At 44.1% G+C, this 143,832-nt stretch overlaps 2 protein-coding genes and 1 long non-coding RNA gene across 6 annotated transcripts; 1 reads left to right on the top strand and 2 right to left on the bottom strand.

Annotated features, from left to right (window-relative positions):
• Positions 1–3,846: 3,846 nt before the first annotated feature.
• On the bottom strand, positions 3,847–22,443 carry LOC125078630 (uncharacterized). Of its 2 annotated transcripts, none has more exons than XR_007120946.1 (4): positions 22,312–22,443; positions 20,674–20,766; positions 9,768–9,920; positions 3,847–5,817 (listed from the first exon to the last, which is right to left on the bottom strand). It is a non-coding gene; the product is annotated as an uncharacterized LOC125078630 (long non-coding RNA). The 2 variants fall into 2 exon arrangements; XR_007120945.1 differs by having other exon boundaries at positions 3,848–5,817; positions 9,763–9,920.
• A 31-nt stretch (positions 22,444–22,474) lies between these two features.
• On the top strand, positions 22,475–61,856 carry CAT (catalase). Its single transcript, XM_047691596.1, has 13 exons — positions 22,475–22,676; positions 38,453–38,624; positions 39,677–39,787; positions 41,002–41,132; positions 41,525–41,629; positions 42,447–42,572; positions 45,348–45,539; positions 46,443–46,595; positions 50,140–50,278; positions 53,127–53,257; positions 59,165–59,272; positions 60,737–60,820; positions 61,145–61,856. Exons 1-13 carry the CDS (start codon positions 22,611–22,613, stop codon positions 61,208–61,210), a joined length of 1,584 nt encoding a protein of 527 aa, XP_047547552.1. The 5' UTR covers positions 22,475–22,610; the 3' UTR covers positions 61,211–61,856.
• A 6,081-nt stretch (positions 61,857–67,937) lies between these two features.
• On the bottom strand, positions 67,938–110,094 carry ELF5 (E74 like ETS transcription factor 5). 3 transcript variants are annotated; one of them, XM_047693842.1, is made up of 7 exons: positions 109,958–110,094; positions 92,298–92,422; positions 82,063–82,296; positions 78,773–78,823; positions 71,383–71,451; positions 69,826–70,021; positions 67,938–69,378 (listed from the first exon to the last, which is right to left on the bottom strand). In XM_047693842.1, exons 1-7 carry the CDS (start codon positions 110,011–110,013, stop codon positions 69,282–69,284), a joined length of 828 nt encoding a protein of 275 aa, XP_047549798.1. In that variant the 5' UTR covers positions 110,014–110,094; the 3' UTR covers positions 67,938–69,281. The 3 variants fall into 3 exon arrangements, with proteins under 3 accessions (XP_047549798.1, XP_047549799.1, XP_047549800.1); XM_047693843.1 differs by lacking the exon at positions 109,958–110,094 and adding an exon at positions 99,128–99,229; XM_047693844.1 differs by lacking the exon at positions 109,958–110,094 and adding an exon at positions 97,113–97,272.
• Between the last annotated feature and the right edge of the window lie 33,738 nt (positions 110,095–143,832).

The raw sequence follows: 143,832 nt of genomic DNA on the forward strand, positions 1-143,832 counted from the left end.
GAAGACTGAAAGTGAAGGGTAGCAATACTTATATTAGATAAAATAGACTTTAAAACAAAGACTATAACAAGAAACAAAGAAGGATACTACATAATCCAAAGGGAACAATCCAATAAGAAGATATAACAACTGTAAAAAATTCTGTACCCAACATGGGAGCATCCAGATACATAAAAAACACCTACTAACAAACATAAATGAAGTAAATGATAGTATGACAATAGTAGGGGACATTAACACCCTACTTACATCAAAGGATGGATCCTCTGAACAGAATATCAATAAAGAAAGAGTGGCTTTGAATGACACATTGGAATGGATGGATCTAACAGATCAGAACATTCCATTCAGAACATTCCATCCTAAAACAGCAGAGAATGCATTCTTTTCAAGTGCATATGGAACATTCTCCAGAATACATCACATTTTAGGCCACAAAACAATTCTCAACAAATTCAAAAAGACCAAAATCATACCATGCCTCTTTTCTGACCAGAACACTATGAAAACTGAATCAGGAAAAAACAGAATAATTGAGCAGACCAATTACTGACAATGAAATTGAATCAGTAATCAAAAAAATCTCTACAAACAAAAGTCCAAGACCAGATGGCTTCACAGATGAATTCCACTGCACATTTATTTATATATATATTTAGTTATTAAAGATTAACTTTATTTATTTGAGAGAGAGAGCATGTGAAAGTGGGGGGAGGGGCATAGGGAGAGGGAGAAGCAGACTCCCCGCTGAGCAGGGAGCCTGATGTAGGGCTCAATCCCAGAACCCTGAGATCATGACCTGAGCTAAAGGCAGATGCTTAACCGACTCAGCCATCCAGGTGCCCTGAATTCTACCAAACACTTAAAGAAGAGTTAATACCTATTCTTCTCAAAAATAGAAGAGGTAGGACATCTTACAAATTCATTCTATGAAGCCACAATTACCCTAATACCAAACCAGATAAAAACAGTACAAAAAAGGGAGTACTACAGGTCAATATTTCTGATGAACATAGATGCAAAAATTCTCAACAATTAGCAAACCAAATCCAAAAGTACATTAAAAAAATCATTTACCATGATCAAGTAGTACTTACTCCTGGGATGTAAGTGTGGCTCAGTATTTGAAAATCAATCAATCTGAGAAATCACACCAACAGGAGAAATGATAAAAACCATGTGATCATTTTAATAGATGCAAACAAAGCATTTGACAAAGTACAACATCCATTCATGATAAAAATCCTCAACAAAGTAGATTTAGAAGGAACATACCTTAACAAAGTAAAACCATATAAGAAAAACCCACGGCTAACATCATCCTCAATGATGAAAAACTGGAAGCTTTCCCCCTAAGATCTGAACAAGATAAGGATGTTCTCTCTCACCACTTTCATTCAGCATAGTACTGGAAGTCCTAGCCATAGCAACCAGACAAAAAAAAAGAAAGGCTTCCACATTGGTAAGGAAGACATAAAACTTTCACTATTTGCAGATGACATGATACTATGTATAGAAAACCTAACAACTCCACCAAAACTGACTAGAACTGAAAAAACTGAATTCAGTAAAGGCATAGGACACAAAATCAATACACAGATGTATGTTGCATTTCCATACACTAATAATGAAGTAGCAGAAAAAGAAATTAAGAAAACAATCCCAGTTACAATTGCACCAAAAAATAAACTTAACCAAGAAGATGAAAGATTTGTACTCTGAAAACAATAAAATACTGATGAAAGAAATTAAAGATGACACAAGCAAATGAAAAGATATTCCTTGCTCGTGGCTTGGGAGGACAGATACTATTAAAATGTCCATACTACCCAAAGCCATCTACAGATTTAATGCAATTCCTACCAAAATACAAACAGCATTTTTCACAGAACTAGAACAAATAATCCTGAAGTTTATATGGAATTACAGAAGACCCCAAATAGCCAAAGAAATCTTGAAAAAGAACAAAACTGGAGGTATCACAGATTTCAAGATATACTACAAAGCTATAGTAATCAAAACAATATGGTACTGGCACAAAAACAGACAAGCAGAATAGAACAGAATAGAGCCCAGAAATATACCTATGATTCGATTGTCAATTAATCTTTGACAAAGGAGGCAAGAATATGCAATGGGAAAAAGACAGTCTCTTCAACAAATGGTATTGGGATAACTGGAGAGCTTGCATGCAAAAGAATAAAACTGAGCCACTTTCTTACACCATACAAAAAATAAAGTCAAAATGGATTAAAGACCTACATGTGAGACATGAAACCATAAAAATCCTTGAAAAGACCATAGGCAGTAATGTCTCTAACATCAACTGTAGCAATATTTTTCTAGATATGTCTCCCAAGGCAAGGGAAATAAAAGCAAAAATAAATTATTAGGACTACATGAAAATAAAAGCTTCTGCATAGCAAAGGAAATCATCAACAAAACAAAAAGATAATCTACTGAATGGGAGAATATATTTGCAAATGATATATCTGCGAAGTGGTTATTATCCAAAATATATAAAGAACTCATACAACTCAACACCAAAAAGCCAAAGAAACCAATTAAAAAATAGGCAGAAACCATGAACAGACATTACTTTGAAGAAGACATCCAGATGGCCAACAGACACATGAAAAGATGCTCAACATCACTAATCATCAGAGAAATGCAAATCAAAAGCATAATATCACCTCACACCTGTCAGAACAACCAAAATAAAAAACACAAGAAACAGTAAGTGTTGGTGAAGGTGTGGAGAAAAAATAACTCTTGTGCACTGCTAGTGGGAATGCAAACTGGTGCAACCACTGTAGAAAACACTCTGGAGTTTCCTTAAAAAAGTAAAAATAGAATTACCCCATAATCCAGTAATTCCACTACTGGCTATTTACTCAAAGAATATAAAACACTAATTTGAAAAAGTAAATGCACTCTATGTTTACTGCAGCATTATTTACATTAGCCAAAATATAGAAGGAATCCAAATGTCCACTGATAGATGAATGGGTACAGAAAATGTGGAGTGTATATATATATATATATATATATATATATATATATATATATATATGTAGTGTATGTACATATATATGAATAATATATGAATATTATTTAGCCATAAAAAAGAACAAAATCTTGCCATTTCCAATAACATGGATGGATCTAGAGGGTAAATGCTACAGGAAATAAGTCAAGTCAGAAAAAGATGAATACCATACAATTTCACTCATATGTGGAAACAAAACAAACAAAGCAAAAACAGATAAAAAAACCAGACTCTCAAGCAGAGAACAAACTGGTGGTTGCCAGAGGGGAGGCACCCGGGTAGGGGGTTGGGTGAAATAGATCAAGGGGATTAAGGTTCACTTATCATGATGAACAACTGAGTAATGTACAGAATTGGTGAATCAGTATATTGTACACCTGAAACTAATATAACAGTGTACATTAATTATATTGGAATTAAAAATAATAATAAATTTAACAAATAATAAAAATAAAAAAGCTTTGGAAAGCTCTTGGTGGGGGGAGCTGCATGAATTACAAGATCATTTTATACCTTACGGATTTAAGAGTTTGTGGATTGCCTTAATGGCTAAGTAATTACAGGCTTTTATTGCTTGCAAGACATGAATTTCTCTGGAAATAAACATCTTTAAAAAAAATAAATTTCTTCTTCTTTCCATTTGCTTTATTCCAAGGTCAAGTAACCAAAGATTAGTCAGTCTTCAACTCTATGATCTGTGAGAATTTCTTTTTCCTAAGAATAGGTGGTGCTTTGCCCATCCCTCAGTCCTCAGTTGAACTTGGGTTCTGCCTTCATGTTCTATCACATGCGTAAGGAGTAAAGGACTTTTGCAGACAAAGCTGTATCTTACTTAGTCTCTACTTTCCCAATGGGCCAATTTCAAATAAAGGTTTTCTGTTGCTTATTGAAATTTTATCTAAGGATGGAAGACAAAAATAATTCAAGAAATAAATGCAAACAACAGACCATGAGTCCAACCCAGCAGAAACTGATTTTCTCTTTCTGATCCTAGGGAGGAGGTGAACTTGTACAAGGAGATCATTTAACCACTTATCTAGAAGAAATGGTCTGGAGTAAGACTACAACAAATTTTTCAAATAGTGAAAGAAACCTGGGCTTTGGTGTCAGGGTGACCTGTCTAAGAACCCTGGGCCTCACTCACTGGCCAGGCAAGTCACTTCCTCATTGCTGGGCCCCTGTCATTGCCCCTACCCTTCCCGGGATGGTTGCAGGGACTAAATGACATGTGGCTTACAAAGGAACCTTGCAACACGCATCACCAACTGTCGGCACCAGCCAGTCTGCTTCTCCTGGCACAAGCTGCCTAATGAAGGAGCTATTGGTTAGGGAAGAGAATCTACTAAAATACTCAGAAATGCTTCCTACCCAGCACTGAGATGGGGAGTCAAAAATAAGAACTACTGGGGACTCCGAGAACACATTCAGTCTAGTTTATGACCTCAGAGTACCCACTTCCTTATCCACCATTTCTCAGTAGGCTCTTTCTCAGACCATCATTTTGAAAGTGTGTTTTATATTAATGACATGAATTCTTGCTTCTTTTTGCCTGGGCAGATCCCCTGAGCACAAAAGAAAGTGGCCTGCCTCCAGTGAAACCAGCGAGGGGCAGCATGTAGATGAAAGGTGGAAGTGGATGTGAATAGGGGAGAAGGACCATGGAGGTCTGACTTTGAAGGCTGGTGTGACGGATACTTGGCCGGCGTGGGAGTTCTGTGCGTAGGAGGGAGGAGTTTTGCCATTCAACTTCTAAGAATTTCTCCTACAAAGACTTATGAAAGTATACAAAAGTGTACCGTTATGAGATAGACTTATGACAGTATTGTTTATAAAAATGAACATTGGAGACTACCTAATGCCTGTTACTCGGGGAATGGTTAAATATATGATGGTGTGTGTATCCTATAGAACGTTACGTGGGGACCTAGAAGAACAAGGTGTAGTTGTCCATATTGACACAAAAGCACAATCCCAAGGTATTTTTGAGTAACATAAGCAATTTTCAGATTAGTGTGCACCATATGATGAGAGCGGGGAGTGGGAGAGAGAGAGACGATGAGCTTTGGCAAAAGAGTGGGTCACGAAGGGGAAGGACTCTCACTTTTTGTACATTTTTATTTTGTTGCATCTTGTTTTATAAGAAGCACAGGTTATTCTTCTAAAGTAAATGAACAAAAACCCCTCTTGGCTGATGTATAAATATATTAAAGTTCAAACAAGTTTAAAGGAGTAAGTTAAAAGAGTTGTCCCCACCCTGTACCTTGCCACATGTTCTTTATACTCACACATGACAATCCGGGGACACAGGTTAGAGGGGCGCTGGATCAGCAAGTAGGCACCCGTCATTCGGTTAAGATTTGGTGGTTGTTTTCCAACAGGAGAAGAGTTGCTGGAATGGGGTCGTTCCTGGAGAGGTCGCTTTCTCCTTCATCTCTTTTGGAATCACTTAGAATGAACCATTCAATCAATGTATAAATCTGTTTTCTGTGAACGGGGCACACCACCATCTCAATACAGAGCTCATGGCTCTCTTGTCAGGAAGATGCTAGGCATGACCTCCACTCGCAGCCCACTCACAGGGCCATAGGTGCCCAGCCAGCACAGAAAGCAGTCCCCTTCCCTGCAGCGCTGTGGGACAGCACTTCTGACTGCGGATGTTAGTGTCTGGTAGGCATGTGATCAGGGACCCCCCAGAAATCTCACTCAAATCCCCAACGTGCACAGTCTGGATGGAGACACGACACTTGAAGTCTGGCTTCTCAGATTTTCTAGAATAAAGCACAGCATAATTTTCAGATTTCTCTTCACACAACCAGGCTAGCATTCTGAAGCTCTGGAAAACTGACATGTTCCTGTCTCTCCTTCTAGGACATTTTTTTCCTTTACGTAAATAAAAAGGGAAAGATATGGGATGTATGTGAAGAATGCATTTATCTGTTAGGGGTTTTGTACTAGAGTTACAACAACACTGACATTCCACAGTAACGTATTTTCTAGGTGTCATTGTGGTTTCACTTTCAAAGGCATTAAAGTTCAGCAAGTTTCATATATATTTGAGTTGCATCATTTATCGTGTTTTGCAAACATCATTAAATGATGTGTTAGATGTAATGCCCGGTCCTCATTGATTCTGCTTAATGTTAGCTCTAGAATCTGTCCCACTGCCACTACTCTTCCTTCATTTTATCTGGACTCTTCTAGTGATCTTACGACCGCTCTTCTGATCTCCACTCTCCCCATTTTATGACCTCTTTTTATATGCTGACAAATTAATCTTCCTAAAACACAGTGGCTGGGCATGTTTGTAAAAACATGGGTCTCACAGAACTTGAAAGAAGCCTTGTTTCCCAGACACCCTCCAATAACTTCCAGAGATCGTAAATTCCAGGTAAACTGAATTATCCCTGCATTCCCCATGCAGTACTTACTTCTACCCTGGATTATGTGCTAATGTAGTTATAACTGGACATTTCCTCAGACTTCACCAGCCTGAAGATGAATATGGAAGCACATTAGCATCAATGCCCTGGTCTCAGTAGCTTCTCAGATACAGGAAGTCCCATATATTGAAAGGAGAGTTGAGCTGACAGCCAGGCATGCTGCTGCTTCACTTTGCTGGGTGCCAAGGAAGCTCTCTGTGTTTCTGTTGGTGCCACCGGCTTCCCCATGTCCTTCTGCTGGGGATCTTGAGCCCTCCTGAAGCCACGGTGGACCTTGGCAGAGTGAGAAGGAATGGCAGAAAGAATGGCTCTCTCTCTCTCTTTTGTCACAGTCTGTTGGCGGTATGTTAAAGCTGTTGTCTGGGCTCTACTGTATTACAGAATATAGAGAAAGAATAATCTTTTATTTTGCAGTACTGTTGGAATTCAACTTGCACCCAAAGTCTGCCTCACAGCCTCCAGGCGTTATTTAGAATTCCGACTTCTCTTTGATAATTCAGGTTTTTTTGTTCCTGGATCCTGCAGTTCATGCCTGGATTTTCTTCTTGTAGGAGGAGTGGTTCTGTAAGAGGTCTCTCAGGACCTCTGCAAAGAGATTTGGGCTGGACCTTGCTACCAGTTTACTGGACATGCCCAGAAACTCTGGCTCATGACTGTGCACTTAACTGCGGTTCTGGATAGGAGACATTTGAGGCTTCAAGCAGGAGACTTCCCTTTTGTCTGCGCCATTACTCTGGCAGACATACCTACATCCCAAGTCCTACAGATGGACTCAGTTGGGCAGTTTTCATGTTTATAAAAAAACCCACATACACTGTGATAGCATTTACATAAAGTTAAAAAATATGCAGGACCTGTTCCACAAATATTTATAGGACATAGGTGTTTGGCTGAACTATAAAGACAAGCAAAGGGGAGGGAGGAAAGTGTCAGGGAGGGATATACAAAAGACATTACCCATATTAGTAATGTTTGATTCTTTAGGCTGATGGGTGGGTCCATGGTGTTTGATTTTGTTATTATTTATAATAATGTATATCCATTACATATATAGGAATTATATCACATCCAAAATTTTAAATATGAATTGTGTCATAATTAAAAGTTTGTTCCGATTTAAGAAAACATCTAAGTATTGATTTGTACTTTGCACTGCTTTCTTATCCCTTTGCTTTGCTTTTTAGTACTCCTCCTCTTTGTTGTCTACTGTAATCTTCATGTTCTGGAATGTTCTTTCATATTTGCCTTTTTTTTCTTATCTTAAGGGCTGACTTTCTGTTTTCTGCTATGATTTTTACCTCTGCTCCCATCATGACTGCTGGCTTCTTCATTTAGATTTTATCAGTTTGCTTTTCAACTCTTGGGGCTATACTGCCAGTGGTGAGCAGGTGAGTTACTTACTCCTCTTAGTTTTTGTTTTCTGGAACAGTTTTCTGTCTACATTACACGATTCATTGTCTGTTAGAACAGACTTCTGGGTTTTCTATCCCCCCCCCCTTTTTTTTGGCTGATGTTTGATAAAGATACACTTTTAGATATTTTATGGACTTTTATGGACTACTCTGTAAACTTTTTTTGGAATTGGAGTTACGGCAGATTTTTAAGAGGTGCCAACAGTACAATGAAATGGAGATAGCCCCTAAGAAAAATCCTTTCTTAGCCCCTAAGAAAAATCCTTTCTTAACAGTTTCTCCTTGGGAAATTTGTTTAGTCCCTACTCCAGCTAAAGAACACCTAGAGTGAGCATCTCTGTAGCCATTAAAAATGATCATGTAGATTATTATTTATTGACAAGGAAAGATGTTCATGACATATTAATGAAAAGAAATATAGCATGCACAATATACATAACCTATATATGATTTCATTTTTATTTAAAGCCTTCTATATCTAAGTGCATATATAGGCATAGATAGAAGGACATATACAATATTAATGTATCTAATTGATAAAAATATTAATAGTGCTTATCTTTAGAGTGGTGGGATTTGGGATTATTTTTTGGTTAAGTTAATATGATTTTCTCTGTTTTCTAAAGCACTTGAAATGAGCCTATGTGGCTTTTATAAAAACTGGCCAATTAATTCCCATTTTTATTAAAGAAAAAAAGGTTTTGGTGAGATTAAGAAATTTCTCTTCAAAAGATTTCAGGGTTTGTTTGTTTTTTTTTAAATCTGCAAATATACCTATCTGGAAGTATCCCTACTCTGTACCATTTAGCCTAACATATTAGCATCTTAAAGTAAAACAAAAAAAAGAGTGAGAAATCCACATGGTATCTCACTGTACACATACTAAAAATGACAGTAAGTTATAGGTACAGGCCACATCACTCTGGTTGTGAGGGTAGGTCCTTCCCAAAGATAAGGGCACTGTGGGGAGAGCAGGACAGAGAGAGAGGACTGCGGAGAGGAGGGCAGCTTCCTAGGGCTGCAGAGTTCCATCTAGGGAAACGGAGGTTTGTGAGCTTCTCCAGCAGACCCAGCAGAGTGCCCTCAGGGCGGAGGAAAAAGCCCCCCCAGTAGTTTTTCGTAGGGCAGAAGTATGCTCCTGATTCCACTGTTCCCACCTTGAATTCTAAGACACAAGTCAGCGGCAGTGGCAGTCGTGACCACTAGTGGTGTGGGATGCCAATCGAGTCTGCTTTGCCTGGGACTTTCCTGTTTTAGCAGTGAGAGTCCTACATCCCTGGAAATCCCTTGGTCCCAGACAAAACGGGGATGTTGGTCTCCGTGTACGGTGGGAACATCAGCAGGGGTCAGGAGATGTACTTGGCAGAGCCACAAAAGGTTTTTAGAGGTTATGACAATCAGAAAAGAGAAGGTGGCCGTTGCCATAGTGACTGTGAAGGGGTCTGTTAGAAGTGATGCCAAGAGGGGCGCCTGGGTGGCTCAGTGGGTTAAGCCTCTGCCTTCGGCTCAGGTCATGATCCCAGGGTCCTGGGATCAAGCCCCACATTGGGCTCTCTGCTCAGCGGGGAGCCTGCTTCCTCTTCTCTCTCTGCCTACCTCTCTGCCTACTTGTCATCTCTGTCAAATAAATAAATAAAATCTTAAAAAAAAAAAAAAGTGATGCCAAGATATGGTGGTGCCATTGGCAGCAGCAGTGATCTGAGCTGCAAGAGAAGAGCTGTGCAGACAGCTCCAGAAGGAAATTGTTGTTACAACAACAATTTGTTGTTGTAATGAGAAAATCAAAGATGTTGGGATGGAGGTGGAGGACCAGGTGTGGTGGCGAGGACCCAAGAACTACACTGACAAAGATCACACTTACCTTACCATTCTTATCTCTCCGAAGCTCTTCAGTTGCCCTGCCCCAACACTTGGGACTAGGAAACACGAGCGGGTTCTTTCCAGATTTCATCTAGTTTTGGGGCCTAGAGTCACCTTTTGCTCATTTACACATCATCACTTATCTTTCTTGTTCACATTCTGTTAAAAAAAAAAAAGTCAAGTATTTCTTGATTCACCATGCATTGGAACATATATTACAGAAAAAATTCACAGTGGTTTTGCCAAGGGAAAAAGTCAGGAGTTGTTACCTGCTCCAAATCAAGGATTGAAAACTAGCACATGGATAGGAAAGAGTAAGTCCACGGACCTATATGCTGGTTGAACAGGACCTGTGGTTCATGGGTCAAGAAATACTTTGCAGTCTGATGCCCTGAGGTCAAGTTTACAGTCCTAACCAGTTGTAGCTGCTGAGAACCAGTTATGACGAAACACACAATGTTCCTCTGCTCTCCTAGGCAAGTGCTGCTTTAAACAGGACGTTTTCTAAGTGAAAACGTCTCTTGGAGCCAGACTTTGCTTCCTCCACCTCTCCATTTTAATCCCTGCTTCAGCCACCATTCCCAGGACCTTGCTGGAACAAATTTTATCTTTTTATTCTGGACAAATAGTACTTTCCAAGTTGAGTCTTGATTGCTGTTTATGTTCCCAAATTTTCTTTCTTCCCTCCTCCCTCCCTTCCCTCCTTCCTTCCTTTCTGTCTTTCCCCCCTACCCTCCTTCCTTCTGTCCTTCCTTTTTTTCTCTGATGAGGACAGACTATTTAATCTCCATCAACTCACCCTTATCTCTTTAGGTTCCTCCTAAGCTTCCTTTGCAGCCAGCTTCCCACAGCTACACTTGTCGTCCACCTGTGTGGCTTGGGCTCTCAGGGAGGTACTAGATTTGACCCCCAGGTCATAATTTCTTTTAGATCCACAAGAGTGTTAAATAATGACACATCTGCATTGAATTATGATTCAGCCTTCCTGGCCCCACAACCACAAATCTGTAATGCCCTGGAGGGAAGGAGAGTCTGCTACAAATATTGGCTGTAGTGACAATGTTTCGATCTGCTTTTCATTTCCTAGATGTAGTCATAAACCCATGTAGAGGGTGTCTAAAATGGTTGGAAGTGGAGTTTTTGGAGGATCTGACATGGTTCATTTTTTTAATTTTAATTTTTTTAAAGATGTTATTTATTTACTTGACAGAGAGAGAGAGAGAGACAGCAAGAGAGGGAACATGAGCAGGAGGAGTGGGAGGGGGAGAAGCAGGCTTCCCGCTGAACAAGGAGCCTGATGTGGGGATCAGGGCTCTGGGATCATGACCTGAGCCAAAGGCAGACACTTAACAACTGAGCCACCCTGGCGCCGCTGACATGGTTTAGACGGGGCTCTTCAGGACTGCACACACAGTACCCTTTTTTAAAAATTTGATCTTATTTTTTCAGTGTTCCAAGATTCATTGTTTATGCTCCACACCCAGTGATCCCTGCAATACGTGCCCTCCTTAATACCCACCACCAGGCCCACCCAACCTCCACACCTCACTCTCCTCCAAAACCCTGTTTGTTTCTCAGAGTCCACAGTCTCTCATGGTTCATCTTCCCCTCTGACTTCCCCCAACTCACTCCTCTTCTCCATCTCCCAATGTCCTCCGTGTTATTCCTTAAGCTCCACAAGTAAGTGAAACCATATGATAATTGACTCTCTCTGCTTGACTTTTTTCACTCAACATAATCTCTTCCAGTCCCGTCCATGTTGATACAAAAGTTGTGTATTCATCCTTTCTAATGGAGGCATAAAACTCCTTTGTATATATGGACCATATCTTTATCCATTCGCCTGTTGAAGGGCATCTTGGTCCTTTCCACAGTTTGGCTATTGTGGACATTGCTGCTATGAACATTGGAACATATGACCCTTCATTTCACCACATCTGTATCTCTGGGGTAAATACCCAGTAGTGCTATTGCAGGGTCATCGGGTAGCTCTATTTTTAATTTTTTGAGGAATTTCCACACTGTTTTCCAAAGTGGCTGCACCAACTTGTATTCCCACCAACAGTGTAAGAGGGTTCCCCTTTCTCCACATCCTCTCCAACATTTGTTGTTTCCTGTCTTGTTAACCTTGGCCAATCTAACTGGTGTGAGGTGGTATCTCAATGTGGTTTTGATTTGAATTTCCCTGATGGCTAATGATGATGAACATTTTTTCATGTGTCTGTTAGCCATTCGTATGTCTTCTTTAGAGAAGTGTCTGTTCATGTCTTCTGTCCATTTTTTGGCATAATTATCTGTTTCACACAATACTTTTTGTTATTCAGTTTCTTTCTTTGCAGATATGCTTCCCATCCCCACCCCCACCCCTGCCTTTCTTTTATACACTGGTACAGAACAACTAGAACTTTGACTTTGGTTTCACAATTTATGTGGCTAATTTCATAAACTATTGTGTTCCATGTCATAGAGCATTTCTGAGAGTTACAAATAATTTTTTTTTTTTTTAACTTTAGGGCATAGGGCTTTGTGTGGGTATGTTTGGAAGGGACAAAGAGTAATAACATGGCAGAATATGATATAAGGAGGGCATATACTTTTCCTGGTACAGGCCATATACCTCAGTCCCCAGCCCAAAGCCCTGCTTCTGTCCATAGTTTATGTTAAATTCCCCATCCATGCAGCCTGTGATTAGCTACTGTTAGATCCTTCTTTCAACTGTGAGGTTCCCTGTGGGGTTCACTGGTGCTGTGAGGAGGAGTCTTGGTGACTAATATTTTGGCACCTTTGCGTATTGTGGACTTCAGCTGCCTGAACCCCGTTCCAATATCATGATACTTTCCTCTGCTCAAGATTTACTTTATGATTGATTTTTACTATAGACACTTGGATATCAGAAATGAGACTGTTTAAGGAGTGCATGTTGCTAGAAGTAGGGCGAACCTCCCACACAATTAACTTCACACAGGACTTGTATTGCCAGGGTTTCTGTTAACAGAACAATATACAGAATAATCTTTAAACTTAACATTGTGATCATATAGCAATGTAGGTCATGTCCCAAACACCAACAAAGGTGGTCATAAAATCAGGGCCTGTTTTGGAGATAACAGCAGATATTCACTAAAATAATCAACTAATTACACAATAAGGAGAAGTCAAAAACAAATGTTCACTGGCAAGTAATTCCTTACCTCAGGATAATCACGTAAGGTTAGCTTACAGTACTTAAGGTTGGATGATCTCAGGGTTTTATAAGTACTAATATATTATATTTTATGATATATATAAGCATTAAGAAAATCGTATGGCCATTTCTCTGTGTAGCTTGATTGTCTGTGTTTATATTTTCTTACTTTTTAACTTATGTCTTTGTGTCTTAAATTGTTCCTACAAAAAAATCACTAGGTCCAAGGCAAAACTGTGACCTAGGTAAGGTTTGAATTCAATGGCTTCTGCTTCCTCCTCATTTTCCTTTTTCTTTCTTTCTTTTTTTTTTTTTTTTTTTGTTCTTGATATGTCTTCACCCCCACATAAGGCCTAAACTGGGCCCCATTTTGGGCCTTGGTCAGCTACTACATTACTTATAATTAAGGTATTACCTGAGGAAATATTTATATATGACCTCTCTGAGGAATATATTTACATTTCTTTGGTAAATGTTTACTTTGATATATTAAAATTGCAGAAAGTTATAAAAATACTACAAATAACCCCAATTTACCCTTTACCCAGAGTCAGTAATTGTATACATTTTCCTCTATTTGTTTTATCATTTGCTTGCTTCCTTTATTTGTATGTATGTATGTATGTATTTTTTCCTGAGCCATCTGATAGTGATTTGCAGACATCATGCCTCTTTACCACTAAGGGCTTCAATATGTTATTTTCCAAGAACAAAACATCCTCTTCCGTAACCACAGTGCAATGATCAAAACCGGGAAATTTAACACTGATACAATGTTTTCATACTAAATTTATATTATATATAAGTATATAATATAATTCATACTAAATTTATAGTTTATATTAGGTCTCATAAATTATCCCAATAATATTCTTTAAACCTTTCCACTCATTCCAGATCCAATCCAAGAACACATTTCCTACTTAATTGGCATAAAGAAGTCTCTTTAGTCTCCTTTAAATTGGGATAGCCTTAGAGTCTTTCTCTTTCATTTTCTTGATATTTTAAAAAAGTCTAGGCCAGTGATTTTGTAGAATGTCCTTCAATCTGAGTTTTTCGGATGTTTCCTCATGATTAGATTTGGGTTACGTGTGTTTGGTAGAAGTATCACACAAGTGATGTATTCCTTTTGGTACAGCATGTCGGAAGGCTTGGGATGGGTAGCAACACATTTCTTTTTTAAAAGAGCACTCTTGAACATGAGAAAGCTTTCATGTCCTGAAGGAAAATATATTTAAAAAGGAAATGAGAGGGTATAATGTATTTGAACTATTTCTCATTCTTCCTTTCAAAGACACTCTGGAATGGAATGTCATTTTCTTGTGGTCTTTCTCAATTATGTGGGCTTCACAAGTGGTTTGATATGTCCTTCCCAAAAAGCCAGGTCTGCAGGTAGGTGGGAGGTGGTATGTTGCTTCAGTTGTGTTCTAAGAATGTGGGACACTCACCCCAGATCTTCCTGTATTTCTACTTGCTTTGTGGCAGGCAGGACCATGTCAGAGTTGAGATGTGGCTTCCGGCCTGGTTTGAATCCTGGCCCTGACACTAACTAGCTATGTGACTTTGGGAGGTTACTTTACCTTTCTGTATCTCAGTGTCCTCATATGTAGGGTGAAGATAATAAGAGTTCATACTTTATGGGGTGGTTGTAAAGATTCATGGGTTAATATTGGGAGATGCTTTTAGAGTAGAACATGGGACATTGTAGGAATCATATGCCTGCCTATTAAATAAATACATAAAACAGGTTTGAGGTGACGGTTGTTGGAACAGGAAGGTTTGGTTTAGGGCAGTGGCTGGTCCTTGTCAATCACCATGTGGACCAGGAGCTACACTTGCAGTGGCCAGAGGCAGTCTCTTCACTCCACCACACTCTATAGGGGTGGGCTGTGATATAATATCTTAATGCCAAGTTTGCTGTATTTCCTCAACAGCTGTAGCCATCCATGAAAGAACCATGTGTGGCTCAAGAGCGATACTGGGAAATGCGGGGCACTAAGGCCCACTGTGCGCTCTACCTCTCTTGATCCTCACAACAATCCAACGACATCAGTGAGGCAGATCCTGTCGGTTGACCACCAATCTCCATCTTCCCTTTCTTCTTTTATCACAGAATGCCTGAGTTTTCCCAAGCACATGGTTGCACCGCTGGTGACTACATTCCCCAGCTTACTGAATGGCTTAGCATGGTCATGTGACCAAATTCTAGCCAAGGGACTGTGAGCGGAAATCAAGTGTGCCGTTTCTAGGTCGTGCCTTCAAAAGGAACAGGCATATGCTCCCTTTGTTCCTCTGTTCCCTTCTCATTGGTTGGCATACAGCTATGGCTGAGGGAGGGGGACTCAGAGATAAAAGCTACACATTGAGGATGGCTGAACTGCCTAACCAGCCATGCCATCTAGGTCTGAGATGTTTTGTGTGAGAGAAATACATTTTTACATTGTTTAAACCATGGTATTTTGGGGGGTTTCTTTTCATTTAGCAGCCTAGGTTAAACCTAATACAGAAGGTGTGACTACCTCCATCTCAAAAGTGAGAAATGAAAGCTTAGAAAGATTAAGTGACCCAGTTTGTAAGAAGCCGTAGTGGGATTCAAACCCAAGTGCTCTGATGTTAGAGCTGAGACTTTTAACTGTACCATGTTGTTTTGCCCCTTGGAGCCCTGCTGGTCTATGATCTGGGCTCATGGGAGAGATAGGGGGAGAGAGACACCAGTCCCAGTCCTGGTCTACATCCCATAGTTACACTCAACGTGTACAATTTATAACTATTATTTTCTTCACAGATACATAATTGTGTGGTCTCAACCATACTGATTGTGTTGATTTATCTATGAGGTCTTTGTCATTTTTTCAAATTGTCAAAGCTTAACCAAGTCTGGTTTCTGTATACAGATTTAAGATCAGAGTCACGCACAAATGCAACACTTCATAGTTTACACCAAGGAGACCATTAAAATACCTCAAGGACAGCAGCCCTGGAAAATAACTCAAGCCAGACATAATAATCCCAGTAGTTAACACAATGGACTTGCACAGCCCTTGCAAGGGAGGGAAAAGATGAGGAAGCAGAGTGGATGAACAGCAGGAGCCAAAGCCAGTCTGAGTCAGATACAGAGGCTGGCGTGCTTGGGTAAACTTGAGAAAGGCTGAACCGCAGCTGCAAATGTTTGCTTGCTCTTCTCATACTAGACAAGGTGTCACAACACCATCACTGATGAAGTCAAGCTTTCAAGAAAGAATGGAAGAAATCTCTTTAGATTTCTGTGGCCACAGCTGGGCTAACATAATGCTTATTCTTGGCACTATTCCTAATGCCCGTTCATCCTTCAAGATTCATTTGGCCATTATTTCTTTAAGGAAGCCTCCCATGATCTCTCAAGTTCAGGTTAGGTGACCTTCTTTGGTACCAATGCAGCAGCTCTATTTCCTTTCTCAGAACACTCTTCGCATAGTGTTATTTCCTGGCAGTTTTTTGAAAAAGATTATTTATTTATTTGACAGAGAGAGAGCGAGAGCGAGCACACAAGCAGGGGGAGCAGGAGAGGGAGAGAGAGAAGCAGGCTTTCCGTTGAGCAGGGAGCCCGATGCAGGGCTCAATCCCAGAACCCTGGAAAGGCAGATGCTTAGAGCCACCCAGGTGTCCCTCCTCATGGTTTTTTTGTTTGGTTTTAGGTTTTTTTTGTTTTTTTTTTTTTTTTTTTTTTTTTTTTTTTTTGCCCATGCCTATCTCCTTTAGTGCTATGTTCTCAAAGTCAAGCAGCAGAGCACAAAGGACACTGCAGACGTTCACTAGACTAAATCCCATGGGGGTGGTGGTAATGGCTGAACAGAATACAAGAGGTGTTGCTCTTTCTCAACAATCTACTAAGATATGCACTGTATAGGCATCTAGAATCTAACTACTTACCTATCTTTAAAATTTTATTTCCAGTCCTTACTCCCAGTGTTGATGAGTGTCAACCGGCTCAGTTTTGCAGAACACAATAGACCATATGTCAGGGGACTTCAAATGTTCATAGGATTTGAACCAAAGTTACTTCTAGAAACACGTCCTCAGGAAGTAAATACAAATACAGAAGAAGGATGTTCACTGTACTATTATTTATACTAGGAAAAAATTAAATGTTTGCAGTAAAGGAATGTGTAAATAAGGGATCAGTGTTTTGATTGCACATTGTGCAACTATGAAAAAACACATACACACACTTTCAAAGGATATTTAATGACTCAGGGAGAATTTAATCACATAAGGTTAAGCAAAAAAAAGCAGGACATAGGACATGGTTGCTCTGTCATGGTGCTGGAGAGGCTGGCAAGAACGTGGTGGACAGGGAGTTTGGGGATACATGGCAAGGGAGTTTCTCATCAGATTCAGGAATGAGAAATTTAAACCACAGTTGTGGTGACCTAACCATTCCGGGGGGAGTGTTCCCAAAGGACAGGCTTTGCATTTCAAGAAAAAGGAAGATTCAGCAAAATTACAAGAGGTTGCTATGGAAGAAGGTTCAAAGCTCATAAGAATTCCTGTTCACAGGAGAGATTCCTTGACAATCTGGAACATCTCTAATTAGCTGAAGAAGGCAGGCTCAGGAAGTGATTTAGAAAAGTTAAGCAGCCTCTATCAGCAGAACAAGGTGTTTGACCACTGCCGGGTGCACTGACCAGGTTTTGTGTGAAGAACAACGTAGGATTGACCAGCCTCAGCCATGAGAGTGTAGCAAAAGTGTAGACTTCATTACTATTCCAAACAAAAATAAATCCAATGAAAAAGCACAAGAAAAACATGAACAAGTATAAGCTAAGTGTGCTGCTAAGAAACAAAAGTATGAGAGGAGAAAATGAGAGAGACAAAGTTCAAAAGCTCTACAAAATGAAAACAATGCAAGTGTTCAAAAGACTGAGCAAAAAGACTAAAACGGGCCAAACCTGAATTTACAAATGGCATTATCTTTTTAAAAAAAACTATAAAAAAACTGTCAGATGCCTTGTCCTTAATCAAAGATTAAGCTTTCTGCTGTCTATTGAGTTCTTTTATGTATTTAATGTACTGCCCAACAATTAATTAAATTTATCAACATACACTGGGATGCTAAGCTATACTAAATATCATGTGCTTAGATATTTTTCTTCTTGTAAAGGAAACTCTTCCATATATGATCTATAGAACATGATTTGTTTCTTATTTATTTGCCTCTGAGGAAAGCTGGCTTGAAGAACAGAGCCCTCTATTTCGATGACAGGTTTAAGCCTGTAATACTTTTGTATCACGTGAAATTCAGGGGAAATGAAATGTTTTGTAAGTTTTAAAAAAGGGCAGCTTGGGGGCGCCTGGGTGGCTCAGTGGGTTAAGCCGCTGCCTTCAGCTCGGGTCATGATCTCAGGGTCCTGGGATCGAGTCCCGCGTCGGGCTCTCTGCTCAGCGGGGAGCCTGCTTCCCTCTCTCTCTCTGCCTGCTTCTCTGTCTACTTGTGATCTCTCTCTGTCAAATAAATAAATAAAATCTTTAAAAAAAAAAAAAAGGGCAGCTTGTGGGCAAAGGCAGTGCCACTTTTGTAGTCCTGCAAATTTCTACTATGGCCTAGGTGGGTGGGTAGGTGGGGGTCTTCACACCAAACATGTCTCCACTCTGCTTCTTGCCCATTTGCCACTTTATATCCCATCCCCCAATAACTCAGCTTCTTGTGTCTCAGTCAGTGAGGGGAGGGCCCTTCCCCAGTACTAATGAGCAACATGAGAAGTGCTCTGTGCTACAGCCTTTTTTTTTTTTTTTTAAAGATTTTTTATTTATTTGTCAGAGAGAGAGAGAATGAGCACAGGCAGACAGAATGGCAGGCAGAGGCTGAGGGAGAAGCAGACTCCCCGCTGAGCAAGGAGCCCGATGTGGGACTCGATCCCAGGGCGCCGGGATCATGACCTGAGCCGAAGGCAGTTGCTTAACCAACTGAGCCACCCAGGCGTCCCATGTGCTACAGTCTTTTTGGGCAGAGGGTGGCAGTAATACTTCAGCTCTCATCTCCCTCAGGGGTAAGGGGGTGGAGGAGGACCCAGGGTCTTTGGGTGTGGGGGAAGGGCTCCAAGTGCCCACAGGGCCTCCCCGTCTCTGATGGTGTGTCCAGCACTCAGATTGTTGTAAGCTGTTGTTGTTTGGTATGAATGAAATTGTCCTTACCAAACAGATTTAATCGTTGAAAAAAAAAAAAAGCAGCACACAAAATTATATATTCTGTATGATCCATTATTAGTCTCTCTCTCTCTCTCACTCTCTCTCTCACACACACACATTACATACACGAGAGAAAATATAAGTAAAAAAGATATCTATTTATTACCACCTGTAGATAAGTATTTATTTTACACATTATTTTATATTTCCAAGCCCCCATTAGTAGGCAGTCATTACTTTTAAAATCAGAAAAAAAAGAAGTTAGGTAATAATAAATTCCAAATTCTTTTTTTTTTTTAAATTTTTTTTAAAGATTTTATTTATTTATTTGTCAGAAGGAGAGAGCACGCACAGGCAGACAGAGTGGCAGAGGGAGAAGCAGGCTCCCTACGGAACAAGGAGCCCAATGTGGGACTCGATCCCAGGACTCTGGGATCATGACCCGAGCCAAAGGCAGACGCTTAACGAACTGAGCCACCCAGGCGTCCCAATAAATTCCAAATTCTTATTTCCGTGTTTCCTTTTGCTCAAACACCCAGATCAATACATGGAACACGTGGCCTGGGGGAGAAAGAGCACATGGATTTTTTTCCCTCAGGATAGTTCCAACTATGGCCACTACCAGACGCCAAAGGACATGGGGGCTACGTCCTCCAAAATAATTGTTCTTATTAAAGCAGGAGTAAGGTGTGGCAAAGCAAAGTAGGCAGAGTAGAGGGTACATGTCACTGCCACATATAAAACCACTGGCACTTTTTGCAGATTCGGCTTCCCCGTCCTGTCTGCTCAGGCCTAGCCCACAGTGGGCTAGAAACACACAGCTGTGGTAGAGTTCACCATCCTTCCCTCCCAGGGCACTCTGGATTGCAAAACATCTTTCTTTTACACTCTGTTCCTTCCGCCTCCTCCTCCATCCCCAAGTTACTCCCTAAGGCCATTGTGAAAAGAATGAATTAAAAATATGTGGAACATTCTCAGCTCCTAAGAGGGAAGCTGGAATCAGAACAGAAATAACAACTTGGTGTCTGTTACTGTTCATGCTGCCCTGTGTACCTGTCTGTCAGCCAAGAAAACAGAATTCGTCCTCTCCATTCTCTTCTTTCAAGTAAGTGATGAAAGAAAATTTATCAATAAAGGTGCCTAGCTGCATGGCCAGCCTTTTCACTTCAGTGTTTATTGTATGGCCTACTTTGTAAGCTTGGTTTTAGATTTGATGATCTGAGGATTCACAACATTCTGTTTTGTGCCAGGACATTTTTTTTCATTGGGTTCTGAATAATCAGAGAATCCATTTTCTAAATAACAATTGTATTTAATACCCACGAAAATACTCCTGTGTTTATGTTAATAAAATATACAAATCTGGGACCAAATTTGTTTACAGAGCCAATCATTTGGAATTACCTTTAGGAATCACATAGATGTCATGTATTTTTTAACTAGGGATGATTTTTAGAAGTGTTTTCACTTAAACTGTATTAAGATTATAGTTGTGAGGTCAATGAACATAATACTAGGTGTGTAACCAAAATAAATTCATTGTCATTACTTGAAAGCACATACCTTATTTTAATGTACAAGATATGACATGATCTGAAAGTGTCTTGTTCCTCCATTTCTTTTTTGTTGGAAATTCCTTAGGAATCCAAACCAACACTAAAGGAAACAGAGGGGAAAAAAAAAATAAACAGAGCAATGTTCACGTAAAGAACAAAGGTTAACATGTGAGGTCTCTTTTTATTTACTTTGTTGAAATTTGGTCACTGAAGAAAATGATTAATTTGATTTTTTCAACATTTAATTGCTTAACAAGCTTGAGCTCAGGAGATGGTCAGGGCTAGAATCCTGACTCTCTTCTTAATAATGGTGTAATATTGGACAAGTTACTTATTTTAACCTCTCTATGCCTCAGTTTCCTGAGTTGTGGGTAGCGAAAGACATCACACAAATCACACAGCAAAGAGCATCTTCACAGTTAAGTGTAATGAAGGAAAAATACAGGGAACTGAATATTGATTTGGGGGCTGCTTTTCAATGAACTGCAAAAGTTAAACTTTTAGGACAGATTCTTGATACCATGCTTTTGTAAAATCATGATTTTCTGAAATTTCCACAGTCACATGCCCACCCATTATTTGTAGCTTTATTGAAAAAAGTCAAACTTAAAAGTTGAGCACTCTTGATCTGAAGATTATGGCAGGTTTATATGTATTAAGGTGTTTAAAGAGAAATCCTAGCACCTGATGGGGAGAATAATTCAGTCCATTTGATTACAATGACAGACGAGTCAATAACTTACTAAGCATTTAATTTTCCAACAGGGCTCTTTAAAAACACAGAGCCAAAATTCCTGGAATTTTTCAAAATTCTTATTCTTAGAAAGGAGGATAGCCCAGTGGTTCAGGGCACAGGCTTTGAAATCAGAAGACTCAGGACCTAGGCTCTGACATTCTGCGAGTATTTAAGCTTGGGGCAAGTTCCTCCACCTCTCTTCAGCCTCGGAGACTTCATATTTAAAGTGGGGGATAACCAGATTTTCATCACGAGGTTGTCGTAAGGATTAAATGATACAGTCTGGCAAACATCTAGCTGCATCTAGCACATGGTAGACACTCCAAAAAGGGCAGCCTGCTCAGCCAGAAGGGAACCTAAAAGGCTGAATGAACTTCCTTCTTAATGCATTTGAGAATATTACGAGTATTAAGAACCTGCCAGTGTTTCATTTTTCCGGTTTGACTATTAAGAGTATTAAGAACCTCAGGGTTTCATTTTTCCGGTTTGACTATTATGTATAGTCTGTGTCCAGGAAAACTGACGTGACATTTGAGAGTAAGTTAAGTGGTTCAAACTTAACTGCGGAAGCAGCGTTTGCATTTATTCCAAATCCCATCAATCCCTCAGTGGCAAACGATACTACCACTAGGTTAAGTCAAAAACTCGTTTTGCACAGAGGAATTCAACCCAGGATTTGACTTATTAGGAGCTGAGATCGCGTTTAAAGTGCAAAGCCCCACCCTGCAGCGCCTCAACGTTCCCTCCTCAAAACCAGCCGGCCACCCGCCGTCGCGTCGCGGGGCAGCGTGAGGGATGCTGATAACCCGAGGCGAGAGTGAGAGCCCCAGAGGTGGGGCCCAGCTCTGGGTTCATAAACCCTAGCCTTGCGGGGTCGGAGGGGCCGGGCTCCCCTCCCTTTTCACCCACCTTTCTGGCCTCTCTCAGTCCCGAGGTTTCGTCTCCCCCCAAAGGGGACCCAGCTCCTTGTCCGTCTCCTCCCGCCCGTATTTGGCTTCCAATCCCATCCTGCCTGGCGCTGGAGCGGCCAATCAGGAGACAGTCTCCCTGCAGGGGCGGGACAAGGGGCGGAGCTGAGGGGCGGAGTGACCGGCGGAGGCAGAAGTAGTCTACTTTAATTCGCGCGGAGGTAGTTGGCGTCGTCCGCTGAGGGTGGAGACGTGAGAGCCGAGGCCACCTGCAACGTTCTGCAAGGCCAGTCACACACGATGGCGGACAGCCGGGATCCAGCCAGCGACCAGATGAAGTTCTGGAAGGAGCAGCGGGCCGCGCAGGTATAGCTCGCGTTCCCCGAGCGGGCCAGAAGGTTTGCGCAGGGAGCTGGGCGTCGGCGAGTAACGGCCCAGGCTTCGCCTACGCAGCGGCGGTGCGGGGGTGGGGGGGGGGCTGCACCACTGATCGCGGGCGGGGGTGGGCGCTGCTTTTCAGCCCCGGTGGACTGGTCCATTCTCGGGAGGAGGGGGAGAGGGCTCTGGGTCTGGGGGAAAGGCTGCTGCTGGTTTTGTCGTGGGCCGCAGAGCGTGGGTGATTGGCTCCAAGTTTTGCAGTTTTGCCAGCTGGGACAGAGGTCGCAGCTTGAGGGAGGAATGAAGACTCAGGGGGAAAGAGGCAGAGAGCTACAGCTGCAAGAAAGGAAGTGAGGGAGGAAATGGGAACGGGGCTCCAGCCTTGACCTTGCTCAAGCAGTTACTCCAAGGTTCCATATTTGCCGGGTGCCATGTGGGCAGGGATCCTGTTTTATCATCTCGGTAGCCCCAACAGCAGTCACAAGTACTTCGTACGCATGGCAGTCAACGACGAAATAAAGAATTTTTATGTCCGTAATTCCATTTGCATTTTAAAAACACCATGCCAAGCATTTTGGAGCTAGAAGCGACGTCAGGGCTTGGTTAATGCGTTTATTCACACGTATTCTTGGAGTGCCTGCCTGTGCTAGTCACCGTGCTGAGATGAGGTGTACAGATGCCGGTGAAGCAAGAACTAGAGCGTAGGGGAGCTCAAAGTCTAGTCAGGGAGACAGCACAGATAAACAGGTGATTACCATACAGCGTGGTGATGGCTCTATTATAGGTTATCTGTAAGTGTAAAGGGAGTGACTGGACTTGGCTGGAAAACTTCCCAAAGCACGTGACATCTGAACAAGAACTTTAAAGGTGAGAAAGGAGTTCAGCTCCGTGGTGGTGGGTGAGGCGTTCCTGGCCTGTATCCAGTGGTGCAGAGTCTCAAAGAGCATCTTTGAGCAGGTTGGGTTAGTTGGGAGTGCTTCTGATCTCAGTCTTCTCTTGCCCTATTGGACCAGAGAGTCTTGAGGGACTTGCCCAGTTCCCATGGCAGAGAGAGGGCCAGAGCCATGCTTTTTCTCATCTTAATGTTCTTTCTCAAAATTGAGTTAGTTATTCATGAACTGGAGTATTAATGCTAACTGTCCTGTGGATCGCTTTATAATTCTCTGCTCTTGAGAAGGTTTTCATGCCCCTCTTAGGGCCTAGCACTTCTCTCTCCTTGTTTTGTCCTTTATTATATGCCAGGAGGGTAGTTCCGTTTTTCATGAGTTCCTAAAGTGAACCAGAGAGACTTGGAGTCTTATCAAGGATGGGCAGCCAGTTAGGGGCAGAGTCAGGATTAGAACTTAACTGCTGGGGGCCAGGATTCTTTCTGTATCTAGTGGTCGCTAAATCCTGATTCACATTGAAGTTGTCATGATACTCTGTGAACTGAGAGCAATATGGACAACGTAGTGAGTGTTTCATAAAGCACAATTTATTCATTTTTAAAGGACCCCTTTAAATTTTGTTCTGAAACTAGCTTGCCTCTATATTTTGAGAATCATTAACTGTTGTTAAATCATTACAGCACTAGTGGCGATTTACCCTACATGGTTGCCCATGTGTGAAACATTGGCTTACAAGAACACATCTATAATGGGGGGCTGATAGTTGAAATACTGTTGTCTTCTCTGCCGATGGCATGTCTGTGCGCTGTGTGGATGGTCCTGATTGGCAGTCACTTTAATGTCTTGTTCTTCACTTTTAGCTGCTCTTGGTGAAAACTGCTTATTTCTTTGAGATGACCTCCTTCTCCAGATCCTCCAAAGAGAATTTTGCATATGTCCCATAGCCTTTCTAACTCTTCAATGCTTTTTTTTGGAAAATTTCATACATGCAGAAAAGTTGAAGGAATCCTGCAGTGTATACTTAAATATACTCACCACATTTTGCTATGTATCCTTTATTACATGTTTTTTAAATTACATGTTATTGTAACTGTCCATTCCTTTGTATATCCCAGAGTAGGTTATAGCCATCAGTAGACTTCACCCCTAAGCACTAAACTTGCAAAACAGAGTTCAATATTTGTTTATGTGTTTAAGTTAATATGTACAGTGAAATACACAAATATTCAGTGTACCATTCCATGATTTTTTAAAAAAGATTTTATTTATTTATTTGACAGAGAGAGGGAACACAGCAAAGGGAGTGTGAGAGGGAGAAGCAGGCTTCCCGGTGAGCAGGGAGCAGGGATTCCCAGGACCCTGGGCTCATTACCAGAGCCTAAGGCAGATGCTTAATGGCTGAGCCACCCAGGCGCCCCTCGGTGATATTTTGATACATATATACCGGAGAATCCTATTCCCTCCTCAAGGTACAGAGACAATTATTGTCACCCTGGAAAGTTCTCTCATGCTGTTTCCCAGTGATTTACTGCAACCTTTGCAGTCTTGCCCCAGGCAAATCCTTTTTGATTTCTTTTTAGCCTTTGGCTTAGGTGCTTTTTTGTGTTAACACTTCTTTAATTCAGCAAAAATGTTTTAAGATTAAAACAAGAAAAAAGTGTTTTAAGATTCATTCATGATGCTGTTTGTATCAGCAGTTTGTTATTTTTATTGTGGAGTAGTATTCCATTGCATGAATACAGCACCATTTGTATACACTGTTGCTGGGCGTGAGGGCTATTTCCACTGTTCGGCTGTTACGAATAAAGCTGCAATGAAAAGTCTTAAACAGAAATTTTTGTGCACATATGCTTTTATTTCTCTTAGGAAATGCCTGCAGTAGAATTGTTGGGTCATAGGGTAAGTGAGTATTTTATAAGAAATGCTAAGTCTTTTTCCAAAGCATTTATACCATTTAACACTTCTGTCAGCTGTGTATGAGAGTGCCAGTTGCTCCATATTCTGTCAACTTTGGTGTTGTCAGTCTTTTAATTTTAGCCATTCTTGTGGGTACGAAGTGGTGTCTCACTGCGGTTGTAATTTGCATTATTCTCATGACCAGTGCGAATGAGCGTCTTTTCATGTGCTTATTAACCATTGGGTTATGTTCTTCTGACATAGCTGTTCAACTATGTCCTTTAAAAAACTAGATTGTCTTTTTATTATTGATCCATAGCTCATCTTTGAAGTCATATGTGGACTAAGGGCTGTAATAATTCCGAAATGTATTACGGCATAAACATAATAGAAATTTGTTTCTTACATGATGGGCCAAAGTGGTTTGGGATGAGTACTGTATGGCCTATAGTTATTGAGGGAGGGTTCCAGGCTTAGCTTTAAAGGTTGCCCTGGGCATCACTGCCCATCTGTAGAAGGTTAAGAACATGGAGAAGGGTATGTGGGGGGTTTAGGGACTGGGCTATAAGTGGTGTAGGTCATTTCTACTCATCTTCCATTGGCTACATTGGCTCCAATGGCCTGTTACATGACCACACCTAATAGAGAGGGCAGCTGGGAAATGTCTACCCCAATCCGGGTAGCCGACTTACTATGTTATCCAAACCATACATTCCATATGAAAATCTATTTAGTCATTTCTTGTGATGTAGTGATAGGCAGGTATAATCTTTTTTTTTTTTTAATGTATGTCATTTTTCTGTGTAAGTGGGCAGCTTTTTATCAACATCCTCCCTCCCACTCTCTATTTTTTTCTTTTTCTATTCTTTCTCTCTTTTTTTTTTTTTTTTTTTTTTTTTTTTTTTTTTTTTTTTTGTAAGTAGGCTCCACACCCAGCATAGAGCCCAACAGAGGGCCTGAAATCACGACCCTGAGATCAGGAGTCAGATGCTCAATCAACTGAGCCACCAGGTGCCCTTTCAGTTTTTATTTTTATTTTTATTTTAAGGTTTTATTCTTGATAAGATTATTTGAAATATTTGCTAATGATTGAAAACCCATAGCAATGTGTTTTGTTTTTTTTTTGTTTTTTTTTTTTGTCATAGCAATGTTTTGACCATTTCTTGCTGGAAGCCTTGATAACTCACCAAGAAGAGAAAAAAAAAAAAACACATTAGCAACTGTTGTGACACTTTGACTATTACAGGTACTAATATAAAACAGCCTGGCTTGAAAAACAAACTTTTCCTCTTTGGGTGAAGGAGGGGGTGTGTTCAGTCTCTGTGTGCTCAGAGATACAGTGATATATGACCTTTAAGTCTGACATTTATCTTCCTTGTAAAATGTAGCTTTTATTTTATTTTTTTCTGGGTTAAAACACCCACTAGTTCTGTTTCTGGCCTCTTTCTTACTTTCTTGTGTCATTTGCTCCTTCACCCTTCCCCGACTCAGTGCAACAGCAGGGACAGGCAATTCTCTGCGCGCCTGATAGCACTTCTTGTTCTTGCTCAGGGCACTGTTGTTGGTCTAAGGCCATAAACGTTGCAGTTCTGGTAGCAGTTACCATGCTGAAAGGGCCTGTTTAGAAGCTTTCAATGTACCCTATTTAGTACCAATAGGATCTTTTCTTTTCTTTTTTTTTTTTTTTAAAGATTTTATTTATTTGACAGAGAGAGACACAGTAAGAAAGGGAACACAAGCAGGGGAAGTGGGAGAGGGAGAAGCAGGCTTCTTGCTGAGCAAGGAGCCCGATGCGGGACTCAATCCCGGGACCCTGGGATCATGACTTGAACTGAAGACAGACGCTTAATGACTGAGCCACCCAGGTGCCCCCATTTGTGTTCTTTATTAAGAACATAGTTTGAATATTATAGGAAAATAGTATGGTGACAGATGGTGACTACACTTATCATGATGAACACTGAATATAGAATTGTGAAATCAGTATGTTGTATGAGTATGTTAATTAAAATTTTTAAAAAAGACTTGATTTTTTTTTTACCCTTTTTGAAAAGATTTGACATTTTCCACGATACGTTATTTAATATATTTTTTTGAGTGACCATACCCTAGGTGGAGGGAACAGGATAACTTAGACAATGAGTAAAGTAGAATGAAAATCAGTCTTGCTTCTAGAGCTTAGAATGACCTGTTGGCATTGACCTATACAAGGCACCTGGTGGCTTAACCATGATGAAGTTTGCTTACAGGACAAAGTGCATCCCAGTGAGAAGTCTCTGCGTGTAGCCCAGGAAGCATCCTTTTTGGTCATGAAGGCAATCAGAAACTTTTCCCAGTGTTATCACTTCATGTATTTTGATCTTGTGAATCGCCCTGGTGTGATGGGCCCTTAATTAAGGTCGGGTGCCTTCTGATGCTTAGAATGTCTTAAGGTTAATAATAGCAATAACAATAATAATAATAAAGCCAATCCAACTACATCTGGAATTTAGTATTAAATGGCCTTGGTAGTTAGGGTTTTCACATTTTCTCATGATGGTACACGCTCTCTGGGCAGGAGCTGGCATTAACCATCTAGTCAGTTGCCTAGTGTGTATTTTATGTGCAGTGCTGAATTCTGCTCTTTGTCGTGACCGAATGGGTGGCTCTAGGGAAAGAATTCAGTATGGACTGTGGTCACAATGAGCACCCACTTGTTAGAGTTACTGATGCAGCCTGCCCTTTCTCTCCCTTCACCTTCTTCCCTGTTTCTTTTATTAGACATCTCTCCTTGATTCTTGATGTTAAAAAAAACTCGAAAAAACAAAAAAACACCCTGAAACTTTATATTGTGAAAAATTTGAAACCGGAACTGAAGTAGAGAGGATCATATAATGAACCTCATAAGTGCCTTTATCTCCCAAAGATAATAACTCTGTAAGAATACCACTGTCACATCTAGAACCTGAGCAGTAATCGCGTACCTTTCTCAGCCAGTCAGTGTGTTCACTTTCCCTGATTGTGCAGAAAAGCATTCACCTACAGACCAAAGTTGACTGTAGAAAGGCCTACTTGCAAGAGTGGCCCCTGGCTGGTGTCTGGAAGTTGGATTTCAGGAAGGCTCCCCTACCTGGGCTGGTAAGAGCAACTGATTCCCAGAGCTGTGCAAACAATGTAGTGTTTACTGAGTCCCTGCTTTCCTGCTGGGAGCCAGAGGGCACCTCCACCATCAGCTCCTTATATAAACTTCGTGTGCTGAGTCTCTAATGAGCTTCCCTGCTAGACAACATTTCACAGGTGTTGCCACATCTTGCTGGAGGGTTAAGTGTGTCTTGGGTGACCCCCCCTCTCCCACCCCTCGCCCCGGGAGAGGACTCTGGAAGCTTGTGCTTGTTTCTTCTGGACTTCACTCCACCTGCCTTTCTCCTTGCTGGGGTTTTGCTTTGTATTAAAATGCTATAATAAATTACAGCCTGAGTATGACTCACTGCTGGGTCCCATGACTCCTCCTAGGGAATCACCTGGAGGTAGATGGTCTTGGGGACTCTTGGCACGTCTGTCTGTCTCTCTGTCTGCTTTTTAATGCTTTGTTTAAATGCAGTCTGAATAAGGTTCACATGTTGCATCGGTTGATATGTCTTTTAAGCCCTTCTTCTGGTAGTTATAAACACAGTTCCTAGTGGTTTTATGAAGCAGTAAAGGGTCAGGCTTTACAGTCAGATACGATTCAAATTGTCACTTGACTCCTGGGCAGGTTGCTTCACCTCCCTCCCCCATGGTTTCTCCATATTAAATTTGGGCTAATAATTCTCCTTACCTTAAAGGATTGTTGAGGACTCATTTATGTAATACATGCGTGTAAATTAATACATGTCAATTACCCACCACATAGAATGCATACAGGACATGTTAGCTCTGTTGTTTTAAGAAATGCTGTAGTATTGTGGTTAAGAGTTTGCATTCTTTTTTTTTTAAGATTTTATTTTATTTTTTTATTTACTTATATGACAGACCGAGATCACAAGTAGGCAGAGAGGCAGGCAGAGAGAAAGGGAAGCAAGCTCCCTGCTGAGCAGAGAGCCTAATGGGGGCTCGATCCCAGGACCCTGGGATCATGACCTGAGCTGAAGGCAGAGACTTAACCCACTGAGCCACCCAGGCGCCCCCAGAGTTTCCATTCTTGAGCCAGTTTGCTTGGGTTCAGATTCTGATTCTGACCTTTTCTGTGTGGGTGACCTGGAGTAAATTGCATAACTTCTCTGAGCCTCAGTTTCCTCTTCTTTATAGCGAAGGTATACTCATACTTCACACAGCTGGATTAAATGTGCTAACCCAAGTAGAGTTTAGAATAATGCCTATATACTAAGTTGTTTTTGTTATTATGAGGTTTGAGAAAGTTCTGTAAGTGAGATCTCTCACCCACAAATTCCATACCCAAGCTGAAGCAAGAATCAGCAGGATGAGTCAGTTCCAAGTGTTATTTTCATTACTGGTAGAGGCTTGGTTGGAGAATGTGGCTTAGGCGTTTTGGCCGAGAGGACTTGCTAAAATAACGCCTGTGTTGAATTTACCCCTTGCATTTAGGCAGTGGAGATTACCAGGCCAGCCCCTGGGAGAGCAGGATGTGTGCTGCCTGTGGCCACTGGCTTCCAAAGGGGAGAAGGGTGGGGACCCTGTGAGGCCTGGGTTCTTTTCCCAAACTGCCTAGTCCCTTGGAATGGGTCGGGAGGCTTGGAGCACTCTGGTCTCTCCCCTTTCCTCCAAAGAAATTTGAGGGCCAAGACAGTCTTTGGTTTCTGTACATGGGTGTGTACATTGTGCATATTTGATGAATCTTTGTTGAATAAATGTAGAATGTTAAGCCATAATTTGCTAGAAAATATCGTATATTCTGTGTTGATCTCTGAGAAGGACAAGATGTCATTATGACTCCTTTGAGACTGAAAGTTAGGGATGGGCTGTATTACCAATCTTTGTCAATTAAAACATGGAAGAATGATGTTTAGTAAGTTCTTGGAACTTCTGTAAGCAGAGCGCACTAATAAATGGAAACTGTTGATAGAATATTTTATCAGAGAAAGCCAGCCTTACTCCTCCCAGGAAAATTTCTTCATTCATGTCTTAACTCCAGCCAAAAATAAGAAAAAGCAAAGCCAAAATGGAGTTTTACTTTGAGTCCTTACTTTTGATCATGGTGTCAGTTTTTAGACAAGCCAGAGTCCTTCTTTGCCAATTTCTGCAGCAGTTTTCATAACATTTGTCTAAAGGTGTTTGATCAGAATTTGAAGTTATAAATTCAAACATTTCCCATTTATTTTTGGGAGGGGAGATGCAGGGGGAGAGAGAGAGAGACTTTTTTTTTTTTTTTTAAAGATTTTATTTATTTATTTGACAGACAGATCACAAGTAGGTAGAGAGGCAGGCAGAGAGAGAGGAAGGGAAGCAGGCTCCCCGCTGAGCAGAGGGCCCGATGCGGGACTCGATCCCAGGACCCTGAGATCATGACCTGAGCCGAAGGCAGCGGCTTAACCCACTGAGCCACCCAGGCGCCCCGAGAGAGAGACTTTTGTTGCTTCTTTCTTTCCACTTAGAAATAATCTTTCTTGGCCATTTTGTATTAGTCCATAGCTTAATTTATTCACATGTTGAATCTACAAGCCTTTTTATCAGTGCCACGCTCTAACCAACTGAGCTAACTGGCCAACCACTCTACAAGCCTTTTTATTTTATTTTATTTTTTTTTAAAGATTTTATTTATTTATTTGACAGAGAGAGATCACAAGCAGGCAGAGAGGCAGGCAGAGAGACAGGAGGAAGCAGGCTCCCTGCTGAGCAGAGAGCCCGATGCGGGACTCGATCCCAGGACTCCGAGATCATGACCTGAGCCGAAGGCAGCGGCTTAACCCACTGAGCCACCCAGGCGCCCCTCCACAAGCCTTTTTAAAAAGATTTTTTTAAAAAGATTTTTATTTATTTGACAGACAGAGATCACAAGTATGCAGAGAGGCAGACGGAGAGAGAGAGGGGGAAGCAGGCTCCCCACCAAGCAGAGAGCCCGATGTAGGGCTCGATCCCACAGCCCTGGGATCATGACCTGAGCCTAAGGCAGAGGCTTTAACCCACTGAGCCACCCAGGCGCCCCTAAAAAGATTTTATTTATTTATTTGAGAGAGAGAGAGAGAGAGAGCAAGGAGAGGAGCAGAGGGAGAGGGATAAGCAGATTCTGCGCTGAGCATGGAGGCTGAAGCAGGACTCAATCCCATGACCCCAAGACCATGACCTGAGCTGAAATCAAAAGTCAGATGCTTAACTGATGAAGCCACCCAGGAGTCCCACACAAGCCTTTTTTTGTATACTTGTTGATAACGGCATCGTGTCAGGCATCAGGGTTATAGATGTAAAACGAGTATACTGTCTAGAGAGGGAAAACAGTGAAGCAATAGGGAATTATAAATATTTTGTTCTGTGGGGAACAAGCAGATGCCCTTGGCCTACCTCGAGGGATGGCATGGGGTGGGGGCAGGAAGAGCCTGTTCAGGAGAAGCATGTGTGAATGCCATGGATAGTTGTCAGCCAAAAAGACATAAATTCCTTAGCAAATACAAATGCTGCTTTCCCTGAGAGAGAGCGAGCTCCTAGAATTCCCCACCAATGAAAAGCTTTTCTGTCATTAAAAAATTCTAATCCTAAAGAGAATCCTAAAATTATAATCCTAAAAAACTTTAAAGAGTTTTTAAACTCAGTGATCTGAGTTTAAAACAACAATAACAACAGCAACATAATAGTCAGCAAGTTGGAAGAAATCTCTTTGCCCATCATACTTGTTATATAGAACAGGTAGACCTGTGCCCCAACATTGAAATCTATGTAAAATCACTGAAATTCTCCAATCATACAGTATTACTCATTAAACGGAAATAATAACCCGTCTCTCACTAGATTATTGGTGGCTTAAGGGAGATGATTTATGTAAGGGTAGCTAGGATAAAGCCTCACATATGGCAGGTGGCTCAGAAATGGCTGTTAGGAAGAGAAATTAGCAATTCTGTACAGTTCTGTCATTTGCGTTGATCCTCTGTCCTTCTTGGTTAGCGTTGGACCAGAAATAGCTATTCTCCGTCCTCTTACCAGAGAAAGCCCAGAGCTGGCATCCTGGGGTGTTGTTTCTTTGGTCTGTAGCTGGCAAGAATCAGGGGCACAGGCTGCGGGGCATGGCTGTGGTCTGCCCTCCTCCAAGACTGCAGCCTGTCCTGTTGTTTGTGCAGAACATAGAGATTCCTCTTGCCTCACAGCCTCTGTGGTCTGTGGGGATGGTGGGGGCAGGGCAGGGGCAAGGCCGGTGGAGTGAATGAGTGAGTGTTGAACTGGGTGTGCCTGAGAGGCCCTTATTCTCAATGCCGCACCCTCTGGATGGTACCATGAGTGCATGTTGGGATGGTTGAGCTTCTCATGTGACCCATGTGCCCTATGGCTGTTTTTTATGACCTTGACCTGCAGACAGGCTCATACTTGTTTTCTCCTCCAGACATTTCTCCCCTAGCACCTATATAAAGCCTGCCACCCTTTTGCTGCCCTTAACATCATCCTGAGGCTGCTGGTTCTGCCGTTTGTGGGCTTTTTGTTCCCCCTTCTCTCCTTTCATCCCCTCCTGACCAGACTCTGCCCTTCTCAGCTGGTGCAGAGAGTGGCTTGGCTTCACCTGACTGGGCTCCCTAACCAGGCAACCTCTTCTAAGTGTCCCATTCCTGGCTATTTTTGTGGTTGTTTTTAGCCCCGAAGGGCTGGTTTTCACTGCTCTCCGCTTACTCGTTCAGAAGTATTTGAAATGCTGGAGATTGCTGCAAGTTTGCCCTAAACCAGAACAAAAACAAATTGTGTTTAAACTGGGGTTGATCGCAGTGCTCCGTGCATGGTGCTGACCCTGGAATTGGACACGGGGCGCTCACTGCCTTCTGAGCCACCACCTCTCCCCTCTTCCTTTTGTCACTGCCGTTCTAGACACTGCATTCATCGCCTCTGCTTCCTTCCTTCCTCTGCATTCCTGGGTCGGCCCGCTGAAACTTACACCTCCAGGGTCACTGATTTAAAGTCAAAGACAATGGTCACAATCCTTTATTACAGGACCTCAGATGCACCCCGTCAGAGTCATTTTTCCTTGGCTCAAGTCACACCATCAGTAGTCGTCAGTGGCTGGCTCGCTCTCATTTTATTTTATTTACCCTTGAAACTGTCATGGGACTGGTCACCAGAGGCCCCAGGTTTCCAAGACCAGAATCCCCTTTTCAGTCCTCAGTTCCATTGGTCTTTGTGCAGCAAGTGCCACTGTTGGCTTCTGTCCCGAAATTCTCTGTCCCGGAGTTTGGACTCTGTGACAAGCTTCCATGCATTCTTTCTCCTTCGCTGCCTCTTCCCTTCCTTGCGAGGGGATGGTGCTGTCCCTCAGTGCTCTGTCCTGGTCTCTTGTGTCTCACCCTGCCCCTCTTCCATGTCTGGCACCCTCACGGTCACGGGCACACACATATTCTTTTGCCCCTGCCCCTCTTCTGTCAGCATTTAGTGGCCATAGTTTCAGTGTATCAATCTTGACAAAGGAATTTACACACTAAATATAGCTGCCTTTGAGTTGGATTTTAAGACTGCGCTTTCCCAGCCTCGAGCGAATGTCCTATTTCATTGAGTCTGAGATGCCAGGTACTGTGAAATGTACCAGCGCCCTATACACTACTCAGGAGAAAACCCTGCCTGGCCAAACCAGGATGCATTGCTAAGAGGTCACGGATGGTAGGACATACCCCAGCTTTAAAGATCTTAAACTATTAAAAAATTGTTTTTATTAAAAAATTATTTTTTTAATTTAAATTTAAAATTAAATTAATTAAAATTAAAATTTAAAATTATTTATTAAAAATTATTTTAAAAATGTTACCATCAATGAACTATGATAGGTAACATTTGTTTAAGAGCCTGTGCTCAGCAGCGGCCCATTCTCTGAAGAATTTTCTCTCTGCATTGTAATTATTTCTCTGAAGAAAGAAAGTAGAGAAGAAGAACCTTATTTAGGGTCTTTCCCTAAAATGTAAAAATAATTACATATCTATCGTATCTATCGTATGCTTCTTTGTTTTCTATGCAGTCATTTTAAGCTGAAGATGTAACTCCAAATGGAGATTTCATGTTTTTAAATTTACATGGGCAAGTGAAAATAAAGCATAATTTAGGGAGTTTTTTAGAAAGTAATTAGGTAATTGGAAGTGGACACTTGTGGTGTCTTCATTAAAAATGTCTTTAAGGATTCACAGACCTGTACCCCTGAAGCAAATACTACATTATATGTTAATAATAATAATTTAAAAACCCCCCCAAAATTTTTTTTTTCCCCCCAAAAAATGTTTTTAAGGGAGCGCCTGTGGGACTTGATTAGGCGTCTGTGTCCGGCTCAGGTCATGATCCCAAGGTCCTGGAATGGAGCCCTGAGTCAGAGTCCCTGCTCAGTGGGGAGTTTGTTTCTCCCTCTTCCTCTGTCCCTCTCAGTCATCTGCACTATCTCTCTCTCTGAAATAAATAAAATAGGACCTTAAAGCATGTTTTTAGGAACTGTAGGACATGAGGATATATACATTGCCTTCATTAAGTCAATACAAAATACAGATAATTTGAAAAACTTCTGATATTTGATTAGATGTAGGTAGACTTTCTGACTTAAAAATTATTTTAGGAAAGAAAATAGAAATCTAAAGAAAATTAAAATGACCTATAATGATATCACTTAAATGTTATGATAGTTTTATTGTTACTTAAATTTTTTTGTGGATGAGATTCTTTTTTTTTTTTAAGATTTTATTTATTTATTTGATAGAGATTACAAGTAGTCAGAGAGGCAGGCAGAGAGAGAGAGGAGGAAGCAGGCTCCCCGCTGAGCAGAGAGCCTGATGCGGGGCTGGATCCCAGGACCCTGAGACCATGATCTGAGCCGAAGGCAGAGGCTTAACCCACTAGCCACTCTGGCGCCCCTGTGGATGAGATTCTTAATGGTGGCATAGTATTTCATTAACTCTGCCTCTATTTTTGGATATTTAAGTTACATGTCAGCTTTCGCTGCTGTAAGTAATATGACACTGAACAACCCCTGTAGACTGAGTTCCATGAGAGCAGGAATGTTGATGTTTGCTGCTGTGGTCCCCAACGCTAACACACCATAGGCACCCCTACACATTTTTGTAATGCTGTTGGGTAAATTTACTCTAAATCTTAATGCACACTTTCTTCCTGACTCTGAATATACCTAGGGAGTAGAAAAGGGAAGCTAGGGAGATGATTTAATTGCTTATTTTGTAGTATTTTTGGAGATGTATCTGGAATATAGTGTCCCTCAAGGCAAGCAAATGCATTTAATAACTGCTTTTCATTCTTTTTTGTCTTGGGTTCTGTAAGGAGGAACCTTTAACCTCGGAGTGTCCATTATCACTTCCTCATAACATAGAGATGAGAAAAGAGGGCATTTTGAGGCAAGACTGCTGCTCACACCAAGCTATTGTTATCTTCCAGAAATCTCTCTAAAGCCTTGCACTTTTTTTTTTTCATAAATCATGTTTAAAAACTCGTTTTCCATGGTTCATTCCCCTGCCCCACTTCTCATTTTATTTAATACAGCTTCATTTCCTTAGGTCTTTTCTTCTCAGCAAATACATGGCATCCTTCTCACCTTCTAAGATACACTCTCTTCTCTTTAGTTCAGGTCGGTTTCTCTCATCGAGTGTTGCCCTAAACAGCCCCTGAAGTCAGGGATCTTTTTCTTCTAGTCTTTGCCCTCCCTTTGGACTTCCTTCTGTGTGGCTGACCCAGTTGAAGCTTTTTCTGGCACACTTTTTTTGAAGGCAGATTATATACACACGAGCGTGCATGAGGAAAGCTGTTAAATATTAGGACTGATGATCTATTAGAGCAAGGAAGAGAGTCTGGATGCTATACTTGTGGTGGAGAAACCCAGATTCACTTCTTAGTGGATTGGTATTGCAGAGGACATTCCTGCATCGGGTGAGAGGGAAGCCCCTTGGCGCAAAATTCCAGCATTCTCACTCCCGACTTGCATGAGTCTGGGCCATCAGGTGAGACCATCTCATTTTTTTAGTTCTTTATTCAGCCGTCCATTCATCCGCCTTGCTGTGCATATGCCTTCTCTGGGCCTGGTTTTTATTCTTGACCATATCGCTCCGACCTGGTGGTCCGGAGGGGGTGTGTGATGTGCTTTTACTGGTTTCATGAGTGATATAAATGACAACTCGGACCTGTTTACCTTTCGCTTTCCCGAGCCTCTTGGTATCCTCTGTCATACTTCTCTCCTTTATGCCATATCCCCTTGATTGATTGATTTTTTTTTAAAGGTCCTTTAGTGCTGTGTTTATGTGTTGAGAAGGAGAAGAGCATGGTACAGTGTGGGCAGATTTTTGCTCAGAGTCTGAATGGATGCCACACACGTGTCATGGTGGTTAGAAAAGAAAACCTAAAATGCTTTGCTTCTGCTATCAGATCACTCCACATGACCAGTAAAATGGTAGCGTGTGCGTGCCTAGTGTGGCGCCCTCAATTTGCAGGAATTTAGTGCTTTCAATCCCCATATTAACTCTGGGAGATTGTTGTTTCTTGTCCATTTTGCACATGCAAAGTTGGGACTCAGAAATGGTAAGTAACATGCCAGCACATAGACATCTGATCATTGGCAGAGCTGGAAGTCAGACCCAGACTCTGACACCAGCACTCACGGTTTTTCTAAGGTTCCATGTTGGCTTCTTCGCGTTTCGATGTGAGGAGAACTCTAGTGGGTGTTGGAGTCTTCTTTATTAATTCTGAAGACTCCAAGATCTCTCTTGTGTAGTGCATTTTCCCAAAGAGCTCATGGTATTTTTATAGGCTTTTAGAGTGACCCCCCCCCCAATATCCCCTTCTAGGGAAAAGACAGGTATTGACCTTCTTTTAATTTCAGAGCAGGGGTACCTGCAGAGGAAAAGTTATACACTCCATTCCAGGTTTGTGAAAATCCTAGGCACATGAAGTTGGTACTATGGACTTCCATCACTAGACCTTTTTGAGTTGTTCTCGATGGACATGGCTGGGCTTTGCTTCCCCCACACATCTCCTCTGGTTTCCCGGTGGCCAGGGGAGGACACTGGAGAGGCAATTGTCCCTGGTCAGGAGTACAGGGTAGGGGCCAAGATGATTCCAAGAGCTGCTTAGGATCATTTATTAAAAAATGCTGGGGCTCCCATCCTAGAGAAGGGACAGCCAGGAGCTTCCGATGTATTTACTGATATTGGAGAATTGGGTAGATTTAAAAAAAGAATTCTTTGTTATGGTAAAATAACCTGTCCTATTTCAGGGACATTTGACATCTTTAGACAATTAATACTACAACCCATCTTAGCAGCAACAGTTTATTTTCAGTGACCATAAAAAGCCGTGACTTTTTTTGGCTTTTTTGTTTTGGAATTGGAAAGCGATATTACAGAAAGCTGGCATCTGCTGCTCAAGAGAGGGGAGTGCTCTCTGGGATGACTCACGTGAACAGCTGTAGCACTCAGAAAGCAGCTGAAAGTTGACCGATGACCAGCATGGCTCCTCTGGAGACCGTCTTCTCACGATCAGCTCAGACATTCCGCGTGGGGAGCTTCCTCTCCGGGGCTTTCCTGTGTGGAGCTCGGGGGCTTTGTCAAGAGCAGGGGCTGTGAGGGCTGGCAGCTTACTTAGCCCTCTTTCTGCTCTTCAGAGCAGATCGCCAAACAGATTGGTGTTGAGATTTTTCAAGGATTTCCGAGACCCGACTCTGAACTGCAAGCAGTGGCATATCTTGCAGCATTTCAGCATTTCGGACCCAGGAAAATTAAAAAGACTTTGAGCAGAAGGTCTAAAAATTGGGAAATAGTGTGCCCTCTGACAGTGTGAATAATGGGTTGATTAATGGGTACCAACTCTCCTGCTCTCTTTGTCCTTTTCTGTTTACTCACTTAGAAACCTGATGTCCTGACCACCGGTGCCGGTAATCCAGTCGGAGACAAACTCAATGTTATGACATCAGGGCCCCGGGGTCCCCTTCTCATTCAGGATGTGGTGTTCACCGATGAAATGGCTCACTTTGACCGGGAGAGAATCCCTGAGAGAGTCGTGCACGCCAAAGGAGCAGGTGAGAGCCATGTTTATTTGTCGTGAAAGGATTGTTGCACAACACTTGGGTTAAAAATTCCTTCTCACAGGGTTGGAGCTCCTTTAATACAAGTAGCAAATCTCCATTCCTGGGAGAAAGGGGAAAAAAAATGTCCATTGGGAGAGGAACTCGTAATTAAATGATGATTATTTCTCCGGATTGAACATGAGATATTAAATATTTTAGTAAAAACGAAAGTGATCTTCCTTTTCTTCCCTCATGCACTTTTTTTTTCCTTGTGCATTTTTGTGAAGAAATAAAAATATGAAAATGCAGACACGGCATGCTGAAATCATAGCTAGATTTAGATGGTGCACTGATGGGATACATACTGGCGTGAACGGCGCAAAGTTGAGGATAGTTGTGTTAGGGGGTGGGTTTGTGGTGATTTTTCCTTTTTTGTCCAAAAGTTGTGTAAAACTTTTTATCTTGCTTTTATTGCAGAAACGCAACATAGGGTAATGTTTAAAAGAAAGCTGAAAACTCAGTTGGACAAGAAAGCTTGATAGAAAGAACACGTTTGTCTCCTAGCTCCTTGCTCTGACTCCCAGTTAGAACTTTCTAGTTTATTTTTACCTTCCATCTTCTCCAGCTTTTTCTGTGTGGCTTTTCTATCAAGGCTTTGGTATGCTGTTCAGTTTGTAGTTTGGCCTGTGGTGTCTTCCTGAGTGTTTTATTGATCTTTTCATTCCTGTGTTTACTCTTCTTCCCCCTGTTCTTCTCTTTCCCTCCTGGCTCCTCCCTGTGATTCCAGACCACCTCAGGCCCTGTGTCCTTGGGCCAGCCTTGACCCACTACTTCTAGCCCCACTCATCTCTCCTTCCTCTTGGTTCTAGCTACATAGCACTCAGTGTAGCACTGAGGGCTTTGCATTTTGCACCCATCATTTTGTGTTTGGACATGTATCTCTCCTTTCTCCAGTCATCTTGGAAGCTCCCAAAAGGCCAGTGCTGCACCCAGATGCCCAATGAGGGCCTATTGAGTGGTCTGCAATGGTCTCATGATGAGGATTTCTGTGTCTTTCTCATTAGGGGCTTTTGGCTACTTTGAGGTCACTCATGACATTACCAGATACTCCAAAGCGAAGGTGTTTGAGCATATTGGAAAGAGGACTCCCATTGCTGTTCGATTCTCCACTGTCGGTAAGTCTGTCTGTCTGCGTGACTGGCATTGCGATGACTCAACCGTGTACCTTCTTCAGGGCATTTATAACTACATTGCAAGGAAAGCATATTAGAAGATAGAAAAAAACACTTCTCCAAATGATAGCCAGGTTTTACAGTAGAAAAAAAATTCTGAGACATGCCGAAAGTTCCTTTAAATTCTATTTGTTTGAGGTCTTAGGAAATCACACCAGGCCAGCACTGCAATTCTGTGACATTTGGAAAGAACTTTCCTACAAGTGGTTGCCTCAGATGGAAACGTGGAGTGGGGTACTTACTCAGCAACTGCAATATCTGCCCTTTATCGGGAATTAACTCTGTGCCATCTGTGGTTGTGTGCTTTACAGACATTAGCTGTAATCTAATCTGTAGATCTACTTTGCAAGGTGGGGTTAATTCTATTTCAGAAGTACGGTGATTTTTTCAGTAGTGCTAGTATGAGTTAGATCTATCATGCCACCTCTCAACACCCCACAATGCACGATTAATGCTGTTTCTCTTCAGTCTGTGCATTTTAAAAATACTGTGGATTCAAAAGTAAATGACATTAAGAATAAGAATCTGTATTTTCACTCATTTTCTTAACCTTAACCTCACAATTTCCACTACTCTCTGATTCTCCCTGTTTGCTATCTTAATCTTTATAAGTATTTTCTTTATTTTCATTTAAGTTTTAATTACCTTTTAAACAAGGCTATCTAATGTTAAATGGATAATCCTTTTAGCTTTTACAGTTATATACTCTTTTATCACTCTCAATGAATTCTTTTGTTTAATTGGTAGACTCAGATTAGCTAGTAGGTGGTAGAAATAATAACCCAGGCACTTAACTACATGATTTCCCTTTTTATTTTTTTTATTTTTATTTATTTATTATTTTAAAAATATTTTATTTATTTATTTGACAGAGAGAGAGAGATCATAAGTAGGCAGAGAGGCAGGCAGAGAGAGACGGGGGGAAGCAGGCTCCCCGCCGAGCAGAGAGCCTGATGTGGGGCTCGATCCCAGGACCCTGAGATCATGACCTGAGCCGAGGGCAGAGGCTTAACCCACTGAGCCACCCAGGTGCCCCTGATTTCCCTTTTTAGAAGTAGATTGGAGAGGAGAGATCCCAGTGTTTCTTTATGACTTTAGGTTTCTTTGATGGCAAGTACCCTGGCTTATCCTTCATTTTTCCCATTTGAATTTTCTAGCTGGAGAGTCAGGCTCAGCGGACACAGTTCGGGACCCTCGTGGGTTTGCTGTGAAATTTTACACAGAGGATGGTAATTGGGATCTTGTTGGAAATAACACCCCCATTTTCTTCATCAGGGATGCCATATTGGTAGGTGATAAAGTATATTGCACTCCACAAATGTTTAATTTAAATTGATTTCAAACACTCTGTATTGACTGGCATTTAAAGAGAAGCCCCAGGAAAAGCAGGAAGAGAATTTGGGTTGGCTGGATTGGTCTTCAGTTTGGCATTTCAAGATTCACTGACTTCAGGGAATAGTCCAGTTTTCTTTGTAGAGCCTGGAAGATTAACAAAAAGAGGCACTTTGCCATGGAAACATGTAGAGGGTAAATTTCATTTTAGGGTTTGGCAGTGTAAAGTTCTAGGATTATCTTGTTCTGAGTTACAATCTGTAGACCTAGCCATAGGCAATGTATAATGTAAGACACCATAATTCCTATAAACTTAGTTTTGGGACTTTTTTCTCTTTTTCTGTTTAGTTTCCATCCTTTGTCCATAGTCAAAAGAGAAACCCTCAAACACACCTGAAGGATCCTGACATGGTCTGGGACTTCTGGAGCCTGCGCCCCGAGTCCCTGCATCAGGTGGGAACTCTTCTTTTTCACTCTGTTGTAATGTTTCATCTGAACTGTGCCTCATCATGTGGTTCTCCAGTGTTGGCTCTCTCATTGGACTTGATTTCTGACTTTCTCTTTGGGAGGCTTTCTCAGATTTCTTGGCCCCGAAGAGTTTTTTTATGATGACTGATTTTGTTAATCTTCCCCCATTCATAGACCTTAAGTGATGCTAGAAACATTATCAGTTGATATTTAGCAATATTAAGGATTAAAGTCTCTAGTACGAAGTAAAGCTCTTATAGTAGTGAAAGAAGGGAATAGTGTTACCAAACGTATTTACTGTGAAAACAGATTTTGAATAAGTTAGGCTACTTTTTCAGATTTTTCTTTGTCTTCACTGAATTCTGAGCCATGAGGTTAATGATTTACATGTCATTCTGCCTTAAAATTCTTGTTATTTTGTGTAAATGATTCTAATGATAACCTTTCCTATGGGAACTTGCTTAGTGAGTTCCATGGCATCAAGAGATTCTTGGAAAACTTAGGAATATCTTTAAAAAAATCTAGGATGTTTTGGGGCACCTGGGTGGCTCAGTGGGTTAAGCCGCTGCCTTCGGCTCAGGTCATGATCTCAGAGTCCTGGGATCGAGTCCCGCATCGGGCTCTCTGCTCGGCAGGGAGCCTGCTTCCCCCTCTCTCTTTCTCTCTCTCTCTGCCTGCCTCTCTGTCTACTTGTGATCTCTCTCTCTGTCAAATAAACAAATAAAATCTTTAAAAAAAAAAAAATCTAGGATGTTTTGATTGAAACTGAGAAATGTTAGGCTTTATTTTCCTGTTCCTTTAGGTTTCTTTCTTGTTCAGTGATCGAGGGATTCCAGATGGACACAGGCACATGAACGGATACGGATCGCATACTTTTAAGCTGATCAATGCGAAGGGAGAGGCAGTTTATTGCAAATTCCATTATAAGGTACATATTGCCTTTGGGGGAGACGGTACAAGGCTTCTACCGCCCTTGTTTCTTTATTCCTGAGGATTGGGCGAAGAACAAGGCCCCTTCTCGCCTTTCCCTTACCTCCACTCTGAAGACCGAGAGGTACTGGTCCAGGTGATGTGGACCAGGACTCCAGTGTTGGCTCTGCCCAAGTGAACAGATGCCCGCTGCCCAGTTAAGGGAACTGGGTGGGCTCTCTTTGGTCTCCTCTTTCTATGTGGCCGGAGGATAGGAGTACACAGCTACTACCAATGGTTAAGCTTTTTTCTCCTTCAGGACCCTGGGAGCAATGTGTAAATATTTGGGAAAATGCTCATTTAATGCTGGTTCTCTGGCTTAATGGTCTGATGCTGGCAGGTGAATATACACTCTCCCTGAAGAGGGAAGACCTAAGGTTTTGGCTCCTCAAATGAGAGGAGATAGTATAGGCCTCCAGATTATGTGAAAGATTTCTACCAGGTTTAGCCTAGCTTTCTAGACTTCTTTGTTGGGAGTTTAGAATCAAGCCTTAGCAGAGTAAAGCAAATCTTGCTGCTAGCTAGAGAGACTTGAGATTTCTGTGCTTTGTGTTTCCTAGCCCTGAGTCATTGTGCTGAACATAGATATCTTCTGTGGTCCGGGAGGGGACTATGGCAGAAATGGGGACTTCCTTTCTCTAGTATCAACCTCACCATCACTTTCAGTCTGATGCTATCTTTCCAGAAACATTTCTCCTAACTTTTTTTTTAACTTATCCATCCATTTATTTAGCATTTATTGAGGGTGTATTATGAACAGGGCAAAAAAAAAGTAAAATCAGTTACAAATAGTAAAATAATAAAAATCGTGTTTTTTTTTCATTTCCTTTCATATAATCATATCAAATAAGTTACCTTTGGGGGAAGCTTTGAGAACATATTAATTAATTGAAGTGTTTTAAAGAGCTCTTTCATAATGATCTTGGCATTTGTTACAATAAGTAGTAGTCTCAGAGAACTCTAGAAGGTATTTTAAAAAGTATCTGGTTGCCTAAGAACATGTTTCCAAATACTACTGCTAAAATAAGCACAGAACAGTCGTGGACTTGGGACAAATAGAGTCTCCTTAATGGTATCTATCCCAAGACCTGTTTCCTTCTGTCTTGTCTTAATCTTTTTCTGAACAACTTATGGGTATATCAAACAGGAAAACTGTCTCCCTTCTTTATACTTATAACTTGGATATATAAGCTTTGGCAGTGGACAGTTTTAAGCAACAGTTGTCCCATTGGCTTGTAGCTGCCAAAGGGAGCAGTGTTGTGTCACTGAGAGCTAGGGCTAAAGGACTGTGTCTGGGGCACCTGTGTGGTGGTAGCTTTGCAGGCAGACCAGTTGTGAATTCAGATCTTCCCTTTTCTAGGTAACTCTGACGTGGTCATATTATTAAAAGGTCTCTGTGCTCTAGCTTTGTCATTGTGAAATTGGGATAATAGTAGTACCTGTCCATGACCTTGGAAGGATTGGATTGCTTATGGGCCTGTTGAGCAGAGGGCCCTGGGGTAGCCCAAGACCTACTTGGATATTTCAATCTGGATTATTCTGACCTATGACTAGTCTTTTCCAAGCTCAAGGGATTCAGTTAAAATCAGAAAGGTATTGCAATATTATTGCTCAATTTTATGTATTAGCTCTCTGGATGATCTGCAGATGGTGACCTCCATTTTTAAAACTGGAAGGTGACTGTGCTTCTGGTCTTGTAGAAAGAAGGGTTCAAATCTTGCCGCCAGCTAGAGAGACTCGAGATTTCTGTGGTAGAGATTCAGAGTTGACTTTTCTGAGGAAATCTTTCCATGTTTGGCTTGTGGGGATCTTTCAGAATAAGATACAGGAGAGAATCTGTTGAAAAGGCAGTATGGTGTGATAGTAGGAGCGTTGGTGAAAGTGACTAAGTTAGTTGGCTCTTCATGTCTTGCTTGGGAAGTCAGAATACTAATTTTGCCTGCTCGTAGGTAGCGAACTGGTTCAGAGTGGCTCTACTGAAGTTCTTTTCAGCTCTGTGAACTATGATCCTGTGATTTCTGAAAAAAAATAAAAGGAAGAGAGTAGGGGTGGAGGGATGCTGGCTAGCACAATCTCAATAATTGATCTGAGCTATTACAAAACAGGAATTCAAAAATTACTTCATGCAAAATATTTGCTTATTTTAAAAATATTTATTTTATTTTATTTTATTTTATTTTATTTTTTTCTGATTTGAAAAGTAACATGAGTGTAAAAATTCAAATAACCACTCTGGAAAACAGTTTTGAAATTCCTCAAGAAATTAAATGTAGAATTACCATGTGATCCGGCCACCATATTTTGAGATATATACTAAAAAAAAAATCCACTGAACTGGACACTTTAAAATGGTTAAAGTGGTACATTTTATGTTATGTGTATTTTATGCCAAAAATTTCTTGGCTTTTCTGAAAAGTAGTACAACATTCTTTATATGGGTAAGAAATTGAAAATAAATGTTAATAGTTAAAAAAATTCAAATGATACAGGATACAGAAAGAGAAAGATAGGACTAATTTTAAATGTGAAATGTATATACAGATTCTTTGGGCATTTAAAAGAATCAGGATAACCAAATGGAATTTCTTATTGGTGAATTCCCATTTGTATCAGATTTGAACAAGGAAAATCCAGTCTGAGTTGTGTTCCTTGTCATCCTTCAGTGCATAACTGATGAAAGTTCCATAAGTTTGCCAGGACATTTCAGTTTGAGCTGCTTTCTCTCATTCTGTAGACTGACCAGGGCATCAAAAACCTTTCTGTCGAAGACGCTGCAAGACTTTCTCAGGAAGATCCTGACTACAGCCTGCGGGATCTTTTCAATGCCATTGCCATGGGCAACTACCCCTCCTGGACATTTTACATCCAGGTCATGACTTTTAATCAGGCAGAAACCTTTCCATTTAATCCATTTGATCTTACCAAGGTGAGTATGTTAACAACTAAATTGTTTTTTCTTCTTTCTTCCTTTTTTAAAAAAATATTTTATTTATTTATTTGACAGAGAGAGAGAGATCACAAGTAGGCAGAGAGGCAGGCAGAGAAAGAGGGGGAAGCAGGCTCCCTGCTGAGCAGAGAGCCTGATGTGGGGCTTGATCCCAGGACCCTGAGATCATGACCTGAGCCGAAGGCAGAGGCTTAACCCACTGAGCCACCCAGACGCCCCTCAATTGTTTTCTTTTTTAAGTCTCTTTGTACCTAATTTTACAAATTCCAGTCAAGTATTTGTAACGATAGAGAAGTTATGTACGAAATACAGTGCAGCCACTTTGTAGTTTCCTGGCCTGTGCATCTCACTTCTAATTCCTTTTTGCTGAGTTCGTTGAGTTCCTCGAAGTGGATTGATCTCTCATTATCAGCAGGGAACAGAGCTGGAAAAGCTGATGTCCTTTTGCCTGGGGAAGATGTCCGTGTTTACTGTTTACGGTTGTGAAAGATGTAACCAGTGCACTCACCTGAAGTTCTTTTCACTTTACTGGATTAAAAAAGTATTTTCACTTATTATCGTCGGCTTCATTATATTAGAAAGCTGTTTTTTTTGTTGTTGTTGTTAAGATTTTATTTATTTATTTGAGAGAGAGTGAGCAAGCAAGTGCGCATAAGGTGGGTGAGGGTAAGGACAGAGAGAGAGGGAGAAGTTGACTCCCTGCTGAGCAGGGAGCTTGATGTGGGGCTCAATCCCAGGATCCCGGGATCATGACCTGAGCCAAAGGCAGATGCTTAACCAACTTGAGCCACCCAGGCACCTCGAAAACTGGTATTTTTAATAAGTACGTTAATTTCTTTTAGTTGGTTGTTTGGTAATTGTGAATATGACGTTTATTTTTAGATTTGGCCTCACCAGGACTATCCTCTTATCCCAGTTGGTAAACTGGTCTTAAACCGGAATCCAGTTAATTACTTTGCTGAGGTTGAACAGTTGGCATTTGACCCAAGCAACATGCCACCTGGCATTGAGCCCAGCCCTGACAAAATGCTTCAGGTAAGCTTGGTGGAGTGAGATCTTCTGAGACAGGCGTGCAGGCGTGTGCATGGGTGAATGTGCGGATGCGTGTGCGCACGCACATACACATGCTCTAATTTGGCATGACCTATATATGAAGAATTAACTAGAACATCACTTAAATGTTAATTAATCTGGGTCCTTAGTTCCTGTGAGTCTGATGGAAGCATCCTGATGTTACAGTATTACAGTATAAAGCAAATTTCATAGTATGCTAAGACTTTGATATTTAGTCTTTTAATTTAAAAGAAGAGAAATGCCTCAGATATTTGTAGAGTGAAGCACTCTTCATTTGTTCTATTATTGATGGGAGGAAATATTGTTAACTGGTCGGTATAACTCGATTCATTTCCTCTCCCCTGGTGATGCTTGAATTTTTCCATCTGTAAAAAGAGACTGGAGATGGTTTTTATGAACTGAACGTATGTCACCAGTGATTGAAGGCAGTGGGTTAATTTAGCTGTCTCAGTCATGTTTCTGCGCATTCACCCTTTTTTCATTATTCTCCACTAGGCTCTTTCAAGAGTAGAAAGAGTGAAAAATACTTTTTTTGGACCAGAAATCAGTAGGAAAATAATTGGCTTAATAATTATTGAGTAAATCAATCTCTTGTGTTTTTGGACTCTGACCGTGAAGCAGAGGTGAAGGATTATTACCCAAGATCAGGCCACCGTGGTTGATGGCTACTTCTTATGTAAGCATCTGACTCTGGTTCAGGTGTCACTCTCCATGGAGACAAGCTAAGATTCCATTGTTTTTTTAAGATTTTGTTTTTATTTATTTGACAGAGAGAGCACACAAGCAGGGGGAGTAGCAGGCAGAGGGAGAAACAGGCTCCCTGCTAAGCAGGGAGCTGGACGTGGGGCTGGATCCCAGGACCCTGGGATCATGACCTGAGCCGAAGACTGTTGCCTAACCAACCTGAGCCACCCAGGTGCCCCTCCGTTATTATTATTATTATTATTTTTAAAATTTTTATTAACATATAATGTATTATTAGCCTCAGGGGTACAGGCCTGTGAATCGTCAGGCTTACAAACTTCACAGTATTATTTTTTTTTAATAGTAACTTTTCTGTTTTGACATTAGGAACATCTAACTAAGGTTTTTATAGAAAATAAGCTTCTCATTAGGTTTCAGTTCAGTTTAACTAACATATAGATCTGTATCTCACACACACACACACACACATATATACACACATACACATACACACACACACACACGTTTATTTATATTTATTTATTTATTTATTTGAGAGAGAGAGAGAGAGAGAGTGAGACAGATGGGACACTTGTGAGGGGAAGGGGCAGAGGGTGAGGGAGCGAGAATCTTCAGCAGGCTCCATTTCCCAGTGTGGAGCCTGATGCGGGGCTCGATCTCACAACCTTGAGATCATGACCTGAGCCAGAATCAAGAGTTGGATGCTTAACTGAGCCACGCAGGCGCCCCTTAACTGAAAGAAATTGAATACCTCTCTGCATATGATAAGACTGCTGTGGCTGCGATAACATATAAAAACATAAGATAACTATAATATAAAGCAGAATGTCATGTGAGTTAGGAGAAATCTTGTCAGGAGGATGACGACAAAGTTTCAAGAATGAGATAGCATTTGAGATGGCTTTTATTTATTTATTTAAAGATTTTATTTATTTATTTGAGAGAGTGAGAGAGAGAGAGCACAAGCAGGGCAAGTGGGAGAAGGAGAAGCAGACTCCCTGCTGAGCAGGAAGCCCGATGTGGGGCTTGATCCCAGGACTCTGGGACTATGACCTGAGCCGAAGGCAGATGCCCAACTGACTGAGCCACACAGGCACCCCTTGAGATGGCTTTTAAAGAATGGGTAGGATTTCAGTTTTCAGCAGAGATAAAATAGGGCAGGAGAGAGGCCTGAGTACAGGCGGACCATGTTGGGTGTATTTCAACTGTAAACAGTCACTTTTTCCTAGAGTGGAAGAAGTAAGATTGGGTACATTGAGCCTCAGTCACAGGGGACTTTAGTGCTTGAGTAGAAGTTTGTACGATTGTCCCTTTCGGTTTTGAGAAATGTGATGTGTGCATATCAAGTAGAATCAGTCCAGTTGGTGAACTGGAGCTCAGGGAATAGAGAGGGAGAGCCAAGCAGCTCACAGAGCACAGGAAGGAGTGCTTGTATGAAAGGAGTAAAGGAGGCCAAGCCCTGGGACCCCGGGCATCCAACTTTCCCTGCCTTGGGGTTGGAAGGGAGCTGAACCTGAAGGAGGTTACTGGGATTTGCCAAGGCATGAACTTGTCACGGGTAGAGCTAAGCCTGCATAACCCTGGTATTGAGGGAATAGGTTGAAGAACAAATATTATCCAAATTCTCTTCATGATCCAGGTCACCATGGCTCTCTGGGGCCACAGTGAGACATGGAGATAGTTAACAACACTGAGTCATACAGTTAGAAGACCTGAGAAGCATTGGGTGGAGGCCTCGGCCCAGGGCAAAGGACCACAGATCATATCCATGTTCTCTGCAACAACAAAAACCAAGCGTCTGAGACATTTCATTTGAAACTGTTGGGAAGAGGGTCCTGAGAAAAGATGATAAACTGAAATGCAATTCTATTAGTGAATTGAATTGTATGAATGAATCCTATAATTTCTGTCAGTATTAACTTGGCTGTGGCAAACATATTTTAAATTTATGTGCTTTTTTTTTTTTTTTTTTTTTAATGTGTTTAGAAGGTGAAAGGGCTTTATTTAGTAGGTGTGGTCAAGATATCAGTCCCTGGCTCAGTTGTTTTAGAACATACGTCCGTTAGCTGTGAGTTCTGACGCTAGGGAGGATGTGAGAAACCATACGTACAGCATGGAAGAACTGCTGTGCTTACTTAGCCATTCGGTGACCAGTGAGGAAACGTTTGAGGTTTTTTGAGTAGGTAAGTCATGTAATCTGTGTGCGGCTGAGGCCAATGCCTTTGGTAGGAACATGTAGGACAGTGATGGTGGGAGAGGGGCTGAAAGTGGACAGCCAGGTAGGGGGACTTTGAAATCACTCTGATGGGAACTAAAGAGCATCTGAGGGTGACAGTGCCTGTATGGTCATGAACAATGTTCTCCATACCTTTCAACAAGATCATGTTATTAAACTTTAAAGTGTTACCCAAAGTGGTAAGCCAGATCACTGTGGAAAGGACATGGATTCCAATCAGTGGGGTGCTAGCAAATGTATTTTACAATATGATACATCCTTGAGAGTGGGAAATAATATAAGGCAGGGCACTAATTTGTTATTTGAGGAGAAGAAAAAGAGTTCTCTTCTGGAACAGGTATGAAGATTCATGGCTGTTTGGCTGCATGACGGAGAAGATTAAGGACTGTTCAGTTCGGGAGAACTCATGAGATCGAAACTTTGCTCTTTTGGGGGGCTCGGCAGGGTTTGGTGGTAATGCTCTAGAGAGTGCTTCGTGCTTGAAGTTTGAGAAGCAAGTGTGCAGACCATTCTGTTGTGTGTGTGACTGCACATAGTCAGCGCCTGTTTCATTTGTAACTGTAGGGCCGCCTTTTTGCCTATCCTGATACTCACCGCCACCGCCTGGGACCCAACTATCTTCAGATACCTGTGAACTGTCCTTTCCGTGCTCGAGTGGCCAACTACCAGCGTGACGGCCCCATGTGCATGCTCGACAATCAGGGTAGGCCTCAGATGTCTGGGAGACGGGGGGAGCCCGAGGGTGCCGCTGAGCGGAGGGTGGGGGAGGCCCTGCCAGGCCCATGGTCTTCGGGCTCCTCCTCTGCGAAGACGACCAAGGGGACCTTCTGCTCCATGAAGCAAGGATGGTTTAAACTGCCCGAAGACTCCGTATTTTTTACCTGTTTGATATGTTTAATCAAGAGTTCCCATCTCAGATTTTCCTTGCCGTCCATCAGATCATGGAAGGTGGGAGAAAGATCTTTCATGGCTGTTGAAGAGTAGCATTCAGCTTAGGGGTTAGGTTTCAAAGACTTTTCACAAAGTGGACAGTTCTTATCACTCTTGGATCACTAGGACTTAAGACTTTAGGAAGTGTAAAGGCAAGAGTTCCTGTTTCTTGTTTTCCGTTGTAATTGGCTAGGGCCAAGGAGGAAGAAACGTAGGTGGGGTTTCGAGGGCATGGGGCAGGTTAGAATAAAGGAGACAGAGTAAATCAAGGAATTCTCCCTCACTTTTTTTGTTTTCAAAGTGAATATAGTTGAATTCATGTAAATCAACTGGTGAGATGAGATGCTACTGTATTTGGTTCTTTGGAGCTCATTCATAAAATTTATGATTTTTTTTTCTTTTCACTACTCTTTTTGGTGCCCATGTACAAACAGCCTCTATTTTTTATTACTTGTTCTAATTAGAGAATGTTTGATTAATGTTTTTTCCTTTTAATGCTCTCTAGTTTAATATCGATCTTAATTTTCTCCCCCCCCCCCCCCCCGCCATTTAGGGCACATTTGTTTTAGTAAGAGCCTGATTACAGTGATCCCTTCAGAAAATGTACTGCTGATTTATATTTATAGCCATAGATGTCTGTATTCAAACAATGTTTGCTTTTCTCTGATACAAATAATACATTGTGCCCTAGAGAAAATTTGGAGAAGAGAAGGGGAGAATAAACCCACTTACAGCCCCAACACTCAGAGGCCACAACTGTGGCATTTTGCTTTATTTCCTGCCAGTTTTCTCTGGGTCTGTTTTTTAGAGACTTAAGATTATTTTGTTTATATGATTTTGTGCCTTGCATTTGTTACCATTTTGACTAAGCCTTTTCTATGTGTTTAAGGAGTTTACTTGCTCACTAACTGATTACATCAGGAATTTGCAGTACTTCTCCCTGAGGTTTGTAAAGCTCAGGGGATGTGCTGTTGCCCAAAGTAACTGATATTTCCTGTGTCGGTCTTCCGCATTTTTATTCTAAAGTGATTTCTTCCTTTCATATTCAGCAGTCCTTTCATTCCCGAGACCGGCTGTATTGGAGAGGTTCATGTATATTCTGGAACTTCATTAATAAGTACTTGCTTCACGTTTATCCTTCTTGTTTACCATTATGGTGGCCTATGTGTGAAAAAACTATTCAGAGATACATTTTGACACACCCTTTGCCTACTTTTAAAAGCCAAGCATTTGGGTTGTGCTCTTGAAGTTTAATGACAGAGCTTAATTGTTCCCAGTAGTCAGTGACTTGAAGACAACTCCCACTTTGAGGAAAGGTCAGAACTCATTTGGAGGTAGAATTTTAAAATTACTCAAATTGGCACATTTCAAAAAGCTAATTCTTAGTGTGGGAGACCATTGTGGTGGCTGGTTGTTGGAGCACTTTGCCTTACAGATAGATAACGCTGACCTGGAATGAATCTCCAGGGCTAATGATTGGGCCTCATAATAGTATGGGGCCTTCCTTTGTCCTACATGTCCTTGATGCCTTGATGGGTGTGATCTGTAGACACCTTGATTATCCACTCTGCATAATCTGTCCTGGCAGTGAGCTGGTTAAAATTCCAACCTCAGACTGGTTTGTTCAAAACACTTAAGAGGTTTCTAGGCCACTCCTGCTTAGGCAGCATGTGCTCAGGCAATTCAAGCTTCAGTCAACATCAGCTGAAGCAGTTAGGAAGATAAATATGCCAGAATAAAAAAAAAAAAAAAGGCCTTTTAATTTATTCCAGAAGTCAGAAAATATGTTTTCATTGCATTTGTCATTACTACTTCTATAAGTCCAGATAAATGAGTGCTGCCATACTAGAAATATCAAACTAAAGGACTAAAGTCCTTTTTTATTTACTTGTGGAAGGAAGTGAAAGTAAAGCTAGAGTTGAATAAAGTCGTAGTCAATAAAAGAAAGATATTCTGAGAATCTTAATAACCTTGAAGAAATAGTGAAATAGAGTTCTGTAATGGGAGTGTAGTCTGTGCTGGGATGGAAGAGAGTAGACAGATCCCAGATCCCAGCTCTAGCACTAACCACCACATGACTGTGCCCAGGCAGTTAGCATCTCAGGGCTTGGTTTATCTGTGTCTGTATACTGAAGGAGCAGAGCTAGAACTTTCAGTTGCTCCCCAAGATTCTGTGATTCAGTGTTTGAATTGAGCCCAATCCCAAATGAAATGCTCAGATTTGAAATGTATCTTTGGGTCTCATCTTCTGTGGGGGCCAAATCAAACGTTTATAAATGTATTTGTACCAGTAAGCAGCGGAAGATTTTCAAGATCAGATCACTTGAAGTGTTCAAGAAGACTTAAGATCTCTTCATTAGAACTCAGAGTGGGACTGCCCATGAGAGCATTTGGAAGGTGGCATTATTCTCTAGGAATCTGAGTCCTGCCTATAGCTAAATAGGAGATGTTAAAAATGGCTTGTACATGCATATGGATTGTGTGTGTAAATGCATGCATACGTGTCGGGACATACGTGTAGATGTGATCGCCATTTGAATTATATCTTACTACATTGACTGCTTGTAGACTTAATTCATTCTTCACCTCCCCAAGTGAGTCTGTATGGTTTTCTTTTGAAGGTGGTGCTCCGAATTACTACCCCAATAGCTTTAGTGCTCCGGAACAGCAGCCTTCTGCCCTGGAACATAGCAGCCAGTGCTCTCCAGATGTGCAGCGCTTCAACAGTGCCAACGAAGATAACGTCACTCAGGTAAGAGAGAATCGCAAGCAGACTCCACGCTGAGCACAGAGCCTGATGTGGGGCTTGATCTCACAACCCTGAGATCATGACCTGAGCCGAAATCCAGAGGCAGACGCTTAACTGATCGAGCCACCCAGGCTGCCCCAATTTTCCCCTCTTAAGGTGTCTAATATGTCTTAAATTGAATTCACAGAAGACGTCTCTAATCATAAATCAGTGCCTTTATTAGATGGAGTTGAAGTGTTGTGTTTCTATGCTCTTTCAGTACAAGGTACAGAGACTTCTTTCGGTTCCCCCAAATTTTGTTGAAGGGATTATAGGTGGGGCCACTGGGGAAGCAGTGACGCATGGAAAGGTAAGAAATGTGTAAATAAAGCTTAAGTAAAACCGCTTCTGAGAAGCCAGGCAGGACAGCCCAGATTTAAGGGACTAGAACAGGATTCACAGTAACCCTAGGAACCTCCATAGCAAGAGTGTGGCTGTGTCCACTGGAGGGCGCACTGGTCACCGGCACTGTTCATGGGACCGAACTACTCTCCACCTGTCGGCTTCTATTTTTCAGTACCAGTTGCTTATTCTTACCGTGTCCTCCTGACTTCCTCCTCGCTTCCTTGTAGCTTCTGTTTTCACATTGCTGTGGCTTTGCTGTGACCTTGGCCTAACTCTTCTCTATGGCTTCTTTTTCCATATATTACTTTTTCGGGGGACCCTTTCTCACTGTCTCTCTCTCTCTCAGTACTTCTGTGTCAGATTCTAGAGAGAGGGAGTCGAATTGATTTGACTGGAGTTTTCATGCTAGGCTGCATCATTGACCTTTGGCCAGCCTGTGGCTACCTGCCCAGGTCAAGTGCCCACCCTCTTTCTGATCACCAATAGCTGTCCGAGTGAGGTTCTCTTGGTGGGTGCACTGAAAGAGACCCTGTCACTTTAAAGAGGAGCCTCCTCATTAATGTGTCCAGTACAACTTAGACCTCACCCAAGAGAAAAAGGAGATTTAAAAGTCTAATTGTCCTAGAGCTCGGTTTGGGTGGTTGGTGTTAAACTTATTATTTAAATTAGAATAGGAACTGTATCTACTTTTTCAATTTATAAATGTGGGTTCTAAGTAAAAGATATTTAAATACATGAATTAATTCACCATGAAGACATCTTTATTTGAAAGGGATGCGTGCATAGTAGGATGTAAACCAGATTTAGATGAAATGAAACATCTTCTAAAAGCCTTTTGTAATTACTGCATTATTTTTAGTGATGCGGATGATACCAATATATTGTACTACAATCCCTACCTTTCAAAGAATTTTGCCTGCATGAGGTCTGCTCTGGTGTTAAACTAGCTAATACTACCTCTGCAAAAATTAATTTAGATAATATATGGCTTACAGAGTGAGAGAACATATATGCAGTTCATCTAACTAACGACCCATGTCCAGAATATGTAACGAACTCCTACAGAGCAGTGAGAAAAAGACCAAGGAATAGAGGATGGGCAAAGACTTGAACAGGCACTTCACAGAAGACAATATCCAAATGACTGAAAAACATACAGAAAAGTGGTTTATCTCTATAGTTAGCAGGGATGTACAAAATGAAACCACAAAGAGAGCACTACCTAGGCACCAGAGTGGCTAGAATTAGGACTGGCCACACCAAGTATTGAGAGAACGAGAAACAACGCTCTCTTTCCTGTGAGTATAAATTAGTTTAGCTGTTTTGGGAAGCTGTGTCTCAGTATCCATTCAAGCTAAACACGTGTGTGTCTTTTGACCCTGGTAAAGTACACTGTTATGTAGGAACCCAATAGAAATGTAGACATGTGAACACCGGAAGACATGTGCAAGACTGTTCCTGTTACGCAGATGTTCAACAAGAGCTTAGATAAGCACATTTGCCAGAACACATTGAAAATATGAGAAGTCAAAAGAATTACATTTGGGGATGCAGTTGGAGAAAGGGGGATAATGACCGGGAGGAGGGACTCTGGTGGGGAGATTTCTGAGGTGTAAGTGATGTTCCTTCTTTATCTGGGTGGTGGTTGCATAGTATGTTCACTGGGAAATCATTGAACCCGCTCTTAGGGTTGGTGCCCTTTACTGTAGGGCTGTAACACTTAAATTAAAAAGCTTACGAAAGAAGAAAAATCATTCTCTCAATTTGCGTATACTAGTAAAAATATCACATTTCCTTTGAAAAGAATTTGGTCCTGCTATCAAAGTTCTATGGTTAGGTGTTGGAGCTGATAAAACCATTTAGAATCTTTATTGGGTCAGTGAAATTGAACAACTGTCCTGTGTGTGGAGTCCATGCCCCTCTGCATTGAGCCGCTGAGCTGTGTGTACAGATGGTGGTTGCTAGCCAGGTGTAAGGCTGTGCAGATCAGAGCTCCCTGGAGACTTCCCCAGTTCGACTTCCAAGTCCCGCCTGCCTTTTGCCTGAGCAGCGTGACTGCGGAAGCCAGGTTCAGATGGGTAAGGAGACCATACTATTTCTGTTGCAGCCACCGGCTGAGTTGTCCACCTGCTGAGAGAGGGGCGCTCTTTCTCTTTGTGTTTGTACATGTGCTTTTTTATTACTCTCTTGGAGCTAGATTAACCAGATCTCTGGGAGAGCAAGTATTTTATGTGGGTTTTATTGAGTGGTGTGTTGATAAATATTAACATTTGTGTACAGGGGGCAAAGCCCTGGTTTATAGTGTTTGTCAATTTTCCTTTTTTTTTTTTTTTTTTTTTAAGATTTAATTTATCTGAGAGGGAGAGAGAGAGAGAGAGAGCACAAGCAGGGGGAGGGGCAGAGGGAGGGGCAGAGGGAGAGGTAGAAGCAGACTCCTTGCTGAGCAGGGAGCCTGGCAGAGCCGCTGTCCCAGAACCCTTGAGATCATAACCTGAGCTAAAGGCAGCGGCTTAACGAACTGAGCCACCCAGATAACCTATAGTGTTTGTCAATCTTCTTGGTGAAAATATTCCCTAGAGCTGATTCCAAGCTAGGAACATGGCGTCACTACATCTGTGGCATTGGGACATGAGGTTCAGTATCACACTATTTTGTTCTGTTTCTACCATAGTAATACAGTAGACACAAATCATCTCAGGAACATAGGTAATAGTGTATTAAATATACATTTTGAAGGTTTATTATTTTTGTTTATAATGTAATTTAACTGTAAGTATGTAAATTATATATAAACATATAATTGAGTTTTTAATAACAACCGTGTTTTAACAACTCGCAAAATTCTTTTTTTTTTTTCTTAAAGATTTTATTTAATTATTTGACAGAGAGAGAGAGATCACAAGTAGGCAGAGAGGGAGACAGAGAGAAAGGAAGGGAAGCAGGCTCCCTGCCTAGCAGAGAGCCGGATGTGGGGCTCGATCCCAGGACCCTGGGATCATGACCTGAGCCGAAGGCAGAGGCTTTAAACCACTGAGCCACCCAGGTGCCCCAACAACTCAAAAAATTCTTAAAAAGATAACAGTCCGCTCTCATAAGCAGGTGGGCTCCAGCACACCACTGAAACTGCAGGACCAATTTCCTTTTAGTTTGATGATAGACTGATGGAACATAGGAGGCCACACTTCTATTTGTCATACATGAACATGCTAGATTAAAAAATAAAAAGAAAAGTAGTTGAGCTAACAAAATTAAATCTCTGGGTTCTAGAAATGAAAAAGGAATCATAATAGTGCATGAACATCAAAGGTATATATATCATGGTGGGTAACCAGACTTTATTTACATCTTTATCAAGATTTTATGACTCCAAGGGGCTTGGAGTTTAGGCTGCAGACTCCATGTATTGCAGAGAGCTAGAATTGGCCTCTTGACCTGTGACATAATGATGAGAGTCAGGAACTGGCACTCCATGGGGAAAACTATCCACCAGACTGAGGCTACAGCTTGCCAGCCTGTGTGCTCTATACTTCCTGAGAAATTGGGCATCCCTTCCTCTACTCTCCTCCTCTTAGGTGAGGTCTCTGCACTCTTGTTCCACTTAGAACCACCTAGAAGTCCTGGCCTGAGAAACAATGAGTCAGTGAACCCTTTAGGCCCCTTTGCAGAAATGGTGAAAAAAATCACAAGACCCCTTAATAATTTGGACGCAGGTGATGGTTTTGCAGAAGATAACTCCTGTTGGAGATGAGTCCCAGGGAAGAATTACAGTACAAGTAGGGAAATCCAGTGCCCTGAGAAATTGCACATGCCATAGGTGGAAGAATCATGTACATGATAGAATAATCTAAAAGGGCTTTAAAATAAGCATGTATACTGTATTCAAGGAGATAGAGAATGGGATGTGATCTACAAGATAAAAATAAGATATGGGAAAACAAAAATGAATAGATTTAAGAAAGAACCAAATACATGTTTTTAGAAACAAAAAGTACAATCTTTCGAATAAAAATTTAACATACTAAAGTATCTCAGTGGATGGTTAAGCAGTGTGTTAGATATAGCTGAAGAGAGAATTAGTGAATTGGGGGATAGATCTGAGAAAATCCCTGTAATGCAGTACTGTGATTGGATTGTGGTCATGTCCGAAGTTTGATGTTTTTATTATTTATTTTTTTATTTTTTAAGATTTTATTTATTTGACACAGAGAGATCACAGGTAAGCAGAGCAGCAGGCATAGAGAGAGGGGGAAGCAGGCTCCCCACCGAGCTGAGAGTCCAATGTGGGGCTTGATCCCAGGACGCTGAGATCATGACCTGAGCCGAAGGCAGAGGCCCAACCCACTCAGCCACCAGGCGCCCCCAAAGTTTGATTTTTTAAACTTTGGTTTCAAATGTAAAATTTGTTCAAAAAAATTTTTTTTTTAAGATTTTATTTATTTATTTGACAGACAGAGACCACAGATAGGCAGAGAGGCAGGCGGGGGCGGGCGGGAAGTCGGCTCCCCGCCAAGCAGAGAGCCCGATGTGGGGCTCGATCCCAGGACCCTGAGATCATGACCTGAGCCGAAGGCAGAGGTCCAACCCACTGAGCCACACAGGCGCCCCAATTTGTTCAAATTTTTAAAATGTTTTTATGGCTTGATATTTGATAACACATTTAGAAAAGCTATGAACACTTTGACATTGTATGAATTTGATACTTTGGATAATTGGGTATTTTTGGACTTTATAAACATTAGTAGAATAGGACATAGGATGGTGCCTGCTATATTATAGAAACTTTATAAAAAAATATGGTTGAATAAATGAATGAATGACATGTTAGAATAAAAATCATAGCTGTCACTTAGATATGGTTGATTTCAGAAGTGAGCAAAGCCCTTAGGACTCATCTACCTTACTTCTAAGTTGCTATTTTTCCATTTTAATCGATTGATATTCATGTTAGAGGCAAGCTCCATTGATACTCATGTTAGAGGCAAGCTTAATTGTATAAACAGTTTCAGTGTTAACATGTGTCATCCCCAAGAAAGCATTGCTTCTGAGAAACTAAGGTATATATTAATGAATTAGGGTTTCCTCTTCTATGGTTTTGGATGAATTGAACAAAGGTTGTATCATGCTAAGTTTCCATTTGATGACGGCTTGCCGGCTCTGGACATGTCTGTAGCAAGGTGTGGTGGGATTCTTAATTGTAGGCTCTACTGTGTCTTCAGCTTGTAAGAGACATCTAAAAACACTGACTACAAAGGACATGACTCCAAGAAGCAGTTATGAGAGCTGTTGTCAACTGAATTCTCCCTGTTCCACAAAATGAAATGTGAGGAACTCCATACAAATGACAGTTTTTGCTAGAATTATAGCTTACCCTTCAGTTCTAAACACTTTCTCATTACACCAATGAGAAGTTATTTTTTCATTTCAAAGGCAGCACATTGGGTGAGTTTCGTTCACAACAGACTGGTTATTTATATATATGATCCATATATATATATATACACCGCATTGTGCATTTTCCCTGCGCAGGTGCGGACGTTCTACACGAAGGTGCTGAATGAGGAGGAGAGGAAACGCCTGTGCAAGAACATCGCTGGCCACCTGAAGGATGCACAGCTTTTCATCCAGAAGAAAGCGGTGAGTGATACTTCAGCCGGTGGGTGACATCTGCTGGCCGGAGGAGAGAGCGCAGCTGTGTGAGAGAACCCTTAAGTGAATGTCGCTTCTGTTCTGCTTGAGCTAATTGGACTTAAAAAAAAAAATTAGGGCTGATCCCCAGCCCACCTCCGATTCTTTACTCTGCATGTTTTTTTTTCTCCAGGGAATGTGGCATAGCCGCTCATCCTTCAGTTCTTTGTCCAGTGTGTAATAATTGAGTTGAATTCAGGGTGAATTCTGTCCTACGCTCTTCATCAACTGCCACCAAGTTCTGTGCTAGAGTCTTGTCCAATATAAAAATGTGGGTCCTGCCCCAATTTTGCTTCAACTTTAGACAATAAGAAATACGGATTGCTTTTTTTGTGTGTTGCGAAGCATATCTAACCACTCGGTGTCATGACGCCTAACCCTCCTTCAGAAGTAGCTGGAAACTTGCACTGTCTCTGGGGAGCACTGAGCCGCTGCCACAGCTCAGGCTGAACTCCTGAGCTGAGGGGCCAGGGTATTTCTGACAGCACCTCACTGTGCTTCGTGGAGCCTTCCCGCTTGCAGTTTTTGGGGCCTGCCACAGGAGTAAGCTTCTTGGAAGTTGAGACAACCCTGCAGTTGCCTGTCTTGGTCGCTGCTTCTCTGTTCAAAGGGACAGCTGGACCGGCAGCTCTCTGGGATGTGTTCAAAGGCCTGGAGTCAAGTACCAGCAGGCTGGGCACTTTCTCTGTAGGCAAAGTTCTGTGTCTTTAACTGTCTCTCACAAGTGCGTGTCTAAAAATAACCTTTTAAACTGTGGAGACACTATTTACATGTTTCCTTCTGCAGCCGAGAGCTGGACGCTTGCTCTGTGAGGTAGGCGGGGGCGGGTTTTATCTCACTGATGAGAACGAGTGGGACAATGTGTAAGCAGCAGAACTGGGCTTGAACCCTTGGTCTTCTTCTCTTGCCTGTGCTGAAACTGTAAGGCTTCTTGGGGGTTCACAGTGCCCCCCTCCTGCTGTCCGCTCAGGATCAGCCTGTGGTTGGGAACTCCTGCTTGAAGTATGTGGAGTTGCCCAGCACGGGCCACCGTCTTTGTACACCTCACTTTAAAGTCAGGCGGTGTCTGGGCCCGTCTTGGTCTACAAATCACTGTGACTTGTAGAGTCACCCTGAGGCCAGCTCCTTATGTGCAGCAAGTGCCACTCACCTCATTCTCTGAGGTAGGTTTCATTATGTCACTCGTTTTGTGGGGAGTGGACACTGACGCTCAGAGGAATGACTTCTCCAAGGTTGCTCAGCCGGTCTGTGCCAGGGTTTCCCCCGAATCCTCTCAGTCTTACTCTGTGGTATTATACGCTGCATTGCTGTGCCTTCCTTCCTCTCTTACAGAGTAAACACTGTGCCACGTGTGCTGGAGGCCAGCCTAAGAGGGGGCTAGGGTCAGTTTACATTTTTGTCATTTGGTTTTAGGTCAAGAACTTCAGTGATGTCCATCCTGACTATGGGGCCCGCATCCAGGCTCTTTTGGATGAATACAATGCTAAGAAACCCAAGGTGAGCCCAGAGCAGCCCGGCTGGGGGAAAGGAAGGGTGTTCTGGATCAGACTTGGTTGGAAAGTTTGGTTTCCTTAGTGATGATTCTTCCCAGGGACATCTGTTAGATTTTCCAAGCTGTTCAGACACTCCCTTGCCAGGTAAAGAACTCATCTGCACACACACCCTTTTTGCTTTAGCTCTGGGCCACATAAGGTCATGTAGGTAAATGCAGTTCCCAATGGTTATTATCTTCATGTGAGCACAAATTAAAGCCAAGATGAACACCGGGCTGCTGCTGCTGAGCGAGTTAATTAACCTGTTGGTCTTGTTCTTTTAAAACAGAATGCGATTCACACCTTTATGCAGCATGGGTCCCACCTGGCAGCACGGGAGAAAGCCAACCTGTGAGTCGGGGCCCTGGGCCTGCCCCAAGTTGCTCTCCATCTGAGAAGCAAACCATGGTGTTCACACACCTACCCATTCTTTGCCAGATAGAAGATTCTCCTGGGCTAGGTGCACAATCGCAAGCCATGTCTTTCAAATAATAATCCAGGTTTCTATCGCAAATAATGTAGCATTGGCGTTTAGTGTTATTTCCCTGGGGGGGAATAAGGATAGGGCTTAATAATGGTAAAAAAGAAAACGTACTTGCTTTGACAGTTGATTGGATTATTCACTTAAAATGACTAGAATGACAGTTTCTGGCAGAAATATGATTTTATTTGATGAGAAAAAAATCTTGGTGAAATTAGTATGTTTACTTATCATCTCATGGCCTTATTGTATAAAAATATGGCTGTAATTATATAAGAAGAAAAGATCATCTACTCAGTAATTTTCATTTTTCTCAGTTCTGTATAGGAAAAACACATTTAATGCATTGATGTCTTTTGAAAATAATTTCACTGACATCATAGCTTAATGCTTACTCCTGCCTGGAACTGATCAGATTTTTTTCTGAACTTGGAATTACATCTATGCTCATATAGCATTGATTTTGCAACAGACTGATTTGTAATTGCTACATTTTTACAATAAAATAATCTGCACATAAGAAGAATGGTGTTTGATTTCTTTGGGCTCCATATATATCTTGGACTCTTAGTCTGAATATCATGTATTTTCAGTTGCTTACCCTTAAAACTGAGAATACCAATATTACAGTGATACAATATTATTTGTTTAAACCAGTAGCCTTTAGACACAGTTTTCTAAGACACTCTGGAGCAGAACTTTTCATCCTACTGGGAAAAATAGCAAATTTTCCAACTTTGAAAGTTACTTAAATCTCTTGTCCATTAGTTCACTTCCTTATCTGTTTATGAATTTTTAAAATAAGAACCTCCGGTTCTTTTCTTTCTTTTTTTCTTGCCTATCATCTTTGCCTATCATGCTTAAATGGAATACTCTAGACGTGAGCTCTTGAGTACTGAATGAAACCTTTTTTCTTTGAAAATCCTTATTCCCGTCACCTCAGCTCTTCAAAACCAGTTTTACTCACAGAAATTCCCTGGGATCTTGGGCTACAGGAAACTGTTGGACCCCTAGTAGATACAAACTTGCAGTCCTTCAGCTCAAACTTTTTTTTACCCCTCCCTGCCAAATTCTCCTGCCTAAATCCTTCCTATATTTGAGTGTGTTTGGAAACTGTTCTGTGCCAACATAGAGAGTAAAATTGTCCATTTGTGCCTACTGGTGAATACTTTCAATTTAGTGACTTTACTACAGTTCTGGCTTTTTATATGATTAAATATATAAGATAAACTCATAAAAATTAATGTAATTTGACATGGGGGAAGAGTTTATTTGAAAATTGGTCATAAACACAAAGATGGGGTTTTTGAGATAATTTTCTGCTTTGGTCTATTCTGTCCTCTAGTAGTTAAAAGTAGTTAAAAATCACATATATCTAACATGTTTCTGGTATGTAACAATCTGATACCTGCAAGTGTCTCCACTTTTGTCCTCTGGAGACCTCTTTTTGTAATTTTCAAAGATAAATATTGATGAGGTTAACTTCCTCAGGTTTTACTTCCTGGGCAGCAGTACCCAATTATATTCCTTTTAGGTGACATTAAAATACATCCTGAGAGTTTCTGAGCCAAATTCCTAAGGAGAATAAAATTAGTAAGAGGTAGTATATTACAAAGGCTTTAGAACCACAAGAGACCAAGATTCAGATCCGTGCTCTGCCGTTTTCCACCTGTGGTATTTGAGCAAGTTGCCTCACCTCTCAGTATTAGTTCCCTCATCGCTAAGTGGGACCATTAATTGTTCTATGTCCATAGGATTGTACGGTCATTATTCAAAATATTGATTTTGACCACCACTTCTTTCCAGCTCAGTATCCCAGGGCCTCATCTTGGTCAGCTTCTGCCTTGTAACAAAGCACTTCACAACTCAGTGACTTGAAACAATAATCATATATCACTCATGTCTCCAAGTCAGCTAGGGATTGACTGATCGAGGCTGAGCTCAGCTGTGGCAGCTTGTTGATGTGGCTCTGTGTCACACGTCTCTCATCCTTCTGGGACGCATGGTGATGGCTAGTTCCTAGTGATGGCAGAAATGCAGGAATGCAAGAAAGGGAAACCTACTCTTTTTTCTTTTTTCCAAGTGTGAGAAATTGTACTCCATCCACGGAGGTGACTCTTTATGTATGTGTGTGTGTGTGTATGTGTGTGTCTATCTGAACATTAATCTACCATAGACTTCCCTTCCCATTAGTTCTTCCACACTACTGGGATTTCTAATCAATTCTCAATGGTCATCACCCTCTTTGTGTCTTTAGTTCCCTTCTTACTTTGTTTACATTTGATCTAGTTCTAAATAAGAACTACTCCAGAACCCAGCCTTGGTCAAGGATGCCTCTTAGTGACTCAGTTTCCGCACTGGAAATGACCATGACCGAAGCAAACCACAGCCCTTTTGACTGGGCTTTTAAAAATTTGACCACAAACCTCAAGCGGGCTCCCAGTACTGCCTGGAAATCTATTTTTCTCTTTTTGGTAAATCCTCCTGCTTGGCTCCCCCTCTCCCTTCAGCTCCTTATTTCAGCAAGGATAGAATAGCTTCCTTATCTTTTCCTCCACCAGAGTCTTCCAACTTGCCAGCATCGACATCACCATGCTCTCCTTTCCTTCCTGTTGCCAGAGAGGAGCTCTGTCCCTGCTGAAGGCCAGACCTCATGTGTGCCATGACCCCATGCCTTCCCTCCTGCTCTTGGATCCCCCTGCCCTCTCCTACCTCATCCCTGTTAGCTTGCAAACCTGCTATTCTAAATCTCATCAAATCCTCTCTTGTCCTCATAGGGCTCTCCTTTATTGCCCCCTTTGTTGAAAAATACTTTAAAAGAATTTCCTTTACTTACTTGCTATCCTTCCTGTCTTCTGTCCTTCCTTGAAACTACTACAATCAGGCTGCCCTCGCCAAGGTCACCAGTGGCTTCCATGCCACTAAAATCCAATACTCTCATCCAGTAGTGCCATTTCTGGGTGTATACCCAAAAGGAGTGAAAGCAGTGACTTGAAGGAATATTGCACCCAGTGTTCATAGCTACATTACTCACAATGTCCAAAAGGCGGAAAAAAACATAAGTGTCCATTGATGGATGAATGAATAAACAAAATTTGGTATATCCAGACAATGGAATATTATTCAGGCTTAAAAAGGAAGGAAGTTCTAACACAGGATAGAATATGGATGACCCTTGAAGACATGACACAAGGGAAATAAGCCAGATGCAGATGGGCAAATATAGCATCATTCCACTTACATGAGGTTCCTATGGTGGGGAGGAGGAAACAGTGTTTAATAGTTAACAGTGTTTCAGTTTGGCAACAGGAAAAAGTTCTGGAGATGGATAGTGTGGTAATGATTGCACAACAGTGTGAATGTATTTAATGCCACTGAATTGTATACTTAACAGTGGTTAAAATAGGGATGCCTGGGTGGCATAGTTCGTTAAGAAAGGGACTCTTGGTTTCAGCTCAGGTCATGGTCTCAGGGTCATGAGATTGAACTCCATGTCCGGCTCCACGCTTAGCATGAAGTCTGCTTGAGACTCTCCCTCTCTCTCTGCTCTCCCCTCTGTTCTCCCTCTCAAATACATCTTTTAAAAAAAGGTTAAAATATTAAATTTTGTATATATATATTTTAGCACAACAAAAGAAATCCAGTGGTCCATTCTCATTCTTCACTCACGTGATCTCTTAGCAGTATTTAACACAATGGATCACTGGAACCTCTCTCTCTCTCTCTCTTTTTTTTTTTTGCATAAGAACTTTTTTGAGATATAATTTACATACCATAAAATCCAAACAAAGTATATAATTCAGTGGTTTTTAGTGTATACAGAGAGTTGTGTAGTCATCACAATTGATTTTAGGACATTTTTGGCACTCCCCCCACCCCCCAGAAACCCTATACAATTAGCAATTCCCCCAACTGAATCCTGCCCCAGCCCTTGGCCATCACCCATCTAGCTGCTATGTGAAATTGGCCTCCTCTGCACATTTAACTTACATGGAGTCCTACAGTGTATGGTCTTTTCGACTGGATTCTTTCACTTAGTGTAATGTTTCCAAGGTTCTTACATGTTGTAGCATGTGTTAGTACTTCATTTCCTTTTATTGCCAAATAATGTTCCATTGTATAGATACGCTGTGTCTTATTTGCCCATTCATCAGTCAGTAGACATGTGGGTGTCTCCACTTGTTGGCTACTATGAGATGAATAATGCAGCTGAAAACGTTCACATGCGTGCTTTTGTGGGGACACATGTTTTCATTTCTCATATTCTCACCTTTTAAAGGTGTTTTCACTGAACCTCTGGCACACTGCTGTCTAAAGATCAGCTCCTGGCATTATGTTATGTTATGTTACATTACGTTATGTTATATTCCTTATTTTTAAGATTTATTTATTTATTTGAGAGAGTGTCCGCGCATGAGTGGGAAAGGCAGAGGAAGAGGAACAGAGAAACTGAAGCAGACTCCGTGCTGAGCGTGGAGCCAATGCGGGGGTCGATCTCACAACCCTGAGATCATGACCTGAGCTGAAACCATAAGTCAGATTCTCAATTGACTGTGCCCCCCAGGTGCCCCTCAACTCCTGGTATTTTAAAATTGATTGCTTGCTCTTCTGAAAAGAGGACTAGGTCTGGGCTTTTAAGCTGTGGGAAGGATCTCGTTCTTTTCAAAATCAATGTCAGAATTTTGGTTTAAAAATATGTTAATTTTGTGTTTCCCTGATAAAGGAGTATCATTTTAACTGACCTACTCAGGAAATGAGTTTTAAGAACTTAGCACATGCTTTTCTGAGAGGAACGTGGCCAAGCTGCTTGGCCATTTCTTTGCCTCTTAGTATGGGACTGCAAAGCAAATGGCCAAATTTCACTTTAAAGGAGCTGATAAGAAAAATGGAAGGCTTTAAAATCCTTACCAGAGCTTTTAAAGATGCGAAAGGTTGGTAGAGGTGAACTCAAAAAGTTCTGTATACTTTTGAATTTTGGAAAATTTTAAACACACAGGAATATACTGAAAGTTTTCTGTGGAAAGCTGTATTGTGATCTTTTTTCTAAAGGATCTTAGTCCCTCATTTGGCTGTTTGAGAAGTGAATTTTACATTGTTGTTTTAGGTTTTTGTTTTGCTTCAGTGTCGTTTGCTGGAAGTGGGGTACTTTAAGCAGCTCTTTGTATTTTCGGTTGTTCAGTGAATTGTGTCATGAAGCTTTACGTTTAAGTAAAGTTCACAGTTTAAAGAGTATAGTGGGCTGAATGATGTCCTCCAGTAGAATGGCCCATGTCCCAGCCTCTGGAACCTGTGAAGGTGACCTTATTTGGAAAAGAGTTTACAGGTGTCATTAAGTAGAGGGTCTCAGGATAGGATCCTCCTGGATTATTCAGATGGTTTCTAAATCCGGTGATGAGTATTCTTCTAAGAGACCAAAGGGGAGAAGGAGGGGCAGGTCACATGCAGATGGAGGCAGAGATTGGAATCTTATAGCCATAAGCAAAGGAGGCCTGGAGCCACCAGAAGCTGAAGGAGAGAAGGAAGGATTCTTTCCTAGAGCCTAGGGAGGGGCATGGCCATGCCAACACCTTGATTTCAGACTTCCAGCCTCCAGAACTGGGAGAGAATGAATTCCTCTTGTTTTAAGCCTCCAAATTTTAAGCCTTCCATTAATTTCTCATGGGCAGCACTAGGAACCTAATTAGAGAGGATGCTGATTCAATGATTTTGTAAAGGGAAAACTTCTTGAGTGGCAGAGGGAGAAATGCTTTTGTTCTGTGAATTGCTTGAGGCCCCTGTTACTCTTCCCTTCCACCCCCCCAAGCTGCTCTGCCCCTACTTCATTTCCCTCCATCCCCTTGCCTCAGCTTCTTGGTTCTGCTCCTTCCAAGCTCTGCCCGGAAGTTCCTCGTTACTTCCTGTTAGAATATTTCCAATTTTCTGGACAATCTCTTCTTTTAGTGGGACTGTGGGCTTTGATCCTTTCCATTGACATGGTACTTACCTCTTTAGATGGCCAGGATGGGGGTCCCAAATTCAAAATGTACAAGCATTCTGGATGTATGAAAACCAAAACCAAAACCAACCACAATAATTCAAGAACAAAGCTGAATGCCTGGAAAGAGGTATGACTGGTGACCAAATGCTGTGCCTCAAGGGGCTGTTTCTACTTAGCTCCAGGAAATTATTGCCACAATGTATTGAGGAACTAGTGTTGACAGATCTGATTTTTTTAAAAGAAGCTGGAAATCTGGATTTTTCTGTAAATCCCCTGATTTTTAGATAAGGTAACTATTCATAGTAAGAAACAAAACCAAACCTCAAAACAATTAGCAAAAAAAAAAAAAAAAGTGCGTGTGTACCAAACAAAAACCTATCTCTAAGGTCCCACTGGCCCTTATATTCCATTTTGCAAGGGGACCCTCTGTCTTAGGATGTAGAGGTGGTGGGTAGGATCATTGCATATATTTCCTGCATCTTTTGGGGCTCTTTAAAAATCTCCATCTCCAAAATGCTAAGCAACAGAAGTGTCCTCAAAGGTTTTTTAGGTCGCTATCGCTTTCCTGAGCCTGCCTTGCCGAATTTAACAACACGGAGACACTTGAACATGTTAAATATTTTATTCACATTGTTTACAAACTATATCCACCTGGAAAACACATGAGTCCAAAAATAGATTATTTTACAGTAATTCACATTTTTTTTAAAAACAAATTGCTACGAAGTGAAGCTCTAAGCACAGAGGTCCTCAGCCTGTCTCGTGGTTCAGTGCCTGGTTGCACAGAGCCACCCCACTCTACTGGGGTAGCAGTCCTCAGGGCAGACGGCCTCATCGCAGGTCACCAGTGGCTTCCCTACCAGTGAACGATGAGGAGATGTCAGTGCAGACTTTAACCGGTGAACATTTACTGATAGCAATTCACCGTTCCTTCTTTTATCAAGGAAATAGTTTTAGAGCTTGAGTACATGCCAGGAAGACAAAACGAAGGAGACTTCTCAGGTAATCAGCCATTACAGAGTTATCAGGACCTGGCCTGTTCTATAAAGGTTGAACGTCTGGGCCGCAGACAGAATGAACAAGCTACAGTTTTGTGGTGTTGACGGCCCGGATCAGAAACAGTAGTGATTTGGAAATTGGTGCGAGGATCTGTGGACTAACTCACCTACCCTCCCTTCCCACCACCACCAGGAGAAGAGGGGAAATAAACTCAGTAGGAATTAATAATGTGCCTAATTTTAAGTGTGTGGCCCTAGAAAGATGGCCGTGGGAGTTGGCTGAATGCCCCCAAAGATCCTGTGGTTCAGAAGCTTATTATTTCCCTATGCTAAATCCAATCATGCCCTCCAGAATGGGGTCCAAAAACACAAAAACAAAAACAAAATCAACAAAGCATGTCCCCTTTTCTTTTATTAATTAAGAAACTTTTCTATGGCATTTGGCTTTAATGATTTAAAATCTACAGTAGGTCTGTCTTACCCACATCTCACCCCCTCCTACCAAAATAACTACCAAAGAGTCACTTTTCCTATTTTCCTTTGCGAGCTGCCACAGTTAAATATGAGAAAACTTTTGAGCCTTTGGAAGGGGAGCCCCTGGTTGAATCTCAAATGGCAGAAGTGGGTCCTTTTTCTCAGAGTAGCACCAACAGCACGGGCTATATCGTGTTTCTGTAACTCTCGATTAGGGGAGGAATGTTTGTCAGGGAACCACAAAAGACCATTCCTTCCTTCCCTTGGATAAGAAAACACGGAATTCCTTAAAGGGTTGCTTCACCGTGGGAGCAGACAACAACTCTGAATCCGAATGGAAGCTGAGAGGTGGAGAAATGTTAGCACATTTGCAGGTTAACACGACGACACAACAACAACAACAACAACAACAACAACGAGACTTTCAAATGTCTATTGTGATGCGATTGTTTGAGAAGACAAGAAATCCGTAGAAGGAGCTTGATGATGGAGTAGATCATAGCTTGTCTTCCTGCCACCCGTGTGCATTTTTTCCAAACTTGTACACTAGCCTTCGGTCGACCCGTTCCAAAATTCCTGTTTTGTAGTAGTACCTGAGAAAGATAGCAGAAGAGAAATGTGGGGAGACCCGCACCCCGGGAAGACAACAGAACAGAAACACTCTCCTCATTCCTCTCGGGTGACCAGGCTGGTTTTTGGTAACCCTGGTATTTCCACACCCTGTTATCAGCTTACACTTAAACCTTTCCCAGACACCTTGAAGGCTAAGCCTCACCACACTCAGATCAAAACGCATTTTGCGTGTGTATGTGTGGGACGGCCGGCATTCAGAGTGATCCCCAGGGCCACTGCCAAGAATGAGAAGGACGGCGTGTCCGTTTACAAACTATAATCCCACCTGTAACTAAGAACCAGAGTGTTGTCTCATGACCTTTTGATTATCAAGGAAAAAGCTGCAAAAACATAGTTTAATTTTCTATGGCTGGCCATTTTGTATAACTCTGCCCGAAGGCTCATGGTGTTTCATGCTATTAACTCACCTCAGAGCTCGGCTCAACTTTTCATACGTCATTCTGTCATTTTTCTTCCTTTGTCCCCACATCTTTGCCAGGGCTTCTGACTTTACTACCCGAAAAATACCTTGTTCCCTATCTTCCCATTCCAGAATACCGCAGTTTTCTTCAGGAGAGAGAAGCAGGTCTCGCACAAATTCCCATAGATGAGAACTTTGGAGGCCTTTTGAGAAAGGAAAAAAAAAGTTAAAAAAAAAAAACAGTTAAAAAAAAAATTCTAAGAGTTGTACCATTTCTCATTAACTCCGAGAATTGCTGCTTTTTAAATGGGGATATTTTCCATATTATGACCAAGTGCTCTACTTGGACCTGCATTGGGCTGTGAAATATTTCTCTTCTATTAAAGCAATTGTAAGGGACACCTGGCTGGCTCAGTCAGTTAAGTGTCTGCCTTCAGCTCAGGTCATGATCCCAGGGTCCTGGGATCGAGCCCCGCATTGGGCTCCCTGTTCAATGGAGAGTCTGCTTCTCTTTCTACCCCACTGCCTCTCTCTCTCTCTCTCAAATAAATAGAATCTTTAAAAAAACAAAGCAATCATAAAATACACATACAGGAACACCGAATTTATACCGACTAGAAACACCATGGTTCCCAGCCTGTCCTTGCTCTGTGGAACTATGGAATAATTCTTAGGAATTAATAAAATGACAGTCATATGATCTTTCTGACAGACAGTATGATGGTACTAATATCCCATAGCCACGCCAGTCTGGCAGACTGATCTTATAATGAATTTTTTCATGAGAAGCTGGTGTTTCTCTTGGTCCATTAGAGTTGTCATTAAGACCGGTTCTAGTGTCCAACCACCTGGGTTTGGGGCCTGAATTCACCTCTTTGTAGCTCTGTAATCGTAATCTCTCCAGTTATCTGTAAAATGGGACCAGAGGGTTACCTACCTCATGAGAGAAGTTGGAGGATTATGGTTTAACAATAAAGTGACTGGCATCGAGTGGGGCAGACTTGATTCTGCCCTGGGTAGGTCTGTCTTAGGGCCAGGAAAGGCTATGAGAATTGCTAACACATGGCGTTTACTATCATCCCTGAGGACTTAAGAGAGAAGGACCCTTGGAGTGCCTGGGTGGCTCAATGGGTTAAGCCTCTGGCTTCGGCTCAGGTCATGATCTCAGGGTCATGGGATCGGCCCCGCATCAGGCTCTCTGCTCAACAGGGAGCCTGCTTCCCCCTCTCTCTGCCTGCCTCTCTGCCTACTCGTGATCTCTGTCTGTCAAATAAATAAATAAATAAAGAGAGAGAGAGAGAGAAGGACCCTTAGCAGACCGGGAGAAATAAACCCTTATTCAGAAATTCACCATGGTTAGACAATTTCTTCGCTTCGCCATTTAAATTCTCACAACACCATGTCCAAGTGAAAAGAAATGTAATTCTGATAACAGTTTATCTGCTGTTTTCTTTGGGGAGCCCCTGGTCCCCTTCAAACGTTCAGTGTCCAAGCTTATTAGAGTACTTTGTCTCCTGAACGGTTTTAGGAAATTAGAAATGAGGAAGGGCATCACTACACTTACTTGTTCGACTATGACTGTGACAGTCTTGACTTTTGATGCCGCTTGTTTTCAAGCAGTTGGAATCAGCATCTGCAATAGAACGAGTTACAGCAATAGAACGAGTTCAGACCTCCAGGCACACCAAAATGAGCAACTATGAACTGGACACATTTGTGGTAGGAGATCCCATAGGAGGCGCTTTGGGGGTCATGAGGAGGTCGGAGGTGTTTGCCTTTGAAGGGGGCGGCATTTGTATTCAAATACTAGGGACCTGCCTGGTGCCAGGTTCTGGGCTCTGTGCTGGGAACGAGCGAGAACGAGACAGTTTTGGTCCCCATGCACTTGGAATTCAAGGACTCGTGGGCAAGGTACAATACAAGTCATACAAGTCACCCATAGTGAGTGTTATGAAAGCAGCAAGACACGGGGTAGAGAATGAAGGGTTGGTAGAGGCTGCCCGCTTAGAGTGGCCAAGGAGGGCCTTGTGTGCAGGAGGCATCTACGCTGATGTGAGGAGGCGAGAGAGGCATCCAGAGGGAAGGAGCACAGACAGAGAACCAGTGAGGCATGTGGTGTTCCCAGGGGCAGGGAGGAGGGGGGTTAGATGATGATGCTGGGGAAGCCAGCTGCCCACAGAGCCCACGGGGCCTTCCTTGCCAGCCCACAGTAAGCATTTGGGATTTCGTTCAAAGAATAAAGTGAAGACTTGGGAGTTTGACAAGATACACATTTTAAGAGAACTTCTCTGACTAGTGTGTGGGGAACACACTAGAAGGGACACGAGTAAAAGCAAAGAGACCAGAGCTTAGGAATAGCAGGAAGCAAGGCATCAACTCAATACAGAACTCAGTCAGGACTCATGCTGTAAGTAACAATCTGAGACATGTGCACAGCGTTATTTCAAAGGAGTATATGATATCTAAAAAAAAAAAAAAAAAAAAAAAAAAAAGGTAGTGCCCAATCTCCCCAGCCTTGCTGCTCCTCTGGCTCACTTTGCTCTGGCCATACTGGCCTCCTGCCTCTTTCTGAGACTCCCCCTCACCTTCTACCCCAGGGTCTTTGCATGTGCCCTCCCTCTGCCCTAAGGCCTCTTTCTTTGGCTATCCATGGGTTGGGCCCTCCTCTCAATCTTCACTCTAAGTCACCTTCTCAGTGGAATCACACACACTCACTCCTACCCAGCATTCTGTGTCTACTTCCCTTATTATTTTTTTGGCCACAATACTTATCATCATTGAACATAGGATATTGTGTATTTATTTATTTAGTTCACTCTCTGTTCCCATCAGAAGTCAGGGATTCATGTTTCCAGAAGTATCCCCCGAATACGTAGTCCTGAGCACGGCACATAGTAGGTGCTCAGTAATGTACTGGGCAGCTGCTAGACCAGATGCTAGTCTATAGCAACTATATACATGGTATAGTCTAGTAGGTATATTATGTCATAATCTGGATGAAAGAATAAGTATGTTGTCAAGGAAAGGAATGGTTGTCTCGTGTACCACACTGCTGCCCAGGGCAATCTCAGTGCCACTGGCTCATGTCATTCCCTGGCTTACCGTCCTGCGGTTGCTTCCCCATTGTCTCCCAGATGAAGGCCGCCATGCTTGTTAGGACTTTCATAGACTGATCCCCACTCAGCAATCTGGCCTTCTCTGCTGCTGCTGCCCAACTTCTTCCCTTCTGTTGGTTTAGAGGGTCCCAGTGTTGCTTGGCTTTCTCCTGCCTCAGGGCCTTTGCATGGCTCCCTGCTCCCTAGTTCCACTGAGCTGACTTGTACTCTCCAGACCTCTTCATAAAGTCTTCTCTGAACTTTCCGTCTGGGTTAGATCCCCTCTCTGTTCCACACACCGGTGTGTTCCTTAGTATCACAGCACTAGTCCACACCACTGTAAGGACAGACCTCGTCTCTTCTCTACTATAGAGCACTTACTAAATGCCAGATGCCTGTTAAGTGCTTCACATACATTATCTGTTTCAGTCCCTGCAGCCACCTTATGTGGGACTAGGGCTACCTCTATTTTATGGAGGAGGAAATTGAAGCCCAGAGAGTCTAAGAATTTTATCCAGAGTGGTGGAGGCAGGGCTTGAACCAGAGCAGGTCTGTTCTCAGAATTACTACTCTATCTTGTCTTTCATAGTAGGTGTTCAATGCACACTTGGTGAATAATTATTAGCTGTGTTTGGTGAGTGTTTATAGCATCGCCAGGCACTCAATTTCACCCGTCCTTGTGATGAACGTCTATTTCTGTGCCCATTTTACAGAGAAGTAAATGGAGGCACAGTGAGGCTCACTGCAGCTCATGCACTCATTCGCTCATTCATTCATGAGTGTTGAGCCACAGTGTGCTCACTGGTGCTGGGTGCCGGAGGTACAGGCCGAAGCAAGTCACTCCTCTTGGGGACTTACATCCAAGTGGGTACAAACATCTAACGAACAAGCAGTAACTGTGGAGAATACTGAAGCAGGGTGAGGGTAGAGAGACATTGGGGGTAGGAGAAGGGGGGTGAGCAACCTTGCACTCTTAATTAGAGCCAGTGGACAAGACTCCGGACGAGGAGTGGGCAAGCAGCCATCCCCGGGGAAGTTTATGGGGGCACAGTTCTGGTCACGTGCCAGGCCAGGGGCAGAGCCCAACTCTGCACCCAGGCCCACTGGCCTTAAGCCCTCGGCTCTAGTAACTACGGCGCATGTCTGCTGGAACGAACAATGACAGGAACGCGGGCCTTCAGCTTTCAGGGTGCCCTCTGCACCTTTTTCACAAGCTATGGGCTGGCTGGAAGCGCATCGATGGGGAACACCAGGTCCATGCACCCAGGCAGGGGTGTGCAAAGCCCAAATGGAGGCCCTGGCGGACTCAGCTGACAGAGCCGCCGGGCGGAGGGGGTGCGAGCACGTGGGCAGGGCCGGCAGGGCAGTGACCGGAGGCGGGCGGGCGGCCCTTCTGCCTGCCGAGCGCCGTGCTGCCTGGCACCACCTGCAGGGCGTGCCGAGCGCTGCTTCAACTTCATCTTTGAAGAGGAGAGAACGCAAACAGAGGCGCGAGATAAACCCAGGTGAATTCTGAAGCGGTGAGAAGACCGAAAGCTTGTCCTGAAATGCCAAAATGGCAAGAAGAGGGAGGGAAACCTCGCCCTTTTCATGTGTGGGATTCCTCCTGTGTGCCGCGGATGAGCGATCTTTGGCTTGGTCGGCGGATCCCGGGACAGGTCAGTGTGATGTGGAGTTGTGTGGCCCGTGGGGGGTTTCTCCTTGTGGGTCTTGTCAGAGATGTCCCTATGTTGTCTGCTCCCAGTTCCCAGTGGTGGCTTTGATGCTACTCCCGGGTCCAGCTCGCTCTCCTGGGGGTGGCCGTGGGGTGGCCGTGGGGGCAAAGGCATAGTAGCCTTCACCAGCATAGCTGGGCTGAGAGGGGTCACCAAGTCACAACCTCCATGGCAGCCCCTGGACCCCACTGAACTCCCCTGCAGATGTCCCCTGCGCACTGGCGACAGTTCCCCCGACTCCGAACTATCTTCCTGTCAGAGGGGTCCCCGTAGCTGAGCGGTGCCTGGTGTGGGGCAACGTAGCCTGGGCTCTCTGCTGTCTGGGCAACTTGGAGAGGTTCGGTGTCTTGAGACTGGAGACTGTTGAAAAGTGGCCACAGGATATATTCTTGGTCGTTGACTGAAGTCCCGAAGCGGAGACGGGGGCTGGAGGGGCAGTTTCCAAAACCAGCTCTTGATGTCCCCCAGGCCACGAGGGCTGCTAGAGAGCCCACCCTCCGTGCCAGGAGGAGAAGCTCTAAGCCTCAGAACAGAAGGTTCCTGGGGCGACCCGAGGCCTGCAGGCTTGGTTTTCTGGCATTTTGTCAGTGGGGGTGAGAAAAGGGTCGGGGGGGGAGCAGAGACAAGTGGCAAGTGGCTGGGGGGGTATCACTTGGGCCAGCCCGATGGCTTCAGAGCTTGTCGGGGCTGGGGCCTTTCCACAGGTACTGAGTTAAAAATCATCTTGTTCTCTGGGTCACTGCAGACCTGGGCCCAAACCTAGAAGAGTCTGGAGCCTTGGATCTCAGCTGAGGTGGGCAGTGGAATGAAGGGAAGGGTTTGGAGGTATGTGCACCTGTGTGTGCGTGTGTGTGTACATATGTGCATGTATGTGTGTGTGCATAAGTGCATATGTGTGTGCATGTGTATATGGGAGTGCATATGTGTGTGCGTGTGTGTGTGCATGTGGTGAATGGCCCAATGTATAGAAGCACAGACTTCGAGAAAATGAGTTGGAATCTCATCTGTACACTTCTTTGCAAGTTCCCACTCTTCTGGTTTCCTCAGATGTAAATGGGGGCAAGCATCCTACCTCAAGGAGTTAGAATGAGGATTCAGTGAGTTAGAGCAGGTAAAACCCTCCACCCGGTGGTGCCCAGGGCACAGGGCTCCATAGGTGGTCAGGGTAGATGTTCATCTTTGCTTCAGACTGATGGGAACGCTGCTTGCAGCCCTAGGATGTCAGCTGTCCTTGTTGGCCTGGCCTTGGCCTCTGGCCAGCACATCTCCTTTCTGCATTGGGGGGTGACCAAGATCACAAAACAACAGCCGGGCCATAGGCATCGTGATCATACATCCTGGATTTTCTAGAACAGGCTCATTGGATAATCTGTCAGTCTGTTGTCTTTGTTCTTATTAAACCACATGTTAGGGGCTCTGCTTTGGAAGAGCTGTCGGGGAGCCAGAGATGGGCCTCAGGGGCCACATGGGAAGACCACGGTTTCCTGGCTGTGGCAGTGGAGGCCGCCATTTGGCAGAGCTGTGGTGCTGCTTTTCGGTGTGCTCACGGACCACTTAGCCCTGAATTTGGTCTAGAAAAGGTGCCTCTCTCCTTTGTAAGCCTGGCAGGGCCTGCATGGGGCAGAGCCTGGGGCAGCTGCCATCACGAAGGGTTTGTCTCCATAGAGATGCCAGTTCAGAGCCCATGTCTTATCACCACCTTTATCTCCAGAAAATTCTCTCCATCCCTCCCATCACTTGTTCTGGGCCTCCACCATCACTCTGCCTCTTGGATAGCAGCCTCCTGGCTGGGCTCCTTCCTGACCAGATACGGCAATCTGGAGGGATCCTCTTAAAATACAGATGAGGTTTTATTGTTTCCTGTTTCAGTGGCTTCCAAGTCTGCTCAGAATGAAATCCAAACTCAAAAGCCGTATGTGACCTGCTCCTGCCCTGCTCTTGGCCTCAGCTTCCATTCCTCCTCCTGCTGTTGTCGCTGACGATCTACCAGGGTGCTATCCAGGAGAACCATGAAGCTGGAAATCTGAGCAGTCCCAAAAGGTAGCCACTAGCTGCCTGTGCTATTGAGCACTTGGAATGTGACTCAGCAGCTGAATTTTCACTTTATTTAATTTTAATTAAACTTCATGGCCGCCCGTGGCTATTGCTTACTGCATCAAGCCTCCTGGTACTGGTGTTTTGATTCTTTCTCAAGGACTCCAAAACCGTTCCTGCCTCAGGGCCTTTGCATTTGCTGCTCATGCCCTGTACCCTTTTCTTCCCTCTTCCTGGCTAACTTCTGCTCATCCTTTAGACTTAATTTAAATAGTTCTTCCTCCAGGAGTTCTTCCCTTGTCCCCAGTTGAAATGTAATCTGTCCCCCATCACACAACACGTCACCCTGTCCTTTTCTTTTTTAGTATCATCATACTTAGCCATTGCAAACTTACGATAGGGATTATTTGTTTAACATCTTTCTTTCTCTCTGCTTGCTTTATGAGGGAAAGACCAAGGTTGCACTCATTGGTGCAGCCATGGCACATAGTAGGTGCCTAGGCCTGGCTCATGGTAAGTGTATACTAAATGTTTGCTGAATGAATGAAAAGGGAGGCAGGGATGCATGAGGGGAAGAAGGGGTTAAGTGCTTCAGATTTAGCCACACCTGGATTATTGGTCACCTTCCTAACCTTGTCACCTTTAATCTCTAAGCTTTAGTTGCTCTGTGGTACAAGGTCTTGTCTTACAGGGTTATGAGAAAGATTACCTGAACTTTACCAAGATTCTACCATGGGGCCTGGCTCATTATAAGCACTTGGTGAATGCTAGCTGCCATTATTATTATTACTGTTATTGTTATTATTATTATTATTATTATCATTGTCATGACTCTAATTGGGGCTAGGCCTATACTCAGGTAACAACTTTTAAAGAACTTATGGGACACACTATCTCTGCCGAGCTGTGAGGGAGGCAGGCTGGCAAAAAGATACCCATTTATAGGCAGAGGCATTGGTCAAACTCTCTGCTGCTCAGTAGTATGGCAGGTGCCTGCCCTGGGCTCAAGCCCCTAGACAGAATCAGTAATGGCCCCCAGGCCTCAGTGGGCTCCTTTCTTTCTGGGGGGCTTTGCCTGGACCAGGCTGGGTGGTTCAGCAGGGTTTGTATGCCACAGACCACTGTGGATAGATGGGAAGGGATTCCAGGCCGGGCCAGGAAACTCCATGGGAGCTTTGTTCACAGGCAGGAGGAGAGGCTCTGCCCTCTGGCCTGAGAGTGGGGAAACCTCACGTTGAAGGCAGAGCTGCTCCTGGGAGGGCCGTGAGGGTCTGTGGGGCATGGCGGGCCTCTGTAAGTCTGCAGCGTGGGCTTGATGGACCCAACTATTCCTGTGCTAAAACTCTGAATGAGATAACCTTCTTTAACCAGATAACCTGAATCCTCAGTTGATTGCTTGGGACTCTCAGGACAGGAAAAATAAGTCATAAGAAACCATCCTTCCATGTCGGCCCCTCTGAGGCCTCGGGACTCCCCCCCTCCCCAATACTCTGTCCTCCCTCTGCCGCTAAAGGGACTGAAGTCCATAGAGGGAACAGGCCTGCCCAGGACCCACGTCTCCCAGTGGCCCCGAGGCCAGGGCCATCATGTGGCACTCAGGAACCAAAAGCAACAACATCATCCTGTTTAAAACAATGAAAGTCTAAACCTCCATCTGCAAAAACGAGACAGTGTTAATTCTCAGAATCAACAGGCCGCTGGAGGGCCTCCATCATCTTAGAATTACAAAGCTTGGTGAGCTTGGATGGAGACATTGTCCACTGCGGAGCCCCCTAGGGTTAGTCATTATGGTAATTGTTGTTCACAGAGAGCCGTACTTAGAGCATCTGGGTCACAGACACTTCATATGTACTGTTTCTCTAACTCACCACAACCGGGGAGGGTTGCTCCGTTTTACAGATAGGGAAACTGAGTCTGGGGGAGGACGAGGAATCTGTACACCCAGACCCCACGCTCTGCCCCCCACATTTTCCCTGCTGTCTTCTCCTGGTCTGTGACTGTTTTAGGTCATCAACTTCTTGGTTGTGGTAAAAAAAGAACCGTCAAGCCCATGCGCCCACCGGTGGCCTTGGGCACCACCGCCTTGGGCCGCCTGAACCTGGTTACTTACAGTCTTTGATGGCAGCCTTGGTCTCTTCAGTGTCAGTAAAGAAGGAGTAACCTGGGAAGGAAAAAGAAGTCCACAAACTGTACCAGACGATCCTGGTTTCCCCGCCTGGAAAGGGGCTGCCTGGGAGAAGGGGAACACTTAACTGTCCCCTCTGGCAGGTAGTTTTATTTCAGAAAGAACCTTCGAGAACACCTGGCTCTTACTAGGCCATGCCGAAGGCACCTTTGAGAGAGGACAATCTCCTAGTTTTTAAAGGGCTCCCAGAGCGGGGCCCGGGGCCAGGCATTCCAGCAGGGGGACCTGGGTCCTGACTGAGGTGGGCTGTGTCACTGCCCCCAGTGTGACCTCACTCAGTCTCCGGGCAGATTGTGACAAGACTCCCACTGAGTGAGTTCCCCTTCCACTTCAGCTCGCAGGGTCCTGCGATGGGGCCTCCAATCCCTTGGGGGTTTGAATGCCATTATTATCTGTCAGGGGGCAGACGGACATAGGAAGCTTAAAGGCATGCAAGACCCACCGTGAGGCTGTAATAAGAATTTGGGAGATTATGTTGGGGCCTTGGTTTGCTCCTCTGAAGAATGGGGTGGGCTGGGGGGGTTGCGGATTAAGAGTCTCAAATCAAGTTACCACAAGGAGGCACAGGCCAAGAGACCGGTCTTTTCTAGCTTGGTGTCCAATAGGATTAACTTCCACTGACTGAGGGGCCTGGAACAGGACACATTTGTAACTGTTTTATTCAGAAAATGTGCCATTTTCTTTCTTTCTTTTTTTTTTTTAAACATATTCTTTTTTTTTTTTAATTTGACAGAGAGAGAGAAAGAGAGAGATCACAAGTAGGCAGAGAGGCAGGCAGAGAGAGGAGGAAGCAGGCTCACTGCTGAGCAGAGACCCCGATGTGGGGCTCGATCCCAGAACTCTGAGATCATGACCCAAGCCGAAGGCAGAGGCTTAACCCACTGAGCCACCCAGGTGCCCCAAAATGTGCCATTTTCTGATGGGTTCCGGTCAGCTAGGGCTCCTGGGCGCACTCTGCCTGGAGGGCTGCCCAAGAACAGGTTGGAGGACTGACCGATGAGGGACCCATTCCACTCCCACTGTGGAAGCCACCCACGGCCCCCTACCCTCCCTGCTGTCCTCACCCTCCAGTGACCAGTGTCCCCGTGTTTCTGGGCCCTCGAATTCTATTGAGATGCCTCCTGAGCCAGATATCACACTGGGCCCTACCCCTGTGTAACTCCTTCTGCTATCCAAACCGCCGTAGTCCTAATCCAGGCAGTAAAAAAAGGCCTAAACTAGGTAATAATCAGATTACCATCTAATTTATTGTACAAATGCAGATGCTTTTGAGAATGAAGTGCTGATAATAGTCTGTAGTAACAGGTGAGACAGCGTGTCCCGGGAACACTGAGATGCTGTAAACTCTGGTCTCAACACATGTATTATGATCGCGATACGCAGTGTACATTCCTGCTTGAGGAACATTGAAGGAGGAATTTCAGTGTGGAGTGGCATGGTGTGTAGGTAGTTCTACTCCACACGGTAAGGACCCTGGCCTGAAATTCCTCCACTGGAGTTGGCCTAGTGACCCCAGGGATGCCTCAGAATACAAAGAGGCAAAATACAGCCTGTTGGAAAAACAATTGTGTTTGGCTTGTTTTGTGTGGGTCCTGAGGTGACGGTGCCCAGAATAGGGATTCGGGGATGTAACAATGTCAGGGAAGGGAGGCGCCCAGGCTGAGAGACCCCAGCAAAGGGGCCGCAGGGGTCTGGAGACAAACTTGACTGATGTGATGTTTGGCAAAGGCTGGCAATGCCAAGCTGCATCCCCTTTCAAGATAGAACATGTCCCTCTCCGTGGCCCGGGGATTCTCCGGCAAAGCGGTTCCCTCAGAAGGTTCTGAATGGAGCCCCTCCCTGAGCTGCTGTGATTTATTCAGACTTTCTCCTTTTTGCGGAGGGCCCACTCTATACTCTGGGCCACTGCTCCTGGCAGGGTGCTGTCACTGGCTGTCACAAAGCCAAGACTGGACAACGATGGACAGCAGGTCTGTTGGTCCCTTCCTCACCCCTGGTGTGTCATGGCTCCCAGGTCAGAAGCTGAGAAGTAAGTGGCCCAGGACCAACATCTATAGCTTTCCTGCCCTTGGGCATCCATGATGGGGGAGAGCAAAGGGAAAGCAAAGAATTTTAGAGTTGGAAGATCCTCTGTGGTTTTCTGGCCAAACAGGAATCCCTGCCTCAGCATCCCATCAATCAGGGGGCGATTAGCCTGCTTGATTATCTCTAGTGATGGGGAGCTTCTTATCTTTAGTATCTTCCTGAAGCAGTCTTTCAAAAAAAAAAAAAAAAACGAGGCTAACTTTTAGAAGTCTTTCTTAAAATTGAACTGAGATGTGATTCCTTTATTTTTTAAAATATCTTTCCCCTAGGTTATATTCATAATGACAAAAACAGCTGCCATTTACTACATTTGCATCTTTATGTGCTGCTTTGGGTCCTGTTTGACAGAGTCCTGTCACCCGTGAAGGTGTGTGTTATTATCCCACTGTCCAGACGAGACAGAGGACCTGTGGCTTCAGAGTGCTGGAGTCAGGGTTACAACCCAGATCCTTCCAAACTCAAAGCCCTTCCTTTGTGTTGACTTTCCATAAAGCAGCTATGTGTGCTGTGTGACCTTGAAGAAGTCACCCGATCGCTTGGGACCTTAGTTCCTTTATCTGTGACATGGGGACACAGAATTACATGTTCTCAAAGAAACCTTTCCAGTCTGAAAACACCTGTTCATCCACATTCTGGTCTTGCGGGGCCTGATGAAATGTTAACTAATCCCACTGGCGCCACCTTCCGGCCGTTTGATCCTTGACCATTAGGCAAGCGCCGATGAAATGTCAATGTCTCTTCTGGAAACGGAAAGGGAAAGGGTCTAGTTCATTTTCTTCTCCTCCTGCCTAATGAAAAGTAAAACAGAAACCCCCTTTCCCCCCGTGTCTTCTGGTGGCAAATCTTAACAGAATACATTATTTTGTTGTATCTGCCTGGTTCCTGAATGTCTTTTTAGGTTTTCTTTTCTTGCTAAGAAGGTACTCAACTTGCTTCCTTGTAACTTGCTCCTTCTGACCTACAGTCTCTAATTCTAGCAAACAAGCACTTCCAGGGATTGAGAAATGTGGGTTAAGGGGCGTTCCAGTTCCTGAGATCCCCGGTGTGAGTGTCAAGGTGGGGAAGGACCTCCGCGGTCACGTGGCCTCACCCCCGACCCCTCCCCCCGAGGCCCGGTCCCGGACACTGACCTTGCGAGCGGATGTTCTGGAGGATGAAGTAGAGGTACTCCCCGCAGATGCCGGCCGCCTCGATGAACTCGTCCTGTGTCATGCTGCACAGCTGCGGGCCACTGATGTTGAAGTGGCAGAAGGAGATGCAGTTGGCGTCCAGCTTGTACTGGTCGCAGCAGAACTGGAGCCATTCCCAGACATGGCGCTTGGTCCAGTACTCGGGGTGGACGGACGTCCAGTAGGAGTCGCAGGCTACGGCAGGAGAGAGAGACAAGTGAGGGACCGTGGTCACCAGGAAAGTGTCCAGGGGGCCCCCTGAAGGAGGCTCCCATCAGGTTATCATCTACATCCCTTGGCTGTGAGTTAAAAGGGTCTCCGGCTTTGGGGTGTTCTTTGGGGGCCCAGGTTTATCTATTCCACTGCACAACCCAGAAGAGACTGGATCTTCCAGGTGCCTTGGGCCAGGAGAGAGACGAACCTGCGAGAAAACCTGTCATGGCTTGGGAGTGCTGGGGCCCAGTTTTGGTACTTGGAAAGGGGGACTAGAGGAGAAAGGGAAGAACAAGGCCCTTCAGTGTGGTTGGGTTTCAAACAAAAGGGTATCCAGAGCTCAGTCTTTGGCACCTGACAAGCCTGGGTTCACACCCAAGCTGGGCTGCTTTTGATCTGGGCAAGGCCGTAGACAGTTAAGCCTCAGTTTCCTCATCTTTGCAATGGGTATAATATGCCCAACTCACAGGGCTGTTACACAGTTCGGAGTGGACATGTGTAAGCTATGTAGTGCCCAGAAAACAATCAAACAGTTTGAGAGTTACTAAATGCCTACTGTGTGCCAGGCACAATTTGAAGCCGATTTGATTCCCTCTGCTCTTAGGCACAGTTGCCAACACTAGCTGCCAGTTTGTGCACTGCCTCTGGTCCTCTTGGGCTGAGGGCCTCAAGGTGATGAGACGTTGCCCAGAGGCCAAGGGAGCTGTGGAGAAGAGAGAAGTCAGGGAGCTGGTTGTATTGTTGCTTTTGTGGTTTTGATGATGTTTTGAGGAATTTCCATCCCAAAGCTGAGACACTTCACTCCTTCAAAGGAGCCCCATACAAACCCAGACAGAGGTGGGCACCATTTTGTCTGGGAGGCTGAGAAATGGCCATGGGCCTGGCTTGGAACAGAGATTGGGTGTACCACAGTTCTGTCCCAATGCAAGGAGAAACAGAAAGGGTGGCATACAAGGGGTGTGGAGGAAGTGAGATACCAGGCACTTGGTTAGTCCCTCTGACACTCAAGTCTTGTGGCTGCCATGGTGCTCATTCATTTATTCATTCATTCGTTCAATAAATGAGCTTTAGTCTCCTCATTGGCAAGATGGGATAATGATAGCACCTATGTCATAGAGTTGTTCTGTGGATTAAATGAGCTACAATATGCAGAAGTATTTAGAACAGAGCATGGAATATTCTAATGCTATTACTAAGATTGTCACTGAACACCTGTTACGTGTAAAGCAACAAATTGTGAGCTAAAGATTCATGGTAAGAGGTTTGGTCCTTGTCCCCTGGAAGATAACAGATTATGAACCTGAGGGTCACAGAAGACTTGCCCTAAAACCCACAGCTAGTGTGTGGCAGAGCTAGGATTTAAACCCTAGTCAGAACTTGAAAGCCATCGCTCTTCCCATTCCATCATACTGGTCCTCAGAGCATCAGGGCAGAGAAGAGATAAAACAGGGAGAGGCAGGGGCAGACAGAGAACTAGAGAGAGTGAGAAGGCCTGAGGAGAATGGTGGAGAGGAGAGTGTGGTTCAGGCTATGTGAATGACAGAAAAGGTCACTCATGAGCTAGACACCACAGCAAATATCAACCAGGCTATTCTGGTTCTCCCATAGGATGCTGCATGTACTGCCACTGTCCCCAGTGAGTCTGTGGCTCTTCCAATCCCAGGGAGGAGAGATGTTCTCTGCCCTGTCAGGGGTATTGCTTCCTTGGGAGCAACTCCTGTGTGTCAGCTGCTTACGTTCCTGAAATCCTCCCAAACAGGTATGATTTCACAAAGGAGGAAACTGAGGCTCGCCCTAAAACTCAGAGGCCTCCCAGAAATCTCCTTTCCCACCATGGAGTAGATTGAGGGGTTATCAACTTAAACAATAGATTTGTTTTAATTTATCTTACATTTTTAATCAGAGTTTTATATGCATGTGAGTAAAGGTTTGGTACTCTGCCAGGATGGTTGAGGTCAATGTTGTTACCTGTCCCTGGTGGGTAAGGAGATTAGGGGGCTGGCTCTCTCCTTACTTGCTGGTTGCTGCCTAGAGCTGGCCTACTAGCCTGCGGGGGGGCCCCTTGCAGCCAATAGGGTCTCCTGAGAAAATAGGGCGGCCATTCTCAGGTCTGGTCTGCACTTTCATCTACTGATTTCTGGCTTGAGTAAACCTAGGGGGCCTTTGACATTCCTGGTATTCTGATGAGGGATGTTTATGAGCCTTGAAATTCTACCGTCCTTGGTCCTGAGCTGAGCCCCCAACAGAGATGGCTATCGGTGTGTAGCACTTGGAGGACAGACTTTATTTCTTTTCATGGAAAGATTTCGCCAAGTCTCCATTTCCTCCTCTCTCTACTTCCACCCCCTTGTTATTTTCTTTGGCATGTGAAGAGGGCCATGTTGTTTCTGGAAGCCAATGGGCCTAGAGGATTCGGAGAAACGCCCGGGTGGAGGTGGGCACTGACATGAGGAGGTGTTGCTGGCAGGCTCACCTTCCTTTCAGCTCTTTCCTTTGAAGCTCACCCACAGAGCAGGCTTTGTGTGTGGCTCCTTCTGGAAGGAAGCCAGAGCCAGAGCCAAGCATGGCAGGCTCTCCTCACCAGGAAAGGCCTTCCCCCAGCCTTGGGAGCTGAGAGGAAAATGGCTGTTCTCACTACATGGAGGGCAAAGAGAGCCAGCATCATGGGGTGCTTTCTGGTTGTGGTGTGTTTCTATGGTCCTGTCCTCACTAGAGGGGTGCAGAGGTGAGACCAACAGAGGTGAGCAAAGCCTGCTTCATCTGGCCTCTGCTTCATCTGGCCCCATCGTTCCCTCAGGATTGCTCCTGGCCCAGAACAAGGGCTCCATCTACCTTCTCCTAACTGATTCCTACTCATCCTCAAGACCACAGCTCACGCCCCCATCTCAGAGAGACCTCCCATGCCCACACCTCAGGTGTCCTTCTCAGGATTCATGCCTCACACCACCACCACCCCCCGCCCCCGCCAGCCATGAACTGCACACAGCTGGCCAGATCTGCTTTGCTCACCCTGAGTCAGGAGTGCTTGGGGACTGGCCTGCCCCGCTGTGGGTGCCCAATGAGTGTAACCAACTGGCCGAATGACCAAGGCTCATTATCCCCACTTTATAGGTGAGGAAGAGGAGGTTCTGGGGGATTGTGTGACTCTACGAGGGCCATATGGCTAGTCAGTAAGGAAGTTAGGTCCAAAGCAATTCTTCTCTCTTTAAATGTGAGAATTTTGTGTCATATCATGGCCTCACTATTCTTGGTTGAGGAGGACCAAGTTGGACACACATCTCCAAGACTGAATAAAAAAGATTTGGACAAAGGCATATGTACACATTACATATATATATATATATATATATATATATATATATGATATATATATATATCTTTTACATATATATAAATTTAGGTTACAAGAGGTTTAAAAAATCAGAAAAAGGATGAGACTCTGGTGATGACAAGGTTTGCAACCTCTGTGGTGACATGAAGACCCTATTGCCACTTGGAAGAGATAAACTCAGAGTAAATAAAAGTAGGGTTATGCGCCCACAGGATATGTTACCTTTAACAAATTGTGTTGTCTGGAAATACAAAGTGTTTTTCTCAGTGCATCGAGCATTTATAAAATAACCAAAACCCTTTGGAGACGCTGAGCATTGAAACCTTTCTGCCTGTGTGGACGGGGTTGGGGATGAACCACTTCCCCTGCCTGGTACCCTTAATCTAAATGTCCACAGGCCACTATTAAGCACGGTCTCAGTCAGCTCCTTTGAAGTTGGAAGTAGGTCAGGACATTTGTTCAAGGGCCAGCTACACTGGGAGGAAGAACTGAGCAGCTAAGGGGGTTTTCAGCAATTCCGGGGGAGGGGGTGGAATTCTTACAAGTGATGCTATAACTTGGGATGTGTTTAAATTCAGAGGGAGCACTTAAGCCGGTAGAGCATGGGAGGCACACCCAAATGCCCACACAGTCAGCAGGGAATGTCCACAGAAGGTGCTTAGAACAGAGGCAGGCATGTAGTAAGTGCTCATTAAATATCATTCATGTATACTTGTTAATATTGGGGCTAGCCATATAACTACTTTATACTTTCTCAAATACTTCTAATATGTTGTGTGTGTGTATGTGTGTGTCTGTGTAGGTCAGCCACTTTGTTCCTTTCTAGAGATTTGGATTTATTTTCTTTACAAAAACTGAGGAAGTTATGTTATAAACGAAGCTAATTTGTCCTTGAATAGCCAGCGTGAGTGAGGTGGCCAATACTGCTCAAAATGTGGGGATACTGTCCAGTCTGTGTGATTTTGTAAAATGCTTGATGCTCAGGTCACACATGAGACCCATGCTTCTGACACTGGGGTGGAGGGGCAGGGGCTAATTCCCATCCCCCTTGCCTACAGTGGACAGAGGGTGACAAGGGTAACTGTGCCCACATGATTAATGCCTGTGCATCTCCCGTGGAAATGCCAGAGAGTGGGTCCAGTAATCCACGACTTTCATTCTTTGTTATAGACACCTGTGGTCTTCTGAATCTTAGGCAAAGTGCTCTCAAAAAAATTCTAGATCAGTCCCTTTGCCATCTCTTCCAAATGGATTGCTGCCCCTGAGCCCTTTCTACATTGACCAGCACTGTTCATTTTGGGGGAACCTCCCTTGAAGCAGAAATGTGGGGGAGAGTTTGACTTTTCTTATTACAACAACATAGATATGCAGCAGAATGCAAAATCAGTGAGACCAGAGATTGTGAGAGTCGTTTGAGCTTAGAGCTCTGAGTTAGGTCCCCAGACCTTCTGCAGGAGAACTCGGTCTTTCTCCTCTGCTGATCGGGGAGCCTCGGTGAGAAGCTCTGTGATGCTAAATGAACCTGCCAGCTCCCGGAATTCAATCAGACTCTCGTTCCCATCCTCCATTCCATGGTTCCATCAAATGACCTAAAGAGGAAGGGACCTGCAGGGAGGGGCCTGGAAGAGAGCTGAGGATTGTGTGGATTTAACTGAGCGTGGGCTGGGGACAGGACCTCCCCGATTTGCAGTTCTGCCTCCTCATCATATTAGCTGTGAAATCCTAAAGGAGTTTCCTAACCTCCCTGGACCTCAGCTTCCTTCTACGACAAGAACAATAGTGCATACCTCGTAGGAAGTTTGCTGTGAAAAGGAAAAGAAATGATACACGTAAAGAACATAGCCCAGTTATCTGGAGGACAGTAAGCCTTCAATACAAGTCACCTGTAATTCGCTACTATTTTGGGACTGCGTTTGTTCTCCAGGGAAATGAGGCCTTCCTCCCTCTGAAGCCTTGGTCTAGCTGAGGGACAAGCAGAACAAAGCAAGCCTAGGGCTCAGCGTGGGGAGGCAGACAGTCTGGGTCAGAGGAGGCCCGAGTTTGACAGCCTGGACCATAATTAGTATGATTTATTAGCATAGGGAGTTGGGAAAGTTTTTTGCCTGGGGCCGCACTGGAGAGAGCCGGCGAGTGGACTGGGTAGCACGGGACATCATCAATTGTGGCTTTGTCACTGAAAGGAAGGACTTTATGGGCAAGGGGAGCCTGAAATGAAAAATTGCTTCCAGGTTTCCTCCCAGAGATGGTTGAGCTCCATCCAACAGCCCTTCTTGGCATTCCTTCCAAGCCTGTGGAATGATTTAGACCATGAGATGGTGGAATGGGAGGGAAGTCTGGAGTAGTTTAAGGAACTGGATGGAGAAGAGACTAGAAGGGCAGGTGGGGATCAGCATAGAGCTACAGCCTGGGGCATGTGGGGTTGGGAAGGCACAGGGAGCACCACGCCCCAAGTGGTCCCGAAGCCCCAGCTGCCCAGAAGGCTCAGGCGTGTAGAGGGTGGGCTGCTTGTGGTGAGTGCTGAGGTCTCTCTCTGGGGCTGCTCCCAGGATAGGATCATGAACACGGGCCCACCTGACACTCTTCAGTGATTTTGTTGATTTGTCTGGTTTTGATTTAGAAATTCTTAGACTCTTGCATGAGCTTTTGGACTTCTATACCCAACACATGAATCTTGCTGAGAAAAGCCCATGTAGTACCCAAATGCCTTGTCCCCGATCTTCTGGATGTTAATACCCGAAAGGCTTTGCACCTTTTCAGATAAAATTCCTTCTTTAAATAAAATTTCCCAAGGTATAGCAACAGCTGACACATTTTTCGAGCACCTAGGATGCAGCAGTTAGCGTGCTGTCCTCTGTGCTCATGTGAACCTTCCCCCCCCACATGCCACCAAGTCCTCTGAGGAAGTGGCAGGGCCGGAAGTAGGTCATGTAAGTGTTCTCCAGCTCCTGCTGCTGGAACTTAGTGCCTTTGAGGTGCAAGAGCTTTGCTTGACGGCGGGGATGGAGAGCGGGAGCTAGAGACCGGCCTCCTGAACCATTACCCAGGGCCCTGAGGGACCTCTCAGGAACCCCTGGAATGGCCCTAATCTAGAAAGTTCTGCTACAGACAAAGTGGAAACCAGAATCCAAAGCAGAGGGGCACCGCATGTCGGCGTGGTCACCTCAGCAAACAGGGGAAGGGTGAGTGGGTGTGTGGAGGTTCACGGCAGAGAGCCAGAAACGAGGTGTGAGGTCAGGGTACCCCATGACTTGTCAGAACTTCAGTGGAGAAATCATCTTTAAAAAGTATCATACGCTTGTCAAGGTCAGACAGCCGGCTCTGCACACTTCGATCAACTTTTCCAGTATTGCTAGTTCTTTATTTTGAGAGAGCGGAAGGGAAGGCCTGAGGGAGTTAATGAAATTCTAGAGTATTTTGCAATCTGTGACAGTCCACTCCAGGGTCTTGCAGGAAGGCCAGGCAGAAGGCCTGCTTCAAAGAGCAGGTCTGATCCTTTGTGGTTAGCGTGTGGCAGGCCCAGAATTGGCTGCTGTCTGCTAAAGCCATTGGAAAAGGTTGTGAAGACAGCTGGTTTTCCAGACTAAGCTGATTATTCCTCCCTGCCCTCCTGTAGACATTGTTCTTCTAGTGGACACATCATTCCTTTCTCCCTTTCTTTTCCCTTTGGTCTCGAAATACCGAAGCTGTCACATCCTGAATTGGAAAGGATGAGACGGGGCCCTTTGCTGCTTTGGTTCAATAGGAAAAATGAAGACGGGAGAGAGACCCAGCTGTTTTTCCACTATTGGGGGGAGTTGTGAGGTGTTCCTGGCAATGGTGGGCACCTACCGAGTGCCTGGCATGTCATGAAACACTTCATCTGTGGCACAGCAGGCTTCCCAGCCCTAGGTGGCTGATGTTTTTCCAGTTGGGAAAGTATATCTCCAAGTTATTAGGAAAAACCTGCCAAGGTCATGGCATCAGTGGTTTGTGGCAGTGTCGGCCTGGGGAGCCTGGACGTGGACAGGAAGCTGCCACGGGGACAACTGTGAATTCAAGGTGGGATCTCCTGTGGGGCTGGGGGATGTCTCACTGGCCACAGACCACGGAGAGTTTGCAGAGCAGTGTACAGAGGCGAGTCTGCTGTCCCCTGCTGCCTCCCTCTCAGAGAGGACTCAGATGGAGGGGTCACCTCTCTCGGAAGGAAAGCACAGAGGCCAGACCAGATATTCTTCCCATGGGGCGTGTTGGCTCTGAGGACGGCCACGGCCTACAGGGCCCACCCAGTGTCCAGGCAGCTCTCAACTATCCTGTCGCAATCAACTTCTCTCCACCTTTAGGAGGTCAGAGACAGTCAGCTCCTTTGGGAATCCAGAGAGCCAGGTGGCCAGTCAAAAGCCGGGTTCCTCCCTCAGGGAGGGTGACTCCTGCGGGATATTTATGCCTTGGCGGGACTTTGTCTTCTCTCAGTGGGTGGTGGGAGAAGAGGGCTACAGCTGTGATGCAGGAATCAGCTTCTGGAAGGGGTCTTAGCATTGACCAAGTCCAACTTCTCATTAGACTGTTGGAAATACAGAGGCCTCAGACAGGAGAAGGCTGTGTCTTTATGTCTGAGACTGTCAGGTATCAGCCCCATTGGCAAGCCTACTGGTGTTCACTTCTGTTAACCCTTCGTTTTTGTTGTTGTTGTTGTTTACTGTGGTAAAATAGATCTAGAACTTACCATTTTAACTCTTTTTTAAGTGTAGAGTTTGGTGGCATTAAGTCAATTCACAAGATTGTGCCAACCATCACCTCTGTCCGTCTCCGTGACCTTTTCATCTTCCCAAACTGAAATGAGTCCTTCATTTTTAAACCCCCGTGTGTGCTTGTCCTGCACCTGACTGTGGCCCAAACACCTCCCACATAATAATAAACACCCTGTAACAATTCTATGAGGTAGGCGTTCTTGCTATCTCCTTTCACAGATGAGAAAACGAAGGCACGAGAAGCTGTGGTGCTACAGTTAACAAATCTCAAAGCCAGACTTTGCCTTTAGGCTGCCCAGCTCTGAAGTCTGAGCTCTGGATGACTACAGAAACTGCTCCAAGGCCTGGAACTCCTCCCTGGGGCAGGCAGGCCATCCCCTCCTGCCACCTCTCCAGCTGGCAGAATGGGCAGGAAGAGAGGGCTCCCAGGATGGCAAGTCCCTGCTATGCATGTGTGGACAGAAGGACCTTCTCCCTGGACCCTGCCATCATGGGACACAGGGGAGACAATGGGGACACAAGGGAGACAATGGGGACACAAAAGCTTTAATTTTCCTCCTTCAAACTTAGCCTCAGCCCAATATTGAGGGTCAGAAATAGAAGACATTCTTCATTTTCTTTCTGGGGATCAAAGTGTTTCTTAGGCCTAAAGGAGATTTGGACTATGTATCTGGCTGACTCAGAACCCTTCAGATAGGGTGAGAGACACGCTGTGCGTGCGCGTGCCCCTGTGTTGGTGGTGTGAGCAGGTGTGGGGCTGGATTATGGAGGGAAGCACCCCAAGTGTGTCTGTGATGCCCTGGCCTCTGGTCGGAGGCAGGGGCTTCCTTCTGATGGGGGCCTTTTCGCAGCATCCTCAGAGGCTTGGTCTCTCCTGGACCCAACTGCCTCCTGCTCCCGAGTGTGGGCCATGCCGAGCCGGAATGCCCGGGGTTAAGGCCTGGGAGGACTGACAGCCTGGTGAGGACTTACCTCACAAGCCTCGGGGCGTGCACCTGCCAGGCTTGCTGGGTTGTGCAGTCACCTGAGCACCTGGGGACAGAGGCCCTCAGGGAGATGCTGGGGCCAAGTCAGCAGGCCCTCCTCTGGCATGGGATCTGCACAAGGCCCCATGCTTCCTTTGTAGGCAGAGAAGACCCGCCGAGAGAGGAGGTAGGGTGGGAAGGCAGGCCTAGTGGACGGCGTGGGGATTCATGTCTACCGAGCGCATGCTTTGGGCCGAGCCATATATTTTACGCAGTTAGGCTCCCTTAATTCTCACAGTGATTCTCGTCATCCCTGCTTGAGGGATAAAGAAACAGAAGCTCCGAGAAAAACAGTCATATTCATATCAATAGCTGCAGGGCAACGTGGTTAGAAGATGATTTAGAAGATGACTGTGTAGATAGTTAAGAGGACAGGTGCTCAAGTCAACTTGCATGAAACCTAAAGAGCCATAACACCTTGGATAAGTCATTGACCTCTCTGTGTCTCAGTTTCTTCATTCATAAAATGGAAATAATAACCAGTTCATTTCTCATAGGGCTGCTGTAAGGATGAGATGGGTGCTTGGCACAGGGCCTGAACCACAGCTACTGTTCAGCAAATGTTAGCTAAATCCATGATATCAAGAAATCACAGCGTACTAGGCTCTGGGCTAAGGTTTTTGCTTAAATATAATAACTCCAAGAAATTGATTCAAAGGCATTCGTAGAGTCCCCCAAGGCCACAGAGCTGGGAAGAGGTTGGGGTGAGGATTCCAGTGCTTTTCTCCCTGCAGAAGCTTCCCCTCCTGCTGCCCAGATCTCCTCCAGTCCTCTGCCCTGAACACCGGTGAGAGCTGGCACGTTCCAGCCCCCAGCATGGCCTTGCCACCTCCTAGAGGCCAGAGCCACCTCCCACCTCAGCTCTTCCCAGCTCAGATGGGCTTCTTCGGGTTTACGCACCTGTCTGATGCTCAAAGGCAGGGTAGTACTCTTCATTGCTGAACAGATCAGTCCATGACATCAGAGGGTCGCAGAAGGACGTGTTGGGCAGGAAGGTACTGTGTGTCACCGAGTCCAACATCACCCTACAAAGGCAGGAGAGGGCTGAGAGGAGGCAGACGAGGGCTGCACAGGAGCCCCCTGCGGGGCACACTTGGTTTTTAATAACAAACACGCAGCCATCTAGGAACTGGGCAGCCCTCTAAGTGCTTGCCACAACGACGTTAATCAATCCTTGCCGCATCCTGTGAGGTTTGTACATCTGCCCCCATCTTATATACAAGAAAATCTAGATAGTGGGGTTGCAACAGGTGCCCACGTAACATGGCCCGTAAGTGGCTAAGTTCAGATTTGACATGGAGATTCTTAGGACGCAATGCTGCCTCTTTCTTTACTTTTCCTATTGGCTCACAGGTGACCCCTGAACTCCGGGTTATAAGGTCAGCCATATGCTTCTGAAGGCCAGGCAAGTGTGGCTATATGTTAATACACCCCAAACCCTTACCCCCAATTCTGAAATCCACAAGCTCTGAAAAAGAAAGTATGTGTTGTGTGTGTGTTTACAGACTCATTTCCCACAAAACACAAAACAAAACGAAAACCAGTCCTAAATTAGTTATATAGTTTTATATACAGTTACATATATATTACATCCATAAATCTATATTCAGGCATATAAACCATGTACTAAACATAGATACACACACACACACACGTATATGTATATAAGCAACATATTATAACTGTGTACATTATACATATGCTATATAGTTTTGTAATTATAGTTATAATTTTGTTTATTCTACTAGATGAATATTCATAAGATATGTAAAATACATATGCTTTCTAGGAGGAATACCCCGACAAGAGGATTCTGTATCCTGCAGCATATACATACTGTATAACCTTCCTAGTACCTGAGGAATCCTGAATTCTGCAGCACATCTAGTCCCAGGGTTTGGGTTCAGAGAGCGAGGACCTATGATAGTTGGAACATACACTTACTACGCTTTGGGCTCTGTTCTGAGCACTTTACATCTGTGTATTGATGACTCATGGTCTCCTCGGAACACACTCTGAGACAGGTTCTTTCTCAGTGATGAGGATGGATGCGCTAAGATTTTAGGTCATATACTGCAAACCACCCAGTGGGCAGATGGTAGAGTTTGGGTAACAACTCAGGTTTATCCACTTAAGAAGTCCCTCTTTTTTTTTTAAGATTTTATTTATTTATTTGACAGAGATCATAAGTAGGCAGAGAGGCAGGCAGAGTTAGGGAAAGAGACTCCCTGCTGAGCAGAGAGCCCCTTGCGGGGCTTGATCCCAGGACCCTGGGATCATGACCTGAGCCGAAGACAGAGGCTTAACCCACTGAGTCCCCCAGACGCCCCAAGAAGTCACTCTCTTTATTGTAGGGCTCTCCCCCCTGCATACACTGGCGAGGAGGAAGATTTGGGAGAAGGTGTCTGGTTGAGGCTGAAAAGATGGCAGAACGGAATGGCTGAGGCTGCTGTAATCTTTCAAGTTTGCTTTTCCCCATATTCTCACAATTCAGGGGAAAAATGAATTCATATTTGGTAGATTAGAAAAATTGGTTTGCCCAAATTCTCTCTTCTGATCATCACAATCATGTTGATGAGATAGGGTGTTTCTACCCCCATTTTGTGAAGGGGATCCCACAGCTCAAGGTCACGCAGCTGGTAGGTTAAATGTCAAAGATTAAATGAACAAAGATTGGATTCTGGATCTTGAGATATTAAGCATATATAATTTTCAGATGGCCGGGGTCTTAGTAATCACCTAATTCAGTGTTTTGCAAACTTGATAATCATTTGCCTACCATCCCGATAATTTACTTAATATGCTAAAAAAAAAAAAATCCACTTTTTTTTTTTAAACACAACTACATTTATTTAAAAGGAAGACTTTTTATCACCACTATAGGTGGAAAGTCTGTCTCCTTTCAACATGCAGAAAAATAAAGACAGAATTTAAATAAAAACTGTTGGTCCATGCATCACCTAAATCAGAGGTTAGCAGACTACAACTTACAGGCCCAATCCAGCCCACCACCTATGTTTGAAATGGGCCGCAACTGAAAATGATTTTACATTTGTAAATAGTTACATAGGAAATGGTTATATATGTACCCACTTACTATAATCAGTTTTGCCCTTTGGTCTGTATATCCTAAAATACTAACTACCTGGCCCTTGAAATAAAAGTTTGCCTACCCCTGACCTGATCTATTTCCTGTATCACACGAGTGGTGTGAGTGCCACGTGTTGGAAAGTCCAGAGTTAGTCCAATCTTTCCCTTCACTCCATTGTTGTATAGCTGAGACAAGGAAGGCCCAGAGAATTTGTGTAACTCACTCAAGGTCACACAGCCAATGGATGTCAACATTATATTGTAGCAAGTTCTTAAGGTTTCTGAATTTTGGATCATCTGCTTCCTTTTCTAGAAACACTCACAGTCACATCTGCCTACAGACATATCCCTAACACACTTACATATCAAATGGAACCCCAGTACTGAGAAAGGCAGGGGTTGTGTGATTCCAGAATCAAAGGGCAATTCTTTGAGGGTGCTTGCAAATCTACCATCGTTAGCTTCATCAACTGTGCATGAGAACTGCTCTCCTGTGATAGAGAAATAACCAAGTTCAAATTCTCACACTCTGGCACCCTTTCTGGGCCGTCACTGGAGAGTCACCAGACCCTACTGGGAAGCCTCCTTGCTGGTGCCCAGAGAGGGTTAACCAGCTCAGTGGGTTATCATGTTCATGGATCTCCCCCTGGGAACCATATCAAACAGAGGTCAAGGCTGCCTGAGTTTAGACTCTGATTTTCCCACGGATTGGCTGGTTTTATATCCTGAGCGGGAGGTAGGATGAAGAGGAATGGGGGTGGGAGGTTTTGAGGGAGGGAAGGGCCCCTGGAGCTCAAAACCCCTCTTCTGCATTTTGGACTTGACCTCAGAAAAGCTCCCGTAAGTGAGGGCTAAAGGTAAAATCTCAGAAAACTGAGAGAGAAGATGGCTGAACTCTGACATGACCTTCCTGGGGGTGTTTGGAGAAAGGAGGGGTGTAGTCCACATGGAAGGAAACAGAACTGTTTCCAGGTCTTCCCCTCCATTTAGAAACCCTCCAGGTAAAAAAACACTATAGCAGGAGTGGGCACTTTCTTGCTTAACACCTGACATGAATAGTTCTTAAAAGTCATTTGGTAACTTGAATTTGATCACCAAACATTAGGAGTATTTCTGAGCAATAGAATATTTACCTCTTTTAAGGATTTCTCTTCTTCTTTACACCAACCTGCTCGCTTGACCTGCAGTCTCCCTACTGCTGTACACAGCGTCCGATCTGATTCCCTTTGGTAATCTCTTCTATGAGGAATTATATCCATTGAGTTTTCTTAAAGGACTCTCTCAGGTGTACCAAGGGCTATTTTTTTTTCTGTAATTATTTCTTGCTTCTTGAAAAAAATGTTTCTTTTATAAAAGCAGCATATTTCTTTTTTATTTTATGCTATTACAGTCGGAGAGCATATTATTAACTCTGGGTTTTCCACAAAAGCCCTTGGCCACTTAGCCAGCATGCGCTAGGTGTGAGTTCAGGAATAATGGCTGCTTTGTCTTCAGTCGCTTAGCTTCCTAGGCCCTTGAAAGTCCTTGCAATAACAACAACATTTTAGCTCTTAAGAGTTCCTTAATATAGGTGGAACAGGGTGAGGGTGGCGGGGGGAAGAAACTCCAAACCAGCTGTTTGGGGCCCATTTCTCAGCTAGTACATTGAGGTCCAGGAATATGTAGGCCCAGGCTCACAGTTTGACTGGTGTTCCCAGGTGGGTGACGTGGACCTTAGAGGGGAAAAATTGGTTCTTGGGGGTAAAAAAAAATCGTAGCCATTATTATGTCTCAAGACCCTCTAAAGGGCCACTGTGCATAAATGATAGGGGGTAGAGACTATGACAAAATTATTTAAAAAACCTCCTCAGTTGGGAACGACAATGAAAAAAATGGCTGAGAAGCACTGGATTAGACCTAGAGTCAGCAGCAGGACAAGAATGGAGATTCAGGGAGGGTCCCAGCCTGCTATCCTAGGCCTATGTTTTTGGGTTTTGAGGGGCACCTGGTTTGGCGTCCTGTAAAGAGCACTGGCTGAGAGTCATGATTCTGCCTCTTGTGCCTCTGCTCTTCCTTTGACCACACTGGTGAGGGGGACTCTGAGACGTGCCCTGGCTCCATGATTTTCTCCAGACGTTCACCTGAATGGCCCAGCACATCCAAACACCGGCACGCACACATATGCACATATGTCGGTTATACTGGATATTGTGGTCGAGCAAGCTATCTAAATTGGAGTCAAATCCAGCCACTAAAATGGAGATTTAACTTTAGTTCTCCAAAGTCCCCCTGATTTCCTCTTCTCCCTTCCCTCCCATGCCCACCTCTTTCCCCAGTGGGCCCCTGGCATTCTTTGCCTGGGCTAGCCCGGTCTCTTAAGCGCTTCAAACCCTCGCTCACCTCTTGCCCATCCACACACCCACCGCTGTTAGAATCCGTTTCCCCCAAACACCACCATAGCTGCTTAGTGAGCAGGGAAGTTTCAAGCACAATCCACGCAAGGGAAAGGAAGCCGGTGGGTTCCCTTCCACGTGCAAGAAAGCCTGACTGCAGGGACCTGTTGGAATGAGACAGTGATAGTGGAGAAGCTTGGGTCCCCGATGGCTGCACTGGCTTCCTAACCCCTCTGGGAGCCGGCTCACTCACCAGGTGTGAACAGGGAAGGGTCCGCACAGTCAGAGGGACAGGCCTGTGGGCTTCTTGCCCCCACACGAGTCAGAGGCAGCAATCACAGGTGTGGTGCCCATGGCCTGATTAACCAGGCACCTCTGCTCAGCCTTCCAGAGAGAGGGGAAGGAGCAAACCACCCAGGCTTGGCCAGTTTGCCAGAGAAGGAAAATTCCTTCCTGACCCTGGCAGAGATCATCAGCTTCACTCTGGGCATGTGACCAAAAATCCACCCAATTAAGCATCTACACATTGGCTGTTTATGCACTGAAACATCACCAGACAGAACAAGGCCATGAGGGTAGAAACCATGGAACGGGGGGGCTAAGAAGGGCCTTTCCTGATCCCGCTATCTGGGCAGTCCCATGGGGAAGAAGTTTTTCCTCCTCCAAAGCCTCAGTGAAACCTGAGTGTCCACAGGGTCCCCATTCCTGGGGGCAAAGCAGGGTCAATTGCCCGCACTTTGGACCTCCCGAAGGAGGCACACATGGGGGGAAGTCTCGGTGGGTTATTTTGACACTTGTAGTTAAAGAATTGGGGTGCTTGAATATTTGTTCTTCTGAGAGAAAGCAGAACAGCTGCGAGAATGGACTTGCTCTCGTCTTACCAAGGGACTCCTCATCTTCCTTTAGCTTGTATAGGGAGCTTGCTAGTTTGTCCTTAGTTGTTTCTCCAAAGGTGTGGCAAAGACCCACAGAAGGTAAGCCACACAGTTTACTGGGGGTTCCGATGCAGAGCTCATCAGCTTTGGATGAAATCCTTGAGGGGTTAAGGATTTCTGCCACCCACAAGGGCAAGGGACATGGGACATCTAGGTGTTTTACTGGTCAGCCTGTCAGAATTCTTTATTTTCGTTTCGCACAAGGGGAGGTCTATAAAAACCCATGCTCTTCTCTGAGCTCATCTTTAAAATGGGATTTTAACATGCCATTCTCAGGATGTCCTGCAGATTTATTAAAATCAGATCATATATGCAAGAGTCTGGGCGTAATATCTTGATGCCTGAGCCAAGGCAGGGGAGAATCAACTGTCATCAATATATCAAAAAGGTTCTTATTCTGGTGACTTCTGAGAAAGAAAGACAACCAAACTCTGAAAGTGCCTGCCTAGAACACCTTGAGTCACGAAAACCATTCTCAGCGACAACATGAGGACAAAGAATTACGTCTTCACTCAGAGGAACAAACGATCCCTCTCCCAGTATCTTTAAACTAGACTAAAGCACAAAGCTTTCTCCCTAAATCATTTGACCTTAATGACCTCTGACATCCTTTCCTGCTTGTAAAAGTTTTAGTCCATCCATGGGTCCCCTTCTTCAGGTGAAGGGGGCATGTGCTACCAGTGGCGGCCAGAAGGGGGCAGATGCCCACAAACCCCACGTCCTGCAGAGTCTTTGAGAAGGTCTGAGAATACAGTGGAAAAACTCTAACCATTGCTTTTCTGGAAGCCGTCTACACTGAGGTGGTGTAGGAGGGCAAAAAAAAAAAGGGTTTCTTTTAAGCTATTATGTACGGACAAATTCCTGAAAAAGGCCCCAAACCGTAACAAGGCAGCTCTCTTCTCTGTATCAAGGGGGAGCCATGAGCAGGGCCAAAGGCAGAAGGGGGAATTTTAGCTAGGGGGCTGGTGGGCTTTCCTTGAAGCTGACTATTTTGGGTGCAAAATCTAGCTCCCCTTCCTACAGACAGGTTTAGGAACGGGTAGAGAATTGAGTACCTGTACATATTCTCTGCGAGTCGCCCTTGGTTTAGCGCAAGGGGGTTCCAGGGAGGGGGTGGCTAGACAGCCTGAGAGGAAAAATGACTGTCCCAGGCAAGCACTTAAATCCCCGTCAAAGAGCTCCCAGGAGGCATTGTGACTGATGGAACTGGCATTTGGGGGGTGGGGGTGATCTGGAGGTGCAGACCAGATGAAAAGACCCAGGCCCCAGCCCGGGACTCTAAGCCCTGATGCCCCTTACAATTCATCGAAAAGAGCAAAGAAAAGGTGCTTACGTGAGGACCGCGGTGGGTGACTAGGTCCAAAGAGGAGGCTCTCAAGGCAAGAGAAGGCGGGTGCTCCCAGCACCAGCGTACGGTGGAAATAAAGGCACCTGTAGCTTTGTGATATAAGTAACACCTACAGACAGGTCCGTTTGGTTTTTCAGGTTTACGCACAGCCCCTTTGATGACGGTGACATACAGTGTGACACGGCTCCTTGGAGGGGGGGAATGGTTCTCACATGCAGAAAGTTTACCTTTATCCTGTTTTTGTGCCCAGCTCACCCTCCCTGCCCCCCGCCCCCGCACCTCTGTCGTCCCCGCCCGCCCTCCACCCCTTTCCAGGGGACTTAGTAAACAAGATGAGAATTCTTGCCTCTGGGAGCTTTGCTGGAAATGCCCTGCGTTTGCTAGGAATTCTCGTTGGTGCAAGCTGGAGAGGAAAGCAATCCAGCCCTGGTGCCTGTCTCTGCCGCCTCCCTCCTGGGCCGGCGGAGTCCTGCGGTTGTGGAAATCATGTCATTCTCTCAGTTTCTCCTCTGTGAGGCAAAGAGCAGGGCCAGGCTGGGGCAGGGGTTAAGCACACAGGCTCTGCTGCTAGGTGGTTTGGGATTCAAATTCTAGGTCTGTCATTTTCTAGCTTGTCACCTTGAATAACTTAACCAGCTAGCTAATAACTTAACTAGCTCTAATGCAAATAAGAGTGCCTACCCACTGGGCGGCTGGGGGTCACATGAGTTCATGCGAGGGCAGCCCCTTGTGAGCTGTTTTCCTCGAGGGACACATCAATGAGAAACCCCCTTCTCTACCACTCCTCCAGCCTGTGCCTTGCAACTTGATGAAGGTAACAGCCAGCTTGTGGGGACAATGTGGGGCCTTTCTTCTCCTTTGTCTCTCAAAGCCATCATTTACCTGTTTAACTTCTAACATTACCTTGTTTAACTTCTAGCATCTTCGGATGCAATGAGCCACGGGGAGGTTTCTCCCTTCTCTTCCCTATGCATGGAGAGACAGAAAAGTTTAGTGGCCCAGGCAGGTGTCTGCAGCTACGAGGCTGGGGGCCTGACTTGCTGTGAACTACCTGCTTTGTAGTATCCACGCACCCCCCCGCCCCCAACGCCTCCTGCCTCAGAGCAGAAACTCGACCTAATTTAGGCTGTGAAATGCAGTATCCCTGGTTGCCTGCGGGACAGCCGTTTATAGCGCTGTGCCTCTTTGCAGTGTGCTTCCAGCTCTCTCGGGCAGCCAAGACACTGTGTCCAAACTGCAGACTCCAAGCTTTAAAGTGAGAGCAGGGACTTGTTTGTTGGGTTTTCTTGGGAACTCTGGGCACAGCTACAAACACACAAATACAAACCCACATGGTCTGCAGAAACAAAAGGCAGTTCACTGAAGGACTCAGGGTGTCACGGAAAAATTGCTGGAGGAAGATAAGGTCACCCTAACTTGCTGTGTAACCTCAGGCAAGTCCAGCAGCCTCTCTGGGCATATTTCCTCTTGGGGTGAAAGGCGGAGTTTGGATTAGAAGCGCGATCTTCAAATTCACAGGGACAAATCCTGGAAAACTCCAGGGGTTTCTGGGAGGCCTTAGGGGGGGCTGCTGGGGATGGAAGGCCAGGAGCCCAGGCGGTCAAGCTCTAGACCTTTCCTCCCTCATTCAATAAGAGCACCTCAGCTTTTATATAAATCTCCAGGGTAGGATTTCCTTTGAACAAAAGAATCTGTGATGAAAGGGAGTTTGCAAAGAACTGGATTAGATGGTCTTTGCGATCCTTTAAGCTCTAAAATTCTGTGGTTTGCCTCTTGCTCCTTGGTGTCTAGGGAACCAAGACAGTTCTATACACCACATCCCCTGTGCTGGGCACTTCCCATCTTGTCACTGGTTTCTGAAACGATTCTTATGTTCGGATCTGCACACATATGTTCCTCTTGGTAGAGAGGTTTAAAAGGAAAGCATCATATTCTGCTATTGTATTTGGAAAACGGTCTTTTGGAGAAATGACACCTTTCCCCCCTTATGCTGTCTCAGCTCAACTACTTCAGAGTGAAAACTTTTCTGGCAGTCAGTGCGTGTGACAACAACCTCTGTTTGTCTCCTGGTCCTGAATGCATAATATGGCATCTCTGAGGGCCTATGCGGGAAATTACAGGCTTCTGGACCAGTGGATAAAAGGGGTGATTAAGATAAAACCAAAATAAAAGAGGAATTTGACTCTAATTAAGTCTAACTATCACATTGAACCTAAATTTGATTGGAGTGGAGATCTTTGACAACATCAAACACTTAGTTTATAATGACCACATTATGAATGTTGATAGAAGGCAAGAGATGGGGTGGGGGATGGGGGAAAGGAGGGCAGAAGAAGGTATGGAGCATTTTAGAATTTCCAGCCTGTCTTCCTGATGTCTCAACTGCACGGTAATAACAGGTAACCCTTAATTAGGCTCATCAGAGCAACGTAGTGACTAAGACTAGATTCTGGAAGGATCTGGTCTCCTGTTCGAATCCCTACTTGGCCACCTGCCAGCGGGGTGAGCCTGGGAAGCTTATTGGACGTCCTTACCTCCTAGTTCCCTCATCTGTAAAATGGGGAAGAAGGGTACATCTCTTACAAGGTTGTTGGGGGAATTAAATGGAGTAAAACATGGAGGGAGGGGCGGGAGCGCTACGTAAGTGGTAAGTGTGAGCTCTGTTACTTATTCGTCTAAGTAATTACACGAAGAGGCCACTAGACTTTGGTCGCTTTAATGTCTTGGGAGCCTGCGCACACAAGCCAAAACCCAGGCCAGACTCAATCATGAATGCACTGATATTAAAAAAAATGAAATTTAAAAGCCACAATCACAAACTGCCAAGTAGCCTTTCCCAAATAAGGCAAGAGCCTAAGCTCTAGCCTATCAAATAATTCCCTTACTTTGCTGCTGCGCTTCCATTCTGCTCTGTAAAAGGCCTTCCCCTAGCTCTTGTCAGTAGAAGGCCACTAACCCCTTTCAGTTTGGCGACGCCCAGCTGGGGATGATGTTTGCTCAAATAAACACTTGAAAATCTTTACAAATACCTCAGCTTATCTTTTAATATATTCGTGCTATTAAATTCTCACAACTCTCTGATGAGGGAGTTACTTATTATCTCTGTTTTACAGATAAAGGAACTGAGGCACAGAGAGGTTAGGTAACTTGCCTACGGTCACACAGCTCATAAATGGGAGAACAAGGGTGTTAGTCCAGGCTGCCTGCCTCCAGAGCCTGTCCTCTTAACTACCATGATAACCAATCTGTAAGTGCTCCCGGGGTCGTTGTGTGTGGTCAGCAAAGAAACAATCGTATACACATGGGGCGTCTACCATGTACCAAGCATTGTGCTAGAATGCTCTTCTGGCTCACCTTGGTTATTTTTCACAATAACCCTGGGAATTAGCTATCACTACCCTCTTTTTTGCTTGAAGAAACAGAGGCTCCAGTCCTGTTGGGTGTCACCCAACTGGGTGGTGGCCAAGCCTGGGCTCAAGTCAGGCCTGCCTAATGTTAACAACACTGCAGACACAGGAGCTCAGGTTGCCCTGAGCCTCTGTCCTTTTCCTCTGGCCTCAGTACTGCCTTCTGAGGGGATCCTTCCCTCTCTATTGGTTCAAGACCTCCCTCTCTAGGTCTTATTGTTATTGAAGGCATAGTCTGTCTCTCACTGTGGAGTGGAAATTCTGGTACCTCATTGATCCCCAGTACCCAGGGTGTCCCATGGTTCTTGGGACAAAGAAGACACTCAACACATATGTGTACCATAGAAGTAAAGTCAAAGACAAGTCACTTGACATAAGATCGAGACTCCTACCTAATTCTTTTTGCTACATATAATAGGTTCCATGCTTTTCCTAGAACCTGCCCTCTTTAACCTGGGCCAATGTTTCCGTAGTCATATCTTCTCTCCTTCTATGTGCTACTCTCAACACAAGCCCAACCAGCAGCAGAGGCTGAAAACACAAGGGGGTTAAAAAACCACATTTAGGTAAATTCACAGATGATGTCATTAGCATCAGGGTGATGGTGGAATGCATGAGTTTGGGATCAGGATCCCTGTCTGTATTATCTTGATGCCATTTTTAGAAAAGAATCTGCTGGAGAAATTCTACTTTTTAATGCTCTCTTGGCTCCAACATTGAAGAATGAAAAGTGTTCTGTCAGTGAGTGTGTATGACAATGAACTCCTGGGATCTGCCACCTTGAGAACATTCAATGAGGCACAAACTTTTCGTTCCTCAGTGAGGCCTCAGTGAGGCCTCGGGTTCCTCATCTGGAAGTACTTACTGTGATTTCTGGTACATAGTCCGTTCTCGCCAAATGGCGGCCATTGTGGTCTCTGGAGAGAAGTGCGGATGTTGGTTGAGATTGCTGACCTTTGAGCATTACCATACCGAGAAGGATACCGTTGCCCTTCTGCAGTGAATAATGGTAATCACTTCCATTTATCAGCCCTTAACTAGGTGCCAGAAAGGGTCTAGGTATGCTACAGGTATTAAATCATTGAATCCTTACATCATTCTTCCAACACAGGTGCCATTATTATTATTATCCGAACTTTTCTAATGAGGAGACAGGATTTGGTACCTTTGGAGGAGGCAGAATCGAAGTTGAAGAGATACCAGTTTTCTTGGGCATCCTGTTTTGCTGGAAGGATCCTTGAAAGTAAGGACAAGAGTTGTAAACCCATTGTCCCCTAAAACACCCAGCATGGACTTAACCACAAGAAGGTGCTCAAGAAGTTCTTGTTGGTTGATTGTGTATTTGCTTTACTTCCTCTTGAGGTATCTTTCCCCAGCCCCTTATATCCATCTCATCCTTCAGCTCTTCATGCTGGCCTGACCAGGAGCCCTAGTTCAGTAGATGGAAACAGTGAAGTAGCTCCCCTGACAGTCCCTCCTTGACCATGAGCCTCATGAAGGCAATGGATCTTTGTGTGATTTCTAGCACTGAAGGCATTAGGGAGGTTAAACAGTGGCAAAGTCAATGGTTGGCAGATGCGTAATGAAAATGAAGATAAGAATACTCATTTTGGAGCAGCTCTTTCTCCCACGGGTCCCATCCCCATGCTTTAATAAACTACCATTTGCACACACACACAAAAAAAGGAATACTGATTTTGTTTTCATTAGGTTGAATTATTATGATAATTTTTATGAAACAGCTATCACACCTGCATGACTGTATTTCTAGTCTCCCTGTGTGCTAGAAGGACACTAGATAGTCAAACTAATCAAAATTGCCATGTTTTGGGTCAGCTTGAATATATCTGAGGCAATAACAACTTTTTAAGGCTCAGATCTGAGAGGTCCAACCAGGGGAAGCCTTCTCAAAGGCAGGGCTCACGAAGACAGACTTTTCTTTCGTTGTCTTCCTACCAAACATCAGTCCCCTGGTAGGTATGAGGGCTTGATTTCTGAAAGAGTTATTGAGGGTGACCATTTGAGAAATGGATGACATTGATTCCTATGGCCAGTCCATGATGTTGCTTGGAGGACATAGTGCTGATGGTACTGCCATTGAAATGTTGGCAGAATGGACCAGTGCCTCCAGCAATGGCTAAATAGCTTGGTTAATCCAGGAGCCCCACTAATGAAGTTCAACTTTCAGTAGAAAATCAAGCAATTCCATCTTTAAGGACTTACTCTTCCCACAGTGAGCTGACAGCAGATTTCCTGGATAAAGTTAACTATTTGAACCTCAGTTTCCTTGCCTGTTAAGTGGGAGTGATCACGCATGTAGTTTGATAACGTGTGGGAACCATGCTGTCTTGCATGTCTCCAGACTGAACTCCCTCATGCCAGTTGTCATCCAAAGGCATGTCTTTGGTCAAGGAATGGGGGCTGAAAAGGGTGTGAGGATGGAGAGTGGAGGGTGAGGAATGTTGCTAGGGGAAATCTGTGGCCTGACTCATGCTGATCTATCCTCATCAATCAGCCAAGTCTTACTTCTAAGACACTGTTGATTTTGGTGTACATCATTGATTTAGATCATCATCTTGGGGGAAAAAAGCATTGCGTTAAAGGTGCAGATAGATTCTAAAGCCTATCCTGATTTCAGAAATATTAAAATGTGAATGTGATAAACATAGTAATTAAATGTATATGTATTTATATTTATTCAATATCTATTCAAAAATATATATTTGTGTATTTAATATATATTTATGCTTATAAATACATATTTAATTACTCTATTTACTATATATATATATATATATTTATTTGTTTTAAATGGGCTAGTATGCTGAGGAATATTAAAAAGAAACTAAGACCCAGTTGTATCACTAACAGAGAATTCATGAGGAAACACTTAGAGGAAGTACATAATTCCAAGCCAAACTTTGATTTGGGGCTGTAGGATTTCAGAGAGAGTGTGGTCAGCAAGGGCTGCAGCCATCAGAAAAGGCTTCCTGTGGGTTGTGACATTTGAGTTGGGCCATGAAAATTGGAATGACTAGCTAAAAATGGTTGCTTATTATGTGCCAAGCACAACAACTGAAGGAGTAGGGCTGTTATTATCCTCATTTTACAGAAGGGGAAACTGAGGCTCAAAGATCTTCAGTAATTTGCCCAAGGTCATAGAGCTAACAAGTAGCAGACCCAGGATTCAATCCTTGCATGGCCTGGCCACTAGGCTCTGGGATGTGTGGGATGACCAGAAGGAGAGGGTCTTTCCAATAAGAGGAAGCCTGCAGGTGAGTAGGAAGAGAGAACGAGGCGGAGATCCCCCAACACTGCTCGTGCAAGGTTGGCCCGGATTTTGAATCCTGGCTATGAATGAGGGGAGTCTCTGGCCAGTTGCTGAGGACTTTGAGTTTGAGGAGGCTCCCCAAATCCTGACTGCTCTTCTGGGGCAATTTTGTGCAGGTCAGCAATGAGATCTTGTCAAAAGCTTTGATTTTTCTCCTGCTCATTGTCCATGTATTTTTTCTAGGATCACGCTGTTATTTCCTAGGGGATTCTGTTGCTGGGTTTTCTCCTTCCACCAAATGTGAACTAATATTGTTTCCAAATAGCTGTTTCCTTGCGATCCTTTACAACTTTCCACAGTTCAATTTGCCATTAAAAAGTACAGTGGTCTGAATTACACTGAAATTTCCTGAGTTTGGTTTTGTCCAGGAGCTCATTTAGAGATATAGTCTCGGTTATAAACAGAGAATGTATAAGAATTTTGGCATTATGCTTTTTCTAAAATTTCAGTCTATCAATATTATAAATTTTCCTGATTTATCCCTTTATCAGAATATGTCATCACACCCTAACAAAAATCCAGTGATTCCCAGTACCTATAAATCGGAGGGGAGAGCCGTCAAATTTAAGAAGACGCCCAGGCTCACCAAGAGGCTCATATCAGCACTAACTCCCCTGAACCTTGACCTTGTAAATCTGGGGAGGTTCCAATTGGAAACTTGTCATTCCCCAGGGTGCACATCCGGGTCGCACATTACTGGGGAGGAAATGAAGACAGGTGTCTTTTTTGGCTCTTGCCCACATCTCTTTTCATGAAACAATGTTTCCATTTCTTTTCCATGTGTGGGAAGACCCCACAGGCAGGATTCAGTTTCATTTTGAGTCAACAGTTGTCCCTTTTGTTCTAAAGAGTCAGTGAGATATGGCACACGGCTGAACATTTTCAGGTGATTTAGCAACTAAACGTGGTGTTGCTTGGAGCAAAAGCCAAATGAGAAAGCAGCAAAGGAAAAACCAGCACTAGAAAAAGTGGGTAGATGTGGGTTGAAATCTCAGAGCTACCACTTGGTAGCCAGTAACATATCTCCTTGAGCCATGATTTCCTTATCTAAAAGCCTGGGTGAATAAACTGTTACTTTCTATAGTTTGGGTGAGGAATAAATGAGATAATGTAAGTAATACTTCTGTCAATGCCTGGCATATATTAAATAATAACTTATGGCTATACTACTACTACTACAGATTATTATTACTATTACTATTAAACTTATCAAAGCCTCCATTTCCTGATCAGCCAAATGAGATTAATATTAGCTACTCACTAGATTAATTGAAATAATACAGGTGGGTGCATCTGGTTCACAGTAGATATTCATCCATCCATCCATCCATCCATCCATTTTCAGTCCTTTATCTGGTATCCATCAAAAGTTTATGGGGGCACCTGGGTGGCTCAGTGGGTTAAAGCCTCTGCCTTCAGCTCAGGTCATGATCCCAGGGTCCTGGGATCGAGCCCCACATCGGGCTCTCTGCTCAATAGGGAGCCTGCTTCCCTTCCTCTCTCTTTGCCTGCCTCTCTGCCTACTTGTGATCTCTGTCTGTCAAATAAATAAATAAAAATCTTAAAAAAAGAAAAAAAAAGTTTATCAACCTTGGGAGTTAGGAGAAGGCTACAGTATTTGGCAAGCGTTCTTAATGATCTTAAATACAGCAATACTTTTTAGAAGATGTTTATTCCCTCATCCAAACTTTGTTTCCTGAGCTCCAATAGGCCTCTCTGGGTCTCTAATGCTGCAAACAGACTGGAGGGAAGGGTGGAGAGGGCCAGGTTGGCCCTCTGTGGTCAGTGGCTCTCCCTCCTAGAGGGGGATCCAGGCCTGGGAGTGTTACCTGATGCGCTCCTGGCTGCTGACTGTTTAACCAAGTTTAAACCAGAACGGAGACTGTATGCGGCACAGCTCTGGGGGGCTGGGCCCAAGGAGGTCATTTCTCCCGCCCTGAGGTGGGTGGAGTTGACTTCAGGTCAGGCCAAACAATATTCAGGAGCTGCCCTGGCTCTTTCGGGATCTTTTGCAATTGACAAACTGGTTTGAGGTAATGGACATTAAAGGCATGCTGAGATAGGGCTGGAGATAAGATTTGAAAACGGCTGACAATTAGGAGCTAAAGAGGGCACGTGCTGGTGGAATCTCCTTGGGGAACTCTATAGACAAGTGCAAATAGGGAAAAGCCCGTTTTTTGGGGCAAACGGAGTTCTGGCCAATTCAAGTTATAGTAGAGGAACAGGCACAATTTCAAGCCCAGTTGTGTGAACCTGAGCAAACACGCAAACACGCAGACACACACACACGCAGGCCATCAGTCCTACCACATGTACTCCCATCCTTCATGTAGAGAGCACACATAACACTGAGATGCCACTTCTAGCCACACGCCCCAAATCCACCATGCCCCCCCCGACATCCTGTCCTCCCCATAGACCAACCCACGCAGCACAGAACACCCCCCAAAGCCGTGCACCCATTACACACACAGCCATCAGATAAACACAGTCTCCTTAGGAAGCCGATTAATAAAACTATGTTATCTTTAATTACACTTGACTGATAATAATGTCCTCAGAGCCTGCACGGTTAGATTGGCTCAGATTGTAACATCCAGATTAGGGCTGAACTCCCTTTGAACTCTCGCCACACTGCTGGGCTCTCCAGCTCAGAAATTACAAATGGCTTCAGCTGGATTCGCCCCATGGCACTAGGAGGGTAAGTAGAATTCCAGCTCTCCTTGGTTCTCTTTTCTTTCCGACACTGGACAGATGATATCTCTAAAAAAAACCCCACATGGCCAAGACTGGGAGGAAGGCCCAATTCAAATGACCGCCTCCTGTTCACCACTGTGAGCCCTGGTGGGTCTACTTTCAAACCCAAGTCCGTCTCAGACTCCACGGAAGAATTCACCATGAATGCTGTCTTGAGGACTGACACTTGAAAGCAAACAGTGTTATTCCTAGATCTTGGGCTCTTGGGGACAGGCCCTCGTGAGCCATAATTAACTCTTTAAAGTCCTCACTGTGTCCTGCAAATAGTAAAGTATCTGGTTCTTTATGATGTAACGCTGAATGGAGGCAGCAGGGAGGCCTCTTAGGCTAATTACACGTTGGAATGAGGTTAACGACATGCCAGAGATTCTTTGCACGGCTCCCCTGACATTGACAAGTCACTTGGTAACACGCTAGGGCTAAAGACGGTGATGACTTTTAAAGAGGGTGGGGGCTGGAAACTGAACCAGACAGGCTGCTGACGTCATTCCCCAATCTTGTTTCTCCCCTGAGATGAACCTGCTTTCCCCACACCCCCATTTCCAGGAGTTAAGAGATCTGGATTTTAAACTGGCATTCAGTGCCCTGTGCCCAGAGAGGTGCCGTGACTTCTGCAAATGTCTCCGCTCTCTCTCACCCATTTATAGCAGCTGAATTTAGCCAGGGATGAAAGCCAAAGCCCACCATCTGATGGGATGTTTGGGGCTGAGTAGAAGGTACTTCGATACAAATAAACACGGTGTACATCAAAAAGAACAGCTGGATGCCAGGAAAATGCCCAATTCACAGGAATGAGAGTTGGTGCCAGCCATGGAAAGCTCTTCACGTTATTATGATCCCATTCTTCCGGTGAGAACACAGGCATTTCCAAGTCATACAGGGACCACCTGGCAACTGGTCTTTCTCCATCCTTCTACTCGGGGCCCAGCTGTTGTTTTAGTCACCTGCAGGGCTGTCCCAGCAGACTCCAATCTGGATCTGAGGGTGCCACATCCTGCACTGCCCATTCCCCAGCATTCTGTAGCTGGATGAAATTGACTAAAAATGAGTCCTCTCTGTAGACCCGAGAGGGAAACAGAGCTATAAAAGACCATCGCGCTTCATAAGGAGACTTGTCCTGTCCCTTAGCAGTGGTGGTGGGGGCTGGTTCACGGGTTAGAATGGATGGAGAGGAGCCTCAAAATTTCCTTGAAACTTGAGAGAAGATACTTCCTTTTCCTCCTGGTGGAAGCACTGGGGCAAGGCTAGCTCTGCGCACTACACCCCTCTCCCACCGGGGGCCCTTTCCTCTCCCTGCACACACGGACACGCAGCACCCACCTCAGATCACTCGTCCCGCCCGGCTGGGCTGGGTTCGGGTCCTCGGACGTTGTCATCACCTGGTCCCGAGAGGGCCCTGGTGGGGTGGGCCCCTCTTCAGCGAGGACACCACATGGCTGCCTCCAGGCAGGGGCTGCCTCCTCTGGGTCTCCCAGCCCCACACAGCCTCCCAGGTGCAGCAGGGTCCCGGAATGGTGGGTAGATTTTCTACCTCCGCCAAGTGCAGGTGTTAGCAGTAGGGTAGGCGGGTCTCTTGTGTTGACGGGAGCTACAAACACAGGGAGACAGGCCCCAGCAGAGAGGCACTTGCTCGTGTGCGGAGAGCTGTTGAGGTCTGGGCACGGCTGCGGGGGGGCTGTCCACGGCCGTGGTCTCCAGTGGAGGCGACGTGTGGCGACCGGAGGAGCCAAGGAGAAATGTGTCAGACAGAGTTTGTCAGCACCTCAGCACCCTGCCAAATGGTAATTACTGGAGCCTCGTGCCACCCAGGAGAGGGAGGGCCATATTTTATCCCCAGTTTATGGAAGGGTAAGTGGAGGCCCAGGGAGGTCAGGCAACCACTTTGGCCAGTCAGTCAGAGGCTAAACTTGGCCCTGAGGGGGGCTGACTCAGAGGTTACCAGGGGAGCTTGGGTGAAGCCAGGCCTGGGGGAATAGTCATAGGCAGGGCTGCCTCATGGCCACCATGGGCCCCAACAGTTCTGTCTTCTTCTATCCTGCTGGGGGCTCCCTTATCTCTGGCAGCTCTGCTTCCATTTCAGCTCTCATCTGACCCTGCTCTCTCTGCTGGCCCATTTAGCATTTGTATAGAACACAAGGGAAAATGCTAGTCTCCTAAAATACTGTATGAAGAAAAATATCCCCAGCCAGCTCAGTTAGGTCAGGCATGTGAGCCTATTAAAGCTCTGAGAAGTCTTCCAGAAAAGAAACCTGTTTAATTTTTCTTAACCTGGCATTTCTCAAACTGATTTGAACAACTTTTTCTAGTAACACCCATTAACATACCACCCAACTAGTGTTTCACCAGATGCACGTTGGGAAATCCTAATGGAGCCCGTCAACTCCCCAGGAGAAGGGACTGTGTCTCTTTCTCTGGGGTGTTTCCTGCACCACCCACTGGTGGCAAGCTCAGGAAATTGGGCAGAATTGAGCGGTACAGTCATTTCCCTAGTTCCTCAGACATGAGAGCCTGAGGTCATCATTCCTCAGAGCCTCTGCGTGAAGCCAGCCACCATGTCATGTCGAGTCGACGCCTCTGAGCTCCTACCATGATACTTCTGCACGGATCCCTTTTACCATCAGTGCCCCATGATCTACCACCTCCACAGAGAGGCCTTTCCTGACCACCCTTTCTAAAATGCAGCAATTCCTCTCGGGGCGGCCATGTTGCTCAATCCCAAGGGGTGCGCTTTCCTGTAGACCATGACACCAGTGGTGCCTGATGGAATTATGCAATATGACATCCCCCTTATTCTCAGTTGCCTTATTCATGTTCGTTTTCTTCCCAGTACTTTGTACTATTTAACATGTATTTACATATATATGTATATTTTAATTTTTATTAACATATACTGTATTATTAGTCCCAGGGGTACAGGTCTGTGAATCACCAGGTTTACACACTTCACAGCACTCACCATAGCACATACCTTCCCCAATGTCCATATACTTATATATTGATTTACTTATTGATCATTCTCAGGAAATCAACTAATTGTACAGGTTGCTCGCTGCACGAGGGGATTGGGCCAGGCATTGCCGTGGGTCCTTTGTATCATTCTCAAGTCCACACCGAGATCGCAAACTCCTGCATACAATAAGGGAGAAGAGGCTGCATCCTCCCCTGAAAATTGCCTTGATTCATTTGTACGAGAGGGATATCCGTTTGTCCAGCTGTGTACCTGGGCGCTATGTCCACTCAGCTGGGGATCCTTTGTCTCATTTACACAAAGGTGCCATGTAGGGTAGTCTCATGGTCTATTCCATGTAACCCCCATGACCATTGGGTGACCTTTTTTTTTTTTTTTTTTTTAAGTATCCAAACCAGGGCAATTTTGAAGATAAATATGGCACCATTTAATCTTTACATGGGGACAACAGACAAAAATTAGGACTATCCTGGGCAAATCAGAACATAGGGTCACCCTGATTGTGTGGAGCAGATTTTATCTTTATTGTCTATAGAGTATAAGGCACATCTTGTTTGTGGAAAAATGATTAAGAGAATGACTCCTGCTGTACTCCCCAAACTGGGCTCCCTGCTTCAAGTCTCTCCCTCTTCTGATCCATCCTGCCAGATTAATTCTCCTAAAATACCACTGCATGTGCACATGTCTCCCACTTCAGCAGCATCAAAGCTTCTGCAGCTCCGTTTCCCAAAGTGTTCTCAAAGAAGCACTGAATCCGGTTATGTGACTGACTCATCCCATAGAGCACGTGACTCTGGATCTCGGGGTTGTGAGTTTGAGCTCCATGTTGGGCATAGAGCCTACTTAAAAAAAAGAAAGAAACACTATATCTAGTGAGATGTGTTTTAAAAAAAAAGAAACAAAAAAACAAGAGGGCTAAGAGTTAATACTTGGGAACATGATGACATGGTAATGGTGAAAGAAAGAATTATAGAAAGGAAACTTGCTAACCTTTGTTTAGCTCAGTGATCCCAAAATGCATTTGAACCTGGAATTTCTGTTACTGATTTACTGCATCCAGTGGACTTGGATGGGAAATTTTGAAATACTTTTCAATAGGCCAAAATCCTTGGTTGGATATTCAAAGATAATCACATCTGAGCCCATGTATTTTTGACATGGAGCTCCTGCAAATTCTCCTACAGGAAACCTTCGTCCATTCTTTCATCTAGTAAATGTTTCCTGAACACCTGCGATGTGCCAGGCCCTGTTCTAGTTGCTGGGAACACAGAGTTGAACAAAGCAAACAAGGTGTCTGTCCTAGAGCTCATAGTCCAGATGGCAATGAAGGAAACTGAATCCCTATTTTAGATGGACTAATTAGGGAAGGCCTATCCAAGGAGGTGACAGTTGAGCTGAATGTCAGTTGAATGACTTTAGTGTTAGCTACATGGGTTTGCTCTTGGTTCCCTGAAGACTTCCAGTACATCTTATGTGCCTCTGAGTGTTGGATCACACTCTCCTTTAAAGTTGGACTTTTCCTCTCTATTATCCTCTACTTTTCTTGAGTGGAGGATTATTTTTCCTTGAGTGGTTTCCTGTAGTATAACTTCCTCCAGGAGTGTTCTTGGAGACATCTCAATTCCCCCAACATGTTGACCTGTCCCACGTTTCACCCTTAGCACAGGCTACCTGGTGTTTGTTGCCTTGTATCTCTTTTTTGTGTTTTCCCGAGTCGGTGAGCTAGACTGTAAACCTTTGTATACATTAGGAGCTGAGTAAATGTTTGTTGATGATGAAGATATATTCTCCAACACAGGCTAGGTAAGAAATGGGCAGTGACTTTTATGTCCCAGGTCTAATTGGACTGATGGCAATGACTGCCCTTGGAACTGTTTGGAAGGGTCCCGATGCTATATGTAAAGAGTGCCATAATCTGTTGAGATGTTTTCCATGTGTGTGCATATATGCGTGTGGCAAGCAGAGCATAGGCACACCTATCTGCTATTCCTGAACTAGACCTTGCAGAGGTTCAGTGTTATCAGCTCAAAGGAGACTCAGTGAGTGTAAGATTCTCAGGTAGAAGTCTCCGTAATATAGCCAACTCTCAGGAGCCCAGCCTCTGGGTGTGGTTCCTTTTTTTTTTTTTTTTCCCCTGGGTGTGGTTCTTGCCAATGTTCTCTGTGCCAGAAGAAAGAAGGGAAACTGATAGGACAGTCATTATGATTATGATTATTATTATTATTTTTTAGAGAGGGAGAGAGAGAGAGAGAATCTCATGCAGGCTCCATGACCAGGGCAGAGTCCAATGTGAGGCTCAATCTCACGACCCTGAGATCGCGACCTGAGCTGAAATCACGAGCCTTATGCTCAACCAACTGACCGACCCGGGCACCCCACATGAGTTCTTATAAGAGAGACAGGCCATTTAGAAACAGGTGCACAGAAGAGGCGAGGTAATATGGAGATGGGAGCGGAGACCAGATGATGGCGGACTCAAGCCAGAGACCGCTGTCAACCAGCTGAAGCTGAAAGAGGCTGTTCATGGAACCCCTCAGAGCCCTTTGCGGGGAGCACGGCCCCACCCGCTCCTGATTTCAGACTTCTGACCTTCAGAGCTGCAAGAGGAGAAACCTGTGTTGTTGTAAGCCACTAAGTTTGTGCAATTTATTAGGGCTGCCCTAGGAGTCCAATATACAAAGTCCTATATACTCTCTGCAGAAAATGCAGGCAAATCCCCAAAGAATAAAGGTCCCAGCAATTCCACAGTTAAGTAATTCTGTGGTTAAGGGACACACACACACTATGGGATTATTCTAAACAATTTTCCATGTCTTATTGTTCATTAGTATGATGTTAATGACTTCCATCCTATTCGTTCTTCTGCAAGTGGTATAACCGAACCGATGATCCTCCTGTTTGATGTTTTGGTTGTCTCTGCTGCCAGCACCATTGCAGATCTTTCTGATGGTAGCAGCTGGGGCTAGGGCAGGGTAGGCACCTTTCCAGTGGCTCTAGTGTCCTGAGCTTCCCAAAGCTGAGCCAGGGAACCTGCAAGTGGCAGGAGCCTGAGCGGGGTGGGGGCAGGGAGCGGAGGGTGCGCAGGATGGGCCAAGATTACTAGCAGGAGGGAGTGGCTTCAAACCCACAACAATACCTTTTTTTTTTTTTTTAAATGAATAGGATTAAGAAAAGATTTATGACCCTAGTGAGAAGAGCAGAAGGGTGTTTTCAACTTTGGATTCAGAGAAATGAATGTAGATTGTAGATTTATGGGCAAATATAGATTTATGGCTATGCCATAAATATTGGTTAGAGGCTGCCTGTTGCTTCAGCCCTGCTCTCACCCCGTGGGATGCAAAGTTTCACAAAGCCATTTCCTGCATGAAACACACCCCTGCCTGAAAGGGCAATGGTTGGCCATGGGGCCTTCAGAAGAATCTGGAGCTATCACAGAACGTTATTGGGAAGAATACTCATTACACTTGTAATTGGGAAAAAAAGAAAAACCATTTTGTGTTTCTTCAGTATGTAGTCACGGTCTTGTGCGTTATCATGTCTCCCTATCTCCATTTGGGAGGAGGGTGACCTAAATTGGTGGTGGAAACAAGGAACGAGCTTAGAAGGAAGTGGTCCGAGAGGGAAGTTCTGACCCATGGTACCACCGTGAGACCTAAGATGAAGCCTGAGGACATTATGCTAAGTGAAATAAGCCAGTCACAAAAGGACAAATGCTATTTGAGTCCACTTGGATGGGATAGTCAAGTTTATAGAGACAGAGAGCAGAATGGGGGTGGTGGGAGAGGCGGAAGGAGGAGTTCTTAACTAATGAGAATTTCAGTTTGGGAAGATAAAGTCTGGTGATGGATGGTGGTGATGGTCACGCAACATTGGGAACATGTTTAATGTCACTCAACTGTATACCTAAAAATCGTCCAGGTGGGAAATTTTATTAGATATATTACCAAAAGGAAAAAAAAATGCTCTTGTAGGAGTCCTAGACAAGAAGGTGCAAAATACCCAGAGGGTCACAGGGAGACAAAGGGCCCCGTATACTGGGGAACAACTCCCTGAATTTACACATCAAGGCTATACCAAGCACTTTATGTACCCATCTCATGAATTATCTAGGAGGTAGGGGATGATTTTCCCCATTTTACAGAAGTGGGGACTGCGAGGTTAGTGGCTTCCCAAGGGGGTTCTGGGACAGACCAGCTTTTAAATTCCCAAAGGAATTTGAACCCAGGCCTGATGTGTGCAGAACCCACTTTCATTTTATGTATGGAGTCTTGACCTCTGCAGGATGTGCTTTGCATATTTGTTTCACTGAATTCACATAGCAACTGGGCCAATTGTTATGCTCGTCTTCTTTTACAGACAAAGAAACCAAAGACTTGGATGTTAAGAGGTTTGCCAAATTGTGCAACTAGGGAGTAGCAGGGCCTGGATTTGAACCCAGGTCTGCTGGGATTTGGTACCTATGTGAGGTTTTTCTATGGCTTCCTGGTTTAGACCAAGCTCCAGGGTAGACTTTCTTCTCCATTCTCCTTTCAGTCTGGCTGTCTGGTGCCGCAGGAGTAGGGAAGCTTCTTTGCTTAGATTAAAGATGGTCCCTGGTTTATAGGGTCTTTTCTCCAGCTACAGAAGTTGGGCAAGTCCTAACTGGACTGTCTTCATTACTTTTCTACAGACTCCTGATACCAACACCCTTGACTCTGAAACAGTGTATTACAATGACGTATTGACTCATCTGTCTCGTCTACCAGGTTAGAGGCTCTCAGGGACTATGGAATCTGATTTCTGCTTCCTTGGTGCCCAGCACTGTTCTCTAAGCATAGGAAGGACTCATGAAATGTTTGTTGAAAGAATGAACAAATTAAGCCGGGGGCCAATGAACGATTTTTATGAACTCTCCAACATAAGCCTGATCTGGTCCATACATAAAATAATCTATGAAGAACGGTGGTCTCCTTTTGCCCCTGACTGTGGTGTTCACTTCTATTTATCTGAGAGATATTGACTGAACCCTTGCTAGATGGGCTGGGAAAACAGAAATTAATATGATAAACCCCTGCTTTTAAGAAGCTTAGAGTCTAGAAGGGTGGTGCAAAGTTACATACAAATCCTTAGAGTAGTCACAAGGTAAACAGTGTTGAGTGTCCCAAAGAGAGATGGGATTTCTGGAGAAGGACAAGAATGGGGACGAAATGAAGTTGTTACGATTCCAGGCCTTTGCATTCAGGCAGGTTATAAGCTGTGTGACTCTGGCAAATTATATAAATTCCCTAAGGTTCAGTTTTCTCCTGTAAAAAAAAAAATGGGGGGACGGGCAGTTAATCAGTCAAATTGTGTTCCTCCACAAGATGTTGAAGACCTAGCCCCCAGTACCTGTGAATGTGACTTTATTTGGATATAAGGCATTTGTTGATGATCAATTTAAGATGACATCATTGGGCTGGGTCCTAATTCAATATGACCGGTGTCCTTATAAAAAGGGTAAGTTTAGGGACACCTGAGTGGCTGGGTCAGTTAAGCGTCTGCCTTCGGCTCAGGTCATGATCTCAGGGTCCTGGAATCATGTCCTTCACTGGGCTCCTTGCTCAGCAGGGAGCCTGTTTCTCCCTCTGCCTGGTGCTCCCCCTGCTTGTGCTTTCTCTCTCTTTCCCTCTTTCTGACAAATACATAAATAAAATCTTCAAAAAAAAATTAAGTATATGTTTAGACTCAGAGACAGACACATACAGAGGGAAGAGGATATGAAGACACAAGGAGAATGCCTCCTACAAGCCAAGGGAGGCCTGGGGCTACCGGAAGTTAGAACAGATTCTCACTAAGCATTTCAACATCTTGATTTCAAACTTCTAGCCTCCAGAGCTGTAAGATAATAAATTTCTGTCATTTAAGCCACCCAATCTGCGGTACCTTGTTATGGCAACCCTAGCAAACTAATACAGGGCCGATGCTTATCTCACGGAGATGTGGGGATTAGATGAGATAATATGACAAAGTGCTTAGCACAGTTCTCAGTATAGTAAGTGCTGGATAACTGTGGGTAAGATGAACGTCCTGGGGTTGGGGGAATCAGGCAAGGCCTCCCAGGGGCGGGGGGACTTGGATCAGGGCTGAAGGGCTGCACAGACTGTGGGCATTGAGAAAGTGTAGGAGGTGGGATTCATAGGACTGTCATTTGCAATGAAATCTTGCTCCCAGTAAGAACGGAGGCTGAGCTCCGAGGTACTTGCCTTCTGGCTCACGAGCAAGTAGCCATTGGGGAATGGGGAGGATTCCTGTTATTTTTACATTCCTTTTGATAACGACCATTCCAGTTTTCCTTTTGAAAAGTCACCCCTCCCCAGTTCTAGTCATAGCTCTGTCCCTCCTTGGACTGGTCAGTTGGCCTCGAGATGAGTACAGGAGGTGGCAAGTGCCCCAGACAGGGCCAATCAGAGTTCCCATTGATAGGACTGGACACTGAAAGAGGGAGAATTTCTGTTCTTCCGGCATGGGGAACATGCCGGACATGTTCTAAGGACAACGAATCTGGTGCATATTGGGGCTGTGTTTCCTGACTGCATGGAAGAAGCCGTCTTGGGATGAAGGATTCAGGCTACTGTGCAAATGGAAGTAAATCTAAGAGTTGGAAAGTGATGGAGATGGATGGATGGAGTGAGTGAGAGAGAGAGAAAGAGAGAGATCTGAAGACAGTGAGATAGTGTTTGTGGCCCAGGATCCAGCATTCCTGAATCCATGTGTTCATGAAACTTTAAGTTTGTTTGTTTTTCTACTTACAGTAGTTTGTGTTGGTGTTGATCACATGTGTCTGGGAGGATCCTGACATAGTCATTGTTTTTAGGGGCTGAACTTTCCCCTGGGGAAGCAGCTCCTGGGTGTAAACTTCCAAGAGGGTGGTGAAGGTGGTCATGGTGGTGATGGTGGTGACAGTGGTAATGGTAGCCATGGTGGTGACGGTGGTGAAGGTGGTCATGGTGGTGATGGTGATGGTGGTGATGGTGGTGACGGTGGTGATGGTGGTGAAGGTGGTCAGGCTGGTGATGGTGGTGAAGGTGGTCAGGGTGGTGACAGTGGTAATGTTGGTCATGGTGGTAATGATGGTGAAGGAGGTCATGGTGGTGAAGGTGGTCATGGTGGTGATGGTGACGGTGGTGATGGTGGTGACGGTGAAGGTGACGGTGGTGATGGAGGTGAAGGTGGTGATGGTGGTGACAGTGGTGAAGGTGGTCATGGTGGTGATGGTGACAGTGGTGATGGTGGTGACGGTGGTGATGGTGGTGAAGGTGGTCAGGCTGGTGATGGTGGTGAAGGTGGTCAGGGTGGTGACAGTGGTAATGTTGGTCATGGTGGTAATGATGGTGAAGGTGGTCATGGTGGTGATGGTGACGGTGGTGATGGTGGTGAAGGTGACGGTGGTGATTGTGGTGATGGTGGTGATTGTGGTGATGGTGGTGATGGTGGTGAAGGTGGTGATTGTGGTGATGGTGGTGATGGTGGTGAAGGTGGTCAGGGTGGTGATGATGGTGATGGTGATGAACATGGTCATGGCAGTGATGGTGGTCTTTCACAGCCTGGTGGATCACAGAGGACAGAACAAGCCTCCACTGCAATTTCACTTTGAGATTTGTGTCTGTCTGTGACTTTCCCTCACATGTTCTCATCATGCTTTGACAGGTATTTGTGTCTTTCTTTTTGGACCCAACTCCTCTGTGGAGAGTAAGACCAGTCCTGTGAAGAATTTCAGAGGTTTTAGGAAGGCAGGGTCCTTACTTCTCACATTGAATGGAGACTTCTAGGGTCTGAGTTGAGAGACCTTTGGGCCCCTCAGAATGTCTCTGGAGAGGCATTCCTTTTCTCTTGAGGTGTCAGGGAGCTAGATCTGCTTGGCATTTCCACTCAAGCTTAATGTCTAGTGCCCTTCATGTGTCTACCTCAGTGCTGACTGAGTTGTTTTCTCATCCAAAGGGATCACAAGAAGCCCTAGTGTCCAGATTTCAGTCTGTCAACCTTCGCTTGATCATGCGCAAGAACTCCTATGCAGATAGAACTTAAGTTACACTTACATTGATCAATTCCGTGCCAGGAGGCTTGAGGGAATGATGAGAACACCGTGGCTGCATTTTTTCTTTTTTTTTTTTTTTAAGATATTATTTATTTGACAGAGGAAGTTTTGTGTGGGGGAGGTAGAAGTGGTTGTTGTACATTTTAACGAGAAAGTGACAGGTGAGCAGGTAACTCCCACTCCTCCTTCAGGTCCTCCCTGAGCTCTAGACTGGGTGAGCACCCCCCTCATTTCAGGTTCCCAGATTATCTTTACTTCCTTTGTCATTACAGTCTTTCTAACTGCAATGATTTTATGGAAATGTTTCCCTGCTGGATTGAGCTTTATAAAACTAGGACCCATGTTGTCTTATTTACCACTCTGTTCCTGCTGCCTGGGACTGCCTTGCCCTCGACAGACATTCTGTGAATGTTTACTGGGTGAACAGACAAATGAAAATGGGACATCATTTAGAAAACATCCTATGTTTTCCTACTCACTATGTATTCCATATAAATGATGTATTGACTCTTTGATTATTGTACATATTAGGAACTTTGGAAAGCAAAGTATCAAATAAGTAGTGAGCCTAATATTAGTGTAGTGTAGGGCTTCTTAAACTTGAATGTGCATACCAGTCACCTGCAGACCATACTGTCTAGAGATGGCTGTCCAGAGATCTCAGCCCATGTGCTCCTCTTATGGTAACTTCTTATGGTAACTCTGACTTTCTGCCATTGAGAACTGGGGTCTCTCTCTCTCCTTTCCAGTCTTGGTAGAACCTTGACCAGTCGAAGTGACACTATGAGACTTTTTGAAATGTTTCCTTTTGGAAATCAGCCACCAGGCTGTGAAGAAGAGACTTAATGTCAGGATCTTTCTTGGAGCTATTAAAAATAATTTCTCTTTCTTATGGATTTGTAAGCCTGGAACTGCTGCTGAGGGTCCATGATGTAGTAGGAAACTGCCCAAGAGTGAGACCCATATGTAGGGAAGCAGAGCTGACACAGAGAGACCAAATCCTGATGATTGTTTGAGCTACATGATCCAGCCATGCCTGAAGTCCCCTTAGAGTTTTCAGTTAGAAATGTCAATGATCTCCTTCCCCCCCTTCATTAAAAACTACTTCAAGTTGGGTTTCTGTCACCTGCATCAGAAGATTCATGATGGATATGAATGTGTACCAGTCTTCTTGGCAGCACAGAGACTATAAACCTAGTTTTCAAGAACTATTTAGTGCTATAAAAAAAACCAAGGCTATTGCTAATCCTCCTTCCCTAAGAATATCCTCGAGGAGCCTTATCCATCAATTACTATTAATGAGCACATCCCAAATGCCAGCCCTTTGATGATCTAGGCACCCTTGTTTAGGTATTTCCGCCTTCTTGCCTTCATGACCCCGACGTTTCCCAGGCTATCCCGACTCAAGAATAATCTACAACTGATCTCAGCATTCCCTGCTGAGGGCAGGACTGGTTCAACCCAGGCAAACCCCTTGGAGCACCTGAGTGACTCATCTTGAACAGAGCCCCAGGTTTGCCTGGGGACTTTCAGGGCAGTTGTGTGAGAAACTCTAGAATACACATGAGTTGAATACATGGGGACTCAGTGCCAATTTGGAGCGATTAAAGGATCCCGTGAAAGCTGAACCTCTGGAGAGAGGTATATGCTTCTGTTGTATAATCCCCTAAATGCAAAGGGGCAGAGGTGTATCCTCTTTTGATCGAGCACCTGTTCACACCCACTCTTGTCCCTTGGGTTCTTGGCACCAGCAAAACTCCTGTCATCATGGCGGCCAGCCCCAGGCTCTGCCCTATCACCCTGGGAGTGCCTTCTAAAGAATTCGTCCAGAAATGTGGTTCCAGGCTGTGCTGATTACTCTTCGTAGGTTTAAACCTGGCCTCTGGGTCTTAACAGCAGGAATGAGTTGCCAGAAGGATCACATTCTTCCTTCGAAGCAGTTCGTTCTTCTTCATTTCTAGCAGGAAGTGGTGATACGTTCTTCCCTAGGTGCCTGTCCTCTCTAAATCCCCATCTCCTTCAAGACTGTCAAATGCCACCTTATCTGGGAACCCATCCATGACCCTCCCTTCTCACTCAGGCCTGTCTAGTTTCTAAGTTTCTAGTTTCTAAGGCTGTAGCCTTAGAGTTTCCAAGACTCATTATACAGGCTTCGTTAATGAAGTTTTTGGCACAGTAAGTGTCCCGTAGTGATGATCCAGGATTCAGAACACCTTCTCCGACTCCCATTTTTTTGTGAGAGCCTCTCACGACTGCCTGGTGGTCTATGTTGTAACCCTCAGGGCTTCAGCCAATGGACTCCCCCTCCTCCCTTCTGGAGAGCCGGGCAGCTGAACTCCGGAGACCAGAGACCTACTCTGGCCCCTTCTGGCTCTGTGAGCTTTGGGACTTCTAGCTCAACTTCTCCCTCGCTGACTTTCCTTATCTGGACAGCAAGGATAATGATGAGTCCTACTTCTCAACATTGCTGGCTATAGCACTCTGTACAGCATGGGGCACGTAAGAACTCAGTCTTGCTATTGTGACTATTATTAATCAATACAAATCAGTTGAATATCAAATAGAGGACAGGGAAGAGTTTTAGTTTCCAGCCTCCGAGCCTCACATGGAATTGACTTCTTGGTGACTTGAGACAATGTCCAGACCTTGTTGTGATCCGCTGCAGGCTTTCTCATCATTGACTCATTTCTCATCATTTGCTCAAAATCTCTTCCCTGCCTGCTTCCTAGGTGTCTGCCGTATACAAGCGACAGCTCCCATCATTGTGTTGTGGGAATCAGGATTAAGGCCAGGAAAATATTTTGTAGTTTTGGCCGAATGATGGATTAGCATTCTACACTGTTTATTTCTTCACTAGAATTTACTTTGCCAGCTCCCAGCCCTGTGGTCAGGGACAGGAGATCCCTGCTTTACTTTAAATGAGAGCCGAGGGGGAAAATAATACTGATTCTGCTGTTTCTGAAACAGGAACCATAAAGGAACCTTCAGTGAAAAGTGTGTGGGTTCAGACAATGCTTTCTGGCTGGTAAGGAATGAAACCACGAGGATTAGGAGGCACACTTCACTTGCTTCATTTTTTTTTTTTAAACAGGAACAAGCAAGGGACTTAACTCTTTACGTGCTGGGGTGAAGTTCAGTATTCATAATCCAGTCTTTGGCTAGTGGTAGTATTGTGTTCAGTAAATATTTATATATATTTAGTGTGTATGGTGTTCAGAATGTAGACCCCTTTGCCTGACCCTAGATGGAGGAGCATTTGTTATACATAGTGCTTTGACTGTAGAGTAGGATTCTGTAAACAAAACTTTCTCCCTTAAATTTATTCTGCCCAAATAGTCAAGTCACCAACATATAAAACTCTGGCTGGCTGGGGAGGCTGGCTGGCTCAGTCAGGGGCGCATGCAACTCTTGATCTTGGGGTCATGGGTTGGAGCCCCATGTTGGGCATAGAGAACAGCAACAATTCGGGTAGGCTGTGGTTCAACATGCAGACCATTCTGTCTGATGACAGGAGTTCGATGTTGATTGCTTATAATTCTTTAGCAAATCTGAGTGCTATTACCAGTTCGGGTATTATTCTTATTTTTGCTGGACTCTCCATTGCATTCCCAATAAAAACCAGTCACCCCTTCCAGTTATTTCAATTGAAAATGCCCCTGCACCCCAGTTTCCAAAAGCCCCGTAGGGGGACGGCAGCACCCCTTCTTGAGAAAGACTAGATGAGGAGGCATCGTCTCTAACAGATTGTCTTGTTTGATGATGGTGCAAAGTTGAGTTCAGAACGTCCCCCACTGGACTAGAAGATCCACGAACCCTGCACAGACCCACATCAGGTTTTAGTCTCTGTTATTTTTTGGTGCTTGGAACAGGACTTAACCCTTAGTAGATTCTTGATAGATACTATACTGGGATGGTTGGAAAATAATATAGTACAGTATTAATTTTGCATCACTTAGTCAAGCTGAACTGTGGACCTTTTGGTAAGTAAGGGGGATATTCAAAATAGTTAACAAATAATATTGCACAAGCCCTGACCAATAAGAACTCATTTTGGAGAGTCTGGAGGTCCCCTTGCTGGCCCAGGAACCTTTAGCTGCGGGCTCATGGGAAGGTCCACAGGGTCCCAGAAATAGGAGACGTGAAATCAGGGGAATAGGAGGGGACAGTATCAACCAAATTTTAACAGCCAGCAAGGCAATATGAGAAGCAGCTTCTGACTCTCATCAGTGTGGCGACTGTGTCGAGTGCAGCACATAGAACATTTTCAGGACACCCCAGGAGTTATTCATTCATTGACCAAATATCCTGAAATACCTGTACCAAAGGTTCTCCTCCAGCCTCCAGGCTTTCTCCACTTCTTTTTTTTCCCTTGGAAATTTCTCTGTCCCTTGTTAAGTCAATTCTAGTTCAGATTGTTCAGGAAAAGAGTGAGAAAGAATATGGGGATACCTCCTGGATGTCACAGATGTAACCCACAGACAAATGCCTGTTCCTCGGGAGCCTGGCAAGGTTCCCCACCCTAGCAATACCTTCTCACCCACCTTGTTCCTGCCACTGAGACCCTAAGCCTTTTTTCCAAGTGAGCCTTGTAGTCTTTTAAGTCTCTACAATTTGGCTTAGCAGCTAACTGGGTAGGAAGGGAGGGATAGTGACAAAATTTGGATTCCAGGAGACCTGGATTTTAGTCCTGCCTCTTACCTTGCCAGATGGGTGACTGTAGGCAAAGACACAATAAGGACACACTCGAATTGAGTGCCTTTGGACAGATCACTTAGCCCTTCCATTCCATCTGCTGGAAAATGAGGGATCTGTACAGGCTGCTCACTAGGACTCTCCCTGCTGAGTCCTTAGGTGGAAGGCATGTCCCTGTTTGTGTCCCACGCCCACTGCTCTGGACTCATCTGTGTGGCAAGTGCCCGGGCGCCAGTCCATGGGATCCAGGCTCTAACTGCTCTCTTCGGCTTGGTCCCGAGGGCCTCCAGCCCTAGACCTCAGCTCAGAGGCTCTCCCACTGGAAACGATGGCCATGCCTGCTTCCTCTTCATGCCCTCCCCTACACCCCTCTCTCCTCCTCTCTCACTCGCTCAAAGCTCTTGCTCTTTCTTTGTTCTCTCTCTTCTTCCCCATCTCCTTTCCTTCTTCAGCACTCGGGGGACCTCATCCCCTCGCCTGCTTCAGTTCCAAAGAAACCCAGACATTAAGTCTTCCCTCCCAGTAGTCAGACTGCTGCTTTCTTATTCTTGGTCCCTGGGAAGTTCCTGCATCCCTGCCTGCCTGGGTTTCCTCATCCCAACATGTGATATTCCTTCCCACCTCATCGAGTTGGTGGGACAGTTCAGTGGGATTCTCCCTGTAAAGGACTCCAGCCGTGTCTGGCAAATGGGAATCCAGCCATGTTAGTTAGTATTTCTCTCTCCTCTGCAGCAAGCTGATTTGCCTCATTGAAAACATACGGGTGTGATATGATTCATCCGCCCTGGAAAGTTTGTGTTTTCTTTCCTTCAGGAATTTAACATATAGGAGGAACCTACTCTCTGAGTTTTCTTTTCTCATTCCGTGGCCTGCCATTCCTATTCCTTTTTACAAGCACACATTCCACAGCTTGACTGAACTATTTGGAGTTTGAAGACTCATTAGATATTCTCATTTTTCCTGATCTTTGTATTTGGCCAGAATGTTCTTCTCCCAGTCTATCTTCTTTGTCTTTGGTGGTGGGGGGACAGACTGACCTCTTATTAATAGATACTTCAGGAATTGGGTCACATGCTGCCTCCTCCAGGAAGACTTCCTTGGTTGCTTGCCAATCCCCAAGGCAGAGTTAAGTGTTTTGTTTTTGTTTTCTTTTTAGATACTCTTGTCACAGTGCTGACACCATGACAGCACCATTATTTCTATTTACTTGTCTCTCTTTTTAGACTGGCAAATCCTTGAAGATAGGAATTTGGCTTTGTCTATCTTTATGTCCTCAGCACCTAGCTTTTTTTTTTTTTAATCTATTATGTGCTTAATACATGTTAAATGAATGAAGAGGATGGGAAAAGATGTCCTAAGATCTCCCTAGAAAAGTCGCAGTCATTGTACAAAAGGACATTCATTTTACTAAGAGGAGCACTTCTCTCTGTTCCTGTTTTTTTTCTGGGTATATGTGTCTACTTGAAGCACGATTATAAAAACTTCAATTTTTAGAAAATCTGTAGCTATTGGAAATCCAGAACAGATTAGAAGGGGTGGGGAGACGCTGTTAGAGCTGAGGATATGGAACATAGAATTGATACTGATGGGGATAGAAAAAATAACAAAACACACGGCTGGGTGCCGAGCACGGGGAAAGAGCTTTCCAGAGCACAGGATATTTCTACACAATCTCTCGGGTGACCTTCACAAGGAAGGGCCAGAGTTACTGAAAGGTTAAATAATACTGAATACTCTGCTTGAAAAAACAAAGTTTTAAAGCCTATTGCGCTTTTCATGAAGTAAGTTTCAGTCCCCAGGAAGCAGCATGGGGGCTACTCCTCAGTCATTAGGATGCCATTTGGACATTGTAAGACGGAAACTATGTTGTGGGTCTAGAGATGATCCTGTCATCTAGTAAGCACTTTTGGATATCAAGGGCATCTTGGCGATAAACAACAGAACGGTCAATGGAAGATACCTTAGGACATTGCCTTTTTAACTCATCTCTTTGGAGCCCTGGGGGTTCCTTGGCATCCTCTTGAATATTGCTGAATGTGTAATGCTGAGAATGGGGAGCAGGGATCTGCGTTCTCTCTGTTGCCATCTTCTGCTTCCTATTTTCTATGCAACAGGCTGGGAGTAGGGTTTTGTTTGAAGGAGAGTCCTCCGCTAACAAACGCGGCAACTGTGTTCTTGGAGTGGGTAAAATGGATGTCCAGATATAGGTTCTTCGAAGGCAGCGATGATGAGCATCGTCTGAATGAGTTCAAGTCCCAGCGTCTGGGCCTTGCCTCTCTGTACCTCAGTTTACCCATTTGTAAAGTGGGGATAATTATAGTCCCTGTCTCACTGACCTGTTGTGAGAACTACATTAGTTAACATAGGTTAAGTCACTTAAAAAATTGCTTGGCATATAAGAAATCCATCCTAGTGTTTGGTATTTCCTATTTAAGCGGCGCCTTGACCAAGCCTGCTTTATTATAATGAGCGAGGCAAAGCTTTGGAAGCCGGTGCTATCCCAGCCTTGAAGAATGTAGGGAGGGGCAGGGCATTTGAGCGAAAGAGCAAAGCAAGGAGGGGTAAGATCCCAGGTTCAGGCCCCAGGTCAGGACGCAGGAGAGGCACAGTCAATGGCAGATATGTTATTACTAAGCAGAGTCTCAGGCCAGCCAGCGTGGTCAGGATGTCGGGGTGAGAGGGAGGGGACAGAGCACAGCTTGAGGGAGCGGGAAGTGGCTGGTGCCCTGGCGTGAGCTCCCAGTCTTCTCCACCTTGCTCATGAGCCAGAACTTTATTCCAAGCTACATCTTCAGTTTTAGAAAGACAACATGGCAGTGCTGTGGAGGATGGGGAAATCAGAGGAAGAAAAGGAGGACCAAGTCCGTGGCTTTTTCAGAGATAAAAACGTACAGGGTGGGGTGGGAGGCAGGGGAGAGGTTGAAGATGATTCCAGAACTTCCTAGTTTGGGCAACTGGGTGGATATGTGATGCTGTTCATCAAGATAGGGAAGGCAGGAGGAGGAGCAGGTTTGGGTGGGGAAGGCAATGAGTTCATTTCTGGGACAGGTTGAATTTGAGGTGCCTAAGGGAAATGGAGGTGGAGATCCCCAGTAGGCATTTGGAAGGCTGAGTTTGGAGCTTGGAATGGAAGGGCAAGGCCAGAGGTACTGATGCCAAGTTGCCAACTTATAAATAAGAGTCTGAACTTTGGGAGCGGTTGGGTTCACTGAGGGAATGAGTGCAGAGTGATAGAAGAAGGAGAATGGAATGCCGAGGACGCAGAGGGCTGAGGAGGTGTGGGTGTGAGAGACCAGGAGGGGTTGCCCGGCTAAGCTAAGTCCTTGGCTTGAGCAGGTGGGATGCAGAGTGGCCTTCAGAGGGGCCCTTCCCACATCTTTACTGCCCTGATAATTTAACCGAAAAACGTTATTGCTCTCAAAGGGCAAGAAGGGATTTATGGTCTTGGAATTAGTGTGCTTTGGAGCTGGGAAGAATCTCAGAGATTTTATGGGTTTTGTGTGTGGAATGTGTGCAAGTGTTTTTTGTTATGTGTTTTGCACAGACAACTTAAAAAAAAAAAGCAACCTTGTTCCATATCCCAATAGATTATGATAGAGTGATTGACAGAGGTGCTGTCCCCGAAGCCGGGGCTGGGTGGCTTCTCCTGAATGTCTCAGAGCAGTACTCACCCATTCATCCCACAAACATTTGCTGGGTGCCAAGCATCCGGCAGGCCCTGTGCTCAGCTCTGGGAATAGCTATGGACAACAGTTTCTGCCCCTGGGGCTCACTGGTTCTCTATCTTGCCCGAATCTTAAAATCATATGGGGAGGGGCCCCTGAGTGGCTCAGTGGGTTAAAGCCTCTGCCTTCAGGTCAGATCATGATCCCAAGGTCCTGGAATCAAGCCCCACATTGGGCTCTCTGCTCAGCGGGGAGCCTGATTCCCTTCCTCTCTCTCTACCTGCCTTTCTGCCTACCTGTGATCTCTGTCTGTCAGATAAATAAATAAATAAATAAAATCTTTAAAAAAAAAAAAAAAGAAAGAAAATCATATGGGGAGTGTTGAAAAATTCCCGATGTCCAGGCCATGTCTCATACCAAAGAAATCAATATCCTTGGCAGTGGGATCAAGTTCAAGTAGCTGTCAGACTTCTCCAGGTGACTTCAATGTGCAGCTATACCCGAGAACCAGTGTCGTGTAGCCAATCTAGCCTTGGGAAGTATTTCCCCTGAACCCAAATGGCAGGCTCTTGAGTCAATCCATTTTCCTCGATTTCTTCGCGAGGGGCCAGAAGGTAGTTGGCCAAGGTGGCCACAAAGGGGCTGGGCCTAGAGCCTCAAATAAGGAGGAGGCTTGCCCAGTGGTGTGGCCTCAGCCCAATCCATGCGGTGGCCCTTAGCCTGGTTGGTCACCCAGCTTTGATGCTTAAGTGAAAATCTGCTGAATGATTTGCATTGTTCTCTCTTTTCTCTGGGGCTGTCTTCTTTCTCTGTGAACAACCAGTGAAATTCTTTGTCTAAATGGGGTATTCATTCTGAGGACACACAATGAGCCTCTTTCACTGGGAATTCAATCTCTAGTAACAGAGACCGTGGGGCCTGCCAGGAACCTCCTTGTGCAACTGGCCTGCACCAGACTTCTGAAAATGAACTGTGGGCATCGATGCCTGGAAGAAAGGGGGGCCTCACACTGTGTGTGTGTTGGGAGAGGGTCCCTGAGAGCTGTGGATGGCTCTGACACTGCAGGCAGGGCTCCGAGCTCATGACCAAGCCCTTTTCTCAAGGGGACCGACCGAAAGTATGAGTCTGGTGACTGCTGTCTAAGCCAGAAAGGGTAGCTATGTGACATTGGGTCAGTGGCGTGAGCTCTCTGAGCCTTAGTTTCAGGCTGAGATGCTGGGGATAGAGAATTACTGGGCGGATCAAATGACATAATATATACAATGTGTGGGGCACCTACCCTCACCTGCCAAGTGCTAAATGAAGGCCCTTCTATATCTAATCCCTAATCGAACCCGAAGGACTAAATCAGCAAACTAGCTGTTGTGGATTGTTATCCCTCGTTTCTAAATGAGGATACTGAAGCCCAGAGAAGGAAAGAAACGTGCTCCATGTGGCACAGTCATGGGAGAAGCTGGACTTGGATCTCAGGCTTCCCACAGTGAAAGGGCAACAGTGGGTCAGGGATCACTATTCTCTGGATCTTGTTTAGAATTCAGACAGGAGGAGAGAGGATGGTATGGGAAGTGGGGAAGACTTTTCTTATTATTTTGGGGGTTGTATCCAGAACCCTGATATTTAACCTGACAGCTGCTGAGTCTCATCCTGGGAACAGAGGAAAAGGACCCCAGTTTTGCTGGGACCAACTAAGTGCCAGGCAGCCTGCAAACCCCTTTTGGTGTGTGCTCCTGCATTATTTGATTTACAGGAATAAACCTGCCAGGAGTGTGTTACGGATTTTTCCCCCTAATTTGGGAGGGAACATTCAGAAGCTCAGAGATGTTACACAACATGCCCAATGTCACAGAGTAAGTGCTGAAGCCGGACTTTGAACTAAAGTCTGTCCGGCCTGAGATGCATCTGCTGTCTTGCTTTTGCCAAATGTGTCCTGTTGACCCTGAGAAATGACGTCGCCCCCATGTTTTTGGCTCACTCTTTTACTTCCTATGGCTCTCGTGTCTATTTCCTAGGTCCTAAACAATCAGAGAGGTCAGTTTCCTAGGCTGTTTTCTCGGTAGCCACATTGGGAGGAGAGTAGCAGTGATACTAATACCAATACTAATAATAATAATTACAACATTGAACACTGTGTTCCTAAGTGCTCAATCTGTTCTAGACACTGTGGCAAGATCTCAGCAGACTTAACCTCATTTAATCCTTACAACACTCCTGTAGGGCTGGCATTATTACTCTCCCTGTTTTTGCAAATGGGAAATGGGCACAGATCAGTTCAGCGACTTGCCTAAGGTCACACAGCTAGCCACCATGGACCTACGATTAGAACCTCGAGGTCCGTCCCAGAAGCTACTTGGCAGAACCTGCTGGAGGCTGATGTTGTGGTCTTTGTGCCTCCTGACCTGGCTTCCGATTGGCAGCTGCCATGAGACATGTTCCACAGGGGAACGTTTGCTAGTGGAGAGAGGGGTGGGTGATGATTCTCCTCTCACTTCATCTTTAGGAAAGGGTTGTTTCCAGTATGTGCGGTTTCAGAGTGGTGTTGAGAGGGCTCCTACTCTTTCTGCCCGTGGGTCTCCACGGATTTGGTCTTCGTTTCTCTTGGCTCTCCATGCTCCCTCAGCTGGGTGCTCAGGCCCACCAAGTCCTTCACTGACCTCCTTTAAGAAGGAGGGGAGCTCCCTTTGCAGAAGGTCAGTCTCCTGTGCCTTCTTGCTCTGTTCTCAGGCTACACAGTCCTCTGCAGGCTGCCTCTGTGTCCCTAGACCTTAGATCCGGGAGCCGGACCCAAATCCCATCTTGGATGTGGTTGGAGAACCTGGCCACAGTGGGCGCTGGCTCATGTCTATAACCTTGCACCTGAGGCTGATATTTCAGGCAAGGGAGGTTCCGGTTCCCCCAAAAGGGCTTTCGTTCAGTCCCCTCACTTTCAAGAGGGTGCCAATCCAGTACATTCTCTACTTGCATTCTGCCCTTTGTAGCTCAATAACATGAGCAGCAGTGATTTATTGAGCACCTACCATGTGCCCAGCATTTCACAAACATCACCCCGTTTTAATCTTTTTTTTTTTTTTTTGTCAGAAAGAGAGGGAGAGAGAGCAAGCACAGGCAGACAGAATGGCAGGCAGAGGCAGAGGGAGAAGCAGGCTCCCCGCCAAACAAGGAGCCCGATGTGGGACTCGATCCCAGGACGCTGGGATCATGACCTGAGCCGAAGGCAGCTGCTTAACCAACTGAGCCACCCAGGCATCCCCCGTTTTAATCTTCTTAACGTTTCTGTGGGGAAGGCCTTGATTATCTTGTTTTTATGGTGGAACTGACTGAGTGTAGAGAGATTCATTTGCTCAAAGCCACACAATAAGCAGTGGCGGAGCTGGGATCTCAGTCCAGGTGGGTCTGACACCAGCGCTCTTAAGCGCACTCCAGACTAGCTCGCACGTCTCTCCTCACCCGCCCTCCCTCTGCCCGGAAGTCCAAAGTGTCGCATGGATGGGTGGCGAACTTGGACGATCTGGGTGATAAGAGGAGCCATTCTAGTTGCTGTTTGCTCTCTGCCCACGCTGTGTGCCTGTGGTTTCTTCAATCTGGGACTAGGGGAGTTGGGGGCGCACCTCGTACAGTCTGTCTGGGGCAGAATATCAATAAGTCACTTGTCTTTCTCAGCTGGACGGGAACCACTTGGTCATGTGTGAATCTGCTTGTGCATGCGCGGGTTCCGCCCTTACTTGCCCTTCCTGACAGATCGCTGGTCCTGTGCCAGAGTTTGATTCATTTCCAGTGAAAAACAATCCCAACCTGAAGATAAGAATTCACTCAAGCAAGATTAGAGGGTGAGATAATGTGGAGCTTGCCATGAGTTCGTTTTCACTGGTGACTTAGTCCACTTGAGAGTTCTCATGCGTCAGGAGGGAGCCCGGGTCCGGGGAGGTGTGCAGGCAGACATGGCAAGGCAGCTAAGTTCTGCAGGAGAGCCTAGGCCTTCTGACTGCAAATGCTTAGGAGCCCAGACCCTGGGCCAGGAGCAGAGGGCACAGCATGGTGGCTGGCACAGGCTAGGGAGCTGCCATTTTCCATGATGGTGGCACCTAACTTTGGGGGATGGTTTTCTCAGGTTTGTCTCTGCATAATGAGTCTTGATTCCCCAAATGGAGGAGCTAGATGCCTGCTTTCTGTGCACTGAGTAGGCAGTTGTGATTTAGGTTCCTTCAAACGCTCCTCTGCCCCCCAACTGTCTTTGATCTCAAGGAGGGTGGTGCTGTGAAGGATCCATTTTCAGGGTCAGCCATGGTTGGGGTTCTGATGGAGTCAGAGGGGCCCGGGCAGGTGGTGGTGGCAGGGACATGAAGGTGGTGGTGATCAAGTGGTATTCTTATCGTTCTTGGTGGCAGAGCTTCCATGTCTGACCCTCTGACCCCCACAGGAGATTTATGAGCTACCCCCAAATCCTTGACATTTGTTGAAGTTTGCTTAATGGTCCAGGATATGGTCTCTTTTCATGTATGTTTCATGGATGCTTTAATATTTATTCTGCTGCTGCTGGGTGGCGTGTTCTCTAAATGTTGATTGGATTCCATTGGTTGCCAGTGTTGGTAAGTTCTGTATTCTTGTTGATATTCTGTCTAGTCGTTCTATTGGTTACTGAGAGGGGGTGTTGAAGTCTCCACCTATGATTGTGGACTTAACTAGTTTTCCTTCCAAGGTCTAGTGAGAATTTTGCTTCACAGAATTTGTAGCTCCACTGTTTGGTGCATGGATTCTTGTGGATTGATAGTTTTAAAAACATTATGTCATGTCCTTCTCTGTCTCCAATAATTTTCTTTGCTCTGAAATTTACTTTATCAGATATTAATATAGCCAACTGCTTTCTTTTGACTAAAGTTGGCGTGACATATCTCCTACCATCCTTTTAATTTTCAGCCTACTATATCATTATGTTGGAAGTGAGAGAGCATAAAACGGAGCCATGTTTTTAAATCCACTCTAATGATTTTTTGAGTTTAATTTCATCTCAGAATGTCTGATTTCTCATTTTTTTTCACGAGGGATATTCTTGCTGGATGCTGAGTTGACAGGGTGGGTTTGTTTTGTCTTGTTTTTTTCTTCAGCATTTGAATAATGTTGCATTATTCCCTTCTGGCTTCCACAGTTTCTGATGAGAAATACACTATAAGTTAAATTGTTTTTCCTTTATAGGTAAGGCATTGTTTCTCTTTAACTGCTTTAAAGATGTTTTTATTTGCCTTTCCTTTTCAGAAGTTTGACCATGATGTGTCCTGGAATGGATTCCCCCCCACCCCCATTTATCTTGTGTGGGGCTTGGCATTCAGCTCTTTAAATCTCAGTTTTTGTCTTTTACCAAATTTGGGAAGTTTCAGCCATTAGTTCTTTGAATGCTTTTCCAGCCCTGCCCTTTTTCTCCTCTCCTTCTTGAACTCAGATGACATGAATGTTAGATGTTTCATCCCACAGGCCCCTGAGGCTCTGTTGAGCTTTTCTTTCTGGTCTGTTCTCTCTCTGTTGTTTGCACTGGGTGATTTTTACCATTCTACCTGATTCTTTTGTTTGTTCCCTCCATTCCGCTGTTGAGCCCATCCACTGAGTTTTTTTTTTTTTTTTTTCATTTTAGTCATTTTTATTTTTGGCTCTAAAATTCCATTTGTCTTTTTATGTCTTCTATTTATTCACCAAAATTTTCTGTTTCTTTTTTTTTTAAAGATTTTATTTATTTATTTGACAGACAGAGATCACAAGTAGGAAGAGCAGCAGGCAGAGAGAGAGGGGATAGCAGGCTCCCTGCTGATCAGAGAGCCCGATGCGGGGCTTGATCACAGGACCCTGGGATCATGACCTGAGCCAAAGGCAGAGGCTTAACCCACAGAGCCACCCAGGTGCCCCTAAAATGTTCTATTTCTTTGATGAAATGTTCAATTTTTTTTCAGTTATTTCAAGCATGGTCATCATTGCGTCTTGAAGCATTCGTATGATATCTATTCAAAAATCCTTGTTGGATGATTCTAATATTTCTGTCATCTCTGGTTTGGTCTCTATCGATTACCTCTTTTACATTCAAGTTGAAATTTTTCTTGATTCTTGGCATGAAGAGTTATTTTCTATGAAAACTGGGCATTTTGATTATTATGGTATGAGACTCTGAAGCCTGTTTATACTTTCTGCTTTGACAGACTATTTTTTTGACCCTGCTCTGTCAGGGGAAGCCACAAGTGTTGCTCTATTACCACCAGGTCAGGTTGATATCTGAGTTGGGGAGGGAGTCCTCATTCCTAGGGTGGAGGTGGGAATTCTGTCTCCCCAATCGGCCTTCACTGATACCTACCCTGGCTGGGAGGGGTAGGAATGTTTTGTTTCTACTCACATGTGTCTTCCACTGGACACTACAGTAAAGGGAGGTGGTCTCATTGCCTCTGGGTGGTGATGAAGTCCTCCCTAGCCCTCCTCTAACACCAGAGGGGAGGGAAAAAAGCACCTCATATTCCTCGCTGGGGGTGGAAGTACAGACTCCCACAAGAGCTCCACAGACCTCATGGTGGGGCAGATGTTGTTACCATCTTGGGGAGGAATTTTCCAGCTCCTTACTTGGCCTTCTCTGACACCACACTGGCAGGAGGGTTGGGGAGTCTCATCACAGTCTGCAAGGGTAAAATCTAGGTTCTTCTCTCTGCCTCACTCTGTGAGCCTGGGTGAGGGGAGGCACATTGTTTTTCTGTGATGTTTGTCTGGAGTAGAGCAGTTGTTGTCTGAGAATTTTCTGTCTTCATACCCTTTCCTAGCTAGAGAGAAGAGGCTTTCATTGGGGCTTTCTCATATCTGGTTTCATTGGTGTTTCTGGGCTGCAAGTTTCTTTAGCTCCCTGTCTGGGATATATGGGACAAAGAGAAAACCCAAAAAACTCATCTCCATGTCATTCCTTGGGTCCAGTCCCTTACCTGTCTGCCTTTCTCCCCAACCTTTCAGAATTTTTTTTTTTTAAGATTTATTTATTTGATAGACAGAGATCACAAGTAGGCAGAGAAGCAGACGGCGGGGGGTGGGGGAGTGATGGGGAAGCAGGCTTGCCGCAGAGCAGAGAGCCCGAAGCAGGGCTCGATCCCAGGACCCCAGGACCATGACCCGAGCTGAAGGCAGAGGCTTTAACCAACTGAGCCACCCAGGTGCCCCCAGAATTTTCTTACGATTGCTTTATAGCTTTATACCTCATGTTTATGGTTTTTAGGAGTACTTGGTGGGAGGAAAAAAAAGAAGTATGTCTACTCCATCTTCCCAGAAACCAAAGTCCCAGCATCCTTTAATGCATTGCCTTCCTGCTGAAACTGGCCACAGTGGGCTCTATTGTTTGCAGGGAAGAACCCTGACTGATACACCATCCCTTCAAGAAGGACAGGGTCCCCTGAACTGGGAATTCCAGTCTTGTCAACAGGTTTTCAGAATTGGTAGCTCTCTGTTTTTGTATGAATGGTTTTCTTCTGTCTTCTCCAAACCACACAGCTTGTCTTCTGAACACAAAAAAACCCCTTTTTCCATTATTTTTTTTAAGTTAATTTTTTTTTAGTAATTTCTACATCTAACATGGGGCTCGAACACATGACCCTGAGATTAAGAGTCACATGTTCCTCTGACCAAGGCACCCAGGTGTCCCCATTACTTTCTTTTATTAAAAGAAAAAAAATCAATAATTGTTCTTTGTAAAAAAAAATTAGAAAATATGGATAAGTAAAACAGCATCTCACACCAAAAGAGCTACTGCTAATATTTATATACCATATATATATAATAAAAATGTGATTGTGATACACTGTCACTGAGTAATCCACTTTTTCACCTAACCAGATGTCTTAGTATCTTTCTACTCCAATAAATATAGTTTAGTTCATCATTGTTTTAGATAATTTTTAATGGTTGTATAATGTTCCAATACAAGAGCACAGTTATTTACATATCTGTTCCCTACTGTGTCCAGTTTTTTCCCACTGTAAATGATTCTTCAAGGAACATCTTTGCAGATAATCATTGTATACTTGTCCGGTTATCTTAAAATTACCCCCTAGAAATGGAATTGCTGGGCTGTAGGGAACACACATTTCTTAAAAAAGAACTTTTGATACATATCTTTACTTATCCTTCCCATCTTGCTTCTAGTCATAGTACCATTGCTTGGTTCTCCTTCTGCTTGAGTTTTCTCATTCACAGAGCACTGTGGGCATCCCCCCTTCAGTATCCCCTTTACTTCTCTCTGGATGACATGTGACAAATTAATGCACATGTGACACCTTCCACGTTCCACTTGCTTACATCCTGAGGATCTTTTACCATTCAAGGCATGGTTCACCATTGGCCTCTGGTCACAGGGGAGAAGAGAGAGATGAAGTAAGATGGTGGGGTATGAGTATGAATGGCCCTGTCTCATGTCTCCCTCTACCCCACAAAATGAATCTTGGCCAGGGGGCATGATAAAATCTGCCTTTAAGTCAAGAGGACCTGTTTCAGGCTTCCTGGGGTATAGTCTGGGGACTCATCAAGTTGCAGGTCAGTTCTCTATTCTTCATGGAAAGGCTACCCTAGATTAGAGATGGTAGTATGGTGTGTCTAGTGGGGAGGGAGAGCAGGGAGAGCCTTCCATTTTCCCAAGACCTCAGAGCGCTGAGGATTAGACATCTGAGTGTCTCTGTGGCATTAGGTTGGGGTACAGAGAAAGAGGAAAGAGAAGAGGAAGTAGGAGCAGGGGGGAGGAACGGTGTGGGGGGGACAGGAGGAGAGAGAAGAGAGAGAGATGATAAGAAATAAGAGCTGGGAGGCCTACAAGTGCTCCTTGGTGAGTGTTGTGGACCCTATGACAGAGGCTGAAGGTTGGGTCATGTTTGCAGGCATCCGATGAGGGCATGGTTGTCTCTTTCAGAATTTTCTAGCATGGAACACAAATGAGGACGAGATGAGGTGAGTTACATTTGAAGCCAGAGGCCAGCATGGGATGAAGACAGGTGGAGACAGTGCGGTAATTTCTTTCTTACCATATATGCAGGGTAACATTCCCATAACACACACCCATAACACCTATATACACACAACACACTCTGAACCAAAATGGTGATTAAAAACTACTCTTTTTCACTTAGTTTATTTGAAAGTAACTAGATTAGTCATTCTACAATGGCCAGGATAGGACTCCCAGGCAGAAAGTATACTGTTTGGGAAAACAGTGTGGGGTGGGTAAGGAAGGAATTTTTGCAGTCCTGAGTTCACATTGATTGAAAATCCTTACCAAGTCAGTTTCTCTAAACTGCCTTGGCCTAAGAAAGTCTGTTTTCCAGGTTTGAACCTTTGCATATTCCCAAACAAAATCTCCTTTTATTTATTCCTATGTTACCTATGCGTAGTGGTTATTGAATTATTTAAAATCCGTTTTGCTCAAGCAAAAATTTTCGTGGATGGCCAATATCATGTAAAGCAAATAAAAATCAGTTGGTGGGGTGGGGAGGATGCCTCCCCTCAATCATCTGAGGTTCATAAAGGGACTCTATGGAACCTTTAGGACTCAACAGATACAAGGCTGCCATGTATGGTTGTGCAGTGTGCAGGCTGCACAACAGTATTGACCAAGGCACTCTGTGAGAGCTGAAATCTAGCTTGTGTTCTGCTCATCAAGACTTGGGCTCTAGCACAAGGCTCTACCCACCTGGGAATAGGGTTGCCTTTTTCTATGTGCAAAGTATAGTCTGCTTATAAGCCATGTGTCTACAAATCAGCATGTACCCAGAGGAGATTTCTTCTCAAATTTGTCCACCCAGGTGGGGCACCTTTTGTACACAGGCCACATAAAGGCAGGTAATGGTCCTGCAAGAACATACTTTGAAAACAACAGTAAGCACTTGCTGATACATAGAATTTGGCTTTCTATTTTGAGTTTGCTGATAAATTTCAAAACAAGTTCAGTACATTTCCTTGTTCCAGACTTAGAACATAACCACTCAAGTGTGGTGAGGGGCCAATGGCCTGTTGGAAGAGCAGTGACTGGTACTGTCATTAAACTATGGAGAAATGTGCCAGTCAAGACTTTCTCTGGGTAGAGTCCCTTGTTGTTATTTTATTTTATTTTATTTTATTATTTATTTATTTATTTATTTATTTATTTATTTATTTATTGGTAACTGTGAAAATCAGAACTAGGAGATCAACCGATCACTTTAGGAAAACCTTCTATTTTACAATCAGGAAATGATGATCCTGAGAAATGATGGCTTATGTTCAAGGCTACCAGAGTCTAGTTGGTAGAGCTGGGACTCAAATCTAAAGCTTCCTGGCTATGGTCCCAGGACTTTTCAGCCAGCTGTGTGATGACAGAAATCATATAGCCAGAGAAATGGTGTGATCTTCTTCTGTGACCTCCTTCTCCAAAGACAGATAATTTATCTCTTGGAGATGTGCTGGGCATGGTCTTACTTTGAGGGAGTAGAGCACCTCAATCTCCATGGGGAGCCTGGAAACGTGGCATCGTGTGATGTCATTGAAATGGGCCGTCTCTATATCAATGGCTCCCCCAGCACTGAAACTCCTCCTTAGTCTGTCTTGGTGCTGAATCATCCATGGGAGTCATGCCTACTTCCTGGGCTGCAAGATGGGTGCCCCCAACAACAACAGTAATAATAACAACACTAATGATGGCAAGCCCCGTCATCATCTTATTGGGTCCAGGCAGAGCACCTTTGATCTGGGGATTTCCGAGCATGTTGCCAACATGATCCAGCAGCTAGTGTCATTATCCCTTCTTTACAGACAGAAAATGAGGCACAAGACATTGAAGCTAGAGGCTTAAGTTCACGCGGGGCGTCATTAGTGGAGATATGTGAGGAACTCAAGTTAGCTCTGAAATAAAATCTCTGGGCACTTAACAGGTTTTTGGTTGGCAACGGCTGCTCTTTATGAGGACTATTTTTATAAACCATGACATAAAAGTGAATACTGATCATTAGCTTTCATTTCAAGCCTGTCTTTCACAATCTTAAATGCTGTGAGCATGTGGCAGACATTCTCCTTGCTCCAAACAGCCTGCTGCACGCAGAGTCCTCTGTAATACTCAGTGGCTCCCCAGTGGTCCAGAAAGGTGAACCTTCTCTGCCAAGATTCAAAGCTGGCATTATATATATGACAGGAGGAACACTGGTCAAAGGCTCAGGGGTCTTCAACTTGTTGTTTTCCCCCAGGTGTAATTGACAAAATTGTATATATTTAAAGTGTACAACATGATGATTTGACGTACTCTGTGAGATGGTTTCCACAGTTCTGTTAACTAACACATCTATCGCTTCACAAGCTTACTTTTTTTTCTTTTCTTTCTTCTTTTTCTTTGTGTGTAGTGAGAATGCTTAAGTTCTCCTATCTTAACAAATTTTAAAAATACATCACAGTATTATCCACTATGGTCGCCATGTTGTACATCAGATCCCCAGAGATGATTCTTCTTGTAGCTGAAGATTTATACCCTTGACCAGCTTCTTGCTGTCTCCTTGACCTCCCCACCTCTGATAACCACCATTCTGCTTTGTTTCTGTGAGTTGGCCTTTTTAGAAAAAACATATATTATTTATTTTTTTTATTTTTTCAAGATTCCCTATATAAGTGAGATCATATAGTCTTTTTCTCTGGCTAATTTCGCTCAGCATAATGTCTTCTAGGTTCATCCAGGTGGTTGCAAATGGGAGGATTTCCTTCTTTTTCATGGCTGAATAATATTCTGCTATATATATACACCACATTTTCATCATCTATTCATCCCTTCACAGATATTTGGCTTGTTTCTGTATCTTTGCTATGTGAATAATGCTGCAGTGAACACAGGAGGGCAGATATCTCTTCAAGAAACTGATTTTATCTCCTTTGACTAATACCCAGATGCAGGATTGCTGGATCATGTGGTGATTCTATTTTTAATTTTTTGAGGAATCTCCCTACTGTTTTCCATAATGGCTCTACCCATTTATATTCCCATCAGTAGTATACAAGGTTTCTTTCCCACACATTATTACCAACACTTAATATATGTTGCTTTTTTGATAAAGCTATCTTAACACGTCCTTTGTCTATTTTAAAATCAGACTTTTTTTTTTCCCTATTGAGCGGTAGGAGTTCCTTCTATATTTTGGATATTGCTTCTTTATTAGACACATGGTTTGCAATTCTTTTCTTCTATTCTGTAGGTTGTCTTTTCATCTGTTGCTTCCTTTGCCATGCAGGAACTTTTTAATCTAATGTGGTCCCATTTATTTATTTTGCTTTTGTTGCCTGAGCTGTTGGTGTCATAGCCAAGAAATCATTGCTAAGACCAGTGACAAGGAGATTTTTCCCTATGTTTTCTTCTAGAAGTCTTACAGTTTCAGGCCTTATATTTAAGTCTTTAATCCATTTTGAGCTAATTTTTGTGAGTGGTATTAAAGAAGGGTCCAGTTTCATTCTTTTGAATGTGGGTATTTAGTTTTCCCAACACCATTTTTAAGTAAACTATTCTTCCCCCATTGTATATTCTTGGTGTCCTGGTGAAAGGTAGTGACTATATATATGTGGGTTTATATATGGGCTTTCTATTCTGTTCCACTGAGGTGTATGTCTGACTTTTGGTCAGTACTTACTGTTTGGATTGCTATAGCTTTGTAATATGGTTTGAAATCATGAAGGGATGTCTCCAGCTTTGTTTTTCTTTCTCAAGATTGCTTTGGCTACTTGATGTCTTTCGTAGTTCCATACAAATTTTAGAATTGCTTTTTCTATTTCCATGAAAAACATCAATGGAATTTTGAAAGGGATCACATTGAATCTGTAGATTGCTTAAGGTGGGATGAACATTTCAACAATTAACTCTTCCAGTCCATGAATATGTGACATCTTTCCATTTATTTGTGCCTTTTTCAATTTCTTTTATCAGTGTTTTATGGTTTCCAGTGTTCAGATCTGTCACCTCCTTGGTTAAATTTATTCCTAAATATTTTATTGTTTTTGATGCTATTATAAATGGGATTGTTTCCCCAATTTCACTTTCTGATAGTGTGTTGTCCATGTATAGAAATGCAACTGATTTTTTTATATTAATTTTGTATCCTTCAACTTCACTGAATTTGTTTATTAGTTCTAACAGTATTTGGATGAAGTCTTCAGGATTTTTTCTATGTAAGATCATACCACCTGCAAACAGAGGCATTTTTACCACTCTCTGATGGATGGCTTTTTTTTTTCTTGCCTACTTGCTCTGCCTAAGATTTCTAGTTGGATAGAAGTGGCAAAAGTAGATGTTCTTGGGACGCCTGGGTGGCTCAGTGGGTTAAAGCCTCTGCCTTTGGCTCAGGTCATGATCCCAGAGTCCTGGGATTGAGCCCCACATCGGGCTCTCTGCTCTGCAGGGAGCCTGCTTCCTCCTCTCTCTCTGCCTTCCTCTCTGCCTACTTGTGATCTCTGTCTGTCAAATAAATAAATAAATAAAATCTTAAAAAAAAAAAGTAGATGTTCTTATCTTGTTCCTGATATTAGAGGAAAAGTTTTCAGCTTTTCACTGTTGAGTATGTTAGCTGTGGGCTTTCATAGGTGGCCTTTATTATGCCAAAGTACATTCCTTCTATATCTAATTTCTTGAGAGTCTATATCATGAAAGAATGTTGAATTATGTTAATGCTTTTTCAGCTTCCATTGAGATGATGATATGGTTTTTATCCTTCATTCTGTTAATACGGTGTATCACACTTATTGATTTGCCTATGTTGACTCATCCTTGCCTCCCAAGGGTGAATGCAACTTGATAATGGTGTGCGATCTTTTTAATATGTTGTTGGATTTTGTTTGCCAGTGTTTTGTTGAGGATTTTTGCATCTATATTCATCAGGGATATTGGAATATTCTATTCTTGTAGTGTTATTGTCTGGCTTTGGTATCAAGGTGATGCTGGCTTCAAAAAAGTGAGTTTGAGAGTGTTTCCCTCTTCTTCAGTTTTTGGGAAGAGGTTGAAAAGGATTGGAATTAATTCTTTATTTTTTATTTTTATTTTTTTAAAGATTTTATTTATTTGTTTGACAGAGAGAGATCACAGTTAGGCAGAGAGGCAGGCAGAGAGAGAGGGAGGAAGCAGAGAGCCCTGCCTAGCAGAGAGCCCGATGTGGGGCTTGATCCCAGGACCCCGGGATCATGACCCAAGCTGAAGGCAGAGGCTTAAACCACTGAGCCACCCAGGTGCCCCGGAATTAATTCTTTAAATGTCTGGTAGAATTCACCATTAAATCCAGTCCTGGGATTTTGTTTTTTTTTTTTTTTTTTTTTTTTTTTAAAGATTTTATTTATTTATTTGTCATAGAGAGAGAAGCGAGAGTGAGCACAGGCAGACAGAGTGGCAGGCAGAGGCAGAGGGAGAAGCAGGCTCCCTGCCAAGCAAGGAGCCCGATGTGGGACTCGATCCCAGGACGCTGGGATCATGACCTGAGCCGAAGGCAGCTGCTTAACCAACTGAGCCACCCAGGCGTCCCTGGGATTTTGTTTTTTAGGAGGTTTTTGATTACTGAGTTGTTCTTACTCATTATTGGTCTGTTCAGATTTTCTACTTCTTTGTGATTCAGTTTTGGGAGGTTGCATGTTTCCAGGAATTTATCCACTTCTTGTAGGTTATGCAATCTGTTGGCCTATAATTGTTCATAGTAGTCTTTTATGATTCTTAGTATTTATATGGTATCTGTTGTTACATTTCCTCTTTCATTTCTGATTTTATTTATTTGAGTCTTCTCTCTTTTATTTAGTCTAGCTGCAGGTTTGTCAATTTTATCTTTAAAAAAAATCCAGTTCTTAGTTTTTCTATTATTTTTCTGGTCTATTTCATTGATTTCTGCTCTGCTCTTTTTAAATTTCATTCCTTTTGTTGACTTGTTTTGTTCTTTTCCTAGCTCCTTGAGGTATAGATTTAGGTTGTTTATTTGAGATCTATCTTTTTCATAATGTAGGCATTTATTGTTATAAACCTCCCTCTTACATCTGGATCTTGCTATATCCTATTAGATCTGATATGCTGTGTTTCCATTTGTTTCAAGATATTTTTTAATGTCCCTTTTGATTTCCCTTTTGACCCATTGTTTGTTTAAAAGTGTGTTGTTTAATTTCCACACATTCCTGAATTTTCCAGTTTCCCTTCTGTTGTTATTTTCTAGTTTTATATCATTGTGGTTGGAAAAGCTACCTGTATGATTTTAATGCTCTTAAATTTGTTAAGACCTGTTTTGTGATCTAATGTATAATCTATCCTGTGGGATGTTCCATGTGTGCCTGAACAGAATTTATATTCTGTGGCTGTTGGATAAAATGTTTCATATATGTCTGATAGGTCCATTTGGTTCTAATGTAAAGTTCAAGTCCGGTGTTTCCTTACTGATTCTATGACTGGATAATGTATCCATTGTTGAAAGTGAAGTATTGAAGTTCCCTACTATTATTGTATTGTTTAAATCTGTTAGTACTTACTTATGTAGGTAAACTGATGTTGGTGCATATATGTTTACAACTGTTATATCCTCTTGAAGAATTGACCCTGTAAGCATTATGAAATTACCTTCCTTGTCTCTTTTGCAGTTTTTGACTTAAAGTCTACTTGTCTGATATAATTACAGCTACTCTGCTCTCTTCTGTTTTCTATTTGCATAGAATATTTTTTCCCAATCTTTCCTTTGTGTCTATGTATGCGTTTAAAGCTAAAATCAATCTTTTGTAGGCCACACGTAGTTGGAACTTGTGTGTATGTATGTTCAGCCACTCTATGCCCTTCCATTGGAGAATTTAACCCATTTAGATAGAA

This window comes from Lutra lutra, chromosome 10 (genome assembly GCF_902655055.1).
Source record: "Lutra lutra chromosome 10, mLutLut1.2, whole genome shotgun sequence".
Classification (NCBI taxonomy): Eukaryota; Metazoa; Chordata; class Mammalia; order Carnivora; family Mustelidae; genus Lutra; species Lutra lutra.

Coding starts and splice junctions, on each gene's coding strand:
- CAT (XM_047691596.1), top strand. CDS start 22,611: ATGGCGGACAGCCGGGATCCAGCCAGCGACCAGATGAAGTTCTGGAAG. Junction 46,596..50,139: donor GCCCTGACAAAATGCTTCAG/GTAAGCTTGGTG, acceptor TTGTAACTGTAG/GGCCGCCTTTTTGCCTATCC. Junction 50,279..53,126: donor GTGCATGCTCGACAATCAGG/GTAGGCCTCAGA, acceptor TTTCTTTTGAAG/GTGGTGCTCCGAATTACTAC.
- ELF5 (XM_047693842.1), bottom strand. CDS start 110,013: ATGACAACGTCCGAGGACCCGAACCCAGCCCAGCCGGGCGGGACGAGT. Junction 92,423..109,957: donor GGCGGGACGAGTGATCTGAG/GTGGGTGCTGCG, acceptor CTGCCTTTGTAG/GGTGATGTTGGACTCGGTGA. Junction 70,022..71,382: donor TCACAGTCATAGTCGAACAA/GTAAGTGTAGTG, acceptor CTTTCTCAAAAG/GCCTCCAAAGTTCTCATCTA.